The sequence below is a fragment of the Rhamphochromis longiceps genome, linkage group LG23, assembly GCF_057381845.1.
Source record: "Rhamphochromis longiceps isolate RC_006_pf linkage group LG23, R_longiceps_female_GT1.1, whole genome shotgun sequence".
Taxonomy (NCBI): Eukaryota; Metazoa; Chordata; class Actinopteri; order Cichliformes; family Cichlidae; genus Rhamphochromis; species Rhamphochromis longiceps.
Window position 1 is genome coordinate 13960563 of NC_140578.1, and position 141392 is coordinate 14101954.

Consider the following 141392-nt stretch of genomic DNA (forward strand, 5'->3'; position numbering starts at 1 on the left):
GTTTCCACTTTTATGTAGCTTCTTGAAAAAAATGAAAATATGTGAAAACTATCATTTCTGGACGATTTGTCATACCTTAATTCCACCCGTGTTCTGTGGATTAGAACATCTGAAACAGGAAAAGCACAGGTTAAGACACTTTTTGACAACCATGACTCAGTTCCATGAAGTGAACTTAATGAGTCTCAGCTTTATAATTATATTAATTGCATTTTCCCAAAATATAGAGATTTTGACTCATGGCAGTAAGAAGCACTGATGTCATATTATGTTTTTCACTGATCAATAAAATTTCAGTTAAATTTTCCTTGAGAGAGAGGACCATTTTTACAGGCAGAAAAACACTGTCTGCTTCAGAGAGATACTCAGATAAACACACAATTTCCATCAGATGGAATGAATGAAAATTCAAAAACTCATCATTCTAGCTCTATTTTTTCAAATTTACTGACTACATTAAGGAGTGACAGTATGCCTATTTGACAAATAAATACTCCATTTAATATGCACAGCAGCATTTTTTTCTACAAGTGCCTTATTTATTACATTTGAAAGCATTTACGCCACACACCACACAGCTGGATCCTCTTAGTTAAGAGTTGTCAGGAAAGGGGGTCTGACAGCTGAAGCCTGTACCTCCCATTCTACTTTTAAATATCCACAAATAAGCCTGCAGTCTGAGCGTGAAGTGCTCTATAACATAATATAAGGTTTAAGATAAGATGTGGCCTTATTATTCAACATTTTGCATGTGAGAAGAAGAATTTTAAATGCAGTTATAGTGACTGGATGTTTACAATTTAGCACTGTTGACAGAGAGCAGTTATTTTTGCTTAATGTGTACATTGAAGGACATATTGTGGTCAAAAATGACTCCAAGATTCCCCTCAGTGCTGCTGGAGGTATCTGCCCAGAAACCATATTTCTAAGAATTTTAGGACTGTCTACAATAACCTCAGTTTTCGTCTGAATTGGTACTAAAAGTGGTAAATAAGAGGCCCCTGAGTCCATAAGAATGCCTTTAATAACCTTTACTAGTGCTCTTATGACGAATTTGAATCTTCTTCATATAATTTATTTTCATCGACCACTAATAATAAAGAATAATTAAGTAATTTCACTGAGAAACTAAATCATATCGACTAAAGCAGAACTATTTAATCAGAAACAGAGAAAAAAGAGCAGATAAAGTACCTGGAGAGAGATGTTTTGTGGATATACTTAAGCATCAGGTTGATAACAGAGATGAGAGAAGAAGAAGAAGCTTCTTTCAGCTGCTCCTTTATTCACACGACGTCGCCACAGCAGGTAACTTTGCATATTTGAGTCGACACAGCCTTGAAAGAGACTTGTGCCTCCTCCTGGGATCAAACCGGGGAGCTTTTATTTGTTAGGGGAATGTGTAGACACCCTACATCACTGGCAAAAAAGATGACAGGATCCTGCTACTGGACAATGAAGATTTAGTGCCTGTAAAGCTCGATGCTAACAGATCAATACATTTTATTTTCACTGACAGCCAGTGTAAAAAATCTTATGTGTATATTTTAAAAAATGAATTTTATTATTTGGCATCTGAGGAGCAGCTTTCTGAACAAATTCTTTTTTTTCTTCCTGAAAATAATTTGCAGCAATTTGCAAAAAGGTTTAGGCAGTAAAAGGCAGTCAACAGGAACTCTTTGTCTGGTGGAAGGATACTTTAACTGCTCAGGTTTCAGCCTCAGTGAAACACAATGCAATTTTGTGACCTTGCTCTTTGCGCAGTCCTACCAGTCCTACTGCTCTCTCTCTCACACACATTTAAACGATGTTTCAGTTTACAAACGGCGCCCCATATAAAATCCCTCTTGGGCTCTCTCTGTCTCATCCACTTCTCTCTCATGCAAATGTTTTATTTAATTCATCAGCATTAAGATTTCACGGTCTAATCTCCTCGCAGAACGAACATGCTTCAAACGGCACACAGAAAATGTAAGTGGTGTGAATCACAGACGTGAATAAAACAGGATGATGTCACTCCCATGAATCACCACATGCTAAACTCGGCAGACACTCCCTGCTGTGTGTACGTTGTTTTTTTTTTTTAAAGTGGGATGTTTTTATGATTACTTTGGCACACTAGTGTCCACTAGAGGAAAACACAGGAGTCGTGTATTGTGTCCCGATTCGCGATTGAGGTGTGAGACAAAGGACCACTGGTCCAAGTGAGTCCAAACAATGATTTTATTAAACACATGGGAAGATACACACCACTACATTATCAGCATAGATCTCCACTAGAAAGCACACTTCAAATGGCTTTTAAATGTCAGGGTTTACGCCCCTTCTTGCGTCAAGCAGATACATAACATGCATAAGTTACAGTTAATGACAGTCACCACACCTTTTGTTGACAACCTTTAACACATTTTAAGAAGCTTCCGCTCCATGTGTTTCCTGTCGTCGTCCTTTTTTCCACTCTTATCTCTGGAACATCATGAGCACATCCTGTACAAAACTGTTGCTTTTGCAGGTACAAACTGCAGTTACAAGAAAAACATATCTCACCTCTACCCAAGGAATGAGTCTACGTGATGTCTGTGTTTGTAAGCGTGTTATGGATTGACCTTTTTCTGCACTCTGTCATCTTTCACAATAGATCATCTCTTTATGAGCACATTTTGCAATATGTGTAATAACATGATTAAAACTACATGTTTAATAAATGTTTTCAAAAAATGCCACTACTCAAAGCTGAATAAAAATGATATAGAAGAATAAAAAATGATAAAATTCCCACAATTGTTTCTGCCCAGCCTTCCAGCTCTGTTCTGCCATGTCTAAACTCAGTGGCACAGGAGCCTGAATAATTTATTGGTAGAGTGAGCTGTTGCCTCAAACCTTGTGTGACAGACATGCTTTCTTAAAGAGATGCTCTTGGTGTGTACCTATCAGATCGTGTGGAGAAAACCTCCCACCCTCATCACACTTGGAAACAATAATATCATGGCTTGAATATTAAATTTAGAGATGAATTTGAGATCATGTAAAAGGAGGTCATGGTCAGCAAAAACAAAGTGGATGGGTAATGACACATTACTTTTGTTTGTATTGATGTTCATATTTTCATAGGCAAGCTTTTCCTTAAACATTTGCCTTTTCTTTGGCTGTCAGTCACTCCATTGATTGAAGCAAGTGTGTGTACTTTATGTACATTTACGCACAGTGTCTGAACACTTCTTCAGTGTGTGAACAACAATCTACTGCTAATAAAGGCAGCTACAAGTGCCTTTTACTACAAGGAGTACACTGAGATTTGACAGGTATTTATATACCACCAGTTCACAACCACAGTTGTCTTTACTGTAAGGATAGTCCCAGGATAGGTCACAGGATAGTCCCCCACGGGCAGCACCTGGCAACACTGGGAAGGAAAAATGCCCTTTTAACAGGACGAGACCTGCAGCAGAACCAGGCTCAAGGAGAGGCAGTGACTGGTTTGGAGGGTGAGAGGAAACCAAAGAGAGAAAAACAAAAGGAGAAATTAGAGACCATGAACAACAAACAGGACATTATACAAACTCTGGGCAGTGAGAAAAGGCAGTGGCATATAAAAAGGAAGAAATGAACAGGGCATAATTGGAACCTCAGCAGCCTGAGCCTATAGCAGCTTACTTAACTTCTTTGGTCTGCTGCCTACTGCACAACTGTATTTTTATAGTTTCACGTTTTAAGCTTTTCCTACCCTCACTTATGGCCTTTCATACTAAACAAAGTAATTAAGAAATAAACAATTATAAATAAACAGTTTCTGTTTCTTGCCTTCTACAATCGAAATTTCTGTTTTGTTTTAGGATGTTTTCTTTGTTTTTACGAGTAGAGTTTAAAAACAACAAAGAAAGAAAGAAAGAAAGAAACTGGACAGTCTGAGCTACCAGAACTTTTTCTGTAATTTTACACGTTTATTTCTTACAATGTAGCCCAAAGAGTTGTGCTGACAGATTTCTTTCTTTGTCACAGCAGCGTTTTCTTTGTCCTGTGAAAAAACAGTCAAACATGTAACTTCTTTATACTGACTGACTGGTGCGGCCCACTTAAGGTCATAGTGGGCTGTGTTCAGCCCGCAATGTAAAATAAGTTTGACACACCACAGCTAAAGTGTAGCTTTTAAATATTGTCACATGCTACAGTGTAACTAAGAAATGACCCAACAACAAGAACTGACCTGACCTGAACTGACAAGAACTAACCTGATTAAAACTCATTTCAATATTAATAATAAAACATATTTGATTAAAAACACACAATCGCAAGTGTTTACCCTAATCCTACCAATACTTCTAAAATCGAGAACTGCAAAATATTTTTTTAAAAAGAAGGTGGGGTTGTAGTACTTCTATAAGTCAGTGCAAAGGTTGTTTTTTTCAACCCCTGTAATGTGATGCCTGAACAGCGCTGGCTTTAAGTTGTGTATCAACACAAACAGACATCCATACGATGATCGGTGGTGATGGTTGGCGCCGCTTTGGAAACAGCAACTGTTGGTTTGAAAGGCCTGCAGTGCCTCCTTGTGGCGGGACTCTTACACTACACTGCAAGATGTCGAGCAGTGTCAGCTGTATGCTAGCAGGTGATAAATGAAAATTTCTGGGGTCACAACGAAGAGCTTACTGCCTTTCTTGCTCAGTCTACAAAATGTGGTACTTAATGGATTGAAAAGAAAAAGATGACACCCTTTAGTTCACACCAGTAGTGATGATTCAGGGTTTTAATTTTGAGCCGGAAAGTATGTTATTAGCCAAAGCTAATAGTTTCTTCTATCTAGCTAGCTATCTAGCTATCTATGCCATTTGGCACGAGCAAGTGTATTTATTACATGGTGGAAATCACTCGAGGCAGATTGTCTCAGACAAGTCATTTAACCTTTGTCCTGTACTTTTATTAACCAGCAAAATTCCAGAGATCAACTGTTCACTCAGCATCAGGAAGTTTTTTATCCAGACTCTAAGTGTCCAGTGAAGCCAGAGTCCAAATTTATACACAACTAAACCAGGATGAGAAACTTCAGCTCTGCTAACAGTTCTATGTAAGTAATTCATGCTGCCTGAGTCAAACACAAAAACCTTCTTATCTCATATTAAAGCTACCATTTGCTCCAGGTTATACATAAACATGTAGAATTTCACATTTGAGCTCATGTTTCCTGTCTTAATGGTTTCAGATAAGTTAAACTCTGTAGTTAAAAGCAAAAGGTAGCCTCTATATGTTCAATGTGTTTTCTTGTGTAATAAAGTGTAATAAATGAGAACCCTAAAGGATTTTAATCACTTCTTCCCTGCACTTACCTACTGTACGATGACACAAATGCTTGCAGCCAGTTCAAAAGCTCCCAGAAATCGGGACTTTATTTAAGAATCAGTCACTTTTAGACTATATAAACATATCACGTATCAACCTTGGTGCTATTTTACAAGCTGAATTGTGGAAACAAAAACAAACAAACAAAACACCCTTTTATAGCAGTCCTTTCAGTCTCCAATATTGATGACAGGTTATGTTTCATTATCACAATGAATACATTTATCAATAAATTCCTCATTAGTGAAGACAATAAATAGTCACTGGTCAAATATACAGTGTGTGTGTGTATACAGTGTGCTTAGCTGATTTTATAAATGCAAAATGTTCTTAAGTAGATAGCATACATACATAGATGTTTACATTGATAAAATACATTCATTAATTGCATCTATTAGCTAGATTTAAATGTAGCAAAATAGATTTGTTATGTGATTTATTAAATTTGATTGCATAAGACTTTCATTACAGGAAGTGATAAAAGAAGTAGAAAGATTCAAGTGATTTAAGGGATTCCTCTGAGGCCTTTGTCATTTGTAGTTTGATGCTTTTAGATTTTATCCTAGGATCACTGAGAAAGCCATGGCACATAAGTAAGGGGTTAAAATTTCAAAAATAAGGTAAGAAAAGGTGCCAAAAGGAGAAAAAAATGTTTAAAAAAATAATGGATTGCATTTATATAGCGCTTTTCGGGGCCCATCCATTCACCATATAGTTCATCTTAATGTAATGTAATGTAAGCTCCAGAGCTGCAATCCTGAGCGCCACTCTCACAATAGCAGTGGTGTTATTGTCAATCAGCTTCCAGATCTTCGGGAAGAAACCAGTGATGGTCTAAAAAAATGTGTAGTGGGTGTAGGTTAAAGAGATATCATAATTACAAAAATATTTTGAATAAAGAATAAAATGTTCTTTTTCTTTTTTCTACTACTTTAAACTGTCCTTGCCGAGCTAGTACATATACATTTCTACCACAGTGCTCAAACAGCCCTGCGGTGAAAAGTTACGTTGAAACCAAGCACACAATTGTTTTTCTTGTGACATTAACAATAAGTTTGATGTGTCACATGGCCCTCTTCCTATTGAAAAAACAAAAGTTGTATCCAAGATGGCCAACTTCTAAATGGCCACCATGGTCACCACCCATCTTGAGGAGTTTGCCCCCTCATATATACTAATGTTCCACAAACAGGACTTTAATATCACCAACCATTCCCATGTTATTACGGTGTATCCATATAAATGGCCCACCCTGTCTATTTGACATGGATTTTAATTTAGTGTATGTGAAGTCATCCAAATGAAATCATGTTAAAAAAAAACACATGTATGTGACAATGACCAATTGTCATTCAGGATATTTAAGCTGCCTGTTGATTGAAGAAAAAAATTAGAATATGAAAAACTGAATTTCAGCTCAAACAAACTAAAATCTTGTGGATGAATGCCGCCTACATGTTTGCAACTTGCTTAGGAAGAGATGGAGATACAATCTAACACTCATGCACCCTGAAAATTATCAAGGATTTCTATGGGACAAACTTAAACCAGCCACTGTGACCATTACTGCAGAGCACAATGACCAATCCTGATGGGGACTATGAGGGTTTGTAGTTAAATTCCTGCTCTTGCAGGATCAGTGAGTGTCTGTTTAAAGATAAATCTCATTAACACAATTTTAGATTTCTGCTCCCCATGACATCACCAACAGTTCTGCAGGAGGACAGAACCCCCTGAATTAATCTACCATAATGCTCTGTGTTATGTTATCATGGCAATATGAAGTCAGAAAAATACAAATACAAAAATGCAAAAGAAAACATTTAAAGGAGGACAACAAGACAGGCAGCTGGAAGAGCTTTTGAAGCAGGCAAACTTTTCTGGATTTCTCTTAACTCTTAACTTAACTTAACACAAGTCAAAGAGGAAACAAGGAGGCAGCTTGTTGGATTATATCCGAGGACAGGACGCATGAAGGAGAAGCACGAGGAGAGAGAAAACAGCAGAGAGATGGTGTCAAGCTAATCGTGGATCAAGTCGAAGAAGCAAGCATCAAAACTGTGAGTAGACATCACACACCAAGAGTTAAAATTACTGTGCTGATTAAGGAAACATTAAATTTGGTTAGTTTGGGGTCTGGAGCTACAGGTTTGTGGGTTCAGTTGGTCTCAAAATTGAGGAAAGACAAAAAAATGTTTCTTTCAAAAGGTTGTTGGAGGATTCTTACTGTAAGAAGTGAAAATCAATCCATGTGTTAAACTGATAAAAAGAAAACAACCCAGAAGGTTTAAACATCTGGGTGTGTGTCTGCTTTTATTTATTTATGCATTTAAAGTTGAATTTGGAGTAATCACACTGGAAAAAGAAAAATGGAGGATCAGGACAATAATGTGGCAAAATTTACTGTTTCCTTAATCAGAACAATAATTTTGATCTGAACTGAAAATGTTGAAATGGGTTATTTTCTTTTTTCTCTACAAATCACGCTGTTAAATCTTTAGTTACTTGTCGATCTCTGTTAATGCTAATGGAACTTTTAAAAAATGCAGTTTATTTGTAATTTTGTAGAAAAGGCTCTGCACCTGTGAAAATAAAAAATAGGTATCCAGACGCCCGAGGTCACTGCAGATCAAAGTACCTAAGCCGTGGTTAACTACAATTATATTACAGATCTGCAGGCCCAGCTGTTGTTATACAAATGTGCCAATTTGTTTTAATTACATTAATAAGAAAAAATGGGATGTTTAAAAAGTGAACATTGCAAATTTAATTTTAAATTAGTTGGAAAGACGCTGATGTCTTTGGAAAAAGGTTTGGTAACTAAAACGTTGAGATTTAATATGATGTGATTTGAATATGATATGATTTAAATGTGTTTACTTATGCATGGGCACTTTTTTAGTATCAATTACTCCTGTATGAACACATCACATGGATATAAACCAGATGCAAATTTGATTTAATGTGATTATAAAGGAAAAATGGGATGATCCATCACAAACCTCGCAAATTTACCGTTGTTAATCTGCAAAATGATTTTGGTTTGTGCTGATGTCTTTGGAAAAAGATTTCTTGATTGACAAGTTTGGATTTAACATGAGAAAACTGACAGCGGGTAACACAATGTACCACTGAAACAACAGGTATAAATGCTGAAAATGGGCCTCTGTAGATATCATGGTCCCCGAGCCCTCTTTTCTCTGCCTGCTTTTTTCTCTCTCTCCTCTGTCCGTGTTGTTGTCCATGTGCTTATCTTTTTCAGGTGATGCCCCTCTGCCTTCCAATCTTCTGTGACAGTGCCTGAGTGTGCCTTCAGACAACCTGCGGCACCTCTGCCCCGTCTCCTGGAGCCCACATCGTTTATCCTGTATTCATAACTATCTGCAAATAAACCTGTTAAACTTTACCACAGTGTCTCATGATCATTCTGTTGTTAACAGTACACCTTTGTAGACATTCCACTAAATCTCATTCGTGATTTATGATAAATGTTACAATTAATTGTTTATAATCGTTCTTTATACTTCTGATTAGTAAAACATAAAAAAGAATTTCACTATTGTCAGGAAATAAGACCTTTCTAATTCTCTATGAACTTTTAAGCTGTGGTCTAGATTGCAATAATAGTGTACCGTTATTGTTTATAGTAAATGATATAAGAGTATCAGGACGGGGAGTGAATAACAGTTATGAGCTGTGTGGCAGCAGAGAGTTGTTTACTTTGATTCTTTGAGCTTCCAAAAGTCTAATGGGAGGCTGAGCCTTCAGCTTTCCTGTCCCTCTCCTGTGTAACCAGACATGTTCTCTTTAACATTAAACTTATGACTTTGCTTTTGATCAATCTTATGGCTACAGCTGGATCAGCCAACCCTGATCCATCCTTTAGTTATGCTTTTATAGGACACAACTGCTAATTAACTTCCCATCATGCACTGAGCACTTCTGCTCCACTTCTGTCTTTTACTCTCAGTGTGTTAATTTATCACTACTGCATGTCAGTAACGTTGGTCCTCTTCCTCCCACCATGTGGTTTGTCCTGTCCTCGTATGCCCTTGATTATTTTTTCTTTTTTTGCCTTTTCTTTCATCCCCAACCATTTGCACCGTCCTTGAGCCTCATGCTGCCGAAGGTTTCTTAAAAAGGGAGTGTTTCCATCCCACCATCCCCATTTGATTGTTGGGGTTTGATGAGCACATTTGAATAATTTTCCATCACTGCATATTTTCAGCGAGTTCACATTATTATCGTGACTGTGCTCGGCTGTCATTGTGATGAAGGTGTGGTAAAAATCCAGCTTGTCGTATTCTGCACGCTTACTTTGAGATATAAAAAATGAAAGTGCATAGATAGATACATACATACAGCAGGATAAAACACAGCACAGGCCACAACGGTGTGATTAAATATACGCAGCATCTCATCACACACCAAAGGACCTCTGCCTCTGCAGGAAGAAGAGGCGGCTCTGCCTCTACTTGCAGAGAATATCGGTGTTCAGGGAGCCTGTGATCCAATAGGACTGCGAGATATTTATAAGAGTGCACATGAATGGAATTAAAATTTTAATGAATGTAATGTATTGCCATTTATATAATTCACCTAATCCCAAAAAGTTGATATAATGACTGAATAAATGACTTGAATAAGTAATGAAATGCTTTTCCCACTTCATGTTTTGCCAGAACTACTGAATCAACTATCTGGGATTTTCTCAACTACATTAATAGAGCATTAATCAAGTCAGTTCACCTAGCATGCATATTTTGGACCGTGGGAGGACGCTGGAGTTAGTAAAGATAAATTCAATGGGAATACATAGAAACTTGACAGCATAACAAACAGTTTCACAGACATTTTCTTGAAAGTGCAGTTATTGTGTGTCTACCAAAAGTCATCGGTGCAACATCACTTTTCGAAGGTGCAATTTCAGTCCAGAGGGAAGAGAAAAACACACACTGTTTACCTGGATTAATGGAGAACAGTTTATTGTTCAGTGACACATTTGAACACCATCATCCTGACTTGTAACTTTAATTCCAACATAATCTCGTGACAAAAGAAAATCTTTCGGTGACAGAAGTACTGGGTGCATTCAACTGCTCAACATTTACCACATGTTATATCCATCACAGCCACAAGGGATGACTAGCACTGTCTTACCAGGTATGTCAGCAAAATAAACCTTTAATTTTACAATGTGATGTGATGAAAAACACAGAGTCAGTGTGGAAAGCCTTTTTAAATGACTATATGATACCCTTCATTTGCTTGTATTGCTCGGATAACAAAAGCCTCGGAGTGCTTGTTCATAAAAGGCAGTTCTCTGCACAGAAGTTTTCATATGTACAGTGTTAAACTGGTTAAAAAGGTTGTCAAAACCACTCTCACCAATGTTCTTTGTCCAATACAAGATCATACTGAGTCAATTCAGCTGCTAACGCCAGCCATCACAGCAGTCAAACTAAAAACAGCATAAATACTGCTTGTAAAAAGTGCACCTCCTCTTATGTAATATATAAACTTGCCACTATTAAGAACTAATTCAAAAGCTTCAATCACTAAAACACTAACAAAAGAAGTCACTAGTAATATATGTTTATTACGCTGACATTTAGCAGCACCTTTCAAGAGGTAACATGACAGCACAGAAGGTACTGTATTATAATACCGTCATATATATATATGCAGGACTGGACACACAGGTACATTTGACTTCAGTACAGTCTTAAAGCCACTGTTACCCTGCCATGCCATGCATAGTGCACAGGAGCCACGCCCAGTGTCTTCACATAGCAACACCATGAGGGCATTGTGAAGTGTGGTCGTCTCATTTGTTAAAGTTCCAGCTACTTGAGCCGCTGTAAGATTAGGTGACCAGTGACGTTATTTAACTATTCCCATGTTAGTTTGCTAGTTTATTTCCACTGTGAATAGTAATGAAACTGTGTGACACGGTATGACTTGTTTCAGTGTCCGTTTTGTTCAAAGTCCACAGGCAGATTACTAAAATTTAGTCACCAAAAGCACGATTTTAACACTGAAGTGACAGTTGAAACATTAGCAAGCTATTTAATAATTTACAGACAGGTGACAAATTAAAGGAAAAGCCAATATTAGTAATTAATGAGGCCATACGATGGGATTCGCATGATATTTGTACTTATCGATCAACTCTGTGACCCTCATGTCTTATAGATGGAGGCACTGTCACCCTGGAATCGCCTTTAAGGATTAAACTGTTCCATTATAGGATAAAGCCGTACTGAAATGCAAAAATCTAGGGTTTATTTGAGCAGTTTTTTGAAGTAGTTGCAGTGATTCATATCTCTAAGAGAACAAGTGAATCAAAACCAAGACATCAAAATAACCTTCCACAGCATAACAGATCTCTTGGATCCCCTCAGGGCCCACTTGCGAGGAACATAGCCGCAGAGAGGCCGTTGCTGATGTCATAGTGCTGAACCGTCGGTTACTAAAATTCAGCTTTGTTGCTTTTTTATTCAAAACTGCTGATTTTTTTTAAAAAAATTCCGAAAGGTGACACGATAGAAACACCACTGCTCTCTTTCCATTAATTTGTCATCTGTCTGTATAAGAATGTATTAAATATATCAAATATTAAATTTTACTCACTCCTGTTCACAATATGTTATGTGGTAAAAAAAAACAAACAACTGAATTTAATTTAGCATTTTCTTTTTTATAGTTGGAGTGAGATGGCACAAATGTAAAAGCAATATTAACTGTATCTTATCCGTTTTAAAACTATTATTGAGGGAATTCCACTCTCATTAAGAGGTTGTGTGCTGAGTAAACTGCTCACTGAAGGGAGAGGCTTCATTAAAGTCATCCAAATACACAAGTTAATGAGGTACACTGTTACAAGCTAGCTTACACATATGCATGAGAAAAACACTTAAAGGAACAGTTAAAGATTGGAGGAAATGAGTTTGTTTGTTATTTTTCCCCAGGGATAAGGACTCATTTAGTTTCATCTACGTAGATCATATCCAGAAACAGGACATGGATGCCTTGGAGGTGAAAACAGCTATCGTAGCTGGATGTAAACTAAAAGAAACACATTCGTAAAGCTCCCAGAATTTCTTATTTAGATTTTAGCTTGATGTATATGAGTCACCTCATCATACAATGAAAATAATCTGCCCTAAAGTTTTTAATATTTCTTGCACCATGCAGCAACAACATAGGTTTTGGTGGCTAACTTGCTGGCTAACAATATACATCTATAAAAGTATAACTTTGAAAACTTTAGGCATAGTTTTAAGCCTGCTAGTAATAGCCACACTAGCTATTTTTATGATGACACTTGGTTGTCAGTCTGACTGGGTGGGGTAACAAACATGTATTTCCCCAAATCCTTCACTAATACATCAAACAGTTACTCTGAACGGCTTATAAATTCAGCCATTGATGCTCATAGTTGTCTGGAGTCACACAGGCACTACTTCCTTCAAAGAGGCCAGGGCTGAATGGATGCGAACATGAAGCCGGTTCTCAAAGTCGTAGCCTGTAAAATCCTCCTAAAACATAATATAGACATGTATTAAAATGGGGTTTTTTTTGAGAAAACTGCAAATGAGTTCATTCTAATTCAAATAACTTATAATTTATTATTTTACCTTTGCTTGAAGTAGCAGTGATCTACCTTTTCCCACCGTCTGAATAGCAGCACAAAAACCATGGGGTTATAATTAGGCACGTAGTCGCAACAATATCCAACATCTCAGACAAATAAAAAAAAATCTAAAAGCTGTGACCAGCAAGCTGACCTCTGGCTTTGCAAGGAGTACACATCCCAGCTCATAGACGGCATACGGCTGAACGTATGAGTTGATCTGTCGTCCGTACTCATCTCTAGCAGCCAGCTGGAATGACTGGAAGGCCACAAAAAAGAGCAAAATGAGTAAATCTGCCAGTGTGGATCCACTGCAAAGCCTCTCAGTGTGTCGCTGCGGATTGATACCTGAACAGCGTCTCTCATATTTCCATGACATTTATGAATGGCACCGAGAAGGAGGTGTTTCAGGCCTCTGCACGAAGTGTCATCTATAGTCTGCAATACTGAACCCCCCCCCCCAAAACAGGAAATGATTACACAGGATAGATGATGACAAAGATAATGCTGATCTGAATTGTATGGGCTACACTCACCCTGATTCATTATCTGCAGTTTAGATGAGGAGCAGTTCTGCAGTGCTTTCCACAGATAAACAACTTCGATTACGCCAAGAATGCATAGCTCTCTGGAGGGCGACATCTTTCTCAGTCTCTCAGCCTGCAGGCAGGAGACAGAAAACATAGAAAAACATTAGAGAGGCTGTCGTACGGTGGAAGAGTCAGATATTTCACCAGAGGTCACCACTTACCACCACAAACACTTACTTGGCACAGAAACTGATTTCTTTTGGTTTTAATAGAAAGTCCTATTGGACACTCCCAGTCATTATTGTACGTAGAACTACACAGGATTGCTACATAAAAAGGCTTTTTTAATGTAACTCTCAAATGATTAAAACAAACTTGAAAGGCTAATGTTACTGCTTTTAATTACAATTTTAATGGTTGATTGTGCTGTTAAAATGTGTCTGTGGGGGAATAGCTGCCAGAAAGAAGAGGAAACAGTTCCATTTCTAAACTGAAGAAAGCTTCAACCCAATGTGAAACCCAAACCTTTAAACTCTGATCAACAAACTAGAGTAAGATTAAATATTTCCTTCTTTTCGTTTAAAAGGATTCATTTTTGTCCTCTGTTGAGTTGATTGTTGAGGCTAACTCTCTCTTGACAGCTTATGTTTTTCCACCTGAGAGCTTCCATGATCCATCCATCCATCCATCCATCCATCCATCCATCTTCATCCGCTTTATCCGGGGCCGGGTCGCGGGGGCAGCAGCCTAAGCAGAGAGGCCCAGACCTCCCTCTCCCCAGCCACCTCCTCCAGCTTATCCGGGGGAACACCAAGGCATTCCCAGGCCAGCCGAGAGATATAATCTCTCCAGCGTGTCCTGGGTCTGCCCCGGGTCCTCCTCCTGGTGGGACATGCCCGGAACACCAACCCCAGGAGGCGCCCAGGAGGCATCCTTGTCAGGTGCCCGAACCACCTCAGCTGGCTCCTTTCGATGTGGAGCAGCAGCTGCTCTACTCTGAGCCCCTCCCGGATGGCCGAACTTCTCACCCTATCTCTAAGGGAGAGGACCACCACCCTTCGGAGGAAGCTCATTTCCGCCGCTTGTATCCGCGATCTCGCTTCCATGATTTAAACTCAAAATAAAAAACAAAATATTTTTGGAGGTCTAAGACCAGAGAAGTGATTATTTAACTTATATACACTAGGTTTATTTTATGAGCATTAAGTTATTAGTTTATTATAAATAATGCCTTTCTGTCCACATGCAGTACCTTCACAAGCCACCAGGGTGCTGAAAAAATCCATAGAAACGAAATTTTATAAACATGGTTTTAACCTCTGAGTCTGAAAAGTGAAAGCAAGTCGCCTTAGTCTTGCATTCTTTCTACTGTCCAGCAGGTGGTGCTCAGGGTGGCAGAAACACTGTTCCTGCACTGTTTTAAATGAATGAATGCTGAATGACAGTAAAGTAGTCCTTCTATTCTATTGTATTCTATTCTAAGTTGTATTTAAGACTATAGGAAAATGGGTGTTGGCTCTTTTCTCCTTTGACCTCAATAAACACCGTCCTCACAGGCTCACAGTCATTTTGAATAAAACATTTTGAATACACGTCCAGCTTGTAAAATATGATCATTATAGAAATGAGGCTTATCCAGGGCATGCTCGCTGGCTAAGAATAATGTGGCTACTCATTAGTCGTGATGGCTATGTTCATGTTTTGTACCATCCATGAATTAAATCAGGTACTAGATGTAACTTCTGTCCTGTGAAAATGTCACAGTTGACTTCAGCTGTGCAGTGAAGCGTCACTAGCTCTACTCTGTTTAAAAGAAAGAAAAGATAAAAAGGTGTCATCAGAGTGCCCACCCTTTTCACAGCAAACTGCTCAATCTGGTTGTTTTTTCTCTTGAAGAGCTTCTGCACGTCTTTGAAAACTCCACTTGCTCCATCCAGGTCTCCTGAAGCACCCTGACACACTGAAAAAACACACAAAGAGGACCATTTAGGAGCTAAACCAAAAGGAACAGCATCCTAACAGTGTCGCTTGTTAGTGTATGCCAGACCTACCTCCGGTCAAATACGCATAGTAGCACTGTGACCAGCGAGACTCATTCTTCAGTCTTTCGAATGCCCTGTATGCATCCTCAAAGTTCAGCTCTATCATGCTACACCAGCCTGTTTCAAGGAAAAGCAGGCAGAGTGCAATTAATCTATCACTGCAGTCTGCGCCAACAGCCAGTATGTCACGACTAACCTGATGAGGAAACACGTACCAATCTCATAGAGACACACATGCTGGATCTCTCTTTGGTCTGATGCAAGTTCTAATGCATCATGGAAACAGGCCAAAGCACTGTTGATATGGCACTGGGGACAGAGGAGAGAGCACACACACCAACAGGTAACGGTAATCATGTTAGACAGACTACATGCATGCGCTGGGTGATGGATCAGTAGGTGGTTGATTAGATGCTGGTGAGTTAATGAACCGTCTGACATGCATATTAAGTGCATGTGCTGAAAACACAGAGAGGTGAATGATATTTTTCATACTCTACTACAGTGAAGAATGTTTTGTCTACTGTGTATTTCTCATGGAGCGCAACACAAATAAACTATCTGCAGCTAATATGGACTTGCTGACTGATCTGTCGCTGACCATTACCGAAAGGTTACATACCTCTAGCCTTTGGACTCGTCCTTTAAAGAACATGAAAAGAGAGGAGTTGGGGTAAACCACCGACTTTCTCTGCAGAATAGCTTTAGCTTCCAGCAGCCCTGCATGCGTATCCGAGCCCTCCAGAGCAAAGAAAGGCAGCACTACGGTGTGGTACCACAAGAGGGCCAACCTGAGCAACAAAACAGGAGATTGAGCCCAGGGTGGTCAGATAACAGTTCTCACTACTTCAGTCTAAATCTCTGAAATGGAATTAAGCTTATAAACGTCTTGTCAATGTGGCTTAAAATTTGAGATTAAAAATTAATTCCCAAAGCTGACACGCAGCTCTCAAATAAACCTATTAGTGAGACTCTATTATCAGCTGCTTTTTCCAGGGTGAAGATAGGACCCTGATTGGCTAACAAGCTCTATGTTATGTAATCAAAAACCACAAAATAGCTGTTAAATGACCGTTGGTGAGACTGTTTTAAATTTAGAAGAGGGGGAAAAGAAGAACTCGTATGTGACGATCTTTTACTATATGCTATAATTAACAAGTAATTAAGCTTAAACAGAACCATTAAGAACCACTCAGCAATTCCTAATTTGTTTATTATTATTATTATTAATAATAATATTATTATCCTAAAGGTCATTTTCTACCGCAGGAACTTGTGGGCCATTTTAGGGATGCAGGCATCTTTGCATGCTGTTTGAGTAACAGTAACTGCCTCCACTGGACCTCTTCAGGATTGTTTTTTTTTTTTAAAAGGGAAAGGGTACATGCTTAGATGAAGGTACTTCTGAGTGCCGATGAAAAACTGCACTGTTTGCTTGTTGCACAAAACATTTCTAAAAGATGATGAAGAACAGCAGCTGCATTGCTCAAATAGCAGTATTTTTACACTGAAATGTCACCATCAGATATCAACCATCAACCATCTCTGTTCCCTTTATTGTTGTTAATATTTATGTTGTTTAAACTAACAAAATATGTCACCTCAGTTTAGTTTTATGGATCGTCCTTTTCTGCAATGGAATTAGAGGGTCTGAAACAGCAGATTAGGGAGCTGCTCACATATAAAACTTCCGCTCTGAGTTCCTGCTGTAGAAATGAGCCTGATGTAATAAACGGTAAGACCTCCGCTCACTCACGTAGCTAGAGGGGCCTTCATGTCCTTGCTCTCGCTTGCATACATAAGGGAGGAGAGGCCCTGGAGTCGGTCCCCAGGGAAACCCAGCAGGTTGATAATCTTGAGCAGGTGTGGCGGTACCATGGAGATGCACAGGTGGAAGAGGCCGTAACCGAAGCTGACTGAGCCCTTGAGGCGGTCCAGGGCTTCGGCTGTGACACCATTCTCCACGGGTGTATTGTGGTTGGCGTTGTCTGCTGAGAGGGAGTCCTGGTTCCCAGAGGACCTCCGCTGATAGGCGTCCTGCAGCTGGCTGATGTCGCTGTGGCACTTATTGTACATTTTCCAAGCCTTACGGAGAATCCAGCCTCCTTTGATATACGCTGTCAGTGGAAACAGGAAATAAGATATTTTGGAGGACGCTCTGCACCGACATGCTGAGGTGGAAGAACAAACCCAGAAACCCAGAAGACAACTATAAAAAACTCTAAATCTTCTGTTATGGTTTTGAATTTATTGCTAATTTATCTAACTGATTGCAACAACCCATCCATGAAAGTAAGTCTTAGGCCTGACTATAAATTCTTACCATTTACTCAATATTTAACTTTATTAAGTGCCAAATTGTGTCAATTTCAGACCAGAAACAACTATACTTCATTTAGTTTGCTGTAGCAAGATTCTCACTGCTGGAAATACTGGAAATACACTGCTGGTGTATGATCTGTAACAAAAATGCTGAGAATCAGAAGAAGCTGGTAGAGTGTGCAGGAGAACAGGACAAAAGATGACAATTTAATCACTGTGAACTCTCCAGTTACTTGCACTATCTCACACAGTCTCACATGGATATTACACAGACTCCGTGCTACAGATCTTTGAACGTCTAATCTTGACAGAATCAGACATTTGCATTCTCACATCTTTCAGGCGGCAAATTACATAAGAAATGAGGATCACCTGAGAACCATTGAGCTGAATTTCTGTGTTATTATTTCATTAATCGCTTAACACTTTTTAAAACAAAACTCATATGAGTAAGTGGGTGTTTGGTGACAAATCTCCATCACTCTGATCTATGCTATTATACAGATTCGCCAAGGCAGGTGAGTCTGCTGCCTGACCTCCGGTGTAAGACACTTACACTGAAGGTCGTGGACAAGCATGGACCATCTACTGCACTTGCAGGACAGGCTTTACTAACCAAAACAACAAGATTCTTCCTCTGAGGGCACTAACATCCAACCCTGTGTCTGTCACCACTTGCACCTCTCTTAGCTTTTCACTTGAGTTAAATTTAAAGTTCAAGAACATCCCACAGGTTCGTTAAGTTAATGAATCATGCAAAATAATCAGAATTATAATGTCAAGTACAAGTTCAACAATCAAGCAAACCTAGTCATGATAGACCAACAGCAATCTAACCCCCCACTTTCCCACACACTGGTTTACTTCATGAATGATGCAGATTCAGATCATACCGGCTTGTGATGGTTCTTTGTTTATTACCTGAGAGTTCCTGTTTGACAAAAGAGAGCACAGCAAGGTATACTTGGCAGTCGGCGACGATTATCTGTCTCTGCAGGCGGTCCACGACAACAACGCCGGACCGTTGAGAGTCCATCTGTAACACGCACACACAGGCACACGTCTTTAGTTGCCAGCATGCATCTCGTTTCCCCAGCGGTTGGCAGGCATGAGGGACGGGGAGTTTCCTGAATGACCCTCCACTCCTCACCCAGTTTGTTGATTAAATTTCCCAGGAGTACTAATTGAATCTGCGAGTGAATTTGGCATGATCTCATTGCTGCCTGCATCATTACGCCTAAAGCTGAGGATCCTAACATAGTTATCTGGATTGCAGCCTGTACCGGCCGTGATACAAGAAGATGCCAGCAACAGTGGAATCCATCTAAATCTGTACTAACAGTATCTCTGGATTTCAGTTCAGCCCCAAATGTAATGGAAGCTCTCTTATCAGTTTTGTCTACAGTTTTTTTTCAGCGCCCTCCAGAAAGTCCTATAATATACACTTTGAATTCTTCCTTTTTTTTAATAGCGTTGCACTTACACTCTTTTTAATCTTGTTCCTGATTGTCTCTATGACTCCAGCGCTGTCGCTCTCACACAGTTTCTCAGTGGTCCTCAGATCATCACAGGCAGTCTGCATCTTCTCCTCCTCAAATGTCATCATGGCATTCTGCAGTGAAAGGCAGGAAAAAAGTCCTTGTCTGGTGATATTTCATTGCTTCACATTAGTACTATCTTGATATGAATTTGTATTGTTTTGTAAGGCATTTTTATGCATTAGCTAGCTTACAATCTAAGAGTGAAGGAGCATTATGTAATAGCTTTAAAAGCAGGAAAGGACAAAGGGCTCTTTCTACAAAATAATGAATGGAGGAACACGGTGACATCTGTGCAGCTGTGTTTGGGATGGCTGAAAAGATGCAGCCCAGCAGAATACACACACAGGGTGAAATGCTAAATATAAAACAAGAATAATTTCTTACATTGACATAAGAAATTAATTTTGTGGTTTTATACTAGCTTGTAATAATATTATGCATGATGCATTAAATGCCACTGGGCATGTGTGAGTGCCTGCAATGATTGGTCAGATGTCAGCACCCCCAACAGCCTTCAGGGCCATTTAGCATCTGGGGACAGAGGATGACATCATGCTGTGCGAGTGTCGACACGAGTGGGAGTGACACAGCAGTGTCTGTGAGTGTGTGTGTGTGTGTGACAACCATGCTGTGAAAAATCTCCTTCTGCCATTATTGAAGCATTTCAGTAATGTGATTCACTGCAAGAGTGATGCTGATCTTGAGAGGAGGAAGCATCCATTATGTTAATGGATTTAAAAGCAAATCAAAGGAGAGGATGTAGTGGTGACAATGAGGTCCTAATACCTGGGTGAACTGCGATGGGATGGCCATTATTTTAACTCTACTCTTGCATCTTTCACACCTCTTTCAGTGCATTGCTATTTTTTCTACCAACTTTTTTGGACTACTGGCTAAGAAAACTCACCAGAAAGCTGACAAAACTGGCCCCAAAGCTCATCAATGGGCTCTGGCCCCTGTGAAGAAACAAAAAACAGAGAACAAGAAAAAAAATCTTTATTATGCTTTTTGTGTATTTTTGGGGTGTCCTGCAAAACCAAGATGAACATTTTTAAAAGGAGCTGCAGACAGTAACTTTTTCTGTTGGCACAAACAGAGCAGAAACAAGTCTCATCTTAAGCTGTCATGACCGCTGCCAAGGACTATCTGTCTGACATGCAAGGAGAAAAATGCAAGTGTCTCAGTGCATACATTTAGCGAGGCCACGTAGGGCTGCAACAAACAAGTATCATTAATCTGTTGTGCCAGAAAAAATATCCTTTATCCTTCACGACTCTTCAGAGCTAAAGCTGAAATCCCAAAATGTTTTATCTCGACCAATAAGTTAAAATACATTTAAACTGATTTACATTTATTACAATGTACTACAAAATCACCAAATACTTTCATGATAGAAAATACAGTAATAAAGTAACTGACATCGTTTAACATTTTCTTTGATTTCTTAACTTGTTATATCTGTCACCTGGTTTCTTAATTTCAACTCTAGTGCTATGACTTCCATTTTAAAGGTGGTGACATAAATCAGACAGATCCTCAAAGATAGTAAAGTTCTTTAAAAAATATTCTTCCGTTTGAGGTATATGTGGATCCATAGGGACATACTGTACTGTGTATATAGTGTTTCAGACTTAAAAAATGTCACTAAATTGTAGACTTCAGCAAGATTGCAGCGATTAATGCGCAAAATAATTACCTGTATCTCCTGAACAGCTCGTCGCTTTCCTTGAAGCCGTTGTTGAGCAGCATGTTAATGCCTTGCAGAGCCATCTCAGCATCATCTATGTGCTCTGCCTTCTCCTCTACCTGCTGCTGCTGGGACTGCTCGGGACCCGCCATTGTTTATACCACAGCTCAGCGGCTGTTGGCTCAAACCAACGCAATAAAGAACAAAAGACGATGTTGTTTCTTCCCTCAGCCAAACCCGCATTGGTTTATTTCCACTGAGATAAGAGAACACGTTGAACAGAGACGCGCCAGCGGCCGGCTAAAGAAAAGAAAAAAAAGATGTGCAGCTTCCGCAGGCTCCAGACGTCTGTGCACCTCAGGGATGGGCACCGATGTCCCAGTCAGGCTCTATCACACTGCACTCCTACAGTTTACAGTTAGCATTGTAGTTGTAAGCTCAGTCAAACGCCGGCACGCGGTTATTTGTTACCAAATCAGCCATCCGTCAGTTTTCCTCCAGATCTTGAGATCCGTGCAGCAACACCCGATGCATTACATAACGCGGCTGCTGTGCTGCTCTGACAGCCCCACGTAATGCGCTCGTCAAACGGCCTGGCGTCATAACGCACAGCGCATCGCCGGGAGGATGAAGGGATGAGGGGAGGCGAGGCTTGCTCAAGCTGAATCCTGTCAGCCTCCATCCCTCACACTCACCCCACGCCCACAGACAGCCAAAGCCAGCAGCAGGCTGCAGTGATGACAGGTGGAGGATCACATCTGTCGGATTTGCGCACGAGATTTTTATTTTTTTAAATACTTGTCAGAATCGGCGCAGATGTGTGCTCAAAACTGATTCGGTTTAAAAAAAAAAGTGTAAATCTACATTTTTAAGTTAAATCCGTTTCATTGTAAAATACGATCAAACAAATAATAGATTATTGTAGCCCTTTTACCTTACAGTATAAAGTGCCTTGAGATGACTCCTGTTGTGGTTTTCGTTATATAAATAAAGTTTAATTGAATTAATTTTAAAAGTGATATTGGTCATCATATCTATTACTATACTATATTCAGACATTCAAATAAGCCCCCTGAAATATGTTAAATGAAATATTTAAATGGAGCTGAAAAAAATCTGTCTCAAACATGAAGTATGAAAATGCCTTTAAAAGAAAAAGTATCAGTATTAGTACATGCAGTATCAGACACCACTCAACATGCTCACAATTTGTCATATGTCCTCTAGAATCAGTATATTTTATGGTCCTACTTGTGAAATTTCATACAAACCGTGTCACGGTCGGACGGCCCTTTCCGGACGACCCTGCTTGTGTTTATGTTTTCTGTATATGTGTTTGCTTCTCCCTCCCTGGCCCTCGGGGTTGTTTACGGAAGTGCGCGCCGTGGGAGAGGCGTGTCCTGGCGACTGTCGTCATTGGGAGTCCCTCTTCGCTGTTGCCGGCCCACCTGCAGCTGATTACCTGACCAGTGGTTGGTAATCATTCCTCCAGGCTAGAAAGGGGTATTTAACCTGGACTCACGGTGACAGTCGACGTGGGATTATTACTCCGAACTGGTATAGTCTGTGCGAGCAGTGTGAGTGTGTTATTCGGCTAGCGTGTGGCTAACGCTGGATTTTCCTTCTTCCTCCAGGAGGGGCGAGCGGAGAAGCGAGTTGGGGAGCACACACACTAAGGGAGTTACTACACGGAACGCACTGGGAGCAAGGGACGAGCACGATTGGAAAATTGCACTTTTGAATGGATTGTTGGACTTGTCTGTTTCACTGTAAATAAACGCACTGTGTTTCTGTGAGCAAGAACCGCGCCTGGGTCCCTCTTTTCCGTGACAGAATAATCCCACCACCAGGGGCGGAGCGTGGGGGTGGCTTACTGGGCTTAAGCCCGGGGTCTTTTGGAGTGTAATTTTTTCATAGTTAGATGCCTGGCTGACAACTGTATAAAACAAAAAGTACACACAATATTCGAAGCACATAATGCACACAGTGGGAATTTACGACTGTGCGTGAATCCCCCCTGATATTGGTATGATCCGAGCTCAGGCACTAAGCAACTGAGCGAGGGGGCGGGGCTGCAGCCAGGCGCTCTTGTGCCTGTGAGTGCGCTGTTGGAGTAACGGAGCCAGCCATACTAAGGAGAGCTTAAGTTTGACCAGGTACCAAAGCAAACCATTCATACCGTACAAATGACGGTGAATCACGAAAGATTGATATCAAACTGATCACTTGACCAATATTACGTTACTTGCTCTTCAAGTGAATCAACAAATGGCGAAATGAAAAGCCGAACAAATGCTTTTTTTTTTTAATAGAGTCTTATCTTACGTGTGTTTATTTCATATTTTCAGTTCTTACCCTCCCCGACTAAATCGGTTTCAGTTATGTACTGAAATATAAGAATGGACATTAGAGGCTTCTTTCAAAGAAAAAACTCAGGTAAATGTTATTTTATATATTATGCTTTGTATGTTGTTCAGTATATTTCTATGCAAAACAAGAGGGATTTCAGTACACAGCAGGATATTCACATTTGTAACCAGATATTTACATACACTTTAGGGAGAAAACATAAAACATTTTTACTGTACAACATCAATTTAGAGTAAACTTTTGTTTTAGATAAATATTGAAATATCTTTTGAATTAGTTAAATGTCAGAATAAAGAGAGACAGAGCTTCTATTTTTTTATCACTTTCATCAAATTTAAGAGTACATATACACTAAGTTTGTTAATTAATAAGAAAACCAGATGATTCCATTCTGAGCTGAAGAAGCTTCTGATAGGTTAGTAGAGTCCATGTGAGTAAACTGGTGGCACAGCTGTGGATGCATATAAGGCAAAACACAGAGCCTGTTTCTTTGAAATGGGAAAATTAAGAGATATCAACCAAAACACCAGGAAAAGAATTGTGGAGCTCCATAAGTGTGGCTCAGTTTGAATACAATTTGGTGCCATTTACAATTAAGAAATACAGATAGTTTCTCTCTTTACTCTTAAAGTTAACAAATATGTTTTTTATATTTATCAATCTAAAAAAATAAACATTTAGTCTGATTTGATGTTACAATTATAAAAGTGTTGTGTTTTTATCTGAAGAGTTTGTAAATATCTGGTTTCAACTGTATATTTGATGATTGTCAGCACAAAGAGGGAGAGAGAGGAACAGAGAAGGAGAGAGAGGAGACAGGACAGAACAGAGATGAACAAGAGCAGGTGAGACACACATGTTAGTCAAATGGTTGTTTACCAAAAGTATCACCGTATCATAGGTACTCATGTATCTCGTACCTAGTGTTTCTTTTTAGGTTTGTTATTTTTCAAATTCTATATTTATTAAGTTATGCAGGCTTGTTTGCACAACAAGGCTAAATAATTATATAAACTTTTGTGAATCTACATAGTGTACTTTGGTAGAATTAAAAAATAAGTGTAGTGCAGGTCTATGATGATTTTTAGTGCTACTATCATCTAGTTCTGATTCTGGTTCTGTCTTGGTTAAATCCTAAGTAGTCCTGATTTTGAACTCTTGTAGTCCTGTTTTAATTCCGGATCAGTTCTGGGTCTGGTTGAATTGGGGTTTAGTCCTCGTGTCTTGATGCAGCCCTGACCTTGTTCTGCCTTGCTGCTTAATTAAAAAACTAGTTTAAGGTGTCCTGTATATGTGATATCTTTTTTTCCCTATATGAAGTCATTCTTTTTTGAACAAAACTCAAAACAGAGCCAATTAATCTTTCAGTCATTTCTACACCCCCCCCCCCTCCCCCAAAAAAAGAAAAAAGAAAAAAAAATCCACATGCATACTACCCTTCAGGGCTAAGCCCCGGGTGTTTCAAATGTCTGGCTCCGCCTCTGCCCACCACCATGGACCCAGCGGATTCTGCTTCACGCCAGCTGTCTATCCAAGCGGAGGTTTTGGAGCGACACGAGGAAATGCTGAAGCACGTTTCAAAGGAACAAACCGCGCTTCTGCAAGCCATGACAGAGCTTAAAGGTATGTTGATTTCCTCACCTAATACGGCTCCAACGCAGCCCGCCCCTTCGCTGGAAGCCGCGGCAGCCTGTCCGCTTCCTCCTTCACCTCCACCGCGGCAGCGGGAGTACTCACTCCCCGCACCCGAAAAATTTGATGGCGAGTTGGGGAGGAGCCGGGGTTTTTTGACGCAATGCTCTCTTGTGTTTAGACAGCAACCTTGTGCCTTTGCCTCTGATTCTACTAAAATCGCTTATTTGGTGCAACTTATGACTGGGCGGGCGCTTCAATGGGCTCAGGCAGTTTTAAATACCCAGCCCTCTGTGTCATATGACGTCTTTCTCAGCAAGTTTCGCTGTGTGTTTGATAAAGGCGCTAGCTCGGATGCTGCAGGTCATCGCATGTTTTCTCTGAAGCAAGGTAGGAGGAGTGTTGCTGACTTTTCCGTGGAGTTCTGGATCCTGGCGGAGGAGTCGGGCTGGGAGGAGAAAGCACTGCGTGGGCGACCGGGAGTTGCTCGCCATCAAGTGGGCCCTTGAGGAATGGCGACATTGGCTGGAGGGCACTGAGCAGCCTTTCGTGGTGTGGACGGACCACAAAAATCTGGCGTATCTCCAGGCAGCCAAGCGCCTCAACGCCCGACAAGCCAGGTGGGCCTTATTTTTTACTCGTTTTCACTTCTCCATTACTTACAGGCCCGGTTCTAGGAACACTAAGCCAGACGCGTTGTCGCGCCAGTTCGCACCCGTGACCGATGAGGACGAGAAGGAAAAACCCATCCTGCCCCCCACCTGCATTGTGGGTGCACTAACATGGGAGATTGAAAAGGTGGTCAGGGACGCCCAGCGACAGGAGCCCGACCCTGGCACGGGCCCGAAAGGGAGACTATATGTTCCGGCCACAGCGCGTAGTCAGGTCATTCACTGGGCACATACTGCCAAGTTTTCGTGCCACCCAGGTAAAAATCGCACTGTCTCCTTTCTACGACGTTTGTTTTGGTGGCCCTCTTTTGTTCTCGATGTCCAGAACTATGTTGCGGCATGCCCGGTGTGCGCACGGAACAAAACCACCAACTCGCCTGCTTCTGGCCTCCTGCGACCGTTACCCACTCCAAAACGCCCATGGTCGCACATCGCCCTGGACTTCGTCACCGGCTTGCCTCCCTCTGCAGGTAACACCTCCATTCTAACCATTATTGACCGTTTTTCCAAGGCTGCCCACTTCATTGCTCTGCCCAAGCTCCCTTCTGCCTTGGAGACGGCCCAGTTACTGACGCAGCATGTGTTTCGGCTCCACGGCATACCCCAGGACATCGTTTCCGACCGTGGCCCTCAGTTCACCTCGCGGGTTTGGAAGGAGTTCTGTGCAGAATTGGGAGCTCAGGTCAGTTTGTCCTCCGGGTTCCACCCCCAAACTAATGGTCAGACCGAAAGGGCCAATCAGGAACTGGAGGCCATGTTGCGTTGCGTCGCATCATCGAACCAAGCGACCTGGAGCGAGCAGTTGGCCTGGGTGGAGTATGCCCACAACGCCAGCACGTCATCAGCGACTGGACTCTCGCCCTTCGAGGCGTCGCTGGGGTATCAACCCCCTCTCCTCTCCATCTCTGAGGGAGAGCTGGCGGTTCCCTCGGTCCAGCACCACCTTAGGCGCTGTCGTCGGGTCTAGCGGGCCACGCGCGCAGCACTCCTGAGAACGGCCGAGCGGAACAAGGCATTGGCGGATCGCCGTCGCACTCCTGCTCCGGATTATCAGGTCGGCCAGCGGGTGTGGCTCTCCGGCAAGCACATCCCTCTTCGGACTGAGTCCAAGAAACTGGCCCCTCGGGTCTCTTGGCCCCTTTGCCATCCAGGAGGTCCTGAACCCGGTGACGGTCCGGCTGGCCCTTCCGCCTGCTATGAAGGTACATAACGTCTTCCATGTTTCTCAGGTTAGGCCCGTCCGGACCAGCCCTTTGTGCCCGCCCCCTGGGCCCCCGCCACCCGCCCGGATTATCGACGGCGCCCCGGCGTATTCCATTACTCGCATAATGGATGCCCGGCGCCGCGGTAGGGGCTTTCAGTTTTTGGTGGATTGGGAGGGGTACGGTCCGGAAGAACGTTCTTGGGTGCCGCGGTCTGCCATTCTCGATCATCGCATGGTGAGAGAATTCCGCCGCCGGCATCCGGACAAGTTTGCCAGGTCGCCCGGAGGCTCCCATTAGAGGGGGGGGGGGGTACTGTCACGGTCGGACGGCCCTTTCCGGACGACCCTGCTTGTGTTTATGTTTTCTGTATATGTGTTTGCTTCTCCCTCCCTGGCCCTCGGGGTTGTTTACGGAAGTGCGCGCCGTGGGAGAGGCGTGTCCTGGCGACTGTCGTCATTGGGAGTCCCTCTTCGCTGTTGCCGGCCCACCTGCAGCTGATTACCTGACCAGTGGTTGGTAATCATTCCTCCAGGCTAGAAAGGGGTATTTAACCTGGACTCACGGTGACAGTCGACGTGGGATTATTACTCCGAACTGGTATAGTCTGTGCGAGCAGTGTGAGTGTGTTATTCGGCTAGCGTGTGGCTAACGCTGGATTTTCCTTCTTCCTCCAGGAGGGGCGAGCGGAGAAGCGAGTTGGGGAGCACACACACTAAGGGAGTTACTACACGGAACGCACTGGGAGCAAGGGACGAGCACGATTGGAAAATTGCACTTTTGAATGGATTGTTGGACTTGTCTGTTTCACTGTAAATAAACGCACTGTGTTTCTGTGAGCAAGAACCGCGCCTGGGTCCCTCTTTTCCGTGACAAACCGTGCATGACTGGCCCTGCATGTCACGTGGCCAAACAAAGGTCAATAAGCCCGTTCAGTAGAGGGTTGTGCCTCCACATAGGGCAACTGAGCTGCTCAGATTTTATCTAGAGTTCAGAGGAATATTAGTGAGAGTCTAGGGTACTCAACTCAATAACAGTCAATAAAAAAGAAACATGGAACTCGGATCAACAGTCAGTGCTGTGAGGAGTACGAGGGTGCTGGATGGTGACAAAGTACGTCCTGCAGTTGTAGTTATAAAGGATGGGAAGATACATGAAATGGTCTCGAGCTGCAGCTTTTCTGAGGATGTGGCCTGTCAGGTAAGCTGGGTCTCACTTCTCAGAACACTGCTCAGGATAATTCGCCTGTCTGTAAAATTGTAATTCACTGATTTAACACTCCTGAAGATCTTATTTCTCTCAGATGCTTGATTCATTGCATTGTTTAAAAAACTTTTCTGTGGTTGGAAGGTGCTGGATGTGGGTGACAGCGTGGTGATGCCAGGCATTGTAGACTGCCACGTTCACGTGAATGAACCAGGCCGTACCTCCTGGGAGGGTTTCTGGACCGCCACCAGAGCTGCAGCAGCCGGAGGGGTGACGACGATTGTGGACATGCCGCTGTAAGTTGGAGACTTCACCAATTCAGAAATCAGTCCCTGCAGTCTGATCAGACAAGGTCACTGGCAGAGCGTGCAGGGTAAACAGACTGCAAAATAAATGTTGTTTTCCTCAGGCAAACATCAAAATGAATCTGAGAAGCACTGTACGTCAATGGCTTGGTTTAAAATGTCAAGGCTGAAATTTTTATTTGTGAGCAACACTTTATTCTAAGAATTATACTTACAGTGAATGAGTTTAGGGTAACTGGAAAAAGTTTAAAGCTAGAAAACAAAACATAACGATGCAGTCTTGCCTGACGGGTTAAATATAGCACAAATAATGAAAAAAGTAATAGTAACGTAACATGTCTTCTTTATCAGTTTTATGTTTTATTCTATGGCTGAAAAGATTTTTGGCTTTGGCCTGGGACCATTTTAGAAAGATTATTTTTAAACAGTAGACATGAAGCTCTCATCAGGCCTTTGTTATTCACACAGAAACAGCATCCCTCCCACCACAACTCTTGGAAATTTTCACGAGAAGCTGCGGGAGGCAACAGGGAAGTGTTTTGTGGATGTAGCCTTCTGGGGAGGCGTGGTCCCTGGCAATCAGGTAATGTGTGCACAGCTTTAGCATGATGAACTCTACAAACAGGCCAGGTTGTAAAAAAGCAAACACAAAAAATCAAGACTAAAGAAAACGCTCCATGAATGTCTCCTTGCAGCTCCATCTACGTCCAATGATCCAGGCTGGAGTGGCTGGCTTCAAGTGTTTTCTCATCCATAGCGGGGTGGATGAGTTCCCCCATGTAAATGACAGCGATCTACATACAGCCATGAAGCAGCTGCAAGGCACAGGAAGCGTCCTGCTGGTAATTTACAAACCAAAACATCTTACGTAACATTAAGTTCTCTTACTCTGTGTGTGATTTGCCTTTAGTTTGCACACAGAACATTGCCAGATGAAATAAAAAAATAAGCCTTTTTCTCCTGTCTCCTCCAGTTTCATGCAGAGAGGGACGTTTGGGGAGGAAAAGGAGAGACTGGTGGTAACAATCATTACAGTGTTTTATGAAAATACTTAAAAATATAATGTAGTCAGTGTCCAAAATTCATTCATCCTTTATCCTTTGTATTTGTTTTTACACTAATAAACACTGATATTTTCTTACCCAACCCCATGTTAGACCCTTGCCAGTACTCCACCTTCTTGCGGTCCAGGCCAGACGTCATGGAAACCGAAGCTATTCGTGTTGTCACAGAGCTTTGCCTGCAGTACAGGTGAGAAAATCATCATGTTAACGAATAACCATAATATCATAGTTCATATATTTGTATAGGTTCTGTTTGTAGCAGGAAAAAATAGAGTCATTCCATAAGAAAATCAACCAAAGGGAGACACTGATGTTTCTTATAATATCCCTGCTCCAGGGTTCGCTGCCACATAGTTCACTTGTCTTCTGCAAAGCCACTGAAACTGATTGAGGAAGCACGGCAGGCTGGAGCTCCTCTGACTGTGGAGACCACCCACCACTATCTCAGCCTGTGTGCAGAAGACATACCTGCAGGGGCCACGCAATTTAAGTGCTGCCCACCCATCAGAGGATCTGTTAACCGAGTAAACAATCATATGTACAGAAGACACAAAGTTGACTATTTTCAGCAAACAACAACAAAAAGCTACTCTCTGACTGAATTTTTTTTTTCCCCACCAGGAGCAGCTATGGTCTGCGCTGAAAGCTGGACAGATTGACATGGTGGTCTCAGACCACTCCCCCTGCACCACCGACTTGAAGAAACTGGACAGTGGAGACTTCACACAGGCTTGGGGAGGGATTTCTTCTTTACAGTTTGGTACTGACTCGTCCAAACACAAATGCAGAATATTTAATATTCAGTAGCAACTATCAAAAAGGCAGGCAGACCTTAATGTCTGCCACAGTCCCGGGACCTCAGCAGCCTACATCAACCCCTTCTGCATATCATACCGGCAAAGTTGATGCCACCTGCCTGCAGTTACTGCTGCCTCAGCAAGCCTCTCTCCTCCATAATTAATGTCATGTCAGATGCGTGATCTGTTCTGTATCCTGAGGAGGTCTTGCTGCAGCTTTCCAAGTATTTGTTTGGTGCAATGGAAAGACCAAATGCCAAAACTGTATTTGGATGACAGTAATGTGAATTGTTAACAGGCATTCGCATCAATAGTAACTGCAGATGGAGAAACTATTCTACTCAACTACTGCAACATAACGTAGTGTTTCAGACAATACAATTATAATCACAGCACTTTCAGCACTTTTATAGTACCTCGTATAATAGTGAACGCTCTAGTGAGAATCAACCACTTGATATGAATAGAAGAGATGATGTCTCTGTGTGTTAGCCCTCTGACAGACTGGTGACCTGTCCAGGGTGTAATCTGCCTCTCACTGTATGACAGCTGGGTTAGGCTCCAACCCCCCGACCCTGAATGAGATAAGCAGAAGAAAATGGATGGATGGATTACAAATGAATTCTAATCCGTGGAATATTACAGGGATATGCTTCTTTTCTTTTGGGTTGGATTAGCTGCCCCCTGCCCCCACATATCCCCATAATGCTTTTGACAATCACTGACAGTCAGTCAAAGTTCACAGGAAGGTAAACATGAACGAGTTCCAGTTTAAAGCAATCATTTACTGTTCTGCCTCAGTGAGAGAGCGGTCAAAGTGTGACACCAACACGTCTCGTGACAGTGATACGCAGTGTTTCGCCTCATACAATCTTGTTATTAAAGGACAAATAGAATTAAGGAGTGGAAAAACTCTGATTTGATTAGTCTCAGTTCAGTTCTCAGTGATCTTCTTTATTACTCTCATCGTTTTCAGGCTTGTCTCTGTTCTGGAGTTCAGCCAGTAAACGAGGTTTTCAGCTCCCTGATGTTGTGAGGCTCCTGAGCCAAAAAACAGCTCAGCTGTGTTGCCTCGACAGCCGGAAGGGCTGCCTTGCCCCCAGTTATGATGCCGACTTGGTTGTGTGGGACCCAGAGAGAGAGTTTGAGGTAAGAAACCATAAACAGTCATCATATCCTGAGGCAGATGTCTTTCATCCTTTGCTGTGTTTCACAGATTCAAGAAGAAAACATACATCATAAAAACAAGGTAAATACAATCACTGAGAAAATTTTAACATAAACACTGTATGATGAGTTGACGAGTGTTGTTTGTATAACAGTTTGCTGTTTGTGACTGTGCAATCAGCTGACTCCTTACCTTGGCCTCAAACTGCAAGGGGCCGTGCGCGCCACCATCCTGAGGGGACGGCTCGTGTACGAAGATGGCAGCTTCTGCGCCGAACCTCTGGGGAAGCATCTCCTCATCCCTCAGAAGACAAATCAGGCCCAACTGTGAAGCACAATGACAAGCTGTCATAATAAACCTCAAATATTCAATTCACCACTGATTCTCACTGAGTGTTACAGGAAAAATGATTCTATGTTTCTTTACCTTCTTTTAAATGTACAAAGATGCCTTTTGTCTGCCCTCTGCCTATGGTTAGATTAGTTTAGAATTATCTTTTTAGACTTTCCCAGCAAACACATCTTGTTTCTGGGACATATTGTTTTAGATTGTTTTATCTTCCCTAGCTCTCTGCTGACGAGACTAGCACCATATATGGAGTTGTTTTATTTTATCTGTTTATTATTTGTTATCCTGTTCTCACTGTCTCTGTGCTCTGTGCCTATAAAAATTACCAAGCCACTGTGCATGGTGTGAGTTGTTCTTAGCAGCTCACCCGTGTACACGTTTGATAAAGAAAGTAACTTTGTCTCATTGTGTCTTTATTTCTCCTGGGTTTTTTACAGAGTTTTCCCCCAACATTTCTTGGTCCTTCGGAGCCGGAGCGCCTCCATCGTGTCCCATCTCCGTGACCAGTCCACGTTGTTCGTCTGTCGACAGCCCACACACTAGGTGTGTGGTCAAAGACCAAGGGCGTTAAATTCGAGTCTTGGCCAACGTTTTAGAAAGCGACCCACGGTGGTGGGGCCCGATCGAGGTGGACCAGACCCGGCGACACTGACCAGGTAGATACAGACACACTGACACAATCTTGCGTAAAAGCGTATTTTAAATTCAGGGAATTTAAAATAGCGAAAGTAGCTCGTCGCGACTGGAAGCTCCCCACCTCTGTGGGTTTAAAGTAGCTCGTCGGCTGGTAGCTTGGAGCTCGTCGACTGGAAGCTCCCCACTTCTGTGGGTTAGGTTTGGAGCTCTGGGTAGCTCCCCCAGCTGGGTCTAGGGAATAAGTAGCTCGTCTACAGAAAGACTGGCAGCTCCCCTTATGATAAGGGTTCCGATCGCGCGAATAAGTGTGAATGTGAATGTATGTGTGTGTATTGTTTTAATTAACGGAGCAAGCTGAATTTTCACGGTCCAATAAGAGACTGAGCTGCTCCTCCTGTGTTTTTTCTTTTACTGCTGTTCACTGACGTGCTGGTGAGTTGAGAGAACGGTCGAGTTCCGTCTCGTAAAGTTCACACCGCTTTTGGAAATAGTCCGAAAGTAGAAGGGCGTGTGAGCAACCACTCTCGTCTCTAATACCAGCGAAGGTGATAGCAGCTGTATTGTGTATATATTACTTAAACAAAAATAAGTAAATACATAAATAAGATGGGTAATCAAGCAAGTGAAATTAAAACTCACTCCTGACGAGCAGTGGTGAGAAAAAAGTCCAGACGCCGGACAAAAACAGTGTCTGTAAACTGAGAGATTTAAGAAAACAAAATATAAACAGTCAGAAGAATAGAACTCAACTGCCAGTTTAGTAAAACCAGAAGACGAGACACTGTGCAGTGCCCACAACCCTTTTAGAAAGCCATCACTCATTCCTGCAGCCGCATCTGCAGCACCACCCATATCAGGAAGAACTTAATAATCCCTTATTAAGTGAAAACTAGAGATCAAAGTAGTTTGAAGTAGTTTAAAAGGGTTGAAAACAGACCCCACTGAGTAGATATAAATATAAAAAGTACGAAATAAAGATGAAGGGAAAATTACAGTAGAAATTATCTTTAGAGTATTTGAAATTAATAATAGCAAGGATAACAACCTGTAAAGTGATATTAACAATGAAACACAGTTGGCATGATGACCATGCCCAGCATGTATAAAATGAATATAAAGCAAATAATTCACACGAAAATATTTTAATAACATAAATAAGGTATATTAAGGCTGTGTCATTGTTCAGCCAAGGACAGTGTGTGAAAAGGTAACTGTCTCCACCCTGGGAAAAGGATGATTCTGCAGGTCATCTGAAGCCCTTGATGGATACAAAATAAAATATAAATAATATATTATAATAGAAATGCCTAGGTTTAGAGCTGTGAGCTATGAGCTGTGAGCAATGCAAAGTTAAATATATATATATATTTGTATAAATGGGAAACAACCCTAACTTGAAAGTTTGAAATGTGTGAGATCCATGACTTGTTTGAAGAACTAGAAATTATCTAAAAATGCCTTAAGTGAAAATGTAGAGTTGCATCTATTCTCCCAAACCAAAAAAAAAAAAAAAAAAAAGGAGAAGAAGCATTCTGTAACTTAGAAATAAGGCTGACGTGTTGACAACAGACTAAAACACTAATTCGCAGGTGGCTATCAGGAACAGAGAGGCGAGCAAAGTCACAAACACCAAGGCTGCAGACAGCCACGCAGCAACAGCAGATAACATAGAGACAACGCCTGCTAGAACCGTTTTGAAACCTCAGCAAAACAATTTGTCAGAACGTGCATGACGTGTAAAAAATATAATGCTCAGGGAAACCTGAGACCACACAATCCATATGGACTTTATTGAGCTAAATGAATGCCAAGGGTAAAAATACACCCTAGTGGTTATAGATGTATTCTCAAAGTGGCCAGAAATCTACCCAGTGAAAAAGGCAGATACAATTTCAGTAGCAAAATGTATGTCTAAGTTGTAGGAAAATAAAGAGATGATTGTAAATGACGAAGAATGTAATGATGTCTATCAAGTGTCTTGCAGATCACAGCCCGGTGACTGGGTTCTGATCAAAGTGCTCCAAAGGAAAAACTGGAGCTTGCAAAATTGCGGAACGACCATCCTGGATCCATCAGAGTCACTGCAGGCGAGTCAGTGAAGCCATCTAAACACAGCTGACGGCAGGCTTGCCCACTTGTTGTGATCTCGCCCGGTGGAGGGGTCAGCTTTCCTGGCCGGGGGGTCTACTCGCGACAGGAGGGTGTGTCCCGTCGTCATGAGGTGGTGGCTCTTAATAACTGCAGTGGCCCTGACCATGGCCGGGCTCCTCATCTTTGCTTCCGTGAGGGACAATAAGTCACGCTACATGGAGAAAAGGCAGACACTGTATGACAAAGGAAAGTACACCAAGTTTCCCCATGGCTATGCCACTAATTTCTGGTGGCAGTTTATGAACACTACAGCTTACTTGAATAATAAAACTGACTGCTATGCAAATACATATACACTTTCTGCCCACCAAGGAACGAGAGGAAGTGTATGGACTGTTCACTCAACGAAACCTGTGCCAGTAACGCGACACTGATGAGCCTCAACTGTCGCTCCAACTACAGCTACCGAATGATACTACAAACAAAGACTCATTACCAGACAGGATGTGCACGGACGGCACCAAGCAGTAAAGGAACCAGAGTTTCGCATCTGAGGAGGAGTGAAATTCTTACAGAGCTTGATCCCCGGCATTGGAGTTGCCGAGGTGCGGGATCACGTGGAAATCAACCGATATGCTCTGCTACGACACATCAACTTGACTAAGACCCTGGGAACCGCCTTAGCAGGAGAACAGCAGGCCATCAGAACGATGGTGCTGCAGAACAGACTGACTCTAGACCTGCTAACAGCATCACAAGGAGGAGTTTGTAAGCGGAGACATTTATGAAGCTTTGCAGAATTTGACCATTCTGCAGAAATATGTCACTGACCACACATCTGGAGCAGCTACACCGCCATGTCTAAGAGTAATGATTTCAAAGATGATAACAACTACAATGACTGCTTATGTTGCCATGCCTCAAGAAGAACAGCATCCCGTTGCAATTCTGTTAGAGGAGAACTTGTAATAACTGCTAATGAATGACGTGGTGATTAAAAATGACTTGTCAAGTGATCACGCACTGATTAAAACATTAGTAGGTTATGCAGGTTTTCATCCTTTTATTTTTTGAAGTTTTCATCCTTGTATTTTTTGACGTTTTCATTTTACATATTAGGTTTTCATCATTTTTAAATACAAAGTTTTCATTTTAGTTTTCATCCTTTTATTTTTTGTAGTTTTAGTTTTATTATTTTTTCTTGTTTATTCCACTTGTTATTTCATTTACTATGATTTTCATTTACTATGTTTTTCTTTTTATTATTTTCTTTTGTTTTATTCTTTAGACCAAATGACTTCCATTTCTGCTATGCTGACATTTTGAAAATTAAAAAATTGCTTAAGATACTTAATAAATAACCTTCACAGACAATTGTTGTATACATTTAAAATAAGTTAAAACAGGAGGGAATGTTACAGGAAAAATGATTCTATGTTTCTTTACCTTCTTTTAAATGTACAAAGATGCCTTTTGTCTGCCCTCTGCCTATGGTTAGATTAGTTTAGAATTATCTTTTTAGACTTTCCCAGCAAACACATCTTGTTTCTGGGACATATTGTTTTAGATTGTTTTATCTTCCCTAGCTCTCTGCTGACGAGACTAGCACCATATATGGAGTTGTTTTATTTTATCTGTTTATTATTTGTTATCCTGTTCTCACTGTCTCTGTGCTCTGTGCCTATAAAAATTACCAAGCCACTGTGCATGGTGTGAGTTGTTCTTAGCAGCTCACCCGTGTACACGTTTGATAAAGAAAGTAACTTTGTCTCATTGTGTCTTTGTAAAAAACCCAGGAGAAATAGAGTTTTCCCCCAACACTGAGTGATGGTTAAAAAGTTATTGACCTCATAATAATGGAAAACAAAAACTGGCCTAAGGGTCATTTAAAAAACTAAAACTTCTGCTGAACTTTAGCATTTTAACTGCACAGAAAAATGTAATTACGATGCCGCATATTTACTTCAAAAGAATACTCAAGCAAAAGCTTTCATCTGTGCACTATCTCTAAAATTAGAAACATCCTTTCTCAGAGTGACGCTGAAAAACTAGCTCATGCATTTATTAATTCTATGCTGGACTGCTGTAATTCATTATTATCAGGTTGTCCTAAAAGCTCCCTGAAAAGCCTTCAGATGATCCAAAATGTTGCAGTGAAAGGACTGACAGGGAGTAAAGTGAGAGCATATTTCTCCCATATGGGCTTCCTTTCATTGGCTCCCTGTTAAATCCAGAATCTAATTTAAAATCCTTCTCCTCACATACAAGGTCTTGAATAATGACAAATCTTAAAGGGCCATACTCTCCCAATAGAGCACTTTACTCACAGACTGCTGATTTGATTGTGGTTCCTAGGATATTTAAAAGTAGAAGGCTGTCCACTGTGAGTCTTGTTTTAACAGGAGATTTCATCCTGTTAAAAATGAGTTTCTCCTCATCAACTATTTCCTTATGAGAGAATTGTTGGGTTCTTAATGACCCGAGATGTAATAGATTTAATTAAGGTTCATTAATGCATTTAAAATATCATCTTACAAAGTGAATTTTTTTTAGCAAACAAACTCTGTTAATGTTTTAGGAACACTGCAGTTTAATAGTTAAACCTGAGACTCAGTTGGTGGTCAATGATTAACATCTCGGGACATGCAGGATCACTTGCTTATCTTGAAAAATGAGAACAAATCAAACTACACGAGCTCATTACACAGAGAGACCAACAAGTGTTGACATAAGAAGAGAAAGATAAAAGCAGAACATGTTATGATGGTCTTCTGACCTGTGGTGCTCACTGGTCAGAAAGAGAGGTGTGTTAAGCTGAGGTGTGGTTTCTCTGGTTCCACGGCTCTTTGCGGTTTTGTTTTGCTTGTTACACTGCTGGGAAGATGTCGTCCATCTCTGTACCGCCACCAAAATGCCTGCAGAAACCTCTGACTGTTCCCTATCGTCACATGTTTGGACCGGGACCTTCAAACGTCCCTTCACGGATCTTGGAGGCTGGTGCTAACCCTGTCATTGGACACATGCATCCAGAGATATTCGAGGTAACTTCAGAGGTTTAACACCAATGACTAGGATCTATATTTGGGTTGCATGCTGTCTGTGCTAGACAAAGATTGGGAATGGTTCTAACATCAGATAGATCGCTACTCGTTACACCAAACTTTTTCAATTACAGATAATGAACGACATCAAGAGTGGGATCCAGTATATGTTCCAGACTCAAAACAAAATGACTCTAGCTGTGAGTGGCACCGGCCACAGTGCTATGGAGTGCGCCATCTTCAATGCAGTGGAGCCCGGGGAAAGCGTGCTTGTAGCTGTGAATGGAATCTGGGGGGAGAGAGCAGCTGAGATGGCAGAGAGGATAGGTAAGGCTCATTGTATCATTTGTACCTAACAAATCCTGGAAGATAACCAAATTCAAAAATATAATTTCCTACAACAGATGGGCACTGTTCAAAAAGAGCTTTTGCTGTGGAATACTTTCGCCTTACGCCTTTTCCAAATGTACAGCAAAGTTGATGTGTGCCATCTGCTAATCTCTGAAATCGCCTAAGAAACTGTCTCTCTCACGCAACTGTGCCTCCACCCGGGCCATTGTGTGAGTTCCAGGTTACACAAATTGTGACAGGCACAACATGCATGACACCAAAGCACACTGCAAGTCAAGCTGAACATTTTCACAGACGCCATCATAGCTGTTTAAAACATTAACTTAATGTTGTGCTAGCAGCTGAACCTATAATCTCCTGAGAAAGGTTTTTACTGAGGTCATACAATAAGGGAACCATGAGCCATATATGCAGTCTATGGTGAATACTCATTAGCTGCTCTAGTATTTGCAGCATGTCCACAGTAACGAACATGTCAGGCAGTGCATTATACTGACTTTTAGGAAAATAACGGAGCATTGTGGAACATAATTAAATAATCTCCCATAGGTCTTTCCACAGGATTTGATGATAAAAATACAGAGTATTACTGCTGCTGTCTTTTTAAGGTGGCTTTCATTGGTGTAATTAAAAAAAACAGTTAATTAAGAAAAACGCATGTGTATCAAACCTGCAGGTGCGAGAGTAAACACTATAGTGGCTCCTCCTGGTGGCTGCTTCACTATTGAAGAGATGGAAAAGGTATTGTTTCCTGATGCTCCAGTTATCAGGCTACTTTAATCATTTCTGTCACTGCTGCCACTTGTGTAATCACACTGTTATCTCACCGCAGGCTTTATCCAAACACAGACCTGCGCTGCTCTTTGTGGCACACGGAGAATCTTCTACGGGAGTCTTGCATCCTTTAGATGGCATCGGACAGCTGTGCCATAAGTAAGACACAGCACTTTGCCATCACCACATCTGCAGCTAGACAGATGATATAGGTGTTTTGTGATTTGCTTGCAGGTATAACTGCCTGTTTCTTGTTGACTCTGTGGCATCAATTGGAGGAGCCCCTGTTTACATGGACCAGCAAGGTGCACTGAAAAATCCTGCCAGATGTTTCCAGTCTTTATTTTATGAAATAATATATGTGGATTTTTCTGTCGATGTTTGTACTTTTAGAGATAGATATCCTGTATACAGGCTCCCAAAAGGTTCTGAATGCTCCACCAGGTACAGCACCGATTTCCTTCAGTGAGAGAGCATGGTAAGAACTGCACATTTTTATCATTTTTATTCATTCAGAATAATAGGGTACCATAAGTATTTAAAGGTAAATTTATCCACAGCCAAAAAATCTTCAGCCGAAGGACAAAGCCTGTGTCATTTTACTTGGATTTGAGTTGGCTGGCAAACTACTGGGGATGTGATGGAAAGCCATCAAGAGTGTAAGACTTTCTCTGCAGACTGGACCGTGTTTCAGGCTCACTTTTAACCTATTACTAAGATCATTTGGTATTGCTTTGTCTCTTTTCATAGATATCACCACACAGGTCCTGTCACTGCTTTTTACTCTCTGAGGGAAAGTTTGTCTGTCCTTGTTGAAGAGGTGAGACATGTCTAGCAATTAAAAGGGTTCATGAGCCTGCAGTTTTAACATTTTATGCAATTAACTAATGAAGCACAGAATACAGTAATGGAAACAGAGCGTATCTCCTCTGTGGAAACCTGAGATAAAAGCACTGCAGCTAAAACATTTGGTGTCACTAAGCAAATGTCACATTTTCAATTAAAATCCTGACTTTTATTAAACAGATGAGTTGCAGAGTGAATGCGAAATATAGACCCCTCACTTTTCTTGAATCAAAAAAGAGAGAATAATTAGTCCAGCTGCAGCAGTCAGAACTTTGCAGATGCAGAACTCAGTTTGTTGAGGAAATCTGCAGACACCTCCCACCAGTTGAGCACTTCTTATGGCCCATACAGTTAAGCTCCAGTTAAGCAGCTGGATCCTATGTGGTTCAGTAACTGTCTTGGGAATCCCATAGAGGGGGAAAAATATCTATTATCCTGCTTATCTCAGTCTGAGTTGCAGGACAGGAGTCTAAGCAGGTATGATCAGACAGCCCTCAGCCACCTCCTCAGGTGAGGAGAGGGAAGTGGCTTTTGTAGTTAGATGCCCAAACCACCACAGCTTTCTAGATCCATGGTGGAGGGGTTTACTTGGTTAAGTGATCCCAAGAGTGTTGATGTCAGGGGCAATTTGTCAAAACAGCCACACGGTAGTGTATGAATTCATTAATAGATAATTAATTAATGAGTGAACAAATGTTTGGCTTTTGTGCAGGCTAAAATATTTCAGCCTTGTACTGATGATCATGTTCAGAGAATTAATCCTACCAACTTTAGGATCGTTATATTTCTACAGTCTCCAACAGTTATCAGGCCAAAATTTAATTTATCCACTGCTTTGATTGGAATACCAACAATAATTCAATTTTTTTAAGGGTTTGGAGAATTCATGGGAACGACATCTGAAGGTAGCCGAATATTTCCATGCTGGCCTGGAGAGCATGGGTCTCAAGCTTTTTGTCAAAGAAAAGGTAAGTTTTTAGAATAATCATAATAATCTGTATGGGAATTTACATCAAGCTTGCAGCTCTTTCTTATATAAGATTAAATAATGAGCTGTTTGTTACAGCGTCTGAGGCTACCAACAGTCACTACAATTGTTGCTCCTTATGGATATGACTGGAAAGAGATCACAAGCTTCATAATGAAAACACACAATCTGGAGATTTCTGGGGGGCTCGGACCATCAGTTGGTTTGGTAGGAGAAAATGATGATCGAGTGCCAATATGCATCATCCAAACACATTTGTTCCTGCCTGTGTGTTTTACATTGGATGTTTTTGTCGTTTTCCAGGTGCTCCGCGTGGGACTGATGGGATGTAACAGCAGCAGGGAGAACGTCGATATGGTGCTGGCAGCACTGAAAGATGCTCTGAAACACTGTCACAAGAGCAAAGTGTAACACGTGTCTAATGCTGTAAAGATCATTTTCCCATAAGGATGAAATCTGGTGCTCATGTGGTTGTGCAGTTAAATATTAAAGTTAAATACATACATATATTGCAGTTAAGTACATTTTTAACAATACAGTAACTTGTCATGACAGTCTCTGTTAATGGGAAACAACCTATTCCACCCCCTCCCATCTGCTTTATGGTCTTTTGTTTTTGCTGTGTTCATTCACAGAACAAACCAACGTATCAATAGGCTATAATTTAATAAATATATATATATATATATATCTAATTATTTAACTAGGAATTAATGATTAATTTCATTCATCGTGTCAAAGGGAGTGAAACAGATTATTTCCCTCCATACTATCAGAAAAAGAAAGGTGTTGAATATCACCTTTTACAGGACCTGTGGGTATTTAGCTGGAATTAGTTTTAAGTGATCACCTTCATCCTGATGGGAGTGTTCCCTTCCAGGGTGCCACCGGACACAAAGGGACAAAAAAGGGATAGCAAACAATAAAAATATATAGTCTTTATGACCTCCAGCTCTAAAAAACAACTAAACAGTTATGGGACATTTTGTGTCTATTTGCTATCCAGCACCATTATCAAAACACCAAATCTGGGAATATCTTTTAAAACGACATCCAGACTATCAGATACCTGGAGAGTTAACGCCAACTCTTATAGGAGGGGTTGTCATCTTATTTCGCCGTATTATTACCTTATATAAATCAATCTCTAATATGAAGCATCTCAAGGAGATTGCTGTTGTGATTTGTTGAGATTTCAATCTGAGAGCGAACTTCGGGACACTGCACACTCACAGGTGAATCAGCCAGTAAATTGCCCTGTGCTAATAAAACGTGTTTTATTCAGCATAACTGTTGCTTGTGATTAAGTGTATGAAGTTCTAAGTACAGCCAAGGAAGTAGAGAGCAGTTTTCCATAGATATTGGAGCAGTTGTAGGAGTTTTCTTTCCTGCATTTTTGCTTTTCTTGGATATTCTAATTCAAACAGACTGACGGAGTATTTACACGGTGTTGTAGGCAAAATCTAAATGATCTGTGAAGGGGGATGATGGGTAAACAGTAGAGGGCAGCAGTCGGAGAGCTAATGGGCTGGCTGAAACGTGACGAAGTGAAACAGGAAGTGCGTCATTGTGTTTCCTTGATGACGTTTTGTTTTAGGAAAAGGCGGCAAATGGTGATAGGGCACAGGTCTGTTTCTAGGGCTTGGCTTCAGTTTGTTCGTGGTTTCTGCAACGTTCACCGCAGCACTGACGGACAGTGGTCGGAGATGGCGGGTAAGAGAGGAGCGCTCATCGTGCTGGAGGGGGTGGACAGGGCCGGGAAGACCACGCAGTGCAGCAAGCTGGTTCAAGCTCTGCAGCAGAGCGGCAGGCCGGCTGAGATGATGAGATTCCCCGGTGAGAATGCTTTCCGTTTTTCACCGAAGGAGCTTAAAGTTCTCCTCTGGCTTTAACGTGTCTGACGTGTTGTCCCGGGGCGGTTTTCTTCATGCAGACAGGACCACGACGATCGGACAGCTGATTGGGGCTTACCTGGAGAACAAGAGTGATTTGGAGGACCACACGGTGCACTTGTTGTTCTCTGCAAACCGCTGGGAGATGGTGTAAGACTCTCTACGTTAGTGTGAACATATGTGCCAATGAAAATCTGTGTAAAAAAAAAAATCTCAGGTGTGTTCAGTACCTTTAATGAGGTCGGCTTCCTATTGGCTGCAAATCAGTGTCAGTGGACTGATCCTCGAGCTAACATGTAGGAAGTGACACGTTCCCAAGTTACTCTGATGACAGGCACTGCAGGAGGAATGATACAGAGAAAATGGGAAGCAGTCCATGTTTGGACTTTTCAGTGCTTTAGGTTTACTTCATGCAGTCTTAAACAGGGGCGGATCTACAGGGGTGCCACCTCTTGCCACCACAAATTTGCATATGACAGTGTTGTTTATTAAAAGAAGCTAGCATTAACACCTTGAGCCTAGCTACAATTAACACTGAATATAAATTCTAAAACTGAATATACTGCATATTGTCAGGCCTGCAGGCCTGTGGTGTTTTGTGGCAGACAGACTACTTCACTGGCACAATCAATTTGTGTGGCATCTGATTGTTCTGTAAATGTCTTTGTTTACAAAATTTGTGCATAGGTTTTTAAAATGTACAATTTAATTTGCATTTCAAGTTATGAAAATAATTAACTAAACATGTTTGTGGTTTTTACAGTAAAAAATAAACTTTTGCTGACTCTGATTTCATATTTTTTTGTGATTTCAGATCACATGTATTATTACAGTATAGCAATGAAAAAATAACTGTAAATTCAGACATGTGAGGTTGTGCTGAAAATAATGACACCAAACTAAGCAAGGCAAAAAAAGATCAAGCTGTTATTAAAAAATGGCAGTTATACCCTGGACCCCAGAGGGTTAACCTAATAAAACATGAAATATTAGGTTTAAATGTTTGGTGATAAATGTGTTGATGACAGTGCAGATTTCTGGCATTTTGTTTACATTCAAGCACAAAACAATCAGATTATTTCTGATATAAAAATGACTATGAAACGTAAGTTAGACTTGTGATTGTAAATGAACCGCCCCATGTTCTGTAGCTTTCTGGTTTTTATAGTTATTGGGCTACATTAATTTTTATTATATAGGCTATACACTACATAAAATCAAAATTCACATGTTTTATGTAACTGAAATATATAATTATGTGGGCTAAAGAAAATAGTTAAGTTATAGAATATATTTATATGAAAGGTGTATACTTATTGCAGTTAAATTATTTTAATCATATATAATGCATTTTACAGAATGTAACACCTGCATATGTGTAAAACAAAATGTCTTTGCCTAAACACTAATGGTCTGGCTCAACTGGAGACACCAGGCTAATAAAACCCAACAGTGTGATCAGCAGCTGGACGAGTGTTTTAATGTCAGGTGTAAAACCTAAAGCAGACAAACGGGTGGATGAAGACGGAGCAAAGATTTCTGATCTTGTCTTTCTTTTAAAAAAAAATGAAGGGACAAATTCTGAGCAAAACGCTAACAAAGCAGAAACCCAGTGATTTGTATTGATGGCTTTGTTTAATTTATTTCAGTAGCATTTTTTTTTTTTTTTGTGTAGAAAAACTCAGATGTTAGTTTTTATAGGACACCCCAGAAAGTTCATTGTGAATTTTATGAATCAATAGCTTATTACGTGTGAATTTGTTTTTTTTAAATAATGTACACTTACTAAAAGAAAAGTCATGATTTGCAGATAATTGTAGCAGTTTGATCCTCTTGAGATCAAACTGGGCTGCCTGTGGCACGTGAATTAAAATGGTTTGAGACCCTGTAACACAGGCTTTGAGCCTTATGGCTGAACGGACTCTGTTTATTGATGCACAACTAAATATTTCCTAAATCAATATCACATTTTTAAGGTTTCCTAAAAAGTAAAATCATTCTATGAAAAAAATCAGTTAGTGCTTCCCACCTCAGAATCAGCTGATTTATTTTTTTACAGCAAGTTTAGTACAATTAGATAAGCCATGTTCATTTTTTTTACTTCATGCTATGAATGTTATAAATCACAGGTCCTTAAAAGTGCATAGTGGTGAGTTCAGTTTCACGCTTTTTTTTAATTATTTGCATTGGTTCCTTCTCCAGTTTTTTAAGTGCAAATGGACTGATTGGCAAACACGACAGCAAACACTGCTGGTTGTATCAAATGTGCTGACATTTTTGTTTCATTTCCTTTAAGTCTTTACACAGCCTAACAGATTCTAATCCACAGGCCTTTAATGAAGAAGAAGCTGGAGCAAGGCATCACTCTGGTTGTAGACAGGTATGCTTTCTCTGGAGTTGCTTTCACCAGCGCTAAGCCGGTAAGTGCATTTATTCTGCTTTTCAAACTCCATCCATCAGTTCGGTATTGCAACATGCAGTCGAGCGTGACAGATGGAGGTTTTTTGTCTTCTTCAGGGCTTCCGCCTGGACTGGTGCATGCAGCCTGATGTGGGACTGCCAAAGCCAGACCTCGTAATGTTTCTGCAGCTGAACCCGGCCGAGGCTGCTCTCAGAGGACAGTTTGGGCAAGAGAGATACGAGACGAGCGTCTTCCAAAGAACAGTGCAACAGCGGTTTGAACAGCTGATGAAGGATCAGACAGTAAACTGGCAGGTATGAGGGAAGCCTGAATGGAAGATTTATTCCGACAGGATGTTTAAAACGGGGATGCATCGGGCCGATATCTGTGTGATCAGGTGCCACCTGTCAGCTGCAAAGCACCGCCTAAACTCTATTTCGTGCCTGCGACACCAACAGCTTTTCTTCATGTCTTTATAGTTGCACTGGCTTCCTTTTCCTGATCAGTCTGTGCCATCACATACAGTAATGTATCATGTTACCACCTCCAGGGTTATTTTACTCCACCTGTCTTCATCAGGTCCACTCCACACTGACAGGTGTTGGTGAGAGTATAAAGCTTGACTTGCACTGCAATGACTGAAGTGAATAAATACTGTGAACAATGAGAGTATGCTTTATCTTACTTTATCTTGGGCCTAGTGTTATTTATTGTTCTAGAAATAAGAATTCAGAATGTGAATTCTTGGATAGTTTTCATTTTTACAAAGTTATGAAAGCAGTCCGAGGTTCTCTTATGGGGCTTTCACACAGGACGTATCATGCACCGAGCTGTGCTCACTACTAGAATCAGCGAGCTGCAGAGCAAAGAGCTAAACAGGCAAAGCTTCACCACCGTTAAACTCCACAGCCGCATCTATTTGGATGGAAACCCGTTTCCAAGGAAGTCTTTTCCTCCTGTGGTTCTGATATGAACTTTTCCACTCTGTCTGCTGGATGTCTTCTTTCTACTTTAGTGCAGTCCAAGTTTATATTTGCTGAACTGTGGCAGCGGTGTCTGCAAGCACTCCAATGCTGCCTCCTGTGTGAAAGCACCTCCACAGTCTCTTCGTTGCATCTTATTAACGTTAAACTATCTGGAAAAAGACTAAAGTCGCCGATTTGTTCTAATTATCGAAATTTTCTTCCTCAGGTGATCGATGCAGCACAGAATATTGAAAATGTTCACAAAGACATCACAGCCCACAGCCTCAATGCCATCAACAAAGCACAGAACCTGCCGCTCGGAGAGCTCTGGAGTGAAACTCTTCAAAACTAAAGTCCTCTCCTGCACCCCACAAACTTCATCCCACACGTTTACTTGAGTAAAATATTACGTCCCACACTTGTACAAGTCAAGAGAGCTATACAAATTGAAATTCAGCTCTTTTTATTTTTGCTTTTTTCATTCTTTTACATAACTATTGTTCTGTCACCTGCCTATATACTGCTTTGATTAAATAAATAATCTTCCAATGGATGAGTGTATATGTTTCAGACTTGGCGAGGATACAACTAAGACAACTTGTCTTCAGATTTGACTAAATTTGGTTTCGTTACAGGCTGTTACAGACGTCAGTTATTAGTGACAAACCGCGTAAGCCGTGGGCATCATGACCGCACCGTGTTTCTACACAACATAAAACTGTTATGGCAATTTTACTAATGGAGTCAGGGAAAGGCACCATATCACTTCAGAAGAAACATTTAAAAGTGTTAAGACTTAAATGGAAACACGTGTATGTGAAGATGTGCATACAGAATTTATCCTGAGCTCCTGCTACAGCTCCCCTCCACACCCCTTCCCTCCCCTCCCTCAGGCAGTCTCAATGATGGAGCATTCGGAGGCTGTGTGCCACACACTGACTACACCACTGGAGCTGGACTGGCTCAAGAGTTTTCCAGTTCACGTTCCTTCACTCAGGCTTCCCTTCTGATTCAGAGAAGACACGGTGAATCTTCCGTCCGCCATCGAGAACAGCAAATCATTGTTCGTTATGTTCGTCACAGGGAAAGGATTTCAAATTCCTCGTCCTCTGAATCGAAGAATCGCTCCAACCTGTCTGAGTCTGAGAAATCTGCAAAGGAAAATTTTAAAGAAAATTTTAAATTAATGTTTATTAACTCTGTGAGTTAAGACTCCAGAAACAGTGTTTTATTTATCTTTAGGGGGGATTCACACATCTTCCTTGCTGTCATGCATTTTCTTGTTTGGTGAGCTTTACGACCAATCAGTATAGCATTATTGCCACTGGCCCCCCTCTTAAAGGGGGGTAAAAAAACAAAAAAACAAACATTTTTTGTTTGGGGGGTTTTTTGTTAACGCCCATCAAAAACTAACTTTTCTTACCAAAACGTCCTCTTGCTTTTTTTTCTCCCAAAAGAAAGAGCTAAAGAGTAGCTACAACACTCCCCTCACAGAGTTTAATTCGTTTTTAGCATATTTAAGAAAATAATTTGCAGTATATTTACCAGGAGTAAGGTTAAGGGTGTCCACGCTGACCATATGAGAGGGCTGGCTGTCTACGAGTTCGAACATAGGCAGGGTCCCTCTGTTGCAGGACAGCTACAAGACAAGGACAATTATTTTTGCGATATTCCAAAAACACAGCGATGCCTTTATTAAGTTGTAATAAACAAAAATTAATGTTACAGACAGAGAGAGACACACCCTTCTTATGCGCATACACCAGTCATCAAACTCATCCTCTGTTCTGCAGAAGAAACCCTGGAAGAGCACAGAAAACACATTTATGTCTAACTATTAATATTCATATCTGCACACAACAGCCTGTGTGTCATCCGATATGTTGTTCTGTTGATTGTTGTATCAGCCGGAGGCACTTCTGAAAGGTCTTTGGCAGCATCTGGACACAGTATGACATTTTTTCCAAGCCCATCGTTATTCCACTAGCTCTTTACATGCCTCCACTACCTTATCAGGCTCTTTCATACTTTCCAACAAATGCTGGACAAACTTGGGATGAGATCTGTTAACATTTGTTAACCTAATGGAAGGTTCAGCTATGGATCTTTTTCTTTAGTAAGTGGGTAATCTGTTTTCCCCTTTATTATCCTCTTTACTGTACGGAGGAAAATACTGTCAGACATAAACTGCTCCGTGGCGCAAAAAAAGGTTGGGGACCGCTGGTCTAAGAGACGAAGACTGTTCTAAGAGCTCTGCACTGTCAAACTCTCCCTGGCAGTCCTACCGCTGCGATGGATGGGTCCAGTTCACAGATGTGCATGCGACAGGGTGGGTGCTGGCAGTGGTACGTCTCATCGGGGACCTGACTGTCTTCAGACGGCTCCACTGCAGGCTGTGTGGTGTGTGGGTCTAAATAGATGAGTTCTTCTCCTGGGGACAAAAACACGTGTTCAGACCCAAGCGGGTAACTTAATGAAGGTGTTTAAGAAGAGAAGGAAAAAAAAGAATCACATGATGAACATGAGCTGTTTAGAATGCACAGTTTATTTCACAAACACAGAGACTAGACATACCGACATAACCAATGAAGTAATGGGCACTGTTGGGTTTTCCCCCAATAACACCAAGGGACTGAGGCAGCATGAAGCATTGCTGTGAAAAGAGACAAGAGGGTTTATCTCACCCCAGCTGTGGCTGAATTTGGCTTATATATATATATATATACACCATGCTGGCACTGAATGTCTCCTTAAAATCCCTTTCCCTAAATTAAAATCTATGATAACTTAACGGGAGTTTTATTCAGGTACCGTTCTTGCATTGTTGATCCCATAATGCTGTCAGTCATGAGGGGTCATTAAATTAATAATGAAGCTTTTTATTTCCGTTTCAGCTGAACAGAGATGTGCTTTTTACTCCATGTGTTAGACGCTGGGATTGAGAAGCGGGCAGTGGGAGGCCGTACATAAATTCTACAGCACTGAGATTATTGAATCTGTGGAAGTGGCTTGTAATTCTGGAAGTGGATAGAGATTTAAATTAGCAGAAGCTGCTTTTGAATACTTTTGTATCTTGGCACTGCTGATGAATTATTTATCTTGTTCCCAAACAGGCATCTGCACTACCCACAACCCTTTTAGAGTTTTAGTACGGATAAAAGTCAGGCACACGGAGACTACATCCATTATCTGACTGAAAAGCCGAGGACACTACATGCTCAGACTGTCGTAACTTTTAAATAGTTATTTTCCTGGTCACTAACATAAAAGAGCATCCAAAGACAAACATCCTGCATGACTTTCTGACTGGTGGTTGGTCACACTTGCTCCAGGCTCCAGTTGCCTAGGTAACCGTCTGTAAATGTGTGTACCAAGCTGTTGCGTGTCAGTCAACTGTATCATTTGCTCTCATTGGTTGTCATTTCCCTTGCCTTGTAGTTTAGAATAGTTTTGCCTGAGCCCACTTTAATTCACCAACAGTTATATCAGCTGTAGTCTGGGCTCAGTGTCATTGATTTCTAAGGTCTCTACGCTGCTACTTCCTTCATGTGTGATTCTCCTTAACAGTATTGGATTTCTGATTTCTAAATGCCTCACATTCTACAGTTCGTCATTATGTCATTTCTTTGTGGTTATCTGTCATTTTTCCCATTTTGCAAATCACATCTGCACTGACAGTGCTCATTTTTCATGATACAGTGGCCATAACTACTCACAGAATTAGTTGTGTCATTATGCTGTACATGCTAGTTTCTCACCTTGAGGGTATCAATGTAGGCATCATTTATATCGCTCAGGCCCAGCCTGAGGGGGATGAGCAGTACCAGAGGTCTCCAGAGCGCCGTCTCCTCCTCAGCCATGGCACACGCTCCCTCCAGGCATCCATTAAGCTCCCCAACTCCCTCCGATTCTCCATAGGCTCCTGCAGCATCCAGCCAGGGCATGCAAAGGCGCTCTACAGAAAAATGATCACAAAAACCAGAAAATTACTCAGATTACTGTCGACCATGCTGCCAGTACATTACAGTGAAGGAAAACTACACCAGATACAAATTAGGTCTGTGTAGAGTTATGCTGCTACTGGTAAATTAAGTAGCAGCATAACTCTGTCTTTGGATGAACTTGGTTTCTTTGCAGAGACTCATATCAATCTGTAGATGTTTACACACAGAAACTGTTAGATTTGGTCAAACAGGAACTGTGTAAACAGTCCACAGTTGCAACACAGCTGCACTCACTGATCTCCTCGATGACCACAGTGTTGTCCATCGCCACGTGTACAACTACTTTGCTCCACGTATCAAACACCGCCAGCTTCCTGAAAGCAAAACAGCACAGTCACACGTTTTAATTTTACCCCAGCGCTCCAAAACACTAGAGAACTGCCCACCCTCTGGACTTCCTGGTCCACTGGGAGGTTTGTGAGCCAGTCTGATGGAGGTGTAAATTTCATGGGGCAAACAGGAAATTTTTCATCAAGTTTCAAAACATGGTGGTTCCGTGTTTCTAACGTTTTTGTGTTTTGGGTTTTGATTAGCGTGAAATACGATTCTGAGACTATATGTGATGTCACAGCACCGTAATTCACTTTAGCAGCAAACTCCTGACAGCAACACTTTTGACAATCCGAATCAGCGCTTTCTTTTACATCCATATGAGTTACCCCTCAGACATAAAAGGGTTATGGGGTATAGACGTCACCCCGCTGGGCAAGTGGCGTGGACACCAAAGTTGTGAATGAGATATCTCCAAAACAAGTCGATGTAGGACTTTGAAAGGCAGGTGCATCTATGAAAAATCTCAAACCAGTACAAATACTGGTGACCTTGAACTCAAGGTCAAGTTCAGACATCAACGGGTAGACCTGGTGACCGGCAGTATGTTTATTTGTTTGGAAAATGTACACCAAAGGGGTACTTCATGTTAGAAATGATTAACCAACCAATCAGCATCCATTGGGAGACTGCTAGTATTTATGTGCAGCTTGCCATTCACCGTAAGAAAACTATGGGGGGGGGGGGGGGGGGGGGGGGGGGGGGGTAAAAAAAAAAAAAAAATTACATTTAAATTTAGATGTTTACTGAAAAAAGGAATTTTTTTTCTAGAACTAATTGTAAGGAACTATTTTAGCTGGTGTTACATATAAAAGTCAACTTAAAGGAATTTGAATTGCAAATAATAAAAATACCACACTGGTATGCTGCACACTAAGTGATATCAGAGTGGGATATTTCATTGGGGGTTTTTACTCAGCTTTTTTTTTTTCCTGTTCTTACCAGGATTCTTTTCGATTTTCCTGCAGTAGTGATAAATGTCTGAAAAATGAAAATAAATGGCTGACCGATGAGCAGAAAAACTATAGTCCAGAAAATGCTAATGGATTAAAGACCAACAAGTAGCAAGTCAAGAATTACCCCATAAACTTGAGAGCAGCAGAAATGCACTAAAAATGTTTAAGGCCTTAAAGACACAAATAATGTGTGCTTAAGAGAAATGCTGAACACAAAAACTGTTGTTTGCTCACAAAAATGCTGCACAGCACAGCTTTAATCTTTAATTTACAGAGCACAGAGCCAGTAATTCCTTTGTTCCAGCTTTCAAAATGCGGGGATTTCTTGCTCATTTTGGCTTTGTGTGTTTGCGTGAAGTCCACAATGGACCCTTGTGGTACTTTCCTGTACTTACTTTAGAACCTGGGCAACTGTGTTTGGTCCATACCACTGGCCAATAGGCTTTCCCTCTCCAACTCCCATTTGAGCTGCAGCATTTAATAAGAACAGAAGAAGAATTTCCTGTGAAGTCTTTCACTCAAGCCTTGGTGTAACTGGAATGGTTTGAAGCTCACTACTTACCAATTTGATGGATGGAATAATAGCTGTCTTTTTTGTCGATGAAGGCGTTGAGAAGACTGATGTACTCCTCTCTTTGTTTCTGGCCTTTGGCCCATCTCCAATCTGAAAACAAAAAGGTCAGTTATGAAATCTGTCAAAAACAAGCCTCGTTTCAATTCACTGGAGACGGGCTGTTGGTGCCACGCAGAGATAAAGTCCGCCTTACCTCTTCCTAAATGTCTGCACACCAAGGCCTCGCCCAGAATCATCTGGCCACACCGTAACATACATCCCCACCCCGTGTCTGATGTTGGTCCGGTCCCCCCTGTAACAGATTCATGGGTCACCCATAACGCCTTTTGATAGCCAGAGGTCACATTAGAAATGTGTGACAAAAGACCAGAACTGACCAATCGGTGGGAAGTTTTTTCTGTATGTGAACCACAGGCGTGAAGTGACATCTGATAAAATCTCATCTTTCTCTACAATACAGACATCGGCATATTACAACATATCCACATCATAATGACAAAACAGAGTGGCTGACTTTGTGATGTGTTTCGTAGGTAGAGCTGGGCGATACGAGATTTTTTCATATCACGATATGTTTTTTTCATTTCAGGCGATAACGATATATATCACGATATAAGCCAAATAACTATATTTGTAAGATTTAAATGTGCCGTTGCTCACAAGTAAAATGTGAAATAATCAGCAGCTTGTTTTTATTTAAATATTTATTTCCCATAATAAGTTCAACAGGGTAGATGTACTTAAGGAACATGAGACTTTTTCAGATAAATAAAGGCAAATATTACAAACTACACAAAAGGCAGTCGCTAAAGCGTTTAAGTTTCAAAATGGAACAAACGAAACAGACTAAATTGTCAATTCCACTTAGAAACAAAATATTAATTCTAAAAATAAATCTTAGTTTGTTTTACAGAAGAACAGACAAAACTGACTAACTTTTGTCAATATCAAATAAACTGAGAACTAAAAGGAAATTCTCAATCTCTCCTTGTTGTATAGCTTAGCTTTTCAAACAGTTTTAACAGTTACTTTAGTCTGACAAAAGCCGAATGACGAATTAGCGCTTCCAGTCAGAGACTGAGGCTACGTCCACACGTACACGGGTATTTTTGAAAACTGAGATTTTCTGTTTTCGTTTTAAAAAATAATCCCGTCCACACATAAAGGCAGAAATGAAGGAAAACACTGCTATGAACATGCCAAAGCAGCAGGTGGCGCTAGATTCCTAACCGTGCAGAAATGTTGGCCAATCAGAAGTCTAGAAGCCTCGGTGGGAAAAAGTAAACAAAGCTGGGGCATAGAAGCAGAACCGAGTCGTATGTGTGGAGGGACAGTAACTGTGTGTATATGTAAGCATTTAAACACTGCAGAGAGTAGAATTAACAGTATTGTAGAAATTCATTTCACCGAAACAATAACGTGGCGCACAGTGTGACGCATGCACCAGTTTATTGTATTTCCAGACTTGCTTTCGGCACAATTTACAGTGCACGCTACTCTGTTTTTTGTCAGACTTGAAATAGCCGAAATACCTTCACACTACGGAGCTTCTATGGCTCTTCCGTTCGACAATCTCTCCGGCGTTGGAACCATCATCTGTTTTCTCTTCGGTCACGCTCGGTTGATTTTTCTAGTCGGCACACTCATTTCCTCCATTACGCGCTGGCTCCATTACCCGCTGGCTGCTTCCCAAACAAACACACGTGCGGCTTGGCACTTGTGCTGTACATAACAAGTCACGCGACGTGACGCTGCGGCTGTGATTGGTTCGGCTCTGCGCTACTTAATTTGTATTGGCTGACCCTTTTTTTTTTTTTTTTTTTTAAGAGGACAAGAGCGGTGAAGTCTATCGCGATAGTTTAATTTCTCTATCGAGTAAAAGTTATATCGCGATACATATCGTTATCGTTCTATCGCCCAGCTCTATTCGTAGGTATTGAAATTTTCATGCGAGAAGATTCAAGTCCCACCTGTGAGTGCATTGTATTCTTTGCCCAAGATCCACACAGGCTCCGAGGTCTCGGGAAAATCTTCAAACTCAACAAATCGAAGTGTGTCGTATGTCAAGGTAGCTGCAAAAAAAAAAAAAAAAAAAGGAGGAGGAGTCTGAGGGAAGATAAAGCTGTTTTCACAACTCAACTCGGGCAGCTTACACGCTGACAGCTGAGGTGGTTTATCTCTTGCTGTGCAGTGCATGTGAGTGAGGACCATATTCAGACTTGTCAATAAATGTCAGGTGATCACCAGCATTATCACAGGCCAATTATTGCAGCTGATAAACATGAACCTATCTCTCAGGGAGTTCAGATGGAGTATCCATTAGTTGCTGGAGTGAACTCTAAACCACATCCAGGAACAAAAATTTGGGGGCTTTTAAGAAACTGATTAAATCAAGTGTTCCCATTTGTTGCAGTGTCCTGCCTTTAAGCACTTAATATCCAAACCATTCAATTCAATTTATATAGCACCTAAATCCCAACAACACTTGCCTCAAGGCACGTGAAACTGTAAGGTAAAGACCACACAATAACACAGAAAATCTCAGCAATCAGGCGACCCACTATGATTTAGCACTTGGTGACAGCGGAAAGGAAAATCTCCATTTTTACAGGAAAAATCTCTTGTTTGTAGTAACTTCTCTAAGTCAACATATAATCTTCTGCAGACTGCCTGCCATGCACAGGATCAGCAATCCAAAGCAATGGACAGTGCACAAGAGAAGTGAAGGGAGTGCATGCAGGACGGAGTGGGTGGAGAAGTGTCTGAAGTGGTTTATGTCAAATGGGTAGCAGAAAGAACAAAAGGGAAGGTTAAGAAGATGGTAGTGAGACCTGCTGAGATGCATGGTTTTGAGACTGTGGCACTGATGAAAAAACAGGCCGGTGATCTGGAGGTGGCAGAGCTGAAGATGTGAAGACGCTAGATTTTCATTGGGCGTGACCAGGATGGATGAGATTAGGAACACATACATCAAAAGGGCAGCGTACATGTCACAGTTGGGAGACAAACTGTAAAAGTAAGGCTGTGAAGGTTTTTGACATGTGCAGTTGAGAGACAACAGATATGTGGGCAAAAGATGTAGAAGGCTGAAAAAAGGAAGAAGACAAAAGATGTGATTTATGGATGTAGTGAGAGAGGACATGGAGATGATTGGTGTGACAGAAGTGGATGGAAGACAGTGTGAGATGGAGGTAGATTATCTAACATGAGGACTCCTAAAAGAAACAGTCGAAAGAAAGAAAAACACTGCCACAAGACCAGGATAACCTGTATTTGTTTAGAGTCAGGTTAATGTGGTTAACGACTGTCTATTTGCTTCTTACGATTGCTCACTGCTTACATAACACGCACAGCGAAATTCCCTAAAAAAATTATTCTCAATTAAGTTTTTTCCTGTTTAGTTAACCCCAATCTGAACCAGCCTATCTAAGCATAATCTAGCACACCCTCTAAAACAACCAGAAAACTGCCTTTTGAGTCATGAGCAGCTAGTAACCACCAAGAAAATGTATGAAGCTGAATTAAACTCTGGAAGTAGCAGCCTTGCTGGGAGCTAGGAGCAAAGAGCAAGTACCATCTGGATCCTGTAAGCCTCTGGTGCTTCATTTTAAATGTGAAACAAAGTTGGAGACAGCAAGTCAATCAATATTTGAAAGACAGGTATGGAGAGATCACTTTTATATTGAGAGGACTTTATTTTGAAAGGCCATGCCACTTGAGTCAGTGAAAAACACTCATCCATCAGTCTGAAAATGATTCTTCCGTGCTCGTACTTTAAACTCAGAGTCAGATAATTTTACTGATCCAAAAAAAGCAATTCATTTGCAACTTACCTACACAACCTACTTGCAAAATAGCAATAGTGAAGAAGATGGACAAAAAATACATAATAGATTGACAAAGAAATGTGTATAAAAATTAGCAATCATAAAACCAAGTTATTCTAAATGACCACTGCAAAAGTTAAGGGATTTAATAGCTGATACAATGAAGGATTTTAAATATCTCTACTTGTTCTACAGTGGGTTACAAGGTAGTAACGACCTGTTACTTCCTGAACACAAGAGATAAAACTTGGTCATGATGTTTAATAATAAGTGAGCACAAATTTCTCTGCCTAACCCGCGTGATTTTGGAGCAAGTGCTAACAATGCTGCTGAGGGAGTTTCTATCATTAAAAGCTAAAAACATTAAACGAGCAGATACAAGGAACTGTTAAGGGACTTTCAATAACTGAATAACAAAAAAACATAAAATTTAATTTTTGTCCCTAAAGACTTGATGAGGATGGTCAATGTCCAACCACAATAACAGGCTAGATTCAGGCTTCTCACTGCAGCTGGAAACACTGCGCTCAAAGACAAGATAAACTTCAGTAAAACAGTAACAAACATCAATAAATGATCGAGTTCTTATTAAAAACAGCATAAAACTCCCATTAAACCTGTTATCAGACACTAGAAAATATCTTAACATGCCTTAATATTCCCACCGAGCTTTAAAAATACGTGTTGCCCACATAACTAACAAGAGTCAGGCTAACAGCAGCTTGATAACCGATGTGATGGTGACAGCGCATCAGCAGGGATGCTCATCTTGGGCGTAACAAAACGTTAGCTAAAAAGTCCAAAGATGTATAGAGGACAAACTATTTAGAACAACATATGGCATCACAAGAAACGACACCTTAATAAATGTTTTGTGATGACACCACAAGTTGTCAAAGCGGGAATCCCGCAGATTTAGCAACAGTAGCAGCAAGCTAACGATAATTAGCAGTTAGCTTTAGTCATCACTTTAGCAGCTAGCGTCACCGAGGCAGGCTGCCAGCTGGCGACGCTGATCCCAAAGCGGCAGAGCAGAAGTGCCACCGCCAGGTGTTAAAGAGTGATGCTGTAGTCATTATAACTTCTAACGAGATTGCTAAGGGAGTAAAATATCATATTTTCCTGTAAAATCTCGCTTACCTGCATCCATCCCGACGGTCTTCACCCGATCTTGTTTGTTGTTCTCTGCACTCGGACACGCTGGACCAATGGGAAGAGAAACCTGCTGCGGAATCCGGAAACAGCCGGGACGTTTCTGTCAATATCCAATCGAATCTGGCGAGGCGGCTTTAAGACCAATCGGGAGTGCGTGACGTATCCATCCCGTGGAAAGCGGTTTCATGGTGCGTTCACGTACACAAATAAACACCAAAGGTGCGTTCAGGAGAGACCCTTATTTCCCTGCTGTATATCGTTAGCTTCATAGCATAAGTGCCTAAGTCATTGACTTAGTCAAATGACTTAGGCAATTATGCTATGAAGCTAACGATATAACCAACTGAATGTCAAAACATCTGAAGAGACACGGTCTTTAGAGGTTTATATGGAAACTAATTAAAAAATAAACCCAACTGTTAGAAAATATAGACTTATAAATGATGAAAATTGTAGTAGTGTAGAAGAGTGTAGGTAAATGGGCTGTAAACAGCTTACATCAAGTCAAATGAGGCCAAATTATTTTCTGAAAGGTTTCCCTGTGAATGAAGACCCCAAAATCAGACTTTATTTATTATAAGAGATATTTCACAGTTTAACACAAATAACTGCTTGCAAAGATGCATGCTATTTTGACCCACTGAATGTGGTTCAGCGGTAACAATAGCCTTCAGTGTTTATGCAGTTTCTTTGCAGCCTACACATACAACAGTAAGTTTACATTTGAAAACAATTCAGTAAATGATGTGCAACTAGAGATCAGTCCTGGGATATGAAACAAAAAAGACTGAAACATAAACACTGAAAAAAAAACCCACCTGTAAATACAGGTGTTTTCATTTCATGCACATAGACCACTAATTAATACTTTGTAATGAGGAATCATTTATTCAGGGTTTACAAGTGCTCATCCTTTGGAAAACAGCTGAAAATCATCATTAATGGCTCCAGACTTTACAGATTGCTTTAAGAATATTTTATTTATGTCTGCATATTTAAAGTCAAAGACCATTCACAAACATTTATGTATTTAACATGCCATACAAACAGTGAAATTATTCATGGAATAAATTCTACTCACGAAATGAAAGTGCTCAGAAAAAAACATGTTGCAACTCACTGCAGTTTCAGTACAGCAATATAACAAACTCCCTCACAGTGACCACTGAAGATGAATTAAGCTGCTGTACATAGAGACTTGGTGTAAGCATCGAAGCCCATTAAAAAACTAAAATGTTCTAATTTTATATCCTAATAAAAAAGTATTCATAAATAACTTGGGATAAAGCTTAATCTCAGCTTCAACATTTGTAATCTTAATGTTTACTATGGATTCACCAGGTAGAATAAATGTATGGTCTACCCTTTTTATAACAAAGGTACATTTCACCCCAAAACCGCATTGATTCCCTCTGGTCTATGGTCTTATTGATCCTTCTAGAGTTTGGATCAATGCCACCTCTTTCATCCAACTGTAGAACCAACAAGCTTATGCCACGGTGAGGATTACTCCTCCTGGAGTATTGATCAGAATGTAATCACACTTAAACACAATGATCACCTAATGGGTTTCCATCCAAATTTGTTTCATCAAGGTCAAGGTCACATTTGCCATTTTACAGATAACAGCACACCATGCATCGTTTTGCAGAAATCATGACAGGGTTACTCATTTAAAAAATAAATAAAAACTATCTGCAAACCTTGTTGTCAGTAGTTTGATGAGAGACTGACTTTCTTTCTAAAAGGTTACTGTTTTTTGTTTGTTTTTTTACAGTTAACATTTGTTAACTGTATCGCTGGAATTAGCTATGGTAAAATTTTATTTAGTAAAAAGAAAATGGTGAAACAGGGCTGATGATTTAGCGTAAGAGGCATTGCTGCTGAGTTTTCAATGCTTTGAGCATCAAAGGGCCGTTGTCATTTAATTTTTATTATTTTCAAGAGAAAGCAGACATATATAAACCTGTCACCTCCAAAAACAGCAACTCACGCCTGAATAATGTAGACTGACATACAGCATAAGAGGGCCAGAGGAAAATCTGTCAATCTGACATTGGGACGAACTGTCACTTTAAATGCTTTCAGAACAATGTTGAAGAGTGACTGTAGGAATGGAGAGAAAATGTCAAAGCTGCTGCCAATCATGATAAGAACAATAAAGGCCTGAAACAGAGAATGTGCTGTTCTGAGCATTTCAGACTGCAAAGTCAAAAGAAAAACAAATACACAAACCATGTTTTTTCTGATCCCTCGATATCAAGGAATTTTGTACAGTCCTTAGTTGGTCAAAAATATGTTGAATTTTCTCTTTATCTAGCATGAACTATTACAGCCTAGGCGAAAAGTGTAGATTTCCTCTAATACCAAGTTCTCATGAATGGCCACAGGATCTCGCAGATTATCCTGAGTTGACTTCTCTGTGTATAGGGCTAGTAGTTACCATTTGGTACCACTAGGAGCAGCCAAATCCCTGCAAAACAGGCACCAAGACTGGAAGCTGTGCAGTTTGATGAAAAATGAAAAGCTAAACTTGCTCACAGATGCAGTTTTTATACGTTTGCATCCGATGTGTGCCATTATATAACCATTAATAATAAATAGACAAGGGGAAGCCAAAGACGCGAGGAAAGTTCGCTGTCTGTGAAATGGGTGGGTGTTCATCAACGAGGCTCAGTGCAAATAAGTGTAAACATATTCCAAAGCAGTGGGTGCTTTAGTGGTGTTGGTGGTGTGCAGTGCCGGGCAGTGTGCTCACAATCCACTGTGTCTCTTTTTCTTTCACTTCTCGCGGAGGAGGTGGAGCACGACCGTCTTCAGGTAGTGTCCAAAGGCACAGACAGCAGACACCAGCCAGTGCGAACAGAAGTTTGGGTCAGTGCTCACCACGCACTTTGTTACATCCACCTGCAGGGAGACAGAGGAATAAAGATAAATAAGTTTCACACAAGTGGCAACCTTTGTGGCTGAAAATAAAAACCAACCAAGATATCCAACTTTTCAGGAGAAATCAACATCTTCACCACCTGCTACAGAAAACAGTTTGAGCCAATTTCCCCCCTTTATAACAACTGTACAAAAGATTTATTTATTTTTACATAATTCACCTGTTGTATGGTTATAATCACTTTATCACTAATCCGGCCCACTCAACATGTGACATGTCTCAATTTGAGCTGTTTGTGAAGTTTGTGCTACTGCTTAGGTGAGTCAAATGTAAGTATTTTTTGTGTTACTTAACTCTAACAAGTAGATATTTGTGTCTTCCAGATGCATATTCTGTGAGTCATAAACTGTATATAAAGAATGAATGTAGCAACCATAACATCAACCATTTGTTTTGGCATTTTGAAGCCACCATGTAAATATTTTGAAGCTAGAAGAGACCGTATTTGAATAAAAAACTGTAGTGCTAAGTTATTAGCTAAAGCTAGCTTTTAACAAGCTGCATCCATATACTGTGTGTACGGTAGCCCTGAAAGGTCAAACAGACTGCAACTCAAAAAACTACCAGCAAATAGGAAAATGCTGCAAAACCACACAAAACACAAAGGAAATACAACAGAAAACAACAAAATCTAACAAAACACCATGGAAATGTTTCTGGGGAAACAATAACACTCCCTTTTTCTATTATGTTTTGTTTAACGTTCATTGTGTTTTGTGTGCTTTTACAGCATTGCTGTAGTTTCTGGTCTTTTCTTAAGTTGCAGTGCACTTGACCTCACTGTCTGTATGGGTGCAAAGCAAAGACACAAATACCTGCTTATTAATTTTAAGTAGCAGACTAATAAAATCCAGGGTGTACCCCGCCTTTCGCCCTATGACAGCTGGGATAGGCTCCAGCGCCCCCCGCGACCCTGAAAAGGATAAGCGGAAGCGAATGGATGGATGGATGGATGGACTAATAAAATACTTGTCATATGATGCAGGTTTAGAACCCAGGAGCCAACTCTAAGGGAGGGAGCGCTAAACACAAAACACACCTTTAAGAGAGTTTGATAAGCAGTCCCAAAAATACAAAGTCCATAAGACAACATACTGACAAAACACAAAGGAGAGACAACACACTCACACACTGAGGGATAATATCATGAGGATGAGACAGTTGAAATAAGGCAGAGGAAAGTTAAGAGTTTAAATTAAACACTGTCCATAGAGGGCCAAACTGTTTTGGAGAAGGCTATAAACAGCATTTCTAGTGCTATAATGCTGGCTTGTTTTTCAGTTGATTGCTAATCAGCTAACTAACTTTAATCAATAACCTGGCACAATACACCTCTAGCTCAAAAAAAAATCAAAGCTGTCAGTGGCTGGTAAGCTTTCTTTCAAAGCAGAATTTCACATATCATGATGTCACCATGGCTATGTCCATCGTTTATTTACAGTCTATTGTTTTAACCCTCTGAAGTCTAAGTTGCACTGTCCCGGGCTGTGAGAGTATGTTATTTTTGAAAGCTGTTCTCCCAAGTCTTGGTAATCAGGGGACAAAAATAAATAGAATAGAAGAAAGTAAACCTTCTGACTGACACACATCAAAAGCTATTTTTACTTTTTTTCCCCAAAGAGTCCTTTTGGGGGTTTTTCCAAAACAGATGGTTAGAGTTTCTCTTCGTGAATGATGACTTGGTTCTCACAGGGTTTAACAGACACAAGACGACCTTACAATTTCAACATGTGTCCTTCATTTTCCACTAATCTGACAATCTGCAGATATGCAGCTAGCCCACAAGAATGCCATTTTAAAGCCAGAGCCCACACTTAATTCTGAGCACTGCTTACAATACGAGGCCATCTACTCAGACTTTTACAGACAATGAAATACCACAGAGTGCAGTTTAGTGTCAGCTCTGACACTAAACACTTCTCCTCCTTCAGCTCCTGCCGCTTCTCCCAGTCACACAACGTTATTTAAGTTTTCCACGCACACTGACATCATCTGTCAGAGCAGACGTCTCTGGGTTAGAGTGAAAAACAGGTCGCTCATTTGTACTCAGGAGGTCAGTTATACAATGCATCGCTCTCCATTTCGTCACACTCCACTTCTCTCTGAACAAAACAGGCTCGGGTGCCATGTTTCAGAGCGCACGGGCCTGTGGTTCGCTCTGCTGGAAAGGCATTAATGTGCTCTTTCCAGCAGAGCAGAACGCGGACAGAGGCACGTTGTCAGGCATCGTTCCATTTCACACACTGTTTGTCCAGGACTTTATCAGATAGGCTATTCCTATAAACACAATTCTGCAGAAGAACATCCCCTTTCTAACTGAACCATTTGTTCCAGGTTTTTCCTTTTTTTGTAAACAAAGAATTCTAGTTAATTTAAAACAAAAGGATATTGCGATTCTGATCTGGGTGGCTGTAACACGATATGACACACCAATTACAGGTGGAGCATGCTGTTTTTAAATTAGGCCGACAAGCACTGAGAGGATTAATAACAATGAAATATAGTTAGCTTCACTGATTTGTTTCCTCCCAGCCTCTGCTGCTGTTGTGACGAACTTCATCACAGCTAAATAAAATAAAAATGTTATTTTTGAAATGAATTTAATTTAAAGTAGTAAATACAATCTTTTTGGTTTAACTTCAATTGAGCCAAATTCGTCAAGGGGCAATTTGCTCAAAGCAGATCGTATAAAACAGAAAAAAACAAAAGACACACACACACACACACACACACACACACACACACACACACACACACACACAGAAAAATCAAGGTTAAAATCAAAAAAGGTTCAAATCAAAAGTCAGACAGACTTTCGGCAAGCTTTAACATTTTCATGCATGAATTATGACAACCTCAATCAGCATTTTTTTCTTAAGTATTTTTATTCATCTTTAGGCATGAAAAGAAAAGAAGAAACTTAAGAGAAAAATCCCGATTGAGGTTGTCATAATTCATGCATGACAGGGTTAAATAACAATTACAATGAAACACGTCATACATCTATAGTAACATTAAACGCCCAGTGGGTGGCAGGGTATGGGATGACACATCAGTGTCCAGTGTGGTGGTTTATGTGCACGTATACCATCAAAACTGACACAAATACAAGAAAATAGCCTTTGAATAGCTGTCCACTGTAGTGACCACTATGTGTGAAAGGGTTAAGGGAATTCTGAAGTTTATTTGACCAACAAAAATGTTTTCATTTAAAACTGCTTTATGCCCACAATTAATGTGATCAGTTGAGATTACTCTGCTAGGGCCTTAGGAGTAACTGAACTTATGTATCCACTATAGTTGACCTGGATGCCAAAAAGTTCAAAAAAGGAAGAGCTGTGAGTGAAAACACAAAGCAGTGAGGATGAGCCAGGGAGACCAGCAGCAGCTTGGACTGAATGATAAGAAAATGCTGCTTCAGAGGGAGTATTTAGATTTAAAAGTGTTCATGTGCTGTCTTTCTTTAAAATAAACCCTATTTGCTTCAATAAAGTTGTTATCTAATGAAATAAAAATCCCTGTACGCTGAATCACACACGCAGACACACACGTTGCGATTGACAACCACCACGCCCAGCACAGGAGGATGTGCGCTCTCAGTGAAAATGTGAGATCAAGCTGTCAGTAAAAATCCTGAGCTCGGTAAATCTTCAGAAAGCTTCTGAAAACATGCAACCGTTCATTAACATTTGTCGGTGTCTGACAAATAGAAAAGACCTGCAGGTGATGAACTGGAATGTATCACAAAGGCTGTGTGAAAAGAAAAGAAAAATCGCCTCACGTCAACTCAAAGCGCAAAACTGAAAAGCGGGACTCTGAAGTTACATGTCCACACAAAGCTCCAGTTTCAATTTCAACCCTGCTCGAACAGCCTAAAGCAAAGTTTCTGACTGCATGTAAGTAAATCACACATAGCGTGGGAAAAGGGGCAGGTGAGCGCCACACTATTTTTACAGCAACCATAAATCCCTTCTACACGTTCACCGTCTCAGATCAGTACATTTTTACAAAGAATAAAATATTTCTCATCATATGTGGAGGGAGAGTTTCCTAATGTACATACACAGATACCTGAATATGTAACATAGGTTGGTATTGGAAGAAAAAGTCGTTACAATGTCAGAGAAAGAATGCAACAATCAGATGATTATAAATGAGCAAGCAACTGGTGACAGTAAGAAGGAAGAACTCCCTTTTATCAGGAAGAGAGCTTCAGTAGAATCGGGATCAGGGAGGGGCAGTCATCTGTTTTGCCCGGGGGAAAAAGAAGACTGAAAAGAGCAGCAAAGAGAAACCACGACACGTAAGCAGGCTGTGGTTGGTTAAAGTTATAGTCATTGTGGGGAACTGCATTAACTTAACAGACTAGACTAGCTGATGGCTTCCTCTCTTCTTTGGTTTTATGAGCTCTTACTGACACTTAACCGAACCCACAGATGCCGGCTGTCATTTTCAGTTACTTGTCTCATAGCTGCCACATAGTCGTACATTTATACAGACTAACACACGCTTACGGAAACATACAAACAAGTAATAATAAGTCGTCCTTACCCAGCCTCCTCTCTTTTTTAACCAGGAAGTCAGGCTCTTGCGGACAAACTCCCCCATGCAGTCGACAATGGTATGGACCATTGCTGGATGACCATGGCGTACACAGTCCACCGCCAAGGCTCCCGCTACAGCGTACAAGGAAACCACCTTTCCCCATGTCACACCTTATGAGAGAAAAAGAAACCACATCTTTACTTAAACCTATGGAAGCATCAATGTCCTGGTGTCTGATGTGTGAGCACATACTGAAAGTCATTATTTCATAAGTGGAGAGACCCTGCTCTCCACTTGAATAACTGCAGTAGGATTTAATTCAGCAAATGTGTCTGTCAGCAGCTTTCTTTAAAGGTGGATGAACAAATTATCCAATCTCAGCAGGAGGCCTGCAACGGGGAAAATCCAAACACCAGACCTGGGACGGCAGGCAGGCAGAATGCCTCGCTAGATTAGTGAGCACATCATTTCTCCAACCAAGCTTGCACGCTCAGTAGAGCTTTCTGCCGCCACACCATTTACAGTCAGTGCTTCGGACTATTTTTGTCGTGTTTATATGTCCAACACATACAAACCGAGCCTCGGCTTCATCCATCTCCTCTAACTGTCGTCTGATCTCTTTGAAGAGGAAATCTGGAAACTTGCAGGATGATACTCTAAAGTTTCTGCATATTTCATACTGCTATCAACATCTGATAGGTCAGGAATGTAGTTTTTTTGAACTGTTCAGAAAGATTTTAAATGTTTGAAAAGGACATGAAGGTATGAAGGTAAAATATAGTGGAAATTAAGCTGTACTCGATACTCGATAGGAAGTCAACCAAAAAAAAAAAACATTCAAGCCATACTCGAGTATGATCTCCCTGCTGCTACAAAAACAACACTATGTAAGTTTTAGGTGCTGTGAATGAGAAAATCAGCTGGAGTTAAATAAGGCTTTCACTTGTGGCTACTTTTACAATAAGACACACAACATCAGAAGGGGTGTAAAACATATATTATTATATTATTATCTATGTTTACTTTTATATAATTAATATGTACTTAGTACTACAGGAAATGGAAATTGTAACAGTGTAGTCTGTGTGTGTGTCGACTACATGACTAAATGACTACAGCTACACCGTTGCGCGGGTTGCGTTACGATGCCTGAACATATTGCCGCTGTAGTTTATCTTTGTCGTGCGGAAAGCCAAATGACATTTCTAACTGTGCTCGTGCAGATTACACAAGTTTGTGGTCATAATCTGCTGTTGCTCAGGACTTCCTCTTTGTTCTCTTCTTCTGTCGGCACTGCGGTTTGTCCATGTTTACACTGTATTCACTGGTATTGAATTCCCTTTGTAAGTTATCATAATCAGTTGTGAACTGTGAGAATTAAGGCAGATAATCTTTAAGTTCGCTACGTTTGAATTACTAAGTAACTCTGAACATTACTGAGGACCAGACTGACTGGATTTTCTCTCGTCTCCAGCCAACTGTTCTTTACCTTTTCATCAGACTGCTTTGTTAAAAATTCCCTGAAGAATTACCCAGCTGGGACTCATGTCTGAACTCCTTGGGTGGGGTCCAAACTGTCTGTAACAATCACTCGCTCCACCATCGTGTTAACCTAATATGGACTGAATGTTTTCCCTCCAGCTCCTTTCATTTGAGGGGGATAATGGCAGCCCTAAAAATGTCTCTCACTAATGGAGAATCCTGTGGTGAGCCTAAATAAGAAGTGTTTACACGACAACGGGCGGCATTATCACTTATACAAAACGTTTTAGCCATTTGTAATTTGTAAAGTAACTCAGTTCTCTAAACTTTCAGTACATCTTTATTTTGTCTGTCTCAGGCTTCCTCCTTCCCAGTGATAACCAAAATACGTTCCCTTTTTTCATTTTGAAGTCCACTTAGTACAGGTTAGACCAGTTAAGAAAGCACCAACGTTAGTTCCTGTGATGCAGATCTGCATGGCTTGATTTTCCAGAGTTTGACCTACCTGTGGAGAAAATGTCTGCAGCGACAGCCAGGAAGGCGTCGGACACCACGCTCTCCGATGCCACTGTGATGTTCAGCTGGCGGGCGACGTTACGGTACACATTGGGACGAAGGTACTCCAACTCATCGCCTGTCCAAAACAAGAGAAAGCAAACTCAGTCAAAGCTCTCACTTTAAAAAAAACTCTCAAAACAAAGCTGTGTGGCTTTTAAAAGTAACTATTACACATTATAAGCCACAGCTATCTCGTCCAGTAGCTAGTCATATGGCTAGTAAAGGCAATTTTGACCACCTTAGATAATGCTGTATAAAAGATATGACTTTTGAGAGATATTACTGAATAAAATACTTTGCATTTTACAAAATACTTTGTATTTAATCTAATTGGAAAAATGTTGTCAATTGTTTTGATTTACTGGGGAAGCACTTTTGCTCAGTTAGACACCCTGGCTTGGTCAAAGAGCAAAGACCGTATATTAAACATGGACAATGTCACTGTGAAGTTGAACCCAATGTAAAGATACCCATTTCCTTAATCATGTCGTTCCTGAAAATGGCTGAAATTGACCTCACTGAATGCAAATCTACTTCTGGCCAAAAAAAAAAACTAAACTAGTTTAAATTATGCGGCCTAATTGAAAGGAAACAATAATAATGTTCTTTAATTACTCATACAGTGATTTTGATATCACCAATAAACTGCTGGTTAGCCTACATTCTGCTAATGCGGGCTAATTGGTCGGTTAAGACTTCTCAACAGGGCCTGCTTCCATGGAACTGTTTTCAAATAATAATGATGACAAATATATTGGGAGTGTAGCTACATCAAAACAGGAAGTCACGTGTTTATAAGAAGCAGCTGGTTTGACCGGTCGTCAGGAGGCTGGTACTGAAAATGGCCTGCTCACCTGAGGTGTGAAACCATCTTGGTGCATGCAGTAAAGTGTCCCGTATGTCATTCCTTAATACTCACAGAAAGATATTTTACTGCAATTAAGACACTGTAAAAAAATCTAATCTACAGACTCAACCTCTTCTATCAAAGAAATAAGGAAAATTGAAAGAAATTTACAATTAATATAAAATTTATATTAACAGGCAACAACTCAGCGTTGAGCTGAGCTTGGACTATCTCGCAGGCAACCCCCTATTAAGCCAGTCAGTCAGTTTTTGAGTTTTCAGAACTTCTTTGGTGAAGTTGTGAAGCCTCAACTTTAGCATTTTCACCGTCACCATTTATAAGTGACAATCACAACACAGCCATGCCCTAAAGGATATCACGCTTTACTGCCCCTTTGGACTCCAGTGTGGATCATAATTTACCTAATGAGCATCATGTTGTATTTAGTAAGAATTGAAACTAGGGATTGAATTCATAAACACATCAGGAAAGTGTTTGTTGAAGTCACAGGTGCAGAGAGCAGCGGAGACATTTTCTCATAGATTTCTATAGAACCAGACGACTGTTCAAAAGAATCAGGTTTAAAGCACTTCTGTGCTGGTCTCACTTTTCTAACCCAGAAGCTGTTTCTATCTGTTACATACATTCATTTTACCTCTTGGCTGTTCCCATCTTTGTATTTTAAATCAGGGTATGACAGCCACGCACCGGATCTGACTAAGAAACAAAGGGACACTGCCCGGTGATAAAACACGGGTTTATCATCTCTCTGAATCTTAATGGAACCCTTTTAACAGTAAACACTTTAGTGAAACTATTAACTGAGCACTGTAGAAAGACTCAAAGCAGAGGAAAAGAGCTAAACTTTCCAAAGATACCAATAACATCCTGGAGTCTCTGACCCAGCCCAAAAAACTCCGTGACATAAATGTTTTTACACAACATAGTTTTTGTTGAGATTAAACAAACCAGATATGACATATCAGTTAGTGAGCTTTTAAGATGCTGGAATTAAGTGAGTTTGGTCAGAACATGGCTAGACTGGTCCTCCTTGCTTGGAGTTTTTCTGTTATTTTGCCAGATATTAGTCTGCTATCAAAAAAGGTGAACTATTTATGAAAAAAGTCTCATTATTGTCGAAGTGTTTTGTAACTCTAGTCTTAGAAGGGCACAAGTGGTTTTGTTCAGTTTCACTATTCAGCAACAGTGTACCCCCTCCAGGATTTTCAAAGCTGAGCAGCCGAGTTTCAACATGAACTTCCAGTGAATTATCTGGAGGTGGGAAGTTCCGCACGCATGGTAAAGTGAATCCTCCCAGAGGAAGAAAATCCACCACACCAGTTTTTATACTGGGCCAGCATCCAGAAAGGAAAATACTACGCAAACTAAACGGTGACCTTAGCTTTATTATGGGGATTCCTGGGAATCACGTCATGATTCTCTAAATAATAAAGGTGTTCTCCGATAAAGTCGTTTACGTGTTTATTTATTTATAAGTATAAATATAAAATAAAGACATATCTTTATCATAAATCCCAATCTGGCCGTTTAAACGATTAAAATATAGATATATTCAATAGAATATAGAATATTGTGGCATTTGGCTGCACAAAAACGTGAAAGGTGAACTCAGCGCTCCTGGAAACCATATTAGGATTTAGCAGGAATACGATACATTCTTGAATATTAAACACACATTTGAGGGTGATCGCGGGTCTCTGTTTGAATTAAGTGTACTATTGTGCGCAAAAAACGTTTCCCGAAAACTTACCCAGCCACAGCAGGACCGAAGATATCTCTCCCAGTGTCCCACCTGACGCAGCCAGTCCGTGTTCAGGCTTGGACCAGCCGATCCCGGCACGGTTCAGCCTGGAGTGGATGTATTCCCTGCACAGTGCTTTGGCTTGGGACACCAGCTCCTTGTCGGTGGGCGAGCGGTCAAACACTTCAGAGGCAAACACAGAGGAGCGACGCAACATCTCCATGCCCCTGTCACCCTCCTCTGAGTGCGCTCCTCACCTCACCGCCTCCACCGCCTCGCTCAGCGGCCGCTTCTCCCCAGTGGACGCCCCCTCTTCGAACCTTCTCCTTCTGCCCCGTCTCTCTGCTAAGAGAAAGGAAGACTTGTGGAGATTATCCTGCAGAACAAACACGGGGATTAGTTTGTGAATATCTTTTGATAGCCTAGATAAAGCTCCAGGATCCAAACGCAATCAAAGTCTGTCGAAAACCCAGGATGGACACTTCAAGGAGAAGCTTGGCACTATAGCTGAAAAGTTGTGTATGAATCCTTAAAGGTGTGCGGACATCAAACATCATCCAAGCGCACTTACCCGAAGTACTATGTCGAGAAGGTAAAAAAAACCCGACATCCTAAGTGTGCTGCATTTTAATCTCGCGGAGTAGAAAATGTTTTCACTTTTAATGAGTTACTGCCACGCTGAGTGTAAAAAATGCTTTCCACTTACAGTCTGCAGGCAGGCTTTCCTTCTAAGGGAACTTATTGTGGAGTGAAAGGCGGAGATAAGCTGTAGCAACGCAAGCACCGCCCCTCTGCCCCCGACCCACCTCATATAAAAGACACACATACAGGACATGACCCAGTTGTGTCTCAGCTGTTAATCAGCAACTGTTTTTATTAAAGGTGTGTCTACAAGACAAATTGTAATTTAAACTTAAGTAGTTCTGATTTGTTGAAAGCAATGAAGCATTTAATGTAGTTTAAATGAAAACAAAACGTGCGTGGTTAAATCAAGTGTGGGATCATAATGGAACATGAGAGCGGTATTTAATTAACTGAAAGCAGGTTGTGAAGAGATTAGAGGCAGTTCAACAGTAAAATGTTAATAAAAAAGCCCTCTGTCTCAGATTAGAAAATGAAAATGGACATGATGAAAGCAGTATTTCAATTTTTTTTTTTTTGCTGTATTATGTGACGTAATCTTTTACTGCACACGATTTTTCTTTCACAACAAAGCCAAACCCATTTAATAGCCACCATTAAATCGCGTGACTTTCTGACAGCGTATTAAAGACAGCATCACACATGCGTGTTAATGACACGCAACAGTGGGATATAAATGCATGAGGAGTTAAAAGAGGTGAGTGGAACACAAATACTCAGGGTTTATGGTCACCTGATCCAAACTTACCTCTATGCTTCATCAAAAAGGAAAGTTTGAAGGCTAGTAGGTGTCTGCCTCCTGAATCCAAAGTGGGGGCTTGTTCCAGTGAAGAGGGGCCTGAAAACCGAAGGCTCTGCCTCCGATTGTACTTTTACAAATATCTACAAGCCACAAGTAAGCCTGCAGTCAAAGGGCAAAGATCTATGTTGGGATAATATGATGCTACATGATCATTCAGGACTTTGTATGTGAAGAGAAGACTTGACATTCAGTTCTGGATTTTAAAGAAACCAGTTTAGAGAAGGCAATATGAGAGAAATGGGATCTCTCTTTCTCGGGCCTTTTAACACTTTTATTGCACTGAAGGCTGAAGGAGTTTGATATTTGATATTAAATATTTATCTGGAAGTTGATAACACTTGTGCCTGTTTGACTTAGTCTGAGAAAGGGCTAGCCTTGCCGTGTCCAAGATAACATTAGCACTCACTAGAGCCATTTTCACATAAAACTATATATCAGATTGTCAGTACAATACTACAAAGTCATTCTAATCTTTAATTGAGTGCACAAAGTGTTGATTTGGTTATTTGTCTAGAGATCTCACAGCCAGAAGTATCGTCATCGACTGGAGTATTTCCAGTAATGGGACTAAATCTGATTTGTTTCTGGCTACGACAAACAAAGCTTGGTTCACGTCAAGCGTCTTGTCCAGCTCAGCAAGAAAACAGGTTGGCACACATTTCTTACAAAAGTAAATGATTCCTTTAAACCAAATAGGGGCTGGGTGGTGGTGGACTCACAGCTGTTGTTGTACATTTCACAGGAGGAGATAAGCTCAAAGTCACACGGTGTCCGCCTTTTTCATAATGTACTTCAAATGAGGGAGGTCACTTTTTTATGGGAACCCTCTGTGACACAGTCGTCCAGCACAGATAAGAGTTAGCCGTGATAAAGAAAGCAACACGGTGCACCACTTTACTCAGTTTATCAAGGCAGAAATCAAAAGCTGTAATCTTAGAACTCTGTGTTAATGCAGATAAAGCTTGTGAAGTGAAGAAAATGAAAAAAAACTTAGCGACAAAGGTAATCAAACAAGAACTAATTCTAAAGTCTTTGGACTGTAGAGTTTAACTGTTAAAAGCTGCAGTCATCATTACTGACAGCCACAAAGACCCTTCTGAAGTGGAGGCACATTGTTGTCTGAAAAGTAAAGGAGACACGCCTTCACCACTCCCCAGCAGAAAAATGTTTGAACACATCAGCTTGGCAGACGAGCAGTATCAGCATTTCTGGGGAAGACACCACACCCACTGCTCAGTGCTGTTTGGACAAGCCTGAGGAATGCCCTGCTTTGTTTATGACTGACTGGCATTATTTTCTGCAGATCCTCTGTAATACATGAGACATAAAAAAACAAAACAAAAAAAAACAACTCCCCAAACTGCGAGTCTCACCCTGAACAGGGAGAAGGCTGATTTCTCTTATCTTCAAAATGTCCAGCACAAAGTGTGTACATTTTACCGTCGTTGTGGTTCAGGTTATGCAAGCTGTGCAGATCTGATGCTATTTCTCAAGTGAGCAGCAGTCTCGTCAACACTGCTGTACAGTCAGGTGTAAAGTAAAGGCTACACTTTTTTTTTTTAAATAATGCAATAACACATTTATTTAGTGTTCCAGCTCACTATTCCTCTTTGGCATTTTCTTAAATATGTTGTTTAACCTCATCATCCTATCTATACATGAGCAAATGCTTAATTTGATTAATGGGGGATGTGGCTCGTTCCTTAAAATCCAAACGATGAAATTCTGCACGTTTCAAAGTCGTCTCGCTCAGCCAAGTCTGGCATAAGATCCAGCAGTTAATATGAGAAAATACATGCCGTGTGGGGAACTAGTTTGGCACGCTAGTTTTAATTTTGTGTGTTTATTTTCTGACTGTCTCAAATCAAGACCAAAACATTTTGTTTTGTACATATAAATTATGTCAGTTCTATAAATGATACCTGTATTTTGAAATTACTCAGTGAAACTTGACACATTTTTCTGTTTGGTTACTTGTGGATAATGTGCACTTAACTAGGCAACATGCAAGTGAAACCTCTACTCATTTCTGGACGTTTCAGTCTCTTCTCATCCCAACACTTTAGATGCTTTTTGTCAGGTTTTATGTACAGTTAAATGCCTCCTAATGTTTTTATATTCAATTTTTACGAGTAGTCATATGTGACCTTAAGGTTTTATCTAATGTTCATTATGTAAAGCAACAGATCTGAGATATTAAAATGTACTTAGACCCTACAAGAAAACCATTATTAGATAAGTTCCACTCTATTTAATAAAGTAATTTCAGAGATAAATGAAGAATTTCTTTCAATGCTTTCAAAAGCTAGTCTGGTCAAATGTTAGTGTTGCATAAAGACGGGCTGACTTTTATAGGAAGTGAAGATTTTGTGCAACTTGTCTAGAGATTATCACAAAGGGGAACTATTATGCTAATTTCTTGGGGGTATTGCAGTAGATTTGCATGATGCAGTGTTAAAAATAATTCAAATTTATCTTGTATTCAGCCTTGGGGCAGCCCCGGAGTTCGTCCTGCATCTAAAATAAATAATTGTGGCCATCTTCTTCCTTCTTTAAAGCCTTTCTTCCTTCTTAACGGCTGGTTTTTGAAAGAGGGTTTTAACAGCAGAATGGTGACTTTGTTTTTTTAAAATGTAGAGCCAAAGCTCCACCTTGGTTTGAGACATCTGTACAGATTGTGCATGCTCTCATACTTACACAGGATTTCTCAGCCATATGAATATGAAGCTCAGGTGGCTGTTTATTGCAGTGATGTGAACTTCAAAGAAATTAACATTTTCAGAAAAAGTAAATTCAGTTGCTTTGAAAATGCAATGTGTACTTTGGTCCATGCTGCTTATCTTGACAGCAAGACCGCTTGCAAAAGAGATTAAGACTTCCTGGTTAAATAAAGATTAAAAAAGAAATCATTCAGGTATTTTTAAGTTGAGCATTCACCATTGAAGCAATATACACATGACAGTAAATAAGTTTAGGTCCACTGAACCAAAAACATCTAACTGACGTCTTAAACGTAAAGTAGTAAACGGGCACCAATGTAAGCACAAAGCCACAAGAAGTCTGATTCAAATTATGCTTTATTTGTTAGGTTTTTAAATGGAATAACATGAAGACTACATGAGTGTATTCAGGAGCCTGGCCCTGACGACATCCTACACAATAAATAGGAATAACATACTGGATGTTAAGTGTGCAGCAGAGTCTGCCTCTTACTCGCACAGAATGCCTGATGGTTCGGAGATTACCTCCATCATCACTTTCTCTTTAAGCTCCAGAGGCGGGGAGGGGGAGGGAGGTGCAAGTAGGACTGCACGCTTGGCTTCACCACAAACACACACACACACAAAAAAAATAAAAAAAATAAACACATCACACACACAGAGCGACAAGATTCCAGTCTTCTTAAAAATATATAAACCAAATAATACCATGGATTCATGTAAAACACTACACTACTATCTGTGCAGCTCCCGTTCGTGTAAAAGTCTGACATGTGGCAAGTCATCCTCAAACAATTACTTAAAAATATGTTCTCTTTAGCTTTTAGAAGGAAAATCTGCAAATTTCACAAAGTAAACACTAGAAAAAAAAAATTGTTGCACAGCATGTCCTCAAGTAGTAAATCCCTATGGGTCATAAAAACAGGAAACATGAGATATTAAAAGAGAGAAACGTAGCACCAGACTGACCTTAACGCTGCCAAACTAACCAGGCGCATAAAACACAACAGCTCCCTTTTAAAAGTTTCAAACACTGATTGCATTCTCCCACTCAGAGCAAATAAAGCAATCAGGTCTGGCCTCAGAGTATAGAAAAATACTGCCCACAACAAATCCGCTTCCTCGCAGCAGCGTGAATTCCCTAAAACTTCCCAAATCATCGAGTCTCCCACTTGCTTCAGCATCTCATTACCTTCCCGTTCACCTCTTCCTCACTAATGCCCTCAGCGCTTTCAAAGTACAGTTTAGAGAGCACATACAATTTGCAGTACCTTCATTCCCCACATACTGTATTTCATCTGTATCCCAGTCAGTCCCGGTACAGTACTGTACCCAGTAAAGCTTCAGTCCTTCAGAAAACCTGAATTTAAGCCCTTTGTGTTGGTCCCATAAAAACAGCATCTCCCATCAGTCTATGCGATCAAAGAAACAAGAGCACAACATATGCAGGAAAAAAAAAAAGCTCATAATGTACACCTCTCCCTTTCATTATATCCTGTATAGTGGGACAAATGTTACCATTTACATCATTAATCAAGCAAAATGCAGAGACCATTAGAATCAAGAAGAAAAATGTTAACACTTGAAACTGGCAGTATCTTTCATTTGTTAATGTTTAAATGTCTATTTCACATAGAAATGACACCGACAAGTCTCTGATGCCCCAGAGGCCCAGCCTCCAGATACACGACGCTCATTTCAGTTTCCGTTGATCTCCATGGGACCTCCTTTAGGTATGAGGAGGCTCATCCTGCCTGCAGTGCTGGCTGCACTTTTGATCACCTCCATCCATCTGTGAAGAGCAGACATGCTACTGTAATCTGATGGATGAAGAACTGCACGGTTGGAGGAATCAACTGACCTGAATCAACTTACCTTTCAAAGGTGTACTCGCTCTCTGCTCTGAAAAAGTATACGTGAGACTTGAACTGAAGTTTGAAGACGTACTCCTTGTGAATGCTGTCCGATTCCTCGGGAGTGCTGACCGTGTAGCCGAGCAGTGGAAGGCTAGCCAGCGGGAAGTCGTCCTGCAAACGAGACATCGACAGACACCTCAGTGACGTGCTTTTACGTGGGCTCGATCTTTGTCACAGATCTATGAGGGCTGACCTGATGTGTCTTATAGAAGAACAAGCAGAAGTTGGTGAAAACGACCCAGAGTTTCTGCCAACCGTTACTGTTCTTGAACTTCCTCAGGAGGTAACCCGAGAGCTGGTTCTACAGAGGAAAGAGGAGAAAGGAACAAGGTTAGACACTGATGATTGCTAAAATTAAATGGATTTAATGCTGGAGTTTAAAGTTTCATTCATGTGATCTGTAGATAATGCATGTTTGTGTGTTAATTCTAAGGTGAAAGAGTTAATGCATGCTGGCGCTCTGAAGGTGGAGTTTGATCTGTAGTAATTATAACAGTAGTTTTGTTTTGCTCATGCACGTCCATGTGATACACGGCCTCACTAACCCTCCGTTTCATCAACAAGTGGTTGTAACTCGGCTGTTTTTGCTAATGTGCTTCTGCGTTAGCTGCCAAGAAGACTATTCAGTTTGTTCACCATTACCATGGTGATTTAACTAGGTAAAGAGAGACCTTCCTGGCACAGTAAACTCTGGCTTGCCAACACACAGCCCTCAGCTCTGATTTGCATCTAAAAATTTGAAACCGCCACCATCTTAGTCCAACCGAGGAGAGATACAAGCATGAGCATATCAGTTCTTGCTTAAACTCTGATTCAGATTTTGATTTACAAAACCCAAACCTTAAAAAAACAAACCATTTTTGCTTTCATGCTTCTGTTAAATTTTTATATAATTCTATTCAGTACACTAAGGAGTCTACCCAACAGGGAGATTAGCCGTGGAGCTGTTTTTCTTTCTGACACTTGGAGACTGAAATAAATATCTGGCATTTTTAAAATGCTAAAACACTTTTCTAGTTTTCCTGACCAAAGTGCTTAAAATTTCATTACCCAATGTGAGGCTCAAACACAACCCTTGAATAAAGAGTCTCAAGCTCCACAGCCTGAGGTAGCCTGGCTCCTTCGCTCTGCTTCCAACTTCTCAATCTGGTATTTAAAATTATGCATTTTCCGTTCTTCATTATCTAAATGCTCGTGTTGCCTTCATTTTTGCGTGCTTTACTTCTAATAATTCTTCTATTTAACATTATTTGTTTTGGTAGGAAGATCCAAACTGAAATGGAGACTTTAATTTGTTTTGAATGCATCTCCTGGGACACAAAGTAGCAATTCTAGCAATAAATTGACAAATAAGATGTTTGTATTTCTTGGAATTCCAACATCACTCTTCATCAATTCTAACTCTTTATGACTTTAGGGAGGGAACACGGTCAATGTGTAGCTCAGTATTCTCTTTCGGGTCAGTGGATCGAGTACCTGGTTCATGCGGAGGTAATCAGTGAGAGAGAGGTTCTGGTTTCGGTACCAGCAAACATGTGTGATGGTATTTGGTCTTTGGCCCTGACCGAGGAGATAGCGAGGAGGAAGTTCTGGTGAGATAGCCGGAGAACCGAAGACTGGAGGAGGTTGAAGAGAGAGAGAGAGAGGCGGGGAAAAAAGGAACAAGAGGGTGCAGAAAAAAGTGTTAGCATGTTAGCTCTGAGAAGTGGAAAGAAGAGCATGTTAGGAAATCCTTCAGGTCTGTGGGGTGAAAAGCCAGTGTCAGAGGAAGGTTCTTGCATGCACATAAAGAACAGAAGATGATCTATCAAGGAGAAATTGACTGTTAGAGCCTTAAAGAACTTAAAATGGAAAAAGGTGGAAAAAATGAGCATTTAAAAAGGCGTTAAAGGGTTCAGAAGAAAACAGAATGCAAAGCCATTTCCGCTCACTCCACTGATGCTGGTATGAAGATGGGAGGTTTGATGTACGTGCTGTTGGTGTGTGTCGTGTGCATGCTGGTGTATGTAAATGGCAGTGTTTGCATGTAATTTGGGGCAGGGGAGGAGTACCTCCACAGCCAGGCTGTGGTCAGACATAGACACACTGGTGTTGCGATGCCAGCACACATGCATGGTTGTGTTGGCACGGTGGTGCGTCTGCTTGTCCAGTGAAGTGCGGGAGGAGTTCATGTCATCCTCAGACTCCTGCTCCAGAGAAACCTCGTCGGACGACCCTAAGGGGGGAGGATGGAGGACAGGAAGTTGTGTAGAGGAGAGGAGGGGGAGGGATTAACAGTATGTTTGGGGTGTTTGTGTCCAAACGGGATTTTCTGCTCACTAAGCTGAGAAAAAACTCAAAATAGCCACAAAAACACACATTTACACTCAAGGCTGTGTAGGTATCGAGTTTAAAAGAAAACTTACGGTTGGAGCGATCGCTGAGTCCAGCGTCAAGAAAGATGCTGGATTTCTCTTGAGACTTCTTGGCCATGTCGATAGCCAAGTTCAGATCCTCAATCCACTTTCCCATCTCCACTTTAGAGCTGAAATCACAAACAGACAAATTACGGCGTTGCGGACACATTTTTAGAGAGAACTGAGGATGACGTAACACATTATTGGGATACTTCCAGTTTATTATAACAGGGTTCTTCGTTTCTGTGCTTTTGGCCTGAATTTGTAGAGATTTTAAATCAAGACCATAAGAACTTTAGAGATGTAAGAATGTGGTGATGTGGCCAATGAAGTCTGACAGGCCAAAAATAACATAAGCCACTTTACTTTGAGGAAAAACCCACCAAGTATTCAGACTACTATACTAACAAGGGCAGGTCAAGGCAAACCAGAAACATGACTCTTATACTGATGGAAGTTTACAGTGGATGGCTCAGGTAATGATGTTTATATTACAGTGAACACACATATTTATCACTCGTGCCAATAAAAGGAGCAGTATTTGACTGGATTCAGGCACCTGGTGTTTGCTGAAGGTTCACTTAGAACACCTGTTTGGATCTGCATTAGATTTACTTGCATTTATTTGATGTTTATTTGTGATGGTAATAATTACATGGGACTGGAAGTACATGATACACACAAATGTGCTGTTCACTGCATGCACAGTCACATGCCACTACTCCAACTTCTCCCCTTCCTAGTCTTACCTGGCAGCCACCACAATGGTCCTCTGAGCAGAGTAAATGGTGAAGCAGTGAGGCACCGACCATTCATTTTCACTTTCTTCTACCTATAAGCAGAAAAAGGAAACTATTAAAAGAAAGCAAAAATGCAAGCTAGATGGAGGAAACGGGTGAAATCCAAATAATGTTCTTCACCATGAATGGTTTCAGATCAGGAGCAGAAAGGGAGAACAAATGTAAAACGTCTGGAGTCACAGCGAGACCTGGGAAAGAGCCTCTACTGAAGCATCTATGTGTCTGGAGGTAAACTGTGGTGTGGTCATCTTATCTTTCATATCCTAATGATATCCATGTGTAAGTCAAAACACACATCACCGTGCCCTGCTGATAGTTCACCCTTGTATTTATTTGTATAGAATTATGAGTAGTTATGACAGGCAGAGGCCGACATGTCTGTGTGTCTTGAGTAAACACTGTATATTTAATTTAAAAAAAAAAAAAAATGGATGTAGCCATTAAGACATCACCCATTGATTTGTGATCATTTTGGCAGTCACCACCTCAGTGTTTTGAACCTGTACAGATGATGGAGGGGTGGATCTGACTGAGAAACCAGCAGAAACTTCTCCATCACAAAGTCGTCACACTGAATTATTCTTCAAGTCTCAGTTCAAGTAAAATAGCTGATAATTTAGTAAACATGTGTATTAGGTACACAGGAGTGTGTAATGCTGTCATAAGTGAGAAGCAGGCTCATTTTCTCAGATTTCTATGCAGCATTACTTCTTTTTGGAATCAGAATCACTGCCCCCTGCTGGCCATTAGAAAGAATGCAAGTTTAGGCTTTAAACATTTGCTTCATGTTTCAAAAGCTGAGGCTATTTCCATTTCTTTTTATATGGAGTCTATTGTCTTGAGATGAGCTTTTTGCTTTTTCTACATGGGCATGGGAGGAAAGAAGGGTCGGTTTGGGCATCCAAGCTGGCAGAGCTCAGAGGACTTACCGGTGCATCCAACACTATGAGCTGCAGCCAGAAGCAAAGCAGAGACATGTAAAGTTAGGAGACCCTCACCCTCCCTTCTCAACACTTTGTGTGTCAGAAGAATTGGAGTACCTGATTATGAGATGTTAGCTTTTGTGTAAACCTAACTACAGAGTCTTATTGGGAGCTTTAATGGTTAAAACAGGATGGCAGAGGTTAAGAGAAGAGACTGCAGACTCACTATCATGCCATGAAGGGGCAGCTGTCCATGGACTTTGAACTGATTGGTTGCTGTAACACCTTTGCTTGTGTAAAGGAGCATGTCAGAGAACTGAAAAGACATGAAGGCAAAGATTAAAAAGTGCTAACAATGATTAGAAGCTTTAGACGTTAAGTGGAAGTAGATTTTGTTTTTAACTAACCAGGAAAAACATCCTCTGCTGTAGCCCCTTTTTGGTGAGCTTGTACAAGCACCCCTCTCGAATGAACTCCTGTAAAAAAAATAAAAAAAGACAACCTTGTTAGATTGTATGCACTTATTTCCTGCACTTCGCTCTGTGCCACTGCACCCACCCTGCCTGGTGCAGTCAAGTTCTCGATGCCGATCAGGTCTCTCTGCAGCTCTGTGAGCTTCTGGAAATTCTCCAGCCGGATAAGACTGCTTTGAAGCTGAGTGGCTATCTCCGCCACTTCCTTCAGAGCCTCTGTATGGGAAGACAAATGAATAACCAGAAGATGATACATGGCAGACTTATCACATTCCTGCTACAGTGACGACCAAGTAAAGTGGAAATGATTTTCCACATGAATACCGTTTCCTTTGAAAGTTTTAATATTTCTCTTACACATTAATATATGATGTATTAATCTTGTCTCAAAGAATGAATAAAACTAGACTATTTCACTACAAACCTGCTTGTGATAACACTCAAAGATAGTAAATATACTGAAGCATTTCCAGATTAATAGCGTTAGTCGTAGCGTTTTCAGTGGGAGAAACGTTTGTCACTCATCCAAGCGTCTTTAGTGTCAGCTGACTGCAGCTTTCCCCACCTTATAAACTGTACATTTTCATAATTCATATTATACAAATGTACTACATATTATATAATGCATATGCAGTGAATAAACTTGTGAATACTTGATTGGGTGAAAGTAAGCGGTCTTCACCAGAGGGACAATGTGCTCTTGCTGCATGCTACCATTTGCAGTTCCCTTGCTTACTACTAGTTGATGCATTCGAATGTTACAAAGGACTGATGCTGTGAGATGGTGGGGTATTATCATCACCGTCATGACGTAAAAGCAGCTTTAGAAAACTCACCCTTGCAGTCGTCATAATCGCGGTGGGCAGGGGAATAATGCTTGCACAGTCTCTCCAGGATTAGCTTGTAGTGCATGAGTCGCTGGATGGGCTTGAGCAGGAATGTGTTGAGGGGCAGGTAGCAGACCTTCTGCAATTCAAACTCTTTGTAGACTGTCTCCAGCTTCTTCAGCCTCTTGGAGGCCTTCTCCAGCTCTGTTAACACTTCATCGTGTTTCTGTAGATAACTGGTGAATTCCTGGAGACCAAACGAGACTCTGGTCACTCTGTTTGTCAGCCAATTGTGAAAGAATAAATAAACATGTTAAACTAACTGAAGTTGTCCTACCTTAAGGGCACACATGTTCTTCAGCATCACGTCGCCAATCCTCTGGTAGTCTCCTTTGACATGAGCATTTGAACGCCCCTCCCTTAGGAAAAAACAAACAAAAACATGTACGGAGTTTCTTATTAGTGAAGCTCCTGCCTGATGAAATGGTGTTTCTCTCACTCTCAAACACAGAACTTTTTAAATTGCAATGACGTCACTCCCCAGTTACAAAATCCAACTTCCAAGGTACATTGAACACCCACAACCAGAAGCACCTACCAGAGAGCCAGTCTCTGGTCCAATTCCTTCAGGAAACCTCGGTGGAACTCGTAGATGGGGTCGATGTTGGAGAACAGGAGGGTCATCAGGCCTTCGGGCATGGCGTTTTCTTTGATCACAGCACTACGGAACCACTGGGAATAGCCAAACGCAAAAGTCCCGTTAGTACATGGGTGTGAATGAAAACGGCAAGTCTGGTTTAACGCTTGCTGATGCTGAAGTGTCCCAACTCTTCTTCACAGCGTCCTTCCCAAAAGCAAATCTCGTCTCTATGTAGTTATTTAGGCAGCAATTCTGAAGGAGGATAAACTTTATGTCTCAGTAACCATGAAAATACACTGCATGTGTTGAATCCCCAGTGAAACCTGATTGCAAAAAATTCAAGTTTAGTAAAATTTGCTAAGTTTGCATGTGCAAAGTTTCATCACAGCTTCATTAACCATCAATCCAAAGCACTGCTCACGCCACCAGAGCCCTGAACAAAGGCCATGCTAATTCACACTATGCTAGAAAAAGTACATGTCGACTACAAGCATAAATGCCTTTAAGGGGAGCAGTGTTACAACACATCTGGCTTTCTGAGATTTCATTCTGATGCCAGTGTCCGTCTCTCTCTCTCTCTCTCGTCATATATTGGTACAGAATTAAAAGCATGAGGATTTTATTCCAAAACTTGACATTCAACCTATGAAAGCACCTGACGCTGACTCACTATACATTAAGGAGAAATGGGAAAGAGTGTGTTCGTAAGATTAGCCAAAACTATTCTACAAACAATGGTATGGCATTTAAAATAGAAGGCCTTTTATTTCTTTATTGGACTTCAGAAAATATAAATTATAGGGTTTGATGCCAGTTTCGCATCTTAAGGACTGAAGGTTGAATTACCCAGTAATATAAAAACCCCAAGAAAAACATCCAAAACAATTAGCATCATCAATATGCAACACACTGAGTTAAACTCAATTTTACACATGGAAACACTGCATGTGCATGTATTATGCAAAATGATATCATGTTAATAGAAGTTCATACATGCATGACACAGCAGAACTGCACAATTTCAGATTGATTACCCATTTTTGCTCCTACAGCTTTTGTTTATATATTTTTTATTGATTTTGTCCAAATGTCCTTAAAGTTTCAAAAGAAAAACTTACCACAGTGATGACCTCGAGGTCCTTCAGGTATGTTCGCTCTGTGGTCAGAATCTCTTTGGCAATGAAATAGGCCTTATCGGTGGGATATCGCTGCGGTGAGAGACATCAGTTAACACTCGTGCTGTCAAAAAGAAAACTCAAAACTTTTAAGCAAAACTAACTTTCCCTCCACTGAAAAAACAAAACAAAACAAACAGAACACCCCCCCAAAAAAAACCTCCCATCCCATTGTTAATTAGAGGGACTGAGTGAGTGAGTGAGTGTGTACTCTGTGCTTTAGGGTTGTGAGGCAGGTTGTTGGAAGGATTGGCATGTAAGAGGTGTACCTTCCTCCTGCCTTCCTCCTCCTCCTCTAGCCTGGCATTGCTGCCCACCTCGCTCAGGATGGGGCTTTGCAGGGGCGACGGGGTCTGGCCCGGCAGGCTGAGGTTCGACATCTGGAAGGAGGGCGACAGGCAGAGGGGACCTTTAGAGGCGACGGGGGAGAGCTGAGGGCTGTCCACCACTGAATCTGTGGAAGAGGGAAAATTAAAATTATAAAATGCTTATCTTTATATCACCTTATATTGTGTCAGATTTCAGTAAAAGGATAAAAACAAAGATGGGTTAAAAAACTAATTATACAGATTAAACATGAGCTTTTCAGGGCAGAGCTTAAGACAACCAAGACCTCTGCGTGTAGTTGACCTCCTTCAGAAACCGTACGCAACTATTAAAATTGATCTTCATCCAAACCATTTTTTCCACCCCTAAATTATCTCATTTCCTATTAAAGAAAAAAACAAAGCCACAGATTCTAACAAATCCAAGTTCATCACACATAAGCCACAAATAAAGGGAAGGCAACAAAGGCAAGTAATAGTTCCCACATTTCCCCCCCCCCGCCCTGGTTTCAAACGCCCTCTACGAGGAAGACAAACAGTAAGCTACACAGGCTCGATTCACGGCAGAGAACCGGCTCTGCTGCTTTTGTTCTGCACAGAAAATCAGGAGACAAAACAAGCAGATGAAACGCCAGGTCATTATCTTAACAGAGTCATGGGTCACCACAGCTGTTCTTCCACTTCTATTAGAGAGGGAAGGGGGGGGGGGGGGGAGGCTGGGAGGAGAAAGAAAAAAAAAAAAAAAAAAAAAAAAAAAAGACCGCTCCACGACTCACTACTCGACCCGGAAATAATTGCTCATGCAAAGAGTTATCAGGAATGCGGCCTGTCTGGAGGGCAAACAGTTGTTTATAGTTTATTTGAAGTCCCCCCACCACAGGGACTGACACGAGGGGAGGAGAGGGAGTGGACGTCGGGCTCCACAGCGGGAGGATGGGGGGTTTGCTGTGGAATGACTTGGCACAAGGCCCGTCCAAACAGAGAGCGCGAGCACACACACACAGCTGGAATTAGGTTGAGGAATCTTGTGTACAAGTCCGACCCAACCCCCAACAGCATGTGCGTCTGTTGCCTCAAATATGACGGAAAACTGCTGTATATCGAATTCTTCCTCTAATAACGTTAGCAGGATCCCTGGAGTGTCATGCGATACACTCTGAACACACCAGGGAGTGGTGTCAGTGTAGGATATTAATGAGTCAATGCAAACATTTTGGCTGAATGACAGATTTGTGCGCAATAAAAAACTGATTTGTAGTTGTTCCTGCAACTAAAACACCGTCAGGATACAGCAGCAGATATATTATATGCAACATACGTAAACTTCATCCTCCACGTTCTTGACCATTAAGCTAATATCCAACACCAAAAGGGTTTGTGTTCCACCATTACTACTCCTTTGAGTTTAATCTGCAACTTTAAAGAATTTTAAGTCTGACATTCATGGTACCCAAAAGTGATTACTTTATTCTTTAAAGTAAAAACATACAAAACATTAAGTACAGGCTGTTTATGATTAGTAAAAATATACATGTTCAGGATTATGGTGTGATTACTTTGTGTCTAAGTGCAGGTTAGCTGGTTATAATTGTCAGCTAGTCGTTAATGAAAACTTTAGTTAAGTGGGAAGAATCACATGGTAGAAAAAAATAAAAATAAAGAGCCATCAAGACAAATCCTCCAGATCAGAAAACTCTGAAGCAAAATACGATTACTCCATGGTGACACAGAAACACCCGTCCACACCCGTGACTGCAGAGTCTGCAGAAACACTTTGGGTGTGTTTTGCCCATCCTTCAAAATGACAATGAGGACAGATGAGATTTACCCATCTGATGTCTACTGATTACAAAAAAATAAAGACAAAAAAAAACTGCATTGAGGTGCAAGTGCTGCACACAACAAAGGAGATTCTGTAAAATGTACAGAAAAATCAAGTAGAATTGAGTTCGGGCACATTAAAGAGATGAAAATCAAAGCTTGTATCATCGTCATCTTAGTTGGGTTAAATGTAGAATCAGCCCTTACAAATCCTTACACCAGATATATCTCAGTCGAGCAAACATTACAGGGAAATATTCTGTCCACACTGATGTGTTAATAACCCGAAATGCCTGGATTTTTCCTATAAAATTACTTAGAAATGTGCAAAAAAAACCCAAAAAACAACCCTGTTTCCTAAAAAAGTTATCAAAAGGATTTCCTGTAAGTTTTTAGGTCTGATCAAATGTTTGAAAAGGTGCTTCATTGCTCTGCTTTCATTTGTTAATCAAGAAGTTTAAAACACTAAAGCCTTACATACAAACAGGTGATACATTCATTCTGTAGAAAGTGGTGCTAACGGCGCACTTAATGGCTCATCAGTACACCGTTTACATTCTTTTTTTTTTTTTATGTTGAGCTGAGTTAAAATGTTAGCTGGTGTTGGCTTTCTAAAAATATAATTATATAGACATTCTAAACCTATCAAAACAAAAGAAAACTACCACAGCTGGGGATTTTGGGATGTGAACAATGCTGACTTTCGCCAGCAGGTGGCAGCAAGGTACAAGTGGGGCAGGGAAAAAAAAAAAAAAGACTTAATGGCATGCCCTGTGTTTTTTTTTTTTTTTTTTTTTTGGTTTTTTTTTTTTTTTTAAAAAAGGGGGGCTTTAATATTCATTTGAACAGGGACTAATATTGGTTTCATTTTTCAACCCTGAGATTAGACACAGATTACCATCTACCAGAAAACTCTACACTGCCCAGTAAGTGCCAGATATTATTTTTAAAAACAAACAAGTAGTTAAGAAGTTAAATGCTTGTTAAGTACTTTAAGTACATTTAGCTCATTTTTATTCCAACCTGTAGGTCAGGACAGAATTTTTTTTTAAAAAGTAGAAAATTATTAAAAATTCTGCATTACTTACAAGCTTAAATTATCTGAAACCATCATCTCAAGTGATCAACTTTACACACAGAAGAATAACTTTTCCATTAAACACTCACTATTCAAGTGGAAGGTAATTTGGATAACTTGTCCTATGCTAATGCGTACATTAGCGTTTTAACAGGAGTCATGTTGTGTCTTAAAAAGATAAAGCTTCCAAAATAAATGCTTTTTTCCAAAATGCATTTCAATATTTTCTCTTAAAAGGCTAAATGTTACAGAGAAGACAACTGTAAAAGAGATGGCATTCGAGGCTCTCGTAAAAATAAGAGCCAAATTCCATGAGAAGATAGGAATGATGTTAAAAATAAAAGAACCTCCTCAACCAGACAAGGCAGGAAATAAAAGCTAAGATTATAGCACTGCCTGCAACTAAAGTTGTGTATGGGGAAGGTCAAAGTGAAATGATGTGGTGTCTTCACTGAGAAGCCTCAAAGTTCAGGTGATGGCGATGATGATGAAGAAGAACCCATCTTTTTCAACAACTACAAACATCTTTTAAGTGCTGGTTCAATGGTGAAATGTGCCGAATTATGCTTCAGTAGGAAATCTGCCATGTAGCCAAAAACTCCTCTTAACCTTTCACATAACCAGACGTGCACCTCTTGAGAAATGCAGCCCGCAGAGACTGATGTGGAAGGTTATGGTGTAGGGTTAAGAGGAGTTTCCGGTTACCACACAGATTTCCCGCTGAAGCATAATTCCGGTAATATAATGTCATCTCTACATTTGGACAGCCCTAGACTGTCTTCAAGTGCTTTACATTTTAACATGTGGGGATCCAGAGGGGTCTGCTAGTGTCAGAGCCTGCAGATTGTGACACTGCAGGAGGAACCCCTCGATTCCACTGTTTCCCGTCAAAGGATTGCTATAAAATAGGTTCTGCTCAGGGGGAAGGACGCTGTCAGAGCCCCAGTCGGAGTCTGAATCTGAGCTACCATTCCCTGAACCCTCTGTGGCAGTGGGCGGGTAGCTGAGCTGCTCCAGCTGCTCCACCAGGTCACTGAACTGCACCGCGGAGCTGCTCTCCGAGCGCACAGAGTACGCTGGGAAGTTGACCATGGAGCTGGCCTCCGACTGGATGTCAGACCCAGGCAGGCGAAGCGAGGAGGTGTCAGCGCCTCCGTAGCCCGCTGACATGGACTCCCCTGCAGAGCTGAGCCCCAGGTTATCCAAGGAGCTGCACTCTGAGCGGTTGTTAACCAAAGAACTAGTCTCAGAGTGACCTACAATACTGTCAGGGAAGGGATTGGGGTTCCCATTCAGATCTTCAATTCCAACACTAAAGAGCCGGTTTTTGCTAAGCTCAAGTTCCTCCATTAAATCAAAGTTATCTACTTTATCCTCCAGCCCATAAGAGTAGGCCTCAACACCCCCGGCATAGAAGGAAATCTCAGTGGGATCGTCATCAATGAACTCCTCAGTAACCTGCAGTGGTGAGCTGGACAATGAGAACATGGGGTTCTGTTTAGTACGCAAAAGCTCTGCCTCAAAAGCCTCAGGTGTAAAAAACCCCGTCCTCTTCCCTCCACCCCACTTGGCCCCACGCTCATTATCCTCATTGCCATTTTTGGAGGGCTGTGACTGAGCAGTGCCACTCTCCGAACACACAAACAAGGGGCTGCAGTGTCCTGCTGCCTGATTGCTGGGGGCACCTTGAAAAGCGTAGGGTGACGGGGAAGTAGGCTTGATGGGCTCTTCCTTCGGAGGGCTGGGGGGTCTGGTGGCTTGCAGAGGGGACTGAAGCTGCTGCTGCTGAGAAGGTGCTGGAGACTGACTCAGTGCGGTCAAAGGCTGGGGCTGAGGTTGGCGTTCTGTTAGCGGGAAAACGCTAGGGATGTGCATTGACTGGAAAGTCACGGCTGCGGAGGAAGACGAGCCCGGGAACCTGAGACTGTCATTGAATGAAAAGCTCTGAAAAAAAAAACAAAGCAACACAGAAGAGAGACACAAAAAACAAAAAAACAAAACAAAACCAGAGAGGACAGCAGAAAGAGATAAAGGGAGAAAAAGATCCGTGTTAGCTTATCCATTAACCAAATCTATGGCTGTATTATCACCACATGTTGCAGTATTTACCTGTTTTGGCACATCGGTTGCGAGGGATCGAGCTGACATTCTTACTTTACTGTTCCTTCTGAAAGAAAATAAGATCTCCATGTCATCTTGTAACAATTACCGTTATGATTTTATGCAGATTTCTCTTCCAGTGGATGCTTAAGAAGAATTAGAAAGAAACTGCTTCTCTTTGTGATAAATTGTGTGTCTAAACTCAAACACACACATACCTCTGGTAAGGGGTCCGCTTTGCTCCATTTTCCCTGACATATTCCACAAGCTGCTTCTGGGTCCTTCCGCTGGCAGAAAGAGTTTTAATTAAACCACTTCAATGTACTAAACCAGTAACAGTGACACATGGCATTATTTTTATGTCTTTAGTCAATACCTGTATCTGAAAGAGGAGCCTCTAGTGAAAAGGACAGCTTTGGATTTGGGCTGTGGGTGGTCAAACAGTCGGAAGAATGAGTGGTACTCAACGCAGATCTTCCAGAAGACTTTGCACTGGTCTCGACTGCCCATCAAAAATTCAAGAGTGTCCTGATGGGGGCCCTAAAACAAAGATTAATAAAAAGCAGAATGCATACAGCCATCTGGTCTCAGTCTCAGTGTATATGAAATCTAAGATTGAAGGACACTGATAACACTTACATGGACTTCTGGGTGAAGCTTGATCAGGAAACGTTTTCTTTTGAAGCTCAGTTTGCGAATCTTGGACCAATTGAAGGTATTTATTTTTGTGTGGCCCTGAGAGAGAAATACAGGTGGAATAAAAGACAGACACAATCATCAGTAACACTGTTAGGATATATGCACAAGGAAGACATTTGGATTTAGAGCAGCAGTCACCTGAAAAACCTGCAGGCCCATGTGAGCGACAGAGAGGTTGATCTTGGTGCCTTCGCGATCAGCTGCTGGGTGGAAGCGGACGCCGTACATTTCCAGTTTACGGGCGATCTCTAGGATCTGGAAGTCTGATTCAGCAGGAGTCTGCCCCCTGGTATCAACAACATAACAGAAGTTATTAATACTCACTGTAACAGCAGGTCCTCTACGTGCTGTTCTTACAGTGCACAGGTGGAAGGGTTCCTCTCAGTGGTCCACTGACAGGTTCAGATTTATGTGCACATAAACAAACCCTTTTTTTGGCTCTACGTTCTGTGTAACGTGCTGGCTTTATACACAGCAGATTTAACAAACAGGAGAAAGATACTATGATGGGCCTAATGTAGAGTAGGGCCCGTCACAGATTTGTTTCCTGCCAAATTCAGTAAATAAAAATTACTGATGTGTTTCAGTGAAGGAACTGAGACCTCCCAAATAATTGCATTAGCACTGAACAAGCTAGATGCCAATTACACCCCATTATGGCTTGTTTAGCACAAAGACAATGCCTCTGTTAATCACAGTCAGTGCTTACACTACAGATTACAGCCAAGCAGCTCAATCGCATTTGTTGCAACAAAATTGGGAGATGAGCTAAAAAAAAAAAAAAAAAAAAAAAAAAAAAAAAAAAAAAAAAAATATAATAATAATAATAATAATAATAATAATAATTTCAGCGCATTGTCAATAGAATCACAGTCACCGACTCAGCCGTGACGCTGTCATTCAATCCAAATGTACAATTTTGATCAGGCGGAAGTTATACTGTAAATGTCAAATTTACTGATATGAATGTGAAGTCGTTTTGTGTTAACAGTGTTCCCACGTAGTTTCAGTCCTTGGGAACACCATTTTTAGCTTTCTGGCTGTTACCGATTAAACTTGGGTGTTTAAAATAAAAAGCCTAGTGCCAGAGGGCTTAAAACGCTGCTTTTTAAAAATCTTCCCATCCGTGTAGTGAAATGATTTAAAAAAATAAATCATTTTGTAGTATCTCATGTAGTGTTTGTAATTTAGCAGCTTTGAGTTGCTCTAGATCACTTGTATAAACACACCAACATGTCACCTTACGGTCTTGTGATTCACATCTTCCCTTAATCAAATTAACTGTCTACCCCATTAATTTATTAAATTATTTCTCATCAAGTTGGGCAATAATCATCTACAGCATTCAAAGTGTTCGGTTTAACACTACACTATAAATACGTACAGTTAAAGAATAAAAAATAAAGTTACCACATAAAATTGAAACCGAGCACGACAGCATGAACTTTAGAGCGAGCAGCGCGACCTTAAATCCCTTATAATTTCGAGGATTTTAGTTATCTAAAAATGGTGTGATTACAACCAAACAGCATGTTAGAAAGACATATCCATCCAATCATCACAGTCTTCTAATTTTGTTCATCTGTTAAGCAGTTAAATCTCCTTAGGGCCCTCCCCTGCCCTACTGGCCTTATGGCTAATAGACCGGCCAGAGCAAAGGATTAGGCCAGGGAGCTCGTTGCTTGTGCTTCCACGCTGGCAACCAAGGGAAGATTAGCAAAAGTCTTTAGAGCTGCCTAACACACTGGGTTGAAAAGAGTCCCCATTGGCCACAGGATAGCACTGCTTTAGCATGGGAGCCAATGATGGGAAAAGTGGAGTGAGAGGTTTTGTAACACGCTGAAAACTGGGAAAAACCCTCACTGTGGTTTGTTTAGCAAGAACACTCAATAGTCACACTTCATTGACCTCATTACAGTAAACCGTGTTAAACATCATTAAAAGAAAAAGAAAAAAAAGTGCACTGCGCCTGGGTGCTAAAGTTTCAAGATCAGTTTTCAGGAAATGACTATTTATTCGAGCTCATCCAGAAACAAACACCTGAACAAATAAACATGTTGAATAAGTCTCCAGCATCTTCCTACATAAGGGCCTTATTTCTTTATAGTCGTACAAGGCTGGTTGAGGGCGGTCACACTAACAAATTGTTTTCACACATGAATTTTAAGCTATTTCGGGTGAATATGTGTTTCTTTTTTCTCCTCCCCACATTTACTAGTGGCACACAGCAGGAACTGGCATGCTTGAGAGGAGTTTGCACTGCTGGAAATACTCTGTGGGGCTGTCTGGGTAACGCATGCAGCAGGGACAACATGATTCCCAAACGTAGCAGTGAAGCCTCAAACATGCTCCTCTATCAGATGTTTTGTAGAAAAGTGCAGGGCTACAGTGCAGTGGAAGAATGGCTACAGACAGCCAAACATGAGTAATCACATGGGATGGTTTTATGTAAAGCTTAGGAAGTGACATTTAAACACATTTTTATGCCCAAATAGCTGGAACCCATTTAGAGAACGGGACAAAATAACCAAGAAACTTTATACTCAACATGCTGGAGTGTTTAGTCAAATGCTGAACACTCACAGTGACTCTTTTCAGAATGGTTTATGCATGTCTGAATAAAACCAGGGAGACACAGTAATGCAGAAACTCAGATGTCTGAAAGAAGCAACACTTAACAGGCTGATGCGGGTGTTACAGTTTCCACATCAGCGAGGGACCACTTCGATCTGAGTGACGTAAATGTAGTCATCAAGCAGAGAGCGCAAGGCTCTGTCTGCACGCTCCGTCTTTAGGCAGACTTGGAAAGAGACAATACAACATAATGACTGCTTGCCTGTGGTGACTGCAGCTGTCTGTTTGCAGCTGAGTATAACCCCTGCCTGTCAAACCAACAAGGCTATGAATCCCATGTCTTATATAGGCCAATGGTACATTCCATACAAGATGCATCTGGATTTTTGGGGCTCACTGCTTTGGTTTTGTTTACTTTGCAGAAATGCGTTTCACAAACAGTCACACAGCCTTGATGCGGATTCTGCAACATGTGCTGCAGACAGCACAGAGCGCATTATAAAAACATAGCCAGAGTCCATCTGCTGGAAAAATTGTGCGATAACAGGCTTGCACAAAGCATACTTCTCAGCATGTTTCAATATTAGAACACGCACACGCTGATAACGACAACATGTGTCGCCAGCGGTGAGCTATGATCACCGACTGCTGGGTTGAAGCAGGGGGAAAGGAGCTAAAATGGTTCGTTTCAGATAGACGATCGACTGTAGGGTAACCCAGTACAAGATAAAAGAAACAAAACCTTTTTGCTGTGACTCATGCAAAGCTCCACAAGAAGAAAAGGTCTAAATAAATGAGCCAGTACTACAGTACGTGCTGTGCGTGTGCACTTTTAAGAGGAAAAGCTAAAATCATTTGTTTAATTTGAAGCTTGCATCTCATCTGCCAGTGAAATAAACCCGTGCTATTTTTCATCTACCAGTATGAAAATTCAGCTTCTTATCATCCATACCAATCATGGTATCACAGTGATCGTTTGCATTTCCCCTGCATCCTCACTGCAGGCCAATCTAACAAACCCACAATATGATGGCAATGCCTGGAAGCGACTTCGATGTCACAGTTAACTTGTTTCAAATCGCCTCAACATGTGGTCATCTGGAGAAAATAATGAACTGCATTTATTCTCAGAAGTGCACAGTCAGCAGATGCATCAGAACAATCTGCAGGCGGCTGGTCTACCGTGAAAGTCGCTACATGACCGTCTGAAGAAGCTGAAAGTCTGGCTGACTTTAATTTTGGTAATGACATCAGGAACAAGGCTCGCATCCCTGTTTACGTTTACAGGTCAGATTCAAGTATTCTGAGTGCGCGAGGAATGCGAGAAAGGAAAGCAGCCATAAACCGAACTACAGGAGTCAGACGGTTAGAGCAATTTGGAAAAGAGGGAGAAAGATTTCACTTAGACAAAACTTACAGGTGCCTGCGATGGAGCTCCATGATCCGTTCTTGTACTTTCTCTTGGTAAGGTAACAGCTTGTTTATCCTCAGGTATTCCCTGTCTGCTGTGTCATCGTAGTCGCCGATCTCCGCTGTGATTTATGGAGAGAAAACGAAGCGAGACTACGCTCATTTCAGGTTTTAACAGATTGTTTCTATTCTTTTCTGACCTGTAGATTTGCTGTTACTTTAGATTATAGCTCACAAATGATTCCCTACACAATTTGCTGCAAATTACCATAAGAATTGCTTTTTGAATCTAGACATTTGCGCTTTCTCATCTGGTCTCTTAATACCATTTTACCATTTTTAAAAACCTTTAAGAGGAGGTATAACACACTGAACCCTGGGATTTTTTTTAATTTATTTTTTTTACAGAGTATAAGAAAATACTGAAAAGAACCTTTTAAGATCTGTGGTTTCTGTGAACAGGATTATGTTCTGAAACAAATCGAGCAAACCAGTTACTAGAGATTTTACAAGTGCTCTTACTACTGCATAATTTAGTCTGATAACACTGTCGGCTTTAACAAAAACAGAAAGAACTTACATTGGACAAGGTGAGAGGCCAGCAGGGCACCAGTATTTTCTGTGCAGATCAACCTGCCCTCCATCAGATCCCTTTTCATTTGCAGGGAGAATAAATACCTAAAGGAGAGGGGGGAAAAAAAGCATGTGCGCACACACACACACACACACACACACACACACACACGCTAAGTGTCCATCTATTTATGTTCATGAGAAGTAAATAAGCACAAACTAAGCTCATCATGGATTAAGCATCTTTAGGAACCTTAAGTGCCATTTAAACAAATAACTCTTGGAAAAACAACGATCACAAAGTTTTTAACTGCAGAAAAAGTAATTTTAAAGAAGACAAAGCATAACAGAGCTTCTATTTAAAAAAAAAAAAAAGGAAAAAAAAGGGGGAAGAAAAACAGAAACCATGTTCCTCCAGCTCCTCATACAGGTAGAGATAAAAGTGATATTCAAAAGGAAATTACAGTCACTGACCGGGTGTACTCCTCCTGCAGCTGACCCGGATCGGGGGGAAAGAATTTCACTGACAGTCTAAAAAGCGTATTTGCTGGTCCTGTAAACGCACAAGCAGATTATCAATGCCCAAAACACTTTATTAGGTGGATTCAGAGCTAAGAATCAGCCTCACTTACTTCTGACTTGTTTTGAAATGGGTTTTGTGGGTTCCAGCCAAACCTAAAGAGAAAAAAATAAATAAAAATAATAGAACATAATGTGAACTATAACTTTGACAGGTGGTGGCAGGATAACTTCAGTGACTCCCTTGTAACACAGCGACTGTTTGCTGCTTCAGCCCCATTTGAAACAGAAGAGAGATGTCACAATGCTGTTGGCAAAACACTGGCTTCAGTGTAGGAGGCTGCTCAAGCCGTACATCTGGGGCTGATTGAGGGAGGAATGCGCTCGATCCAGACAGACATACTGAGAAATTGGTATCAGCTGATTGCTGCCTGAATTCTACTCAATTCCTAGTCACACATGTGCCAGTTTGTATATAAATTTCTATTAAAAATGAAAAAAAGCTTTCTGGTTTCTGCTTCTACTCCAATTCTACTGGCTAACCACACTTGAGCAGGCTTTGGTAAATGGTCAGTGTAGAGCATAAAAGAGGGATTACATTTGCCAAAACATTCCTGAAACCATCAGCTATCATCTGATGTTGTTTTAAGTTTAAAAACAAATAAATACATAAATAAAAACCTGCATTTGACCTGGATATCCCATAGCTACACTTGAACTTTAAAAAAAAAAAAAAAAAAAAACTACCCACAAAGACTGACTAGTAGCAATGGGCTGGTCGAGGAATGTCACTGAAATTTAGAAAACATTGGGGACATCAACTATAAGGACAACATTAAAGTTAGCGTCAAGCCAACTACACAACCACTACGCAATCAGTGATGGGTGTGTCGCTCGATACGTGGGCAGGATTACATCAGCAGACTCGCTGATTGGTTCTGGAAGTGTACAAATGCATGTGTAGAAATAATCAGAGGCAAAGTACTGAAACCATATCTATGGGAAACCCAACGAAATGAGTAGAATGCAAGTATTCCAAGTATTGATTTACCAAACATGTAATAAGCAAACCCTTCAAACACACGAGCTTTTCAAATGTGCCAATTTGAGGCTTATTCTCATCTTACTCTGCAGCACTGAATATCTGAGGATTTTGGACTGTTTTCACAGCTTTTTTTGGTACGTCATTTAAAATCCCATGGTGCAGTGGTTTACACATTTGTCTAACAAGCAAAATATGCCCAGATTGATTTTGAGAGGAGACATAAACCCCTTATTGTTGCTTGAGGAAGGCCATCCAGTGTAAAAATCTGCCAAACCAAGCAGGATTTAGAAACTTCAGATATGTAGTGCCATCATGAAATTTGGGGGAGACTACTCCTTAAACAATACCTGAACGCCACTTTGACCATTTTCCCTTCAAAGTCACCTTGTTCACCTGGAGACCTTTTCAGGTTCTGCTACCTTTCTGAAGTCACTCCTGTTTGAAAAGTTGTACATTTTGGATTTCATCCAAGTTCTCAAATGTTGTGCAGACAGCAAACAACAACAACAACAACTCTACTTTCATGCCCAGGATCATCGCTGGTGATCAAACTGCAGTCCACAAGATGTTCGTGGAAGAGTCTGCAGTGCATGAGGAAGATTGACGCTATTAACCCTCTCCCCATAAGTCACAGGACTTGTTTAGCTCTGCTTTAACACCCTTTGGCATCTGGTGGAGAAGATTCTATATAAGCAGAAGTAAAACAATCAAACCAATGCTATTCACATGAAGTGCCTCTCATTGACTTCCACACATTTCCATTACAGCCATTAAATGCAAGTTTAATGGATGTAGAGGAGATCAGGTGAGCAACACAGAGCCTCAAGATCAACGAGACTGAACAGGACCTCTGGAGTGATATAGAAACAGCAGAGGTGCACACAGGGGGTGACCCCGTGGGACAGATTAGCCCAATTCAAATTAGTTTTTGGTTTTATGAGTACCGAATTCAGTCCTCACAGCTGGGAAGCTTTAACAAAGCGAATGATTCATGACTCGGATGATTAATCATGAAAACATTTTCCAATTATTTGTTAAACTCTCAATATATTATTATTCTTCTGAGTAAGAGCTTCCTGAACGATGAAATAACTGATGAGGACACAGCAGCTACTCCCAAAAGAATCTCAGTGTGTGCCCTGCTGGGTCACCGATAGTTCATGACATCAGCTGCAGCCAAGCTTCCTTCATACGCTCAGTAAAAATTCACTATGCGTAAAAGATTTAGTTTGTTAATGGAAGAAGCTCCTTTAAAAACCAGACTGCAGAGCAGCAAACGTAGTGTATATTTAAACACTGTATAGTTTTCAGTCCTCGGAAAGCTGAGCGTACATGAGCAAAGAGGCCGGTGCGTCTTATTAAACAACACTGGCCTCATTCTCTTTGAAGAAGATATATAGTGGGCTCCATAACTCCTCTCTGCTGCTTTACAAAAACTGCTAAGTGGTCTTGAATTCCACTTATGTTTCTGGAAGAGTAAAACAATGGAAAGTCTGACATGTGTATATGAGCACTGCTGCCAGACAAGTTAAAAATATTCCAAAGTAATATACTACTCAAGTCCAGAGAAAACACTACCTCACTGTTTGCATTGCTGAAGAAGAGCAACTAATGACTTATAAGTCCATGTTGTTCCCCGAATGCCCATCCTGTTGTCATCAAGCATTTTAAAAAGTTTGCCTCAACCAATCAGTGCACAAGTTAGCTCCTCCATGTCCAATGTGTCCGCTTCAAACAGGAAATGGAGATGTACGTACCCAGTTCATCTGCATGTTCTGAAACTCGAGGCCAAAGTAATCACTCTCTATGAGGTTGCCTCTGTGGAAAACCTCAGAGAGAAGCATCTGTCCAAGAGCCTTTGGCTGAAAGAAAAAGAAGAAAAGCAGAAGAATTTCATCACTATGTCAACACAAAGATTTCAGAAGTTCTGTGACAATAGATCTTATGAGAAGCGAAAGTGCATTGCTTTAAAAGACAAAATATTCACAAAGATTCCACAGATGGAGAGCATCATCAAAAACTAATTTCAACTAAGCCCGAAGAGAACGAGGACACGCTTGTGTTCAAAGCGAGCGCTGAATAAATGCCGTCTGCCTGTGTGGTGCAGAAAATATTCGCAGCTGTAAATGATCCACTCCATTGTGTGTTTTATGGTTGCGTATGTTCCATCTGTCGATTTAAATACTTTTTCTCGACTTGGATGAGTGTCTGAACTTACTGTATTTCGCCGTTTATCTGGGCCTGAGAAGTGTGCATGCGGGAATTCTGCACAAGTTTACCATCTCAATGCTCTGGGGTTTGCTTTCACTAAATGAAGAACTAATTACTATGTATGAAGAACACACTGCACTTGAGGTTTGGAATCCTAGCTTGCGATTTTTTGAGAAAATTATAGCCTGAAACATCTGGTTGTAATGTAAAATAGTATTTTTAAAAGCCTTATAAAAAGTACTGCTTTGCATTGGCTAAAGTAAAGGATTACAACTCAAAGCATGCCAGGAGATTTACTGTAGTCGGTCTTTTCATTACTTTGATACAATCACATGTTCTGCATTCAGAAAATCTATAAATTGCAGGTGAAACCTACTGACACAACATCCATAAATTTAGGAATCTCTTGTAAAATTCCCCCTTTTTCCACACATTCAAGGTATCTGATTCCAGCTGACCTCAAACGGAGAACAAAAAATGGTGTGTTAAAATACTTTGTCTGGGCTGCCTTTGAGTGCAGGCCAAACATACGATCCAGACAACGTCAGCGAGATTTTTTGCGCAATGACTCGGGAGCCAAATGTAAGGAACGCTTTGAGGTATTTTGTCAATTTGACTCATTCAGTGAGTACTTCATTAACAAAGTTATTAGAGCAAACCTTCCCTGTGGTTAGACAATGTTTCCATACACTAATCCTCATTTCTTCTCAGTGTTCTTGAGGTTTACCATGTACACCTCATCCTGTTACAAGTCGGGGGAAATTCAGTCTAACCAGCAAACAAAGTTTGAAACCACACTGTCAAACAGCTACAATCAGCCTAATCACCACACGATTAATGTTTAGGTTTAATCAAACAGAACTGAGGCCGCTAGTTCGACAAGAAACCCAGAAGCAGTTGGCAGGTTTGACCTGCTGAGGATTATGTTCTCAATGCAGCAGCCATGAGCAAACTATTTAATGCCATCTTCTTTTTCTTGGCACTTTGTCATTGTGTTACTCATTAACCCTCTGCTGGAATTGTGAACGTGTGTTTTAAGAGCACAGTAAGATCAAACTTTGACATGTAGCATTATCTTTTACAGTCAGACAGGGAGGGATAGCATTTTCTCATTGACCCAGCTAGCCTCTTTGCTAGCTGCCAGGTGAAGCCAGGCAGCTAGCAAAGAGGAAAGGGTACAGCTACTGCACATCATTCCCCCCCTAAGAAAGTTCTTTCCAGCATCACTGCAGTGAAATTCCATGTAGCCCGCAGATAATATTTTCCCCTCAACCAACTTCCTCTTATGCTGTCCAATTTGGCTTATCTCTCTGTGAAGTCACTGTTTACTTTGTGGGCACACACTTAAATGTTGGCAACCCTGCAGCAGTTTAAGTACAGCTGAAGTATTTTACAGTGGAACAACAAAAAAAAAAAAGAAAGAAAGATAAAAGTAGATGTTATGAAAAATGCCTGAATTTAAAAGTTTATAAACTACAAATATAAATTGGCCAATAATGTACCAAAAGCAAACATTTTGGTACAAAAGCAGTCTTCAAGTTCAGACAACTCCAAGAAGCAACCACAGTACGAATGAAGTTTTACACTACACAGACATCAGAGTTAAACGGCTTAAAAATGAAATTGACTTTTAGTCGCGGTTGCCAATAAATCCATATTTTAGCTGTTGAATCACATGACTCATTCTTTTGGAAGGGCCTGGAATCTAAACTGGTTCCAAACTGTCCAATCCATTTGAATTGTTTGCCTCCGAGCTTATCAGCTCCTTTATCAGTGCTGGCTTATTTTTCCTGACAGTTGAACATTGCAACACTGTGACATCAGTATCATGGTGGTGGAGCTTTTGCACACCTGAGTCATATGAAAGCCTTTAAAAGAAACACTATTTGAGTTCTCAGAGTCATAGATAAGAAAACAATTGTACCGACCCGTGAAGGCCTCTGACACAGAAAACTGAGTTGAAACTAAATGGCATGGGCATATCCAGCCCCGTTTCTAGATATAAATATCTTTTGAAAGCATGAAAATCTACTACCAAAATTGGCCAAACTGATTAAAAATAATCCAAATTTACTTTGCTGTTTAACTCCACCTTTAAATGTAATTTATCAGTTCTTCTTTGCCACTAATGTATCATAAACCAATGGGCGGCACCGCAGAAGCCCTCCTGGCATCTTAAGTAAAGTCACATCTGTGATGTGACAGCGAGATCATGCAGAGTTTGTTCACACCCTACTTGTGGTGTGGACCACAGTCTCATCTCCACACCAACATTAAGGCAGGTCAATGGGTCACCCAATCAAGCTCCAAAAGCAGCGGGGGATTATGGCAAACAGATGTTTCTCTGGAAGACAAATCTCCCCTTGTTTGTGTGTATGTGCGCTGGGAGCAGGGGTGAGTACAAGTAAAAGCTTAAAAAACAGCCTGCTATAGGAGAGGACTGCCTTCCTCATGCACAGAGAATTTCAAGGGGGGGAAATGGAAAAAAATACAGGTGCAATTCAAAAATGCAGGGATTTGTTGTACCTTGCATGACAAGTTAAACACTGTTTAAAGATCACGGTGAAAGGCAGAGGGCTCTAGCAGAACCTCCCACTGACAGCAGGGGTGTGTTGGGGCTTGCATTTGCCACAGTGGGAGGTACACTGTCATTTTTCACGGTGGTATACATTTTGACGTTAAACAGGTTCTTCGATGGATTTTATAACTGAATGGCAATTTCCCTTCTTCTCGCTGCCTGGCTTTAGGACACGCCCGTGGACAGCTGGCAGTCATGTTGTTTGTTGGCAAATCAACTGTGGAAGGTGGTAATCGGGATCAGATGTTTTACAGAGTGCCTTCTGCTCAAGTCACCTGTATAACCCAGAATTTACAGCCTCTGCTTGGCATTTAAAACATGAGGGGAGAAAAAGGAGAAGAAAAAAATTCAGTAGGTGGATCCTCTTTAGGTGGTGGTAAATTACTCCCTGCAGCAGGAAAGATTACCATAACAGTAAGAGCAGAGAGGAGTTGTTTGAGGTATTTAACAAGAAGTCCTTCAAGGCACAGCCATTAGATAGTTTAGCCACTTCAGTACACAGTGGGGTAGCATGAGTGCTTTGTGGGGATGAGAGCCGAATGCTTCTCAGCCTGTGTTTGGTATGAAGAACAAGATTACTGCTTTTGTGAGCATGTCCGCGTAACCGACGCCACAGATAACAAACTGAGATACACCACTCTGACATTACTTTATCCAAATTCCCTTTGGAAGAAAGTCTTTCCACTGGACAACCATCGTACAACACTTCCAGGAACTTATTTAGCTATCCATTTCAAACCATTATCTAAATTGACTTTAATTTCAAACATCACGCAACATAAAAACTGCATGCATAGAATCATTAGTGAGATCAGATGGGGAAAAAAAAAACTCTTAAAAATCTTTGCTTTTTCTGCTCCCAAAATAAGGTTTTGAACAGTTTTTCCTCTACAAGAGTGCCATGTGTCTCGATCTTGCAATCTCTTGTTAATGCCAGAAACTTCCACACAATTTAAATAAGTTTTTTTTTTTACCCCTCTGGATTGTAGTGCCATTTATTCATCTAAATTGTTCAACACACAAAACAATTATTCATTAAAAATCCATGTAAAAATGTCTCTAAAGAAATGACAATCTGAATAAATAACACTCTGGGCCAGAGGAAAATTGTGTATTGTTAACTTTAGTGTAAATCATCCATTTTAAAGGATAATTAAACACTTTGTTGCATTTCACACCGACTGCATCGTTGCAAGAACGGCTCACAGATGAAACAGGACTTTAAAGCACACATCACGGTTGAATTACACTGTTTGAGTTATCTAGTTAGTCCAAATGTGATTTCAGGGACAGGCCAGGGGGGTTTGGAATTCCTCGGCCCAACTTTCGACAGGGCTTCACTCCTGACCGTGTCCCCTTCCCCCACCACCTCGGCTCAAACTTTGTACTAGCCATGACTGCTCCCTCTGAACTGCCCCTCTTGGTTGTCAACCTTGCTATTTATGTGCTTGTTTGCTAACACTAAAGCAAAGCCTGCCTGGATTCCCTCCCACCAGCACCCTGACTATAAACGCATTTTCACACAGCTAGGTTCCGCAACCCACTCTCTGCCCTTTTTTTTTTTTTTGCAAGTTTTAAGCTGGAAGTTAAGGCCAGCAAAGGGGCTGGCTGTGCTGGATAAAAGAGGCCTGTGTTTCCCCTGCCCCGCTGGCCCAGCCTCCCTGTCCAGAAACCACAAGGCTGAGCTTTCTCCTGTGCTGGGTGGCTGTGGGAGGGGTCTGTGGACAAGAGTCGTGCAAGCAAATGTCTGCTGATGATGACCCATGTCAGGTAACTGCAGCAGAGGAAGGCCAGCAGATCAAAGACTGATCTGATTGGACTGTCTTAGGTCCAGGCTAAAGACATTATATGGCCAGAAATACAAACACCTTCGCACGCAATATGATTTTACAGTTCAGAGTTATCACACGTAATGAAAGATGTGATGTAACGGTAAAGAAATAAATATGGAGAATGACAGCTGTTATTCTAGGAATGCACCAATATATCAGCAGAATATTGTAATCAAAAGACGTCAAAATCTATAAATTATGCGGCATCTACATTTTAAAAGCACAACGCAAAGCAGAAATACTCCAAAAATGTTCCCATACATTTATCCCCCCTGACTCAGAGAAACCACACAAAACAAAGCAGAAAACAAGAACATCTATATCAAGAAAATTTGCACAATGGATGAATCCCTTGTGGCTTTCCTGTGTGTAATTTTGAGTGAAGTGTATTTTTGCTTCACTGTACAGTAAGAGGGGCAGTAAATGGCAGGTGATGGAGACTGTACACAAGATATTTGGGCAGCTGAGCAACCAAAACGCCACAATGAGGGGAGGCAGTTACTTGAAGGCCACAACCATGGCAAACATTCCACACTGCAATTTTGTATCTATTTTTGCACACGGACTCCACGAGGGAGAAAAAAATATATAATTAAAAGCATAGGAAAAGTTGTGCTGGCTCAATCAGTTCTCTTTGAAGTGACTGGACAGATAGGCACAAACTGAGCGCACATTTCTGATGCGTTTAGCTGAGCAGCCATTCAATACACAAGGATAAAAACTATTCACCCACCAGCCCACGACTCCTCACAATGAATGAACAGAAATATTAAGCAGTGAACAACAGAGCCTCTCAGAGGCCATCTTGTTCCTGGTAAACTCCAGTCTGCTTGACAACAGCACTGCCGTCATTCTCTTTTTGCAGCCATGTATTTCGGTCTGCCACCTCCTATCAACACCACGTGCGGAGCCGCGCTGAACTCAGACCTCAGTCAGCCTGTCAGAACTCAGAGAACCACATTTTCTTGAGACCAATTAAATTTTCTTCAGACTGAACAGCACACAGGTCTGCTTCCATGCAAGTCTAACATATGCCCGTTACGCGCTATTAGCTTAAGACTTTGAGACAACATATGGTGCATAAGATTATGAAACGTCTGCCTCAGCAGTACTCCTGAACTGCAACTCTTGTGGCTACACAAAGATTTAGGATACACACAGGAAAGTATAAATATACAAACCTATTCGAACACAATTAGCAGCTGCCAGGTCTTTTTATTACACTTCACCATCAACCAGCCACTGAATTGAGCATTTAATCATTGTACAGACTCTACTTCGATTTGTTTTCCCCTTCACATAAAAAGCCAGGAAGCATGCTCTGATAGAGTGGCTTCCTTATTGCTTCCTATTGGCCTTCTCGGTGACTCCTGCTGCAACTTGGCAAGCAGACATGGCAAAGCAGAGTCACAGCATGGATCTCAAAGTTTGTTCAACAGCGAGTATTTAAATGGGATCAACTTCTCTAAAGTAATTCCAATGAATAGAAGAAAACAAAAGCAAGAATATTTGGCTAGGATTTATACACTGTGTGTGATGACTGTGTGAGTAACCAAATGCTTCTGTAAAATTTAGACTTCGTAAATCCCCCCCCAAAAAAAAGAATTATAAAAACAACCCAGAAAGACCAGACTCCTAACTTTTAATACCTACTCCTTTGGAAGTCAAGCTTTAGGGACAGTAAAGAGAACTGCTACCACTTGGACCTGGAGCAGAAATCACAGCCAAGAAACCAAGAGGCGCCCTGCTGAGTTACACTAAGTTGCCCCAATAAGAAGCCTTAAAGAGGAAGGGATTTCAGCACCAAAGCCATGTGGCAGCTGTCACCAAGACACACAGACACACACAAACCAGGGCGACCAAGGCCTCCAAGGTAAGATGGAGCAATCCGGAGACATATTTTAAGTAAACAAACGAGGATGCACGAACCACACACAGTAGAACCTACTTCTATATCAAAGAACTCCTGAGAGTCGTCCAGCCCCTGCACACGGATCTGTATTCCTCTGCCTTGGCTTATTCTCCTGTTGACCATGTTACCACTGAGACTCTGGCCCGGCTCCAGAGTGCTGATCCCAGCATTGAACTGGGCTCCCAGTCTTGTGCCAGGGGTCTGCAGGACCCTGTATGAACCCTCTATCTCCCCCATTCCAGCTCAGGGAAACGCTCCTGCAAATTCAGAAAGCAACAAATATTAACACAAAACTTCCACTGATCAAATATTTTCTTTGTTCTAAGGACAAACTATTTGGGCATAAAAAAACAAAAACAGTCCAAACAGCTTCCTTTAACTGCGAAGTTGCGAAGCCGTTTACGCACACCTGAGGCTCATTCATAGGAAATGGACCGCATTACGCTTACATACAGAAGACTAAAGTAATAATGACCCAAACCATTTATATTTAACCTCAAGCAGAAGTGCAGGTTGGCACAAAAGACGGCCTAACATACGAAAAGAACCGACGGCGCACCGATTTTGCCCTTCATGCGGGGCCCAAAAGTCCCACCAAGACGTAAACCGCGTTTACAGCAACACTTAAAGCCAGAAAAGCTTTCGGGAAAAGCATGAGGAATGTTTAAGGTGAGGTTTGTTTTCTTGATGAGAAACTCAGCTCAGTGGATTCCAGTGTACGGTCGAGAACCGAAGCTAAGTTAATTATCTTAACCGAGAATTAGATCCGAAAAAGTCGCCACACGAGAAAACAAAAAAGGAAATTTGCTCAAAAGCGGTTTTAAACTTACCGTTCTGCCCGAAAAGAAACTAAACGCTAAAAGTTTGAAACGCCGAAGAGGACACTACTCCGCTCCATGGTCGTCGTCAGCCAAACGAGTGCGCACTCAACAGCGGTTTATCATTGGCTACAGCAGAGCCGTCTGTCCTGCCATTGGTTCAAATGTGGCTAAGGATCGTAGGCAGGAGAGCCAAGATATACTTTCTTCTACTTTAAATGGCTTTCACGGATGGAGAAGAAGGAACTCACCAGTCGGAATATTTCTTTTACGAGAGTAATGTTGCAAAAAGTAAATGGGGATTTGCGCCAAGAGTCAAAGTCGATAATAAGAAGTGTTTTATATCATTAGTTTGGTCTGATTTGACCCACAAAGCGAAACTGCCATTATTTAAGTTTGGGCTAAAGTCTGACCCGTAGGTGATGTAAATAGACTTCACTGTAAACTTCTAAGTGGTACAAATTTAGTAACACAAATTTAGTAAAACTATGTGAGGTAAGGAGGAGGACTTTTTTTTTTTATTGTGGAGGCGCTCCCCCTACTGTTCTCTCTCAAAAAATCCCAAACAACGTTGCATCATGCTTTAAAAATGCTTTGATAGGTTCTATAATTAAATCTGATGTATATGCACGCATTTCGACTGAATGTGTGTTTCTCATAAACCAAAATGTGTACCAACACACCGCAGAAATAATGTTTATGCTGAAGTACAAGTATTGATAATAGAAATCCTGTTTGGAATGAGGAATGATGGGGATAAGGCGAGGCTATGGGTTACTAATCGAATGCAATCGATTAACTGATCATCAGTAAGCGGGAGCACCTCTATGAAGGCAGAGGTTTTGGCAGTTTGCTGGTCTGGAGCAGTCAGGTCAGACCATTTACAAGTGGAAAACACTCATGGCACTTGGTAGTCCCCCCCAGGAATGGACGACTCAGCAAATTCACCTGCAGCTCAGAGAAACTGCAGAAAACCAAAGAGCTACATGTCAGACGCTACAGACGTCAGTTAGACTTCTGAAACGATGTCCTTTGGACAGGTAGAATCACAGTGGAGACACTTGGCTATAATGCACGACATGTAATTTAAGCCAAAACAAAATACAACCTATCAACACCTCAGACCAACTCATAGCACGGTGGTGCTGACATCTGGGCTTGTTCTGCAGCCACAGGACCCGGGCACTTCGGAGTCACTGAGTCATCCATGAACTCTTCTGTGTACCTGCTGATTCCCCTCCCCGACTGGGAGGAAAGTTCCTGTTTGAGCCATCCGTCCCATAGCTATTCTGAATATAGAAATCAATTGTTGGCTATATTAAAGCTAAAGGGTTCCCCAGTCCTCTTGCCAACATAGTGATAGGAAGCCCTCTTCTGTTACTAGTTTGTTTCAGTGCTCTTTGCCTGTTAAACCTGTTTCTCTATCTCCCTTTTCAGTCCAGACTCATTCCTGGAACCCTGTTTGTTTGGTACACAACTCACTTGTGGACTGTGGACACCTCCGGCAAATTTTGCCTGCTCTTACTTGTTTTCTCTGCTACTTGCAAAGGAAAGGTATTAGCCATTCACAACCTATCTGATCCCCCCCACCTCTCTGACACCCCTTGATTTTCTCCTGCTGACAAAGTGTTCCTCCAAAGCTTCAATTTACCATCCTAACAAGTAAGACTGTCTGAAATATTCATAAGCTCCGCAATAATCAATTCCTCCCGCCTGGGCTGCAGTTAACACCCTCTCCGCCCTGCAGCAGAGCTCCTCTGCATCCCTGTAGTGAAGCTACTCTTCCCCGTCACTTACCTGTTGCCCGTTAATAACTCACTACCATTCAATGAACTCTGTAAAGCTGCCAATCGTCGCTGATCTTTGAGTCTGATCTTTGCATTTAGATTCAGACTAGTTCATCACAACACTAAAATATTCTAGAACGGATCTGTCTGCAACATAAAGCTTGGCTACACCTTTTTCTGAAGACCAGAAAAAGAAAAAAATTAGGGTGTCAAATGCTGTGGCAGAACCTTAAGAGAGCTGTCCATAAACGAATGGCCACAAACCTAACCTGAACGACCTGAAGCATCATTTCAAAGAGGAACAGTGATATGACTGATAAACACATACAGAAAATGATTAGTTGCTGCTGAAGGTGGTTTTGCAGGTTAATGATTCACGACTTTACTGCAGACAGCCCTGTGAAAACTTTTCCACATAACTGTATTTGAATGTAATGTGCAAATTATTTTCGTAATATGAAAATGTGTATCTATCACCTGGTATTTCAAGTCTTAACAAACACAGACATTCAAATAACATAAGACACTTTTCATGTTTAAAATAATTAATTTTTATCTAAGATAAATTTTCTGCTATTATATGTTGTGTTTTATTGCAGGACTTTAGTATTTTTAGTATTTTAAAGCAGACAGTGCCCAAAGAGAACTGGTGCTTTTCATTGGAGCGATGACAACTGACAGCTGAACCACTATGACCTTTGCATATAACCAGCTACAGTCCTGGCCATAATTATCAGTTTCCCTGAATTTCAAATTCATAATTGAAAACCTGAATGCAAATGAAGCTATTTTGTTTATACAAGCCAGGTCAAGATGATCACCATGGCATCTGGAAATGTTGTAGACTTCAGAGAGTAGTTGACCACAATTATTAGAAAGTATTTGTGGCGGAGGTGTGGTTCGCGGCTCCACTGCAGAGGTTGGGTGGTCCAGTGGGCTCAAGGGGCAGTGCCAGGGAGCCTGGCAGGGCAGCTGGAAGCAATTCCGTAATTACACTGTCCCTATTTCAGTGACGTCGGGACCTGGAGGAAGGAAGGACAGGTGAAGACAGCTGGAAGTCTGAATAGTACTGAAGGGATAGAGGGATTTGCTACAGCAGCATCTCTTTGAGGGAAAGGATAAAGGGACTGAGGGACGCAGAGATGCACATTTTGTAAATAAACACACGGTCACAAGCATGCTGAGTGTCTTGAGTGTTTGCTGGGGTCACATCATTATTTAAAATTACGCTATTTGTCCAAATACTTCTGAGTCTCTGAAAATGAGAGACTATGTATAAAACCAGATTGACAAAAACTGTGTCACTGTATAAATAGTCGTAGACATAACTGTATCTGCTTAATGTCTCAACAAGAGGCTGTCATTCATCCTTGCTTCTTTTTGGAGAGAAGTTTTGATGATGTTTTTCTGATTTTTGTTCATTTAAAACAACATTTTATTTGATGCAAAACATTAAATGGAAAGATAAAAATGATCTGCTAATAGAAAGACAAAGAATGCAATCTGAACTGGATGACTTTCCCATGTTCCACACTGTCTTTTGATCTGTGTTCATTATCTGCAAGAAGCCCTGGGCCTCATCACAGTGCCCGTCATGTGTGATGAAATTAGTCTGGTAGATCTGAAGCCTCGGATTTGTTTGAAGATACAGTTTGTGCTGTTTCTTTATACGTGATATTATTTTAAAAAAATGAGCATAAATTGAAAACAATAAAACATAAAAATTAACTGTGTGTAACAGATATTAAACATGACCAAACTTTCAAATTATGATGCCAGTTTATTTTTGGGTAACCCTGTGAACTAAGACCTCTAAACATTTGGTTTGTTTTTTTCAACTCTTTATGATATTAGTGAGAGCAGTTAGCCCTTTGTATAAATCCAGAGACAGACGCCACAAATTCTCTACTCATACAAATATCTAAAATACTGAAATAAACTCTTTTCATTGACAGACTGAATACATTTATAACTAAGCACAAAATATTACAGATCAAGATCCATTGCATTAACTAAAATTGTATCAATCAAAGAAAGTATGCAGCTGGAGCTTTTATCAGCTTAAAGGAAGATTTTGACACAACTGATCACCAGGCTTTAATGAATAAAGTGGAAAGGTATGGTGTTAGAGGGGTGGCACTAGACTAGGTGGAAAGCTAAGGCAACAATTTGTGGAGATAAGACAGCACTAGAAAAAATTGTGTGAATGCCTTGCAGTGGAATCTGAAAACAGCAGAAGGAGGAGAACAATCTGCTGAAAAGAGCTGAAGAAGCTGAAGTTTGTGCCGAAAACAGCTAAAGAATCTGGAATTTTTGCTGAAAAGCGGTGAAAGCCAAAAATTCTGCTAAAAAGCAGTGAAGAAGCCTAAATTTGCACTGAAAAGATGTGAAAAGGTTAAACTATCTCCTGAAAGGAAAGTTTGCCACAAGCTGGTTAATCAGCAGAACTTGTGCTGAAAAGAGGTTTCTGCTGAAAAAGCTGGGAGCTGAAAAGGGGTGAAAAAACAGAAAATTCTACTGAAAAGGGGTGAGAAGCTGAAATTTGTATTGAAAACGGTTAAAAAAAAAGTTTAACTGTGAACTGAAAAAATTGTTGCCATAAGCAGGATTTGAACCCAGGCCTCCTGCTCTGAGAACGGCTGCTCATCTCACTGAGCTAAAACACAGCTCAACCCGGCAAGCAAAATCAGTGACCACACTGATGATGTGGTCCATTCATGTCAATGGGCAAAAAAATTGCATGAAAAATTCAATATCTCAAAAAGTATAGAAGTAATGAGTACCAAAAGTCATATTTCGGCATTAGCAGAAAGAGCAGAAATTTTTTTAAAGTTTGAATGGCGAAAATCGGATAAAAACTGTGGAAGTAGTTCCACGGCGAAGAATCATGGAGCAACTAGAATAAAGTATAAAGAATAAAGAGAAACAGGAACTCAATAGTGTTAAAATGATTGAACATTGCTTGTGGAGTCCCACAGGGGTCAGTATTGGATTCAAAACTCTATGTGAGCTGGGATGTCAAATTAACCTGAGGCAGTGGGCCACACTTCTGTCAGTGTAAGGAAGTCCAACTACACATTTAGAAAAAGAAAAGGTGTAGTTTTTCTAAATGACAAAGAAATGCTGCTGTAGTAAATGAAAGAAATGTGTATTTTTTATTTTTTTTTTTTTACTATTGGTCCATTCTAAAAATAAACAAAAACTGATTTTTTTCATAGTAGATTATAAAAACAGGACTTTTCTGACATTTAATTGTTTATTGATTAGTATGAATGGCTATGGGGAAGGTCATTATTAGTAGGAGAAGCTGCAAAACTTACAATTAAAAGTCCAAAATTTATCTTCTCCTTCTTTTTTCCAAAGCTTTCCAGTGGCCCAGATTTGAGTCTTTGTTGTGCCAATTCTGCCTTTTGTTTGACACCCCTGATGCAGATCATCAGATACTGTTCTCATTTTATTTGTGGTTGATACAAATATTCTGATAAATATAACTGGACATAAATGTCAGATTAAATTTCTTGGGCGGGCGGGCAGGCACACACGCACACACACACACAAACACACAGGGGCCAGGGGCGGGAGCCTGTAATGAGCACCACCCCGGCAGAGGAGAGAGACAGAGAGAGCAAAAAAACCAAAAAAACCCCAAAACATGTTGCCTATCACAGAGTCAGCCAGCAAGGCACGGGGACCATGACAATTGTAAAGCAGGTAAAGTTTCAAGAACACAATAACATTTTATTCTTGAAATCAAACTTGTTCAAATTAATGAGCCTTGTTAAAGATCATACTGCACAAGTACTGTACACTGTAAAATCTAATTAGTTCACAGAACTCAAAAAAACTATGCAAACTCGTTGCCTCAAAAAAAATTGAGTAAAGTTTTACTTAAGATGATTAAGCTAGGGCAACTTACCCATGATGAGTACGCTGTAAAGCCTCAATAGTTCCTAGAACTAAAAAAAAATGAGTAGAGTTTGCTTAAGATAATTAAGTTACTCATTTTGAGTACACTCTACAAACTCGTTAGTTCCCAGAACTCAAAAAAACTATGCAAACTCGTTGCCTCAAAAAATTGAGTACAGTTTACTTAAGATGACTAAGTTAAGGCAACTTATTCACTTTGAGTACAGAGTAAAAATCTATTTGGTTTCCAGAACTCAAAAAAAATATGCAAACTCGTTGCCTCAAACAAACTAAGTAAAGCTTACTTAAGATGAATGTTAGGACAACTTATTCATTGCAAGTATGCAGTATTAAGAATAACTTGATATTTCTGACTGTATAATACTTATTGTTTACCTACTGTCAAACATTTCAAGTTCAACTAAATGAAAAAAACAATTTGTGGTAACCTGAGTATGATTAAAAATAATTAACAACACTTTTTGTAATGATGTTAAAATCAGCCCAACTTTTATTTTCAAACACAACAAAGTATAACAGCCAACATATCTTCTGCTGAACAACAAACAATTATATTGCCATCACTGTTATAATCTTACAATGAAACAAAGTCTCAGATTTAATTATTCAGAAAACAAGTTTAGGCCTACCACAAGTTTGTTTTGTACTTACATTACTTATATAATCAAAATAAAATATTTATTGTTCTGTCACAAGTGCAGTCTCTAATTTAAACAACACATTTGTTTTTCATTCCAACACATGAACTGGAATGTTGGAATGTTGTAATATTTTAAGGATGGCTAGTCATTCAGGCAGTAACTATCATGGATCGAGGTGAACCAAATGTAAGTGCAGAAGAAAGTCTTTAAATTCCCTTAAGTACAGTGGCAGTGGATGTGGGTTGGAGATGCAATGAGCTTGAACCTGCAGACGACCATCTTCACTGACCACACCATCTGTGACGGAGGACTCATCTCTCCTGGTGTCCTGCAAGCAAACAATCATATTTTTTGGAACATGAACTTAATTGCTTTCTCAAAACATTTTTTTTATGCATTTGGTATAGAACAGACTCAAATTTAGACAATCTCAGGCTCAGGTGAATTGGAACAGCACTTGTTCTCCGACGTATCACAAGTCCACCAGACAAGTACACACAAGTAGGCATACACAGGCTCTGACAACTGCGGTGGACAAATGCGATCCTCCTTTTCCCCAGATTACCCTTTCTGGGTAACAAAATAAACTTTTAAGATATTTTCAGGCGAGAATGTAGCTGTGTAATGCTCAAATATCTACTTAATTTATCAAAATATCACATATTTGCAAAAGTGCTTCAACGTTTTCGGAGAGCTTTGTTATCCACCAGCGCGATAGCTGACCGGGAGGTCAAGGCTGAGCACAGCTAACTCTTGTATCGTTTTCAACCCCCCTGCGGTCTTTTGATACTCAGGTTAAACATTATATATATAGTTAGTTATGGCTATGGATTGAAAATACCCCCCACACCCCACCCCTAATGGCTGCACCTCCCGAAAAATTTTGTCTGGGCTCTTATCTCACTTTTTTTATTTCAAACAATCAACAGAAAATTTCACAGACATATTTTTATATAAGGTTTTTAAGGCTGTGGTGTTAATTTGTAAGTAACATGAGCCCAGCAGCAGCAGCAACACTAGGCTAACACTAACTAGCTAGCAAGATTATAAACCTGGTGCTAAACTAAGAGATGCCACAAAATCAGTTTGAATAAGAGTAAACATTTACTCACCAAGTCAGTGTATCAGGTAAAGATCCACAGCAATGACAATAATAATATCTTGAGCTGAAGCTTCTCCAGGTTTGCTCAACATATTCCATAAAAAAGGCTGGTACCATGAACATCTGGACTGATCTGAGAGGGAGGAGGACGGTAGTGACGTGGTATTTTCAAAACACATCTTTCATCCTTCTGCACCGAGAAGCAACATTTCCAGCTTACTTAGTTTTTCTAAGTTAAGACAACTCAAATAAATTAAGTCGATCAGCGTTTTTGCATAAAAAGTACTGGTAACTTACTTCAATTGAGTTCTAATAACAAATTGATTAAAAATTGAGTTCAGCCTACTTAATATTTTCAATTAAACAGAATATTAGATTTTACAGTGTATGAAACATAGAATAACCTGTCACCAGCAAATATACGGAAGATGTTCTCTAGAGATGGGTTATAATCTAAGGAGAAAATATAATTTAACACTTTGTAAAGCTCAGACAATAGAGAAAATCTTTTGTGTTTTTATCTGTGGGGTCAAACTATGGATGAATCTTTCAGTATAGAATAAAACATTAAAAAAAAAAAAACAACGACTTTCAATTCAATTCAATTTTATTTACACAGCACCAAACCATAGCAGCAGCCATATGATAGTGAGAAAGACAGCTTAAAATATAACAGGCAAATTTACAGATACTGAAGGCTGTTGGAAACTGTAAAACATGGAAATTTCAACATCTTTGACAAGAAATAAAACTGGAAAAAACACTACAAGGATAGCTGAGTGACTTCAGCTGTTACATAAGTTGGGGTACAACTGTGCAGATTACAAATTCAGTGGATGGCAGCACCGTTGGTGCTGTTGCCAAATTTTAGGTTGCTGCCTGTTCTGCTAGAGAACAGAGCGAATATTATCTATACTTACTTACTTATTTCATTACAAATGTCTGACAGCTTTAGATTTTACAGCTAACACTATTAGACAGTGAAAATATTTGCCAAGATCTGCAGTAATATGTTTATTCAGCTTCTAAAGCTAAAGAAACGAAACATTGCCAGGTAAGTTGAAAAATGCATAGCCAGAAAGATGACAACAAGACTGTTGGGATTACAGAGAGGAACCCTACAATTATTTGAATAGCTTAAGGGATATGATATCTAATCAGTGTATTAAACTATAAACAATGGTAATATGCAACAAAAACATCAAATATAGTAAAATACTGATAGGACAGTTTTTCTGCACAATAAAGACTTTTAGTGCACACTGCTGGTGGTACTATCTGCCATTTGTTAAGTAGGTTTAAGAATGCAAGATAAATATTAGTGTATAATTAATAATATAACTATTGTTCATCATTTTACCACATTAATCATTATTCCACTGCTTTAAATTTTGAGAGTTCTTTACAACACTGTCCTATTTCAGAAACTAACTGCTTTTCAGTATCAGTTTCTTAACTTAATTTGTTCATAGCACCTGTTTCCAAAACCACTTGTCCAGATGTAGCTTTGCATACTTAAGATACTGACCTTTGAAAAAAGCCTGCAATAAAGTTTTCTTAACTCTTTCCCTGTTTATGGATTATCTTTGGGAAATTCAGCAGTGTAGTAGTTCTCTGTGCTATGCTGCTGCTCCTCTGCAGTCCTGTTTTTGTTTTCTGAGAGAAATTCAAGTTTATCTATACATTTTCTTTTCTTGTCAGGTCTTGAATTACACAATTTTCCTTAGATGCCATTACTGAATCAGTTGTTATTGTCAGCTTTGTTTTTATTCAGCATTTCTATTAGAGTAGCAACATATCACACCATAGTTCTTATACTGGATCTTGGTGCAGCCAATCACAACCTGTCAATAGAAATCAATTTTCTTCTGATTGGTTACCCCCTCCAAACAGAAGACGTGAAACGCAGGTGGACGAGGGTTCTCTATTCACAGCCAGAGCTATGGGCCTGAGATGACCATATAAGGAATATCCAGTCTCCCTGACACTGTACAGAACTATGATAGATGATCCTGACTGACTATAACGAGTGTCAGCTTTTTTCTACATTCACAGGTGTTGGCTCTGTGATGTCAGAGATGGCTTGGTGTGTCTAAATGCTTATAACGTCACATGGCGTGTAACAAATAATGATGCAAACTTTCTGTGACTTTTGTTTAAGGTGACGCTTAAACATTCAGCAAAAGATGCCAGCGCAATAGTCTTGAGAATGTGACTAGACACGTTTTGTTGACTTTTTAACAAAGATTATTAAGGTAGATACTGTTAAAACAATTACACCAAGCCCAGTTCTTTGGTATTGATTCATTATTATGAGTCACCTCAGCAGGTTATTCAACAAGACCTAAGCATGGGTTTATATAATTTCCATGTTGTCATTGCTGTTTGTTTGACTTGGGGATCATGTCCATCACTGTCGAGGCGGTTTGACCCTTTAAACCTTACCTAACAGCAAGGCCGACTGCCAAGCTTGTCAAAATCAGTGTCCTTAGTATGAGTCAACCTGCATGACCTGGGAGGGCGTTAAAGAAATATGTTGTCCATAATTATAATATAGATCGTGGAATAGACATGTAAGTCATTAGATTCATCCATCCATTCGCTTATCCTTTTTCAGGGTCACGGGGGAAGCTGGAGCCTATTCCAGCTGTCACCCTATCCCAGCGGGGTACACCCTGGACAGATCACCAGTCTGTTGCAGTGCTAACACATAGAGACACAGACAACCATTTGCTCTGACATTCACACCTATGAATCAATTAAACTATCCCCACCAGCTGCATGTCTTTGGACTGTAGGAGGAAGCCGGAGTACCCGGGGAGAACCCACACAAACACGGGGAGAACAAACTCCACACTGATGGTGGAACTGAACTCAGGACCTTCTTGCTGTGAGGCAACTGTGCTACCACCGTGCTACCGTGCTGCTGTGGTTAGAATCATAACCACAAAATTTAAAATAATAATAAAAATTAATTAAACTCTCACCAGTTACTTTTTTTTTGTTTGTTTTTTTCTTTAAATTGCAGAAATTTCCTTCATTTATGCCTAATATTTATTTCATTTGAACAACAGCCATCTCACTGCGCTTTAGTAGGGCCAAGAGCCTATAATATCTGAGAGAAAAACAAAAACTCAGATGATTACATATGAGTTGTTTTTGGGATTGTATGAAGGAAAAAAGACAAAGTTTAAAAAAAGAAGGAGGAGGAGGAGGAATGTAAAGAGGGAAGTGGAGAAGGTAGGCTTAGTGTATAAGAAGTCCCCCAGTAGCTGAGTCTTTATAGCAGCATAACTGAGGGATGGTTCAGGGTCACCTTTTTAAGCCCTAATCTTAAGAGATGACCTGGGTGACTGAGAACCTACACAGATAATCTAGCACTAACTAATCTTTATCAAACAGGAAAGGTTTGAGCTTAATCTTAAAAATAAAAATGCTGTCTGTCTCCTGAATCCAAACTGGGAGCTGGCTCTGCAGAGGAGGGGCCTGACAGCTGAAAACTCAGCTTCCCATTCTACTTTTGGAAATGGTAAATGGCCTGTATTTGTATAGTGCTTTACTAGTCCCTAAGGACTCCAAAGCGCTTTACATATTCAGTCATCCACCCATTCACATTCACACACTGGTGATTTACATTTACTTTGTTACAACTTTGCAATTAAAATGGATGGAAAAACTGATATGCATTTTTTTTCTGCACAATTGAACTATATCGCATATTTGGAATTGTTAGTTGACCTACGCATGTCTTTGGATGGTGGGAAGAAACCAGAGTGCCCAAAGAGAATCCATGCAGGTTCATGCAGAACAGGGAAACTTCACATAAAGGCCTGAAGATTAGAATCCAGGACCTTCTTGGTGTGTCTCCCTTCTTATTTATTATATTATTATAATATATGATTGTATATCATTGTTGATGATTATATAAACAAAATGTAATAACAATGTAATTAAAAATGATAACAAAGACTTGCACTTAATTAGGCAGGATTCACATAGCACTTTGAGAATGGGCCCCTATGTGTAGAAGCATGAATGGGGTACATGGTGTAGCCTATAGATAAGGGACCACTCTGTGCTACCTGAGATAAAGAAGACTTCGAAAAACGTGTGTATTTTATGTTTGAGTGAATTAATATTAATGAGTTATGGCAATTTTCCTTTGGGGAAGGTCAAAACCTCTTTGGTAGGTCCCCAATTATTTTATATGTAAGAAACACTTATGAGTTAAATGTTATACTGATCACTTACTTAAAAGCCCTGTTTATTTCATATTTAAATGTGATATTGATAATAACAAATGAATTTGTAGTTGTTATTTCATTTTATTAATTTATATTTTACTTTAGCGGGACTTTGAACTGTTTAGAAGAGAGGACAACTTTAATCCCGTTTTTTATCACATGATTTTCTTGCTCAGTGTGATCAAAGTTCAGAACTTATACTGCTGGAGATGAGAAGAAGTTATTTGTAACCAGACTCTCTGGAGTGACGTTGGAGGACGTGATTGGTGGGCGGTTCTGGTATATATCCGTCCGGCTTCCATCCCACCTTCTCGCCAGTGGAATTTCATCTCAGCTTCTGCACCTTCAGGGCAGACGAGAACATAAAAATAAGTAAGTACTTTTTAGTTTCCTCCTGAACGTGACTATATCCTCTTTACACACGACTTCAGTTTTTTATGCCATAGCTGTGCTCGTTAAAAGCGGACAGTTTTCCCATGAACCCAGATCGTTATAGCGTGCTCTGGCCTGACTCCGTGTCATTTCTCCCGTGCTCAGCTGTATGCCTACGTGGACTTAGCCAGCTAGAAGAACCAACTGTATTCGAAGCTAACATTAGCACGCTAGCTAAAGGCTCTCAGTTCAACTAGTTTTAACGAGCTCAGCAGTGTTGGCTAAAACATATAAAAACGACAACACATCGGGTTGAGAATGTGTTCAGAATTACGGTACTGTTTTAGTTGTTGATTCGCTGCCATCTTAATGCTGTTAGCTGTTTTGAGGCACAGCCTGAAGTTGTGTGTGGGTCTCGTTGAGCTAACTTCACCATTAGCTGAGGGGCTACGTGTCACACGCCGCATTCAAAGTTTTTAGCAAGTTTGCTAACCGGCTAAGGGTTTGGATTCAGTAATCCGTGACTCACTGATTATCCCGGTGAATATCCCACCTCAGATAGGAGACCCATATATTTACAGTAACCCCGACAGTAGGGACAGTGTTAGTTTGTCTCGATCTCTTACATTTTTTTTTTAATGGTTGACCAATGTTAGCCAAATGACGGCAGCTAGCATTAACTAAAATGTGTCGTTGGCAGCTGTCAGCTTTTGGTTAACTTGATATCGTGTTAGCTGGCAGTCACACTAACCAGCCTCTTAAATCCTTAATCTGGGATTGGGGTATAATGTCATAAAGGCTCGAAGGTTGTCATGCTGAAGCTAATGGGAGTTTAACTAGCAAAGGCGAGCCAGGCACTCTGAACTTGTTAGCAGTTCGTTAGTACAAGTTGTCTCCAATACGTAACGTAAAATGTCATTTAGCTGCATTACACTGGTTTAAACTAGTAATAAGTCTAATTAATGGTTGCTACAGCTGTACCCGTGGCATGTTTATTTAATGTTCTGGGGTCTCTCTGGTGAATGCTCTCCACTTACACTCTTATTTTGGTTTTAGGCTACACATTTTTTCTTTCCTTGTTGTTGTGTTGTTGTGTTTTTTGTTTTTTTTTTTAAAGAAAAAAACAACCTCTTAAATTCTTTATCTTGTATAATTGCATTAATAAACATTATTAAATTGCACAGGCTCTGCTGGAAGAAGCGGTTCACTTGTATGGTTTTAATATTGACTGTGTTATAGTGTGTAGTAAAAAAAAAAAAAAATGAAAGAATTTGCTGATATCTCGGAGGAGAAGGCAAAGTAATTTGTCCTGACAGTTGAGGAATTTGCATGTTTCATTTCAAGCAACGGATGTATACTGTGGTTACATGTGAAGAGGTGACGGCTCCAGGACAACTTCAAGTATAAAAAGAATCTCATTGCTTAGCACTGTAAATATGTGGCCTCCGTCTGGGTCACGATCCTGTTTCTGGACCCCCCTTTTCTTTCCTTTTCTTTTTTTGAGCAGACTTTTTACTCTGGAATTGCCAAAGTTGTGCCAAAACACACTTGCGCTTTAGTGCTGTGGCAGCTATTTGTTGAACCAAACTGCTAATCAAACTGCTTTCAAGGGCAAGTATCATATCAGGCCAGTTCTTTCTTTTCCAAGGAAAATTTGTTCAAAGAAAAGGGTTTCCTGAATCCTGTTGCTATTCTGGAGTGCTCTCCGTATTGCATATAGACTGGTCCTATACCTGCTTACCTCCAGCAGATGATTTAAAAAAGATAATAGTGGTGTCCTGATACACAAAGTGACGATATCATGAGCATGCCTTAAACATTTGTTATTTCTAACAACCACTTTATGGCTGTGTAGAAGCCTATAGAAAAACAAGTCCTTTCTGTGTGGCATTTGTAAATGCCTGTTGACTTTACTGTGGATAATTTCGGATCATACTGAAACTGAACATTTTGTAAATGATATTGTAAATTATGGCATCTGAAGCAATCAGACTTCCAATTTATGTTAATTAATAAATGGCGACTACAAATGTAACTTACGCAGAGGGTCGCAGATGCCAACAGACTTAATAAACTGATCCGTAAGGCCAGCAATGTTGTGGGGATGGAGCTGGACTCCCTCAAGGTGGTGTCGGAGAGGCGGATGCTGTCCAAGATAAAGACAATGTTGGATAACACCTCCCACCCACTCATGACATGCTGGTCAGTCACAGGAGCTCGTTCAGTGAGAGACTGAGATTACCGAAAAGCACCACTGAACGACACAGGAAATCATTCCTGCCTGTGGCCATCTCCCTGTACAACGCATCCACTTAACACACTGTTTGCTGCTACAACTACACATGTTTCTTTTCCAAATATTTATTTATAAGTGACGTATGTATGTATGTATATATATGTATATATTGTACTATTCTTAGTTAGCGTATTGTCTGTCTTGTCTTAATGTTGGTTTAAAATGGAGCACTGTAACAAAAAATAATTTCCCCCAGGGATCAATAAAGTATTCTGATTCTGATTACCCTGTTTACATAAGAACTCTGCCAAATCAACCATGTGGAGCTATCTGCTGGGGCGATCCTTTGTGGAAAAAAGGAAGCAGACAAAAGTATCTTTCGTTTGCATAGTGTCCAGACTATGCTTTCAGGCTCTTGGAAATACTCCTGACACTGGTTTAGTTTATAAACTGATCAGATAGAAGCTGAGACATTTTGAAGACGTTCCTCAAATACCCATGTTGGATTGGGTCTGATTAGTTTGAGCATGCATCAAGACATCATTGGTAGGCTCACTTGCATTTGTAATTTCATCCTTATTGCTTGGTACTCCCACCCACTGAGATGCCGTCCTCTGACATGTCGTCCCATTTGCTTTGCAACAAGTCAGCCAAAGTTTTCCTCCGCCCTGACCGCCTTATGCTGGTGTTGCTTTCAGAGAAGTGTATTCCTTTTCAGTTCCACCTTATTGTTTCTTCACACAAATAAATCTCAGGTCTTCTTGCCAATGCGGTTCCTTTTTCCTCTTCCTTATGGTTTTTCTATGAGCAGCCAAACCTCTGCACCCTGTAACACCAGCACGTGAATGGTCAATTAGATAAATGTACAGGCGTTTTTTGGGGGGACTCTTTATTAGAAACTGTTTTGGGCTTGTGATTTGTCTTCCAAATAAAAACATAAGTGCTAAGCTTTATTAACAGCAGCTGTACACGGCCATTCTATCACTAGTCGCTTTAATAATATTAATGAGAACAGGCCACATGTTGTCACTTCTGCCAACGCTAACAAATGGAGCTAGAAACCTACTTTTTAGTGCGTCTTCTTATAATATTGGGCTTTCCAAAGAAAGTGCCTGGCAGATCGTACACCTCTTCCCAAACAACACTCGTTGAGTTAATAACATTCGTCCTATGGGAGTCTGTCCACACCTCAGTGGAAAATTTGACTGTTTCCAAGGGTTGTTGAGCAAGTGAGGAAATCTGTGACATCAAACTAGCGAAATGAATCCCAAGTGTTTCTGAGACCTCAGCACAGCCATGTCAATAAGGACATTTAATGCGAATTGTTCACTGTGTGCTTTTACAGGCTCTTGCATGAGAGCGTGATAGCCTGGTTACCTGGCTCACACACAGCAGCTTCATCACTTGCCAGCTCTGTCCTTTTTGTACGACAAGGCAGCGTCCTGATTATGAAAGCCAGATGCTTGTTGAGGAGAGCGAGCTCCAGCGGCAGCTATGCTTTACTGCTGTTCACTAATGCATTTCTTGGCATCTGCTTTATCTGAACATTTCTTAATTTACCATTTGGTTTCAGCCATGAGTTGGCAGTGTTTATCTTACCGGGCTCATCAGAACCACAACTATAACAAAATGTGCAATTAGGCCTGACGAGTGGATATGTCTGTGAAGCATGAGTATGTTTTTTCTTTTTCCTTATATTGGCTCTGTTTGTAATCAGTATCCACTATTACTGTGCAATTTAATGATCTACATTTTAAATGCAGGTCATGGTGTAAGACTCATACACAGACATTTATCTGAAAACATGGTTTTCTTTGTGGATTTAAACTGAGGTCCCAGATTTTTTTTTTTTTTTAACAGTTGTTTTTTTTTTCTTTTTCTGCTTTCTAGGCAAAAGCTGGCAGGCTGACGGGAGCTTTCATCTTTACAGGACGGATTATCTGGTAACTGACCATTTAGCTGGTAAGTTTGTACAGTTTTTATATTGGCACTTACTTTTGCCAACATAACATTAAGTCGTCTTCTTCTTTTTTTTTTTTTTCTTTAAGTTATTTAGACAGTTTTACTCAAATATTCACTGATTAGTGAGTAATTATGGCCTCCAACAAAATGATACATTGTCATGAACTTAGAATTAATGCATTAAAAATGCATCGGCGCAGGCCCTGGTTTGTGGAAGCAGCCAGGTTTTGCCTCCATTTTTAATACAGTAGTGCTGTTCTACCTAATCACTTGTGTATAAACAGCTGCCACATACATGGTACAACTAGTTTAATTTAACAATCGCAAATACATTTTTCAAACCATAATAAGCCTTTAAGTTTTGTACATGTATTTTGTATCTGTCCTCCCGCATTTCCTTAACCTCCTCACTTCAAGCCCCATCTCCTGAACTGTGTCAGGGTTCTAACACAAATGTGCAAAAATATGCTTATTTATTCATAATGTCGTCGTAATTACTAGTTATCAGATTAGATATACGATCCTCTCATCTCCGTTTGGCTGATAATGAGACTGCTAAACAGTAGCTGGTTTTAAGTTAACATTATGGCAGCTAGCATGAGTCCTTAAAAATCACTCTCCCTCTGATAAACGGTTTGATCACATTCTCACATTATAGGAGTTTATTCGGTAAGAGTCCAGGTCCAACAATTTTGGCTGTTTAGTTAGGATCTCCTAAATAACTCACCTCAGTATCCTTATCATCAGACTCTTTTCACAAAGTTTTACAGCCTCACCCAGAGTAAATAGACATGGACACCCATCATATTGACAATCAAAGTAAACAGCAGACTGACCGCCTACGCTCGTTACAGATGATCGTTACAGTTTTTTTTTCTTTTTCTTCCTTCCCCTCATGGATAACTTTGGATTTGGATCACTGGTGCTTTAAATTTTTTTGCAGTGAAACACTTCAAAGTTACCTGACAGCTTCACTTAAAATAAGTTTCCAGGCCAAGAATGATCAGTTGTAACCGTAAAGAGATTTAATTTATAGTGCTGCTAATGAGCAGTGGGCACAAGAAGTTTATGCAGTCTGACAAGGAGGAGGCCCCACTGCAAGGGTGTTCATAGAGCAGCTAAACACACAGCCACATGGAAGCAAATTTCCCACAATTTACAGATCGATGACAAAACAAAGTCAGGATGTAGTCTTTATGCTTTCAGATGAATTTCAGTCACGCTTGGGAGGGGAAACTCCTCACTGAAGCAACTTGCAGTCCTGTGCTTTGGCTAGAATTGATGTTTGTCTACAAAACAAGAAGAACGAGGTGATGGCTTTGGCTGATATCAAGTTTCATCATTGATGGTTAAACCGAACTGACCTGTAGTTGGAACACAGAGTGCAGTTGTTGTTTTTAATGGAACTCTATCATCAACTTCGTTTATAATTCAGAAAGCCGAAACGTCAACAAGATCAATTAATTTCATTTTGTTTTTTTAAAATAACTGTTATAGATAAGCGGATTGGCCTTGTGGTTTCTTTCTTGGAAAGAATTATTGGTTCAAAGATCCTAGACGGGGCTGCTGAGCTTTATGTTGGCGGATTTTTGCTTTAATCCTATCCAGCGTGGACATGCAGAGGGGTCAGTGGGGTAAAATCCTCTTAACCTTGCAGCCTTGTCACTTGGCTACATTTCTTAGAATAGAACTGGAGAAGATGGTTGAACAGAGTTCCTGTTGGAAAAACAAAATGTGCTGTAGCTGCAGCCCCGCCCACACCACCGCTCTGCTAGGACGTAATCTCTTCAGTTACTCCCCACTTAGACTCGGCATACATTAGCAAAGTGCTGACGTGTGAATGTGATGAGTGACTATTCTGTCGCACATGGCTTTCTCTGATAAATGTAGATTAGATAAAGGTGAACATCCCAAAGTCCGTGTGTGATAAGCTTGTTTAGCACATTAAACTGTGCTTGTGACACTTTCACCACTTGAAACAAGGGCCTTGCTAAAATTGCCTGTGAGTGCATGCAAAACTCAGTTTCTTGGTTAAACAAAGAGTGCATTATAGCTATCACTGTCACTGCTGTTATGCAAATTACATACACAGGGCTAACTAACTGGTTCAATCCAAAAAGTTAAAACCCAGAGACTTATAGTGAAGTGTTGTAACGAGCATGCACCAGTATAATGTTTTCCAATACAATACCAGTATTCTAGCTTTGGGTGTCTGCGGTTAGGAGGGTTATATTAATAAGTTGTATTTATCATTGGGAGAAAGAAACAGGGATTCATTAAAAAAGAAGAAAAAAATGCATCAGAATAAAAATGTGCTGAATTGGTAATTATTGATACAATAAATGAAAACAGGCTGAAGATAAAAGCCATGGAAAAATAAAATTCAACTGGCTTCATTCACCTAAATTATTTGCTCTAGTCTCCTTTCAGCTCAGTGTGAGTCATAAGGCTGCAGACTGCCAGTTCACCTCACACATTTACGCTCATGGTGCTGTTATAAGTGCAGTGCAAGTTTAACACTGAACAAACATCCTTGATTACTAATCTTTTATGTAATGTTTGTCTGATGAAACATGACTGAATGTGAATGAGGGAGAGAGAAGCTGACTCGTCGAAGCTTTTCAGCTAACTCAGCCAGTTTTGAACTAGAGTAAAGGAAACAAACAAACTTCAGCACACAGAAAAGTTATTGTAGCAGGTTATTCTAGCTGCTACGGTTGACACAGGACGAAGTAAAAACAGAACGACAGAACTGAGCGACCTCCATTTCGAGCATCAGCTCTGTCCATCCTTAATTTCTACAAATCAGAAAGAAATCCGACGACATCTCTTGTATGAACGAGGTGAATTTGAGAAAAAGCTCAAAATGAGCAGACTACGTCTCCTTTGAGACTTGTATATGTATTTTCTTGCTATGTGTACTGTTACTAAGCTTGTGAAGATGACGTAAGCTCTTCTTTTAGTGGCACACTCGGACTCCGTGTTAACGTGGGATTTCGACCATGAGCTCAGTCGCTGTACTTACGCAGGAAACCTTCAATGCGCACCGCAGTGGGCTTTTGCCAGAGCAGGGTGGTGGTGAGTATTTGGACATAAGACTCTATGGCCTGTAAAATGCAAGCCGAGCCACAAGTGGCTTCATGGTGTATGTCTTTCCTATGTGCACAGCTGCTGTGGCAGGACCCAGTGCTGGAGAGGATGAGGAAGCCCTTCCTACCTACAAGGAAGCCTTCCCACCTCTCCCCGAGAAGGCGGCCCAACCTGAGGGGACCCAGGAAACTTCCAGCGCCTGGGCATCAAAGATCCGTCCTCTCAAGTCTTCGATTATCACCCAGGTACAACTTCTCCTTTGAAATAGTAATGCAGTTATAGAACTTTTTTTTTTTTTTTTTTTTTTTAAAAGAGTCTGCCACAGGATCTTAATTATATGATTTGAAAGTAAATGACAAAGACATTAATTAAGAGTTTACTACATGCATTATATATTTAGAGATATGTGTAGCAATAGGAGACTTAAATAATCAAATGACAAATATGATCCTTCCATGTAAGTGAATTGTAGTTGTGTATGTCAAAGCTAAAATGTCTGTTTCCTGCTGATGATGGATTCTTCTCCACTGGGCATGGCAGCTGTTTCTGTGTACAGGGCGACACTGGATGTTGTAAAAAGACGAACCTTTAAGAAGGGTTTTCCTCCTCGTCGTGTAATAACTGTCTCTGTATGTTCTGTGACACTAGTGGTTGGTACGAAGACGGCATGCTCTGCGACACGCAGCAGTAAACATGGTGAAATAAACAACCATAGCACAGACACATACAGCTACAGTGACACAGGAAGCCTTATCAGTCATTTAGAATCAATTAAAGAAATGATTACCCATAAATAGCAGGAGATTTGTGTGACTCAAACGGTTATCTGTGGAAATTAGGCTTCTGTAAGCAAGTCAGGAGAAAAACTGACTCAAAGCTTTAAAAAGCATCGGAGGGTCAAATTTTTTTTTCTTGTTCTTTCCAGATTCTTCTGGAAAATGACTTAATTGATTAAACTTGGGGAGGAGAGAGCTTGAGCCTTATCTAATAGATGAGGTATAATGCTGTTTACACAAATGCTGTGTTTAAAGACCATTCAGAACAGTCAGTGTTGTTTGATGTACGGCCTTGATTTAAATAGTGCAGAAGCATGTGCCACTTGGCTCCCTAAATAACAATGCATTTGTTATACATCTGTTAGGCTAACTTTAGTAATGCTAGCACTGCAGATTTATTTATTTAATTTTTTTTCCCTGTGCAGGTTAACGTGAGCCTGTGTTGTTAGTCATGTTATTTACTCTTCTTCTAAGCTTTCAGCAGTCTAAGCACTCCGCTGGTTGATAGGGACATCATCAGTCTTACTTCCCACTTGCCTGTTTCATAACTTGCCGTCCAAAAGTGGGTTGCTGTCGCCCGCTTCCGTCAGTGTGGGCAGCTAGCTGTGTTGACCCGATGGTTGACGGGTGTTGTACACAAAGAAAAGATGAATCATTAGTTTCCATGTCTAAATTTTTTGGTGCTGATTACTGCAGTGTTTAAATAAATCAGATGTCTACTTTAGGGTGGGGGGTGGGTGTGACTAGTGAATTAATGGATCATTATCTTTCCTTTTTAAATAAAATGTTTAATTCATTGGCATGTTTTCAGTATGATATAAAACGGAAGGAAAAACATTTATATTTGAGAATGAGAAGGGTTTTAGTAGAAGGAACATTTTTGTGTATTTTGGTTACAGATCTTGGTGAGGATTACCCGAGCTGGTGGTGTTCTATTTGAACGCATTTGTTTGCCTCACATTTTAGGTTTTCTTTGTGTCAAGCTAATCCTGTTTGTCACAGATTTTTTTTTTTTTTTTTTTTTTTTTTTTTTTTTTTTTTTTTTTTTTTTTTTTTTTACATGAACTATGTTTTCCTAGGTTTTCCATGTGCCGTTGGAGGAGCGCAAGTACAAGGACATCAACCAGTTTGGGGAAGGAGACCAAGCAAAGGTTTGCGTAGACATCATGCATAAGACCGGAGCGCACCTGGAACTCTCCTTAGCAAAAGATCAGGGTCTCTCCATCATGGTGTCTGGAAAGTTGGATGCCGTGATGAAGGCCCGTAAGGAGATTGTGTCCCGACTGCAGACTCAGGTTAAGAGATTTGCCTTTATTGGTTTTCTTAAATGATAAGTTGCAGACTGTGGTACCAAATTTGCTTTCTAATCTAAACCAACAGGCTTCAGCTAGTGTTGGCATCCCCAAGGAGCACCATCGTTTTGTCATTGGCAAAAACGGGGAGAAGCTTCAGGAGCTGGAGCTCAAGACTGCCACCAAAATCCAGATCCCACGACCTGACGACCTCAGCAACCAGATCAAGATCTCTGGTACCAAGGAGGGGCTGGAGAAGGCAAAGCATGAGATCCTGTTGATCTCTGCTGAGCAGGTAATTTACCACCTCACGCCAACACCTTTTTAAGGATATCTGTATATAATTTGTTCAAAGTTTGTTGTATAGCTCTTCCAAATCTGATACATTAGCAATTTTCCTCTTTTTAGGACAAGCGTGCTGTGGAGAGGGTGAACATTGAAAAAGCGTACCACCCATTCATCACCGGTGCCTACAATAAGCTAGTGGGCGAGATGATGCAAGAGACTGGTGCCCGCATCAATGTCCCCCCTCAGAGTGTGAATAAGACTGAGATCGTCATCACTGGGGAAAAGGAGCAGGTGGCCCTTGCTGTGACTAAGATCAAAAAGGTTTATGAAGACAAGGTATGCAAATAAGCACTGAGAAATTGTGTCCAGACTGCAGCAACAGTCAGATTTTCATATTTTTCTATAGCTGGTATTGCTGTTTATCATCTAGATTGACACCAGTAATCGTCCTGCCCTGCACATTGTGTTCCTTTGTCCAGATAAATGGAACAAAAAATGAAAATATTTACTTTGTGCAAAGTCCCTCACCTTCTTGTCTGTCTTGTAGAAAAAGAACACCACCACTATTGCTGTGGAGGTGAAGAAGTCTCAGCACAAATATGTGATCGGCCCCAAGGGAAACACCCTGCAGGAGATTCTGGATAGAACTGGCGTCTCAGTTGAGATCCCACCTTCTGACAGCAGCTCAGAAACTGTCATCCTTCGTGGAGAGCCCGACCGTCTGGGTCAGGCTCTCACTGAAGTTTATGCCAAGGTACATTTACCATGTGAAGACTGGTAATGTTAAGAGTTATTTAAACATATGAGAATTGAGGAGTAACGACAGCATTTTTCCTTCTACAGGCAAACAGTTACACTGTTTCCTCGGTCTCAGCTCCTTCTTGGCTTCATCGTTTCATTATTGGGAAGAAGGGCCAGAACTTGGCAAAGATCACTCAACAAATGCCCAAGGTGTGTTAAATGCTCTTAAATAAAGTACTTGTTTAATTTTTTTTTAAACCTGCTTTTGACTTCTGTCTCATGTATTTTGAATGAAGGTGCACATTGAGTTCACTGAGGGAGAAGACAAGATCACCCTGGAGGGTCCTATCAAAGATGTGCAAATGGTGCAAGGCCAGATTGAAGCCATGGTTACAGATTTGGTAAGTGTGTTGAATCTTTAGTCACACAGAAATTTGTCAGGCTATGTTTCTCCCTGAAATTGGCTGATAGGGAAGCCTGTCACCTCCCTGTGGCCTTGCACACGGTAATGAAAACTGTAAGCTTCAGCGAAATTTATACACTTGTGTTGTAAATTTTTGTAAAAGGCTGTAAATGTGTTTATTCCTGCTGTAAAGTTGAACATTTTTAAATGTTTAAATTTGAAGTCGTATCAAGTGAGAATGAGCAAACCTTAAGTGCTAGACAACAAGCTCCTCATGATTTTTGTTGTTTTGATAGGTAAGCCGAATGGACTACGCAGAGATTAGTGTGGATCCCAAATTCCACCGTCACCTGATTGGAAAAGGAGGTGTTAATAGTGAGTATATTGCTGTCAGATGCTGCAACAACAACAAGGAATGTTTTTCTGAAACAATGCATTTACTTATTAATTTAGTCAACCGGATCAAAGAGGTGCACAAGGTGACTGTCCGCATCCCCCCTGATAATGAAAAGAGCAACCTGATCCGCATTGAGGGGGATCCCCAGGGTGTGCAGGAAGCCAAGAAGGAGCTGCTAGAGCTTGCGTCACGCATGGTTAGTTCAAGCTTCAGTTTAGAGGCAAAATTCTGCAAATGATTTCCTGTTATGTCTCTAATTGCATGGTTTCATGTAGGAGAACGAGCGTACAAAGGACTTGATCATCGAACAACGTTTTCACAGGGCCATCATTGGCCAAAAAGGGGAGAAGATTAAGGAAGTGCGGGACAAATTCCCAGAGGTGAGCTGTAAATCATCATTGTGGTTGTTTCTCTGTTTTGTTTTGTTGTCCCCCCTTTTCTTTTTTCTTTTTTTTTTTTTTCTCTCTCCCCTTCTTCTTCCCTCTGCTTTAACCTTGGAAAATTTACTCCCTTACCTCTAAATGTTTGTTCCAGGTCATCATTAACTTCCCTGACCCAGCACAGAAAAGTGACATTGTTCAACTTCGGGGCCCAAGAACTGAAGTAGAAAAATGTTCAAAGTTTATGAACAAGATAGTGGCTGAAATGGTAAATCTCAGTTTGACTTGAAGTTTAAAATGCTGTGCTAGTGTATTTGTATTTTATTGCAGCGTTGAAGTGTCATTAAGTGTTAACCTTCAGTGATTCCTTTGGTCAGGTGGAGAACAGCTATTCTGTCTCAGTCCCCATCTTCAAGCAGTTCCACAGAAACATCATTGGAAAAGGAGGGTCAAACATCAAGAAGGTACTGCACGTTTTCCGATTCTGAATTCACGTTAAATCGGCGTGTTAATTTATTTTAAGTTTGATTTGACACCTCCTTTATTTTTTTGCTTTGTAGATTCGAGAGGAAACGAACACCAAAATTGATCTGCCTGCTGAGAACAGCAATTCAGAGATGATTGTCATCACTGGGAAGAAGGCAAACTGTGAAGCAGCACGGACTCGGATCTTGGCCATTCAGAAGGATCTGGTAGGCACTCATTTTAGCATGTGTGGGGATTTTTATTTTTATTTTTTTTAAATTTAAACTAGGGTTGTTTTCAAATCTTGTCTTGTTTGCTTTAATAAATTGTCATGTTGTCCAGGCGAACATCTCAGAAGTGGATGTGTCCATTCCCTCGAAGCTGCACAACTCCTTGATTGGGTCGAAGGGACGTTTGGTGCGATCCATCATGGAGGAGTGTGGCGGCGTGCACATTCACTTTCCCACAGAGGGCTCAGGGATTGATAAGGTCACCATCAGAGGCCCTGCAGAGGAGGTGGAGAAAGCTAAGCAGCAGCTGCTTGCCTTGGCGGAGGAGAAGGTTTGTAAATATGTGTCTGAATTAAAGCTGAACTTTTTGTTCAACTCATTGTTTTGAAGTTGTGGGGTGAAGAGAATGAGAAGGTAAAAAGGCAAAGAGCTCCTTTTGTATTAGCACATGCTGAGCATTTGTTTCGGTCATCCTTTTAGTCGCTCGCAAATGGCTAAGAAAATGTTTCTGAAGTTTGATTTGGTTAGTTATTATCCCATTATCAGGGAGTTCATGCATTTCAGTTGGAAAAAGACTTGAACAAAGACCTTATGTAGTTAAAAGCTACTTGTAATAAATGTCAGCCTAATTTTATCCATTTTGTTTTCCTTAGCAAACAAAGAGTCACACTGTTGAGCTGCATGCAAAACCAGAGTACCACAAATTCCTTATTGGGAAAGGTGGTGGAAACATCCGTAAGGTTCGTGACAGCACCGGCGCCAGAATCATCTTTCCCACCCCTGAGGACAAAGACCAGGAACTCATCACTGTGGTTGGCACCGAGGAAGCAGTACGGGATGCACAGAAAGAGCTGGAGGAACTCATCAAGAGTTTGGTAAGATTTCAAATGAGTTCTGTCAACAGTTGGATGAAATGAACCAACAATTCGGTTAATTTTATTTTTTATTTTTTTGTGTTACAGGACAATGTTGTTGAGGACACTATGAACGTTGACCCCAAGCATCATCGCTACTTTGTAGCCCGCCGTGGCCAAGTCCTTAGGGACCTTGCTGATGAGTATGGTGGGGTTATGGTGAGCTTCCCCCGCACAGCTTCTCAGAGTGATAAAGTTACCCTTAAAGGAGCCAAAGAGTGTGTGGAAGCTGCCAAAAAACGCATGCAGGAGATTGTGGAGGACTTGGTTAGTAGTGTTTTGTTAAGGGAAGTCTTTCTGTTTATTCTCCTCTTTGAAATGTAACAAGCTTTTCTTCTTTTTATTTTTCAGGAGGCTCAAGTGACTATGGAGTGTGTAATTCCTCAGAAGTTCCACCGTTCAATCATGGGTCCTAAGGGCTCACGGATCCAGCAGATCACTAGAGATCACAACGTGCAGATCAAGTTCCCAGAACGCGAGGACCCACAAGGTAAATAGTAAAGACCTGCAGTGTGTCTATTACTTTAGTTTCTGTCTTAATATAACTTTCATTATGAGAACATTGATATTTTTATTTATTTTTAAGTAACACTTTATTTATAAATAAATAAAATAATTGTACTTAGTTTTGAAACTGATGGTTGATATTTTTAGCCAACAAAAAGCATTTGGGCATGTACATTTATTTATTTTTTTGAATACTCTGATTTTCTTTTAGCTGCACCTCCTGCTGAGGCTCCTGTCCAGGAGAATGGAGAAGCTGACGGTGAAGTGAAGGAGCCAGTTGATCCCAACGCGCCCAAGAAGTGCGATGTGATTATAATTTCTGGACGCAAAGAGCGGTGCGAGGCTGCCATCGAAGCACTGAAGGTTGGACTTCATATTCAAGCTCAGGAATGTTAAAAAGCAACTTTTTGAAGAACTACAGCTAACTGTCTTCCTTCTTTAGGCCCTGGTTCCTGTAACTATTGAGGTGGAAGTGCCTTTTGAGCTTCATCGCTACATCATTGGACAGAAAGGAAGTGGAATTCGCAAGATGATGGAGGATTTTGAGGTGTGTTGCAGATGTCTTTATAGGAATGAAGGAGCCTTGATGTTTTACTGGATATTTGATCTGGCATCACTGTCTCTCTCCAGGTTAATATTCAAGTGCCTGCTCCTGAGCAGCAGTCTGATAAAATCGCCATCACCGGCTTGGCCAGTCTTCTCGACCGTGCCAAAGAGGGCCTCTTGGAGCGCGTCAAAGAGCTGCAGGCCGAGCAGGAGGATCGGGTTAGTATTTGCTTACTAAAATGCATCAATTGTGGCACTTAATGTGTGTTGAGGCTGAACTATGGTGTCTTTATTTCTGTGTTGACGATTTATAGTCAAATGGTGCACTAATCTTTTCAGATTAGCTCAAAGGGCACCCTTATCATAATCCTCAAGTGAACAAAGGGCTTAATAATTAGTCTTATCTTAGGCAAACATCAGGTTGAGTAGTAGTGGGAAATGGCCAGCTGTCAGACTTTATGAAATTCCAACCCAACATTTTGCCACCTTTTCTCAAACCCTCTGCAGGCACTCAGGAGCTTCAAGCTGACCATCACTGTGGACCCCAAGTATCACCCCAAGATAATCGGCCGCAAGGGTGCCATTATTACAAACATCCGCACTGAGCATGATGTTAACATCCAGTTCCCAGAGAAGAATGATGAAAACCAGGTATGTCTATGGCTTATGGTATTAAATCGAAATGGGCTTCCTGATAATGGTGCTCGATATCGGGCCAGATGCTTGGTATAAGGGTGTTTTTTTTTTTTTGTTTTTTTTAAATTAATTCTGCTGTGTCTCCATAGGATCAGATTACTATTACAGGGTATGAGCACAAAGCCATAGCTGCACGAGATGCCATTCAGGCCATCGTGGATGAGCTGGAAGAGATGATCTCTGAGGACATCACCCTGGACAGCAGGGTCCATGCTCGCATCATTGGCGCCCGTGGCAAGGGCATTCGCAAGATCATGGATGAGTTTAAGGTTAGGATGGTGAAACGAGAAGGTGTAGGTAGCTGCTCTACAAATCTGTGTATAATGACAGAGACAAAGAGGTGTGGGGGGAAAATCCTCTCCCCCCCACACAAAAAAAACTATCAGAAGGGAAAAGGTTAAACCTGCCAGACAGCACAGTCACAGCTGTGCACACATACAGAAATGAATGATATTGTAATTAGTGGAATAGGTCATTCCAAATACTGCACTTTCTGTATTCTTACAAACTTTAACTTCTCTTTTAAACTCTTCAGGTTGATCTCAGGTTTCCCCAGAGTGGAGCTGCAGACCCAAACCTCGTGACAGTCACCGGTCGCCCTGAGCTTGTGGATGAAGCCATCGACCATCTCCTCAACCTGGAAGAGGAATACGTAAGCTTCCCTCTCCAGATAATGTCCAAAACAAAAAGTGCTTTGTGTGAGTTAATTGGTACTTACACAGTTTGTTTTGTGTCAGATGGCAGATGTTGTGGAAAATGAGGCAAAGATGGCTTATATGAGGCCTTCTGGCAGTAGCGCTGCTGCCGCCGACGAACAGCGTGGCCCATCCAAAGGCTTCGTGGTGAGGGAGGCTCCCTGGGCTACTGCCAATGAGAAGGTGAGGGTCTTCTAATATCAAGGTCAAAAATCTGCAAAGTGGTCACGCCCTTTTCTTTTTAAATCCTCATTTTCCTTAATTTTTTTTTTTTCCTACCCTTAAGGCCCCTGATATGAGCAGCTCTGAAGATTTCCCAAGCTTTGGAGCCCCAGTGGCAACCAAGGCCTCACCCTGGGGACCAAAGCGCTTCTAAGCCGTGCTGCTACAGACGGGCCTGAAATTAACCAACACAATCTACCCCGTTATTCTCCCCAACCCCCTCTTGACCTGGACTGACCGCTGACCCTAAAAGTCTTCAGTTCTAAGACTGTCATCCTTCTGTCTACTTATCTCGGTCTAGCCTCGCAGATTCAGTCTAAAAGTGTTCTAAGATACTGTAATTGACTTGTGAGCTCTGTTTCTGCATTAAATACTGTCTTATGCTTAAAAAAAACAAACAAAAAAACAACCCATTGTTACGGTGAAGTCTACAGTCTGTAAAAGACCGATGTTTAAATGTTGATTAGACAAGACATTTCATTGTGGTTTGAACTGTTATACCAAATTCAGTGGTGGCCAGACATGAGGTTCTTTTTATTTTATTTTTAAATTTTTTTTAAAATTTAATTTAATTTAATTTTTTTTTTTTTTTTTGAGCTGCCCTTATCTTAGTTGCCTTCGCAGGGTGGGGTGAAGCAATTGAATTGCTGCTGGTGACCTATTCAGACATGAAGCCTGACCAGCGAGGCCAGCTGTTTCAGTATCCCACCCCTCTCCTGCCTTATTCATGTAGCTGCGTGAAAATTGTCAGTCATTAGCCCTCAAGCACACTCTAGTGGTTGTCCTCCGTCACGTCGTTCCATTTGCTTGTAACTGTGCTTCTGTGTATACTGTCAAGTAGTGGCATGTACCTTGTAGCCTTATGAATTGGTGAACTTTTCAAAGGGGGTGTGGGAGTGGAGGAAGGGTAGGGAAGGGGGCGGGGGGTGGTTTTAGCCAGTGCAGAATGGCACCTACTCAAACTGCCAGATGCTTGGAGATCATGCCAGAACTAAACCTCTTGCAACACTAGGCCTAGAGCTCCAACGTATCCAACCTCACACTAACTGTTGGACCTATATATTTTTTTTTTCTTTTCATTTTTCTTTTTTTTTCTTTTCTTTTTTTGACATTCAAAAGTAAGTCACTCTACAAAATAAAATGACTGTGTGTTTGTGATCAAAACGGCAGACCATCGTGTGCCAACTACCTGTCTAGTGATGTCCTGTGTTACTCATCCTCTGTATTGGGTCAGTGTCCAGTCCTTTTGTCTTCCAGTTGCTATGCAGATTGCTCTGTTAAATAGCAATGGCCCTTTTTATTTTTAATCAGCCTTACAACTAGAAAGATACAAACCAGGTAGAGATGATGTTGAGGTGCATTTTTAATGGACAACTGGAAGGTATGTCTATTGTTTCCTCAAACTCTCGGGACAGTCCCGCCCCCCCCCCCCCCCCCCCCCCACCTCTCCTCCTCAATTACTAGTTTACTTTGCTCGAGTGCAGATTTAGCTTGTCAGCTGCTAATTCAGCATCTAGCATCAGCCTACCTTGGTTTCTATCCTCCTAGTATTGAATGAAAGATTATGCAAATACCATTGAAGTGAACGGTTATGGATGACACTGGAAAAGAAATTGTCCAAAAAAGTCAATAAAAATTGAAAATGCTCTGTGCTTCTTCATCCCCCCCCCCCCTTATCAAGCGGAATTTCTAATTTTTCAATGAACTCTCACACACAGAAAACACGATCAATATAATAATCTGCCCATGCCATGCATGGAGACTCATCGAGATTGTTTTCTCTTTTCTAATTTGATGTCTGTGGTGATCTAAAACTAGGTGCAACGTTAGTCAGATATTGTATTAATGAACAATAACATGATTCCTAATATTCAGAGCAAAAATCCCAGGAATTGTATCACTACTTCGGTCTTATTTTACCAAATTTAACAGTTTTAAAGTCACCAGAATTTGTTTTTATAAATAACCTAATGAGAAATCCCTTCATTGTTGGTGTTTATCCTGTTAAAATAATGTGATGTTCAGGTCCCGGAGATGTCACAGCATATCTTTACTAGGCAGCAACGGTGATGCAAAACTTAGTGCTCATCATGGTGTTACATAAAAACAAACAAGCAAACAACAACAAAAAACAATTTCAACAAAAAGTGCAAAAATAAAGTCACAGAATATAGGTAAAACATTTCACGTTCATCAAATAATAAGAAAATTTATTTTAAGCCACAGATTTATCAATAAGCCAAAAAAGAAAAATCCAGGCAGAAGATGAGCCTGATTATTGGTTAAAAAAAAATAAAAAAAAAATAAAAAAGACTTTTCATAACTTGTTTTGAGCTGCTATCCCATATGGTGATCCAAACCTTTAAAGTTTACCCCAAATGCCAGTTTTTAGCTTTTCTCCAGTTTATTAAAATAAAACACATCAAACTTCCAGGGTATCAGTGCTTGTTTCTATTCCTCTAATGTCATAGACATGAAACTGGTGTAGTTGTACTGTTGAAACTACAATACCTGTGATACTGATGAAATCAAAAGGTTATTACAGAAAAATGCTTATCAGAAATCAGGTGTTGTCATCAGACTGTGACATAAAATGAATCTGGTTGTCTTCAGACCTGGAAATTTGATGTTGAGTTCTGACAAAAATAAACAAAAAATGAGCACATTTAAAACGTTTGGCCTGTAGTTTGGAAAACACTCATTTTATGAGGGCAAAATTTTGTCCTCATAGTATGAACTAATGCAAAAAACGGGCTGACTCTGAGGGGGTCAGGTGGGAAATGGAACCATCTTTGTAGTCCTTACTCTTTTCTGAGTCTGGGCAAATGTGTGAAACAGCGCCCCCTGGGTTGTAAAGGCTGATAAAAATCAAATGGCCTCAAACGAGAGTAGGGTTGAATTGATGAATTGTAGCAAGGTGAGTTCATAAGCATTAAATAAATAAGAATAATATAGTTACAGTTGAGGTCAGTCTATAACTGTGGATGGGAAGGTCTTGGGACGGAGCGGTCACACGTTACCTGAAACAAGCCTGGAATTGTTAGCTAGCTAACATCAGCGTTCTGTTTGCTAACAAAAGCTTTGGACAACTTCCAGCTGTATCGAGTTTATTTTATTTATTTATTTTTCAATAAAATCGTCGGACGTAACATAGTGTGGATCCTTCCTCATGAAAGACACAAAAGTGGACGGGACATCAATAAAGTGAGTAAAAGTATCTCTTCTCAGTTTGTGGTCACCTGGTCACACCTGTGGCTGAGTGTGAATTTAACTACGTCTGTTTATTTGTTATTGTTCGTATCACACGTCTTCGTTGGGTTTTAGTAATATGCTGACGGTAATTTGTGATTTAAGCCAGAACACAGTGTATTTAAAAAAAAGCTTTAAGAAAGCAGAAACAAACAAACAAACAAACCCAAAATATAATGACAACACAAAACAGCTCAAGTTGGTAAAAAAAAAAGAAAAGAAATACTAGGAAGTAGTGAAATAAAATAAATAAAAATTAAATAAAAAAATTAAATAAAATACAACTAAAAGTCAGGGGAGTGGTTGAATGTGTTACAATAAGGAGCTCAACAAGGTTACAATCTAGAGTAAATAAATTTTTATTTTAATAAATAAAAATGGAAATAAAATTATATCAAAACTTAATATCTTCAATTAAAAAATTTTCGATTTTCTTGCTGCTTCATATTCTGTCCTTCATTAACAAAAAAACAAACAAAAAAACAAACAAAAAATACTGTGTTCAGTTTCACTTAAATGCAGGTCAATAAAACGGCACCAACACACTATCGTGTTCATTCATGACAGTTTCGGTTCATGTTTTTCATATAGTTGTCTGGGCTCCATGTCCAGTGGTTCTGTGCCCCATCAGAAACAACGTGCCCCTCAGTTTGAGAACCACTAATATGACAGAAAAGTGTTGAGAAAGAGCAGGGTTGAATAAACTATTGACATAAGCGAACAGATAATTCACTGCCAGACTGATGTGGAGGACTTCCTGTGTTTGTCTGTGAAGATTCTCAGTCACTTCCTGTGTTTGTCAAATACACCTGAAAGGTAAACTAAAAATGTTATTTAGTGTGATGGCCAGCATCATACCGAAAAGATAAAATCTATAAAATTAGTTTGTTCAGTTTGCTGTTTGTTATTGAATTTGCTGATAGAGCAGTATATTAGGGGTGGGGGAAAAAATCGATTCTGTGTAGTATCGTGATATTTTGTTTGCTAATAATGTATCGATACAGGGACAGCATAAATCGATATTTTGTTACAAAAAAGGTTTTGTTGATCCTTTTTCTGAGCAAGAATCCTGACATTCCTTCACTGTCCAAATGTGTTTAACTTTTTTTTGGCAGCAATAAACATGACAGTTTACTTATTTTAATTTAAGACATGTTTTATTTTAATTAAGTTTAAAACTTTTTTATTTAATGTAAAATTATATTTTGTTTTAATTTACTTTCAAATTCTTCAGTTGCTGAAGGGGCTGCATAGTTTTCATAAATTGCATAGTTCAGAATAGCTAAGTTGGACTAGACTGTAATACAAACCGTTCAGTTTGTCAACAATAAAACTGACTGAAATGAGAGAAAGACTGAGTGCGAGACTTTGATATTAGATAAAATGAATATTGATAAAGTTTACCTTTATGTACAGAATTTGAGGAACGATATCGGTGCTAAGAGGTCGTGTAAATCCTAATAGGAAACACTGTTGGTGTCACCATTATCAGGTCATTGTTTTGGAAATCCTCCTTCCTATTGATGCTCCTGAAAACTACTGAAAAAGGTAGTTTGTAATCACTGTTGAGTATTCCTCTGCTGAGCTCTTTCAGTATCACAAGGTTCAGAGCTCTCCTCCCTTTCGTGGATTACATGTGTACATGTTTGTGAACAGGCAGCAAAGAAATGGAGATGAATGTTTTCCTCCCTCCCCGGTCTCCTCTTGAAAGCTGATAGTCGCACTTTCAACACTCATGAAGCGCTCCTGTGTTTGAAAGGAGCAACGTAAAGCTCTCACCAGAGCTCTGAGGCATAATCATGACACAATTAAGATAATTTCCCAACCACTGCTGGTGGCAAGAAAAGCAATTTTTACGCCTTGTAATCGAGTCTGGCTGTCAGATTAAGATAGCAGGTGATTTGAGGGAAATTGTCTTGGCTAACTCTTTGGAGTGGGATCCAGGTGGCCTCAGGTATCTCTTTGCCCATTGAGGTTGCCTGGAAGGTAATGCAGGTTTGATTTTGAAAATGAAAGAAACATTTGAGTGGTGGATTTGTGTCTCTGGGCATTTGTCATCTTATTACCTGCCTCTGCTGCCATCTACTCCTGCATCTTGCCACATGAAAGAGCCAAGTGGCCCGTTATCTCTCTCACACTTTCTTTCTCTGTTTCCCCTTTTCTGTCTCCGACTTGCCATCCAATGACAAACTCCAAATTTGACCCATACTGTATGAGATTACCACATGTGGGGGTTGGAAATCTTGGTCAATGTTAGCTTCTTGTGGTTGATTTTTCAGCCATTTTGGTTTTTAGGAATGTCAGAATGGAAAAAAAAATGCTGTCCTACTTGGTCAAATGGATCTGGTTTTGGATCATGGCAAGTTAACTACTTCAAACAATACAATTTAAATATCTGTAACAATTATTTGATTAATTCATCCAACTGACAAACTAATCAGGAAGTATTAAAAGCAAAAAACCAAAAATGACAACAATAATCCAAAGAAATATAACGTAATGATTTTCAAATAATCATTAAGTTATAAATGGTCTTCGTATTTCTTATCTTAAAATGTACTTTTCCCCCTTGTTTCCATCATTGCCTGGCAGTTTGTAACATGCTGCTACATCCAAAAGGTAATGCACCTTGAAGCTGTTTGCCAGCCAGCAAAAATAGACGAACAGCTGCTCGCAACCAGGTGGCAAGATTAGATATTGCCTCTGTACATGCAAAGCCAAAGATGGCTACTGTGGAGCTTCTTCAAAAATATAAATGAGAATGAAGTCCAGTCCAAACCAGGTGAAGCTACCATGTTACAAGTTTACACCAACTATGTACACTATCGTTTGAGAGCAGTTTGGGGTCGTTGTTCTTTAAGGATCTGAGCGTATATCGAGTAATATTTCTGCTTGAAGTATTTAGCAGTATTTAGCGACCTGAAAGAAGCACCTCGTGAAAATCTGGCAACTTTTCAGAAAATCCTAATGGATTGTTCAATGTAAGAGTTGCTTGCTTTATTTTTTTTGTTTCTTTGCAGCTGGCACCATTCAGTGAGTGACAACGGTTTACACAGCTTGATATCCTTAATGAATGTGAATTAGCTGAAGATTTTAAAATGAACTGTCTGATTATTGATGATTTTACATGTAATTATATTCACATATGTACATGTTCACATAGCATGTCTATGAAATTTGTATCTTAGCAAAGCAGCATGTACTTAGCTAACAATGTAGTGTTTAACTTCACTGTTTTATGCTTGTTCTGTCATCTAATAACAGAAAAAGCAACTACATAAGTTAAACATGCATCTCATTTCTATATGGAGAATATAGTAGTGACATTGGTACAGTATTCCTGCAGCAGACAAGTGGGCCATGACATTAGCCTCCAGAAAAGAAGGACATTGTTGGGAAATTCACAAAGAACCCAGTGACTGGATCATGAAAATGTATGTTAAGCTCTTCATTTTGTAAATTTGGGTGAATTTGCCAAAAAAAAAAGAGAGGCAAATAATAAAAGACTGCAAAAGACCTTTCTAAAAAAAAACCCAAAGTTCTAGTAAATTTCTTTTTATTATAATTTCAAATAGAAGTATGAACTGCATAGCACATGTGATGGAGAATGAAGCTGCAGTTGAAGCCACAGTTTAAATCCTTCTATCCACTAGATGGCATCGATAGACTTGAGTTTGATCTCTCAGCCAGCAGCAGCCTCTATACTACTGTCCAGCTCACCCCATACATGTTCACATATTAAATTCATTGTAAACAGATGTGGATAGCCCCTCACTGTTCACTGAAATATACTGTTCACTGCTGTTTTTCAGGTGTTGAGAGGAAATGCTTGTTACATTTTTGAAGTCTTTCACCCGCTGTGACATTATAAGTAACATTTCTTCCTTTTCTCTTATTCTGTTAAATTTGAATTCTTGCTTTCCTGGTAGTTTTAACAGAAAAAATAAATTGACAAGTTTTCTCTCCACCAGTGGAAAGAAAACCATTCAGACCCTGAGTGTACATTTTACCTGTTTTGGCATACCGGCTGAATTTAGTCATTTTCATCTAGTTTATAATGAGTTTGATGGTTTACATCCTGTGTGTTAGATGCATCTAGTTAAACATTATGGTGTTCATCTTAAGCTATTCTACATGATTGAAATAGTAAATAGTTATAAAAGAAAAGTAGAAATTGCCATAGTGTCTCCTGGCTTGCCTCCCTAATTTTCATATTTTAGTTGCTAAAAGAAATTCTCCATCTGTCTGTGTGTCTAGGTCAATTTGGATTTTAGGGCCCTGGCAGTAAATGGCACTGGCAGACTGTGGAATCCCCTTGCGTTCAAGACTGGCAGGGCTCAATCAAATGATGAGAGGCGACACATTCATATGCTGGTGAATACAACGTTCCCTGACACACGCTCTTGGAAAAGGCTTGGCCACATGAAATATTGCTGAACTTGAACACTTCCATAAAAAACCCTACTTCAATTTGCCTTCTGATTTGCCTTGCATTGGGTTTGACTCGGTCAAGTTAATAATAATAAAAAAAATCAACAACCACATTTCGGTGAATTCTTGAATCCGTTGACAGGATAGGAGTACCGTATCCCAAGATTTTAGCGTGAGAATGGGCAGGCCACATAACTCAAATATTTATTTGACTGTGTCAGCACTTCTGGAGTGAAAAGGAGCAAAGAAAAGCAGGCTGTGATGGTGGGGAATCTGTTATACTGACCAGTAGGGGTCACATTTGGCCAGGAAATTTTTTTTCCAGCCATTTCCATGCCCTTTGTGCAATTAAAATGTAAACAAAAGAATCTGCAAAATCAAAATCCTTTCTATATTTTTTAATTTAAAAAACAAAAATTGCAGTTTTATTTCTAATGTCCTGTTTTTTACCCATTAGCTGATAGCTTTGTTTGTTTGTTTTCCCACCATGCACTAGACAACAATCTTCCCTACCACATTTTTAAGACATACAAAAACAATCAGTTTGAATAATATCCTGCTTAACATGGATAGCCAATACAAAAGTTCGATAAGATACTCCCATATTTTCGCAGTAGTCACACAGCAACATTCTTGCTCCTGCTCACATGCTTCAAACAACCTTTGACATTATATATTGGACCACATTTGGCTGCCAGACTACTTGTGATTTCACAAAATCAGACCTGCAGGTGCACATCTTAAATTCGGATTCAAAGCAAGTGAAAATATACTTTTCTCCCCTTCAGCGTTTGAGAACAGCCCGCATGGGTTTGCACGTCATTCTGAAGGGTGAAGCTCAAACATTCAAAAATAACACATTATAAGCACTTCGAGTCGAGAGAGGGGGGGGTCTTTAATATCCTCATGAGCTGGCAAAGGTGTGTTTGCATCAGTAGCGTTTGTATGATGACGGCAATGTTTTAACATGAAATTGGACATTTCATATTCATACTTTCATAGTGGATATAATGGGGGTTTTTTTTGGCTGTGAAAATCATGAAGTGAAGTCTTAGTGAAATAATATCTACTTAAAATGAATTTGCTAAATTGCCTCTGCAAATGTCATTGCTAACATTGTAGAGGCTCTATAATAATGCATGGTTCTGTTGATCACTGTGCACAAGAGGAAAATAAAGGATCATTTATGAAACTAACAAGCAACAAGAGAATAGAGCTTTTATGGTCCTTGGTGTATCAGCTGAGATAGTGCATGGTTGACCAACCAGAGCAACTTTGAGTACTTTAAGAGCTGCTGAAAGCGGTAGAAGAAGTGGAAAAGAGAGTGAAAGAAACTGACATGAATAAAAAGCACATATAAGTAAATCACTGACTGGCAGAATAATATGATAGTTTTCAGTTAGCATTAATTCCACTGGATTGGCTAGAAACAAAACCTTGCTACTTATTAAATCAAATCAAATCACTTTTTATTGTCACATCACATGTGCAGGTACATTGGTACAGTACATGTGAGTGAAATTCTTGTGTGCGAGCTTCACAAGCATTAGCTTCACAAGTTATTAGCTGAATAACTGCTTAAAACTGAAAGCCAGGTTTCCGTACATACATGCCAAGAGGGAGGTTGTCATTTGATGTTTATTGCTGCTTTAATTTATATGATTCAAAGCGAGCCTTTAGCACTGTAGTGTGATACTTGAAGAAAAAAAACAAAAAAACACTGCAAAATGATAAGACCGCAGGAAATGTTTGACGCTTTTTCTTCCCAGCATTGCAGTCTGTGTTTAGCAAGTTATTTTCTAGGTAATCTGATTTGGCTGCTGTGCCGAAACACATCTGGGTGTTGTTTTTAAATTGTTTTACCACTTAAACAAAGCACGGGGAGAGAAAAAGAGAAAACTTGAGGTGAGTTTCTACATAAAAGGTGTTAGATAGCACACATAGCCTCATGTTCCTGCACGCTCCAGCCCGCAGCTGCTGCCATCTCTCATTGCTCAGCCTTACCACAGACAAACCTTACCACAACACCCTGATGTACAGACAAGATGGCACAGAGCATTACTGTTTGTTGTTGCATCTCGAACTCATAATTTAAAAGTTGTTTTTGTTCACTGACATTAAAGGTAACTGTTTGAATGGCAATTAACTTGACTTTTGGG

The 141392-nt window shown here is 40.5% G+C and overlaps 8 protein-coding genes across 13 annotated transcripts; 4 read left to right on the forward strand and 4 right to left on the reverse strand.

Moving 5' to 3' along the window:
* Positions 1–10308: 10308 nt before the first annotated feature.
* Positions 10309–22987, reverse strand: LOC146641459 (tetratricopeptide repeat protein 39C-like). The gene is made up of 14 exons (XM_085397672.1): positions 21105–22987; positions 20316–20364; positions 19351–19479; positions 18789–18903; positions 17302–17662; positions 16168–16336; positions 15761–15854; positions 15555–15662; positions 15354–15463; positions 13510–13633; positions 13322–13419; positions 13128–13232; positions 12978–13016; positions 10309–12878 (listed from the first exon to the last, which is right to left on the reverse strand). The coding sequence occupies exons 1-14, from the start codon at positions 21245–21247 to the stop codon at positions 12789–12791; spliced, it is 1734 nt and encodes a 577-aa protein (XP_085253798.1). The 5' UTR covers positions 21248–22987; the 3' UTR covers positions 10309–12788.
* On the forward strand, positions 22983–36336 carry LOC146641460 (allantoinase, mitochondrial). Of its 3 annotated transcripts, XM_085397673.1 has the most exons (15): positions 22983–23251; positions 23444–23531; positions 24239–25717; positions 27648–28170; positions 28321–28472; positions 28950–29064; positions 29177–29323; positions 29455–29500; positions 29639–29732; positions 29883–30069; positions 30167–30305; positions 31319–31491; positions 31559–31591; positions 31691–32514; positions 34469–36336. In XM_085397673.1, exons 4-14 carry the CDS (start codon positions 28024–28026, stop codon positions 31838–31840), a joined length of 1383 nt encoding a protein of 460 aa, XP_085253799.1. In that variant the 5' UTR covers positions 22983–23251; positions 23444–23531; positions 24239–25717; positions 27648–28023; the 3' UTR covers positions 31841–32514; positions 34469–36336. The 3 variants fall into 3 exon arrangements, with proteins under 3 accessions (XP_085253799.1, XP_085253801.1, XP_085253800.1); XM_085397674.1 differs by lacking the exons at positions 22983–23251; positions 23444–23531; positions 24239–25717 and adding exons at positions 26368–26970; positions 27390–27570; XM_085397675.1 differs by lacking the exon at positions 27648–28170 and having other exon boundaries at positions 22983–23531; positions 34469–36335.
* A 911-nt stretch (positions 36337–37247) lies between these two features.
* Positions 37248–41143, forward strand: agxta (alanine--glyoxylate and serine--pyruvate aminotransferase a). The gene is made up of 11 exons (XM_085397572.1): positions 37248–37626; positions 37761–37953; positions 38654–38718; positions 38810–38910; positions 38986–39056; positions 39145–39229; positions 39312–39410; positions 39502–39571; positions 40470–40565; positions 40664–40792; positions 40889–41143. Exons 1-11 carry the CDS (start codon positions 37468–37470, stop codon positions 40994–40996), a joined length of 1176 nt encoding a protein of 391 aa, XP_085253698.1. The 5' UTR covers positions 37248–37467; the 3' UTR covers positions 40997–41143.
* A 770-nt stretch (positions 41144–41913) lies between these two features.
* On the forward strand, positions 41914–46394 carry dtymk (deoxythymidylate kinase (thymidylate kinase)). Its single transcript, XM_085397573.1, has 5 exons — positions 41914–42421; positions 42519–42627; positions 44807–44897; positions 44995–45192; positions 46070–46394. The coding sequence occupies exons 1-5, from the start codon at positions 42109–42111 to the stop codon at positions 46193–46195; spliced, it is 837 nt and encodes a 278-aa protein (XP_085253699.1). The 5' UTR covers positions 41914–42108; the 3' UTR covers positions 46196–46394.
* Positions 46386–56765, reverse strand: atg4b (autophagy related 4B, cysteine peptidase). The gene is made up of 13 exons (XM_085397571.1): positions 56675–56765; positions 53678–53779; positions 52085–52156; positions 51901–51999; positions 51696–51797; positions 51529–51601; positions 50082–50161; positions 49602–49798; positions 48418–48496; positions 48129–48274; positions 47588–47644; positions 47389–47482; positions 46386–46994 (listed from the first exon to the last, which is right to left on the reverse strand). The coding sequence occupies exons 1-13, from the start codon at positions 56682–56684 to the stop codon at positions 46921–46923; spliced, it is 1185 nt and encodes a 394-aa protein (XP_085253697.1). The 5' UTR covers positions 56685–56765; the 3' UTR covers positions 46386–46920.
* An 885-nt stretch (positions 56766–57650) lies between these two features.
* Positions 57651–69581, reverse strand: boka (BCL2 family apoptosis regulator BOK a). 3 transcript variants are annotated; one of them, XM_085399048.1, is made up of 5 exons: positions 69402–69581; positions 68840–69172; positions 66169–66297; positions 64188–64351; positions 57651–59596 (listed from the first exon to the last, which is right to left on the reverse strand). In XM_085399048.1, the coding sequence occupies exons 2-5, from the start codon at positions 69051–69053 to the stop codon at positions 59471–59473; spliced, it is 633 nt and encodes a 210-aa protein (XP_085255174.1). In that variant the 5' UTR covers positions 69054–69172; positions 69402–69581; the 3' UTR covers positions 57651–59470. The 3 variants fall into 3 exon arrangements, with proteins under 3 accessions (XP_085255174.1, XP_085255171.1, XP_085255173.1); XM_085399045.1 differs by having other exon boundaries at positions 68840–69175; XM_085399047.1 differs by having other exon boundaries at positions 68840–69206.
* A 3757-nt stretch (positions 69582–73338) lies between these two features.
* On the reverse strand, positions 73339–103812 carry farp2 (FERM, RhoGEF and pleckstrin domain protein 2). 2 transcript variants are annotated; one of them, XM_085397347.1, is made up of 27 exons: positions 103653–103812; positions 102859–103079; positions 96047–96151; positions 93358–93400; positions 93200–93278; positions 92733–92830; positions 92160–92274; positions 88307–88454; positions 88109–88204; positions 87846–88009; positions 87688–87756; positions 87479–87536; positions 87055–87313; positions 82462–82598; positions 82088–82177; positions 80928–81061; positions 80667–80748; positions 80339–80576; positions 79588–79718; positions 79437–79505; positions 79256–79345; positions 78056–78138; positions 77316–77434; positions 76962–77125; positions 75104–75211; positions 74870–75021; positions 73339–74786 (listed from the first exon to the last, which is right to left on the reverse strand). In XM_085397347.1, the coding sequence occupies exons 2-27, from the start codon at positions 103057–103059 to the stop codon at positions 74693–74695; spliced, it is 3126 nt and encodes a 1041-aa protein (XP_085253473.1). In that variant the 5' UTR covers positions 103060–103079; positions 103653–103812; the 3' UTR covers positions 73339–74692. The 2 variants fall into 2 exon arrangements, with proteins under 2 accessions (XP_085253473.1, XP_085253472.1); XM_085397346.1 differs by having other exon boundaries at positions 82414–82598.
* Positions 103813–115591: 11779 nt separating this feature from the next.
* Positions 115592–133199, forward strand: hdlbpa (high density lipoprotein binding protein a). The gene is made up of 28 exons (XM_085397570.1): positions 115592–115713; positions 119840–119911; positions 122875–122989; positions 123080–123246; positions 124857–125072; positions 125158–125364; positions 125478–125693; positions 125905–126111; positions 126201–126308; positions 126395–126499; positions 126798–126876; positions 126955–127094; positions 127174–127278; positions 127433–127546; positions 127656–127742; positions 127839–127970; positions 128086–128304; positions 128627–128848; positions 128936–129154; positions 129239–129377; positions 129606–129757; positions 129837–129941; positions 130025–130159; positions 130448–130591; positions 130726–130905; positions 131172–131288; positions 131374–131514; positions 131618–133199. Exons 3-28 carry the CDS (start codon positions 122914–122916, stop codon positions 131705–131707), a joined length of 3822 nt encoding a protein of 1273 aa, XP_085253696.1. The 5' UTR covers positions 115592–115713; positions 119840–119911; positions 122875–122913; the 3' UTR covers positions 131708–133199.
* Positions 133200–141392: the final 8193 nt, after the last annotated feature.

What these genes read in the sequence shown, in the direction of transcription:
- LOC146641459 (XM_085397672.1), bottom strand. Translation starts at nt 21,247, where the DNA reads ATGGCGGGTCCCGAGCAGTCCCAGCAGCAGCAGGTAGAGGAGAAGGCA. An exon ending in GAGCTGTTCAGGAGATACAG is followed by an intron (nt 20,365 to 21,104) that starts GTAATTATTTTG and finishes GTTTCTTCACAG; the next exon opens with GGGCCAGAGCCCATTGATGA. An exon ending in TGTGTGTCTCTATGAGATTG is followed by an intron (nt 15,663 to 15,760) that starts GTACGTGTTTCC and finishes TCCTTGAAACAG; the next exon opens with GCTGGTGTAGCATGATAGAG.
- LOC146641460 (XM_085397673.1), top strand. Translation starts at nt 28,024, where the DNA reads ATGGAACTCGGATCAACAGTCAGTGCTGTGAGGAGTACGAGGGTGCTG. An exon ending in GCACAGGAAGCGTCCTGCTG is followed by an intron (nt 29,324 to 29,454) that starts GTAATTTACAAA and finishes TGTCTCCTCCAG; the next exon opens with TTTCATGCAGAGAGGGACGT. An exon ending in GAGCTTTGCCTGCAGTACAG is followed by an intron (nt 29,733 to 29,882) that starts GTGAGAAAATCA and finishes TCCCTGCTCCAG; the next exon opens with GGTTCGCTGCCACATAGTTC.
- agxta (XM_085397572.1), top strand. Translation starts at nt 37,468, where the DNA reads ATGTCGTCCATCTCTGTACCGCCACCAAAATGCCTGCAGAAACCTCTG. An exon ending in ATCGGACAGCTGTGCCATAA is followed by an intron (nt 38,911 to 38,985) that starts GTAAGACACAGC and finishes ATTTGCTTGCAG; the next exon opens with GTATAACTGCCTGTTTCTTG. An exon ending in TCGGACCATCAGTTGGTTTG is followed by an intron (nt 40,793 to 40,888) that starts GTAGGAGAAAAT and finishes GTCGTTTTCCAG; the next exon opens with GTGCTCCGCGTGGGACTGAT.
- dtymk (XM_085397573.1), top strand. Translation starts at nt 42,109, where the DNA reads ATGGGCTGGCTGAAACGTGACGAAGTGAAACAGGAAGTGCGTCATTGT. An exon ending in CTTTCACCAGCGCTAAGCCG is followed by an intron (nt 44,898 to 44,994) that starts GTAAGTGCATTT and finishes TGTCTTCTTCAG; the next exon opens with GGCTTCCGCCTGGACTGGTG. An exon ending in ATCAGACAGTAAACTGGCAG is followed by an intron (nt 45,193 to 46,069) that starts GTATGAGGGAAG and finishes TTTCTTCCTCAG; the next exon opens with GTGATCGATGCAGCACAGAA.
- atg4b (XM_085397571.1), bottom strand. An exon ending in AAAAAACTTCCCACCGATTG is followed by an intron (nt 52,000 to 52,084) that starts GTCAGTTCTGGT and finishes AATCTGTTACAG; the next exon opens with GGGGGACCGGACCAACATCA. An exon ending in TGTGGTCATCGAGGAGATCA is followed by an intron (nt 49,799 to 50,081) that starts GTGAGTGCAGCT and finishes ATTTTTCTGTAG; the next exon opens with AGCGCCTTTGCATGCCCTGG.
- boka (XM_085399048.1), bottom strand. Translation starts at nt 69,053, where the DNA reads ATGGAGATGTTGCGTCGCTCCTCTGTGTTTGCCTCTGAAGTGTTTGAC. An exon ending in TGCAGACATTTTCTCCACAG is followed by an intron (nt 64,352 to 66,168) that starts GTAGGTCAAACT and finishes TTCTCTCATAAG; the next exon opens with GTGTGACATGGGGAAAGGTG. An exon ending in TAAAAAAGAGAGGAGGCTGG is followed by an intron (nt 59,597 to 64,187) that starts GTAAGGACGACT and finishes GTCTCCCTGCAG; the next exon opens with GTGGATGTAACAAAGTGCGT.
- farp2 (XM_085397346.1), bottom strand. Translation starts at nt 103,059, where the DNA reads ATGGGGGAGATAGAGGGTTCATACAGGGTCCTGCAGACCCCTGGCACA. An exon ending in GACCAGAGACTGGCTCTCTG is followed by an intron (nt 80,749 to 80,927) that starts GTAGGTGCTTCT and finishes TTTTTTCCTAAG; the next exon opens with GGAGGGGCGTTCAAATGCTC. An exon ending in AGAACATGTGTGCCCTTAAG is followed by an intron (nt 80,577 to 80,666) that starts GTAGGACAACTT and finishes TTTGGTCTCCAG; the next exon opens with GAATTCACCAGTTATCTACA.
- hdlbpa (XM_085397570.1), top strand. Translation starts at nt 122,914, where the DNA reads ATGAGCTCAGTCGCTGTACTTACGCAGGAAACCTTCAATGCGCACCGC. An exon ending in AGGAACTCATCAAGAGTTTG is followed by an intron (nt 128,849 to 128,935) that starts GTAAGATTTCAA and finishes TTTGTGTTACAG; the next exon opens with GACAATGTTGTTGAGGACAC. An exon ending in AGATGATGGAGGATTTTGAG is followed by an intron (nt 129,942 to 130,024) that starts GTGTGTTGCAGA and finishes GTCTCTCTCCAG; the next exon opens with GTTAATATTCAAGTGCCTGC.